We start from the raw sequence: 144,179 nt of genomic DNA, 5'->3' as shown, positions 1-144,179 counted from the left end.
TTGCTTCCTCTCTCTCTCTCATATGTATATATATATATATATTTGCACCATGTAATGGCACAGTGCAAACTGATGCCCCCTTAAAAGTGTCTGCGTGTATTCCCTAACAACAAGACCAGTCTTATAGATACCCATACTAGGTTTAACAAAATCAGAAAATTAGCAATGATACTATTGTATTATTCAATCTACAGAATTTATTTCATTTTACCAGTTGTCTCCTTATTGCTCTTTTAGCAAAAGAAAAAAAAAAAAGTTCTTGTCCAGGATCCAGCCTCGCATCACTTACGGCGCTTAGTCTCTTTGGTGTCCTTTCATCTGGGTGGTTCTTCAGCTTTTCTTGTCTGGCTGTGACATCTTTGAAGAGTACAGGCCAATTACCCTGTGAAAGAGGTTTGGGTTTGTCGATGCTTCCTCATGATTAGTTTCATGCCACATATCTTCGGCAGAAATGCACAGAAGCAAGGTGGAGTTCCCCTCCAGGCATCTTATCAAGGGCACGTGTTGTGGTTTTGACACATTCTGGTGATGTTAACCTTGGTCAGTCGGTTAAGGTGGTGTCTGCCAACATGCTCTACCATAAATGATACCATTTTGCCCTTTGTAATAAAAAAAACTATCTTGTGGGGAGGTAACTTTGATACTATGTAACAATCCTATTAATCTTCCAATTTTTACCTACTTTTTTTTTTTTTTTTGGTACGCGGGCCTCTCACTGTTGTGGCCTCTCCCGTTGTGGAGCACAGGCTTTGGACACGCAGGCTCAGCGGCCATGGCTCACGGGCCATGAGCCATGCCGCTCCGCGGCATGTGGGATCTTCCCGGACCGGGGCACAAACCCATGTCCCCTGCATCGGCAGGCCGACTCTCAACCACTGCACCACCAGGGAAGCCCTACCTACTTTTTTTTTTTTTTTTTTTTACCATCCTTGATGATTCTTGCCTGAATCGAATATTATTACGATGGTTACCAAATAGCGATTTTCTAATTCCACCATCCCTCATTTGTTAGTTTGTGTTCTACTATAAGGGATCACTTTCTTTCCTCCCCACTTATTTATTTATCCACTTATTTATATCAGTGTAAGATATAAATACTATAAGATATAAGATACTCATAGATTCTCATTTGAGTCTGATTTATAATCTGTTGCTGTCTTGATTTATTCTGATGCTCAGATTGTCCCACAGGTGGTCAGGGGGAGCCCCTTTGATATGGCTCTTTTGACAAGTCCCCATCATCCTTTGATCACACCCTTATCTGCATAGCAAGATGCTCCACCAGCCCTGGAACTAGCCAGTTCTCCAAGGAAGTAGTTGCTTTTAGTGGAGGATGATATTTAGACACCAGATCTGGGCACTAAATGCATTCATTGTTACTGGGATGTCATTGCTCTCCAACGTTCTCGGCAAACAGAGCAGGGATATATGTGTATGTCCTGAGGTTCGTGTTGATTCCTATATTTATATATGTAAAACCATATGTTTATGCTAACAGCTTCAATTCCAATTCAACACCACAGGGCACATCCTAGCCTCGTGCTTTGTGTATTTGTTGTTCCGTTCTCTGAAAGTAAAAGCCTGGATCCCTTTATTTGCTCAATCCAAGAATATACATAAAGTCGTTTCAGAATTGCTAGCATACACCACTATGGAAAACAAACTTACTAACTGCAATAATTGTTTATAGTTTTTGTCTTTAGCCTAAGGGTATAAAATCAGACTACTGTGTTCAAAAATTACTTGACTGGTTCCCCAAGCTCTCTTTCACTATGGTGGTTATTTTAATTACTAATAGGATTATTTGCTTCTCTTCATATTCTATTTGCAGTTTTTATTCCATATCCTCATTGATTCTGATTAGTAATTAATCATTTGTTTACTTATTCACTAAGTATGTGAAACAAATGTGGTTCTAAAAATCAAAACTGTACAAAAAGCTTACTTTAAAAAGTGTCACTTCCTTCATCCATTCTACCCTGTTCCCATCCATCTGCCCTGAAGGTTACCAATCTCAATTATTTATAGTCTATCCTTCTGGGATTCCTTTTGCAAAAATAAGCATATACAAGTATATTTTCTTATTTCCCCCACTTTTTTGTTACACAGAAAATAATGTATGATATTCATTTGCACACTGATTTTTTTTTTCTGTTCAGCAGTGTGTCTTGGACACTCTCAGTTCAGAGAGACCCTCATTCTTTTTCACAGGTGCAAGGTACTACACTGTATAAATATACCATAGTTGATTCAACTTCTTATGTACAGGCATTTAGGTTATTTCCAATACTTTGAAATTACAAACAATTCTGCGATAAATATATGTATATGTATGTTCATTTTGCTGGAGTTCTGTCTTCAGGGAAAATTCTTAGAAGTGGAATTGTTGGATCAAAAAATAGTTTTAAATAGATGTGCAATTATTAGATATTGCCAAAATCCCCTCCAAAGGTGGTGTACCAGTTTCCATTCCCACCAGCAAAGTATGAGAATATCTATTTCCCACAATTTCTTTAATAGAATGTGTTGCCATGCTTTTTAGTTGTCACCAATCTGATAAGTGAGAAATGGCATCTCAGTGAAGTTGTAATTTGCATTTCCCTAATTGAGTGGGACTGAACATTTTTCACATGTTTAGGCTATTTTTAGATTTCTTTTTTTATTATTAACTATGTTAGTATCATTTTCTATCTAGTTTTTGGTCTTCCTTCCCTTAATTTTAAAGAGTTCTTTATGTATTAGGGACATTATCCATTTATCTGTGATACATATAGCAAATATTTTCTCTCAGGTTTTTTCATTTGTTTTTTGGGGTTTTTTTCTGGCTGCACCACACAGCATGTGGGATCTTAGTTCCCCAACCAGGGATTGAACCAGCGCCTCTGCATTGGAAGCACAGAGTCTTAACCACTGGACTGCCAGGAAGTCCCCTTTCTCCCAGTTTATCAGGTGTATTTTGATTTTATTCATTTCTTTGGCAAAAGATTTTTATCAAACGATTTTTATCAATCTTTTCCTTTTCTTTCTTTTCTTTTTTGCTTCTGGATTTTCAATCTTAGACAACCTTCCTCATATACATGTTGTAATAGAATTCACCTCTGCTTTCTAATAGTACTTCAATGATTTAAGTGTACAAAATTAATATAATGAATTTTTTATCCCTTTTTAAAAAGTTAACATTATATATGAAGACTTTCCTGTGTTGATTAAAAATTCTTTGAAAATGTGGTTTTTAAATGCTGCATTTTCTTTGAATGGATTGATTATAATTGCTTGATTTATTTCTTACTGTTGGACATAGCCTCTAATATTTTTTGATAATGTAAATAATGCTGTAATATATATCCCTGTATGTAAATCTTTGAACAAATCTCTTATTATTTCCTTAGAATAAACATCTAGAAAAAGATAATGGACAATTTTATGCCAGTTGACATGTGAATGAATAAATTATGGTTATATTCATAAATAGAATATTACTCAGCAAAAAAAAGGAATTAACTAGACACATGCAACAACATGGATAAGTCTCACAATCATTATGTTGAGTGAATAAGCAGAGACCAAAAAAAGGATGTACTGCATTATTTAATGTGTATGAAATTCTAAAAAATGTAAATTATGGTGACAGAAAGCACAGCAGCATTTACTTGGGGATGGAGATGGAAAGAGGAATAGATCATAAAGGGACACAAAGAAACATTTGGGGGTCATTTGCTTGATTGTGATGATAGTTTTATGGGTGTGTATGTGTATCAAACTTTTCAAACTGTTCACTTAAAATATGTGCAGTTTATGGTATATCAATCATACCCCAATAAATTTGTAAAACCAAAAAGATACAAGGCCAAGGGGACCAGGGGGAAAAAAGGTAATAGGCACCTTTAAGGCACTTAATACTTACTGCCAGTTGCCCACAAAGTCTTATACTTTATATAGTACAGTTGGCCCTCCATATCTGTGGATGAAGAATCTGAAGATATGGAGAGCAAACTGTACTGCACTGTTTTATATAAGGGACTTGAGTATCTGCAGAGTTTGGTATGGCAAGGGTACTGGAACCAATTCCCCGAGGATGCCAAGGGACAGCTGTGTATGTGTACATCCACTAAACCACACTCATTAGCAGGAATTTTGCATCTTTAAAAATCTTTGCTAGTTGGGTGTGCACAATCATAATGTGCATTTCATAAATAATGTAGTCCAAATTTTTCATATGTGTATTTGCTATTTGCATTTCTCCTTTTGTGAATTGTCCAGGTTGTTCAATAATTTTGCTAAATTTAATTAATTTTTACAGTTTCTTTTTATTGTATACCATCGCTTCATGTATGTTGCAAATATTTTTTTAAATTTGTCTTTCATTTATTTTGTCTATGGTATTTTTAGATGGACAGAACTTTTAAAAGATATACATAATAATCAAATGTGGTCATTTCCTTTATGGCTCTTAGAAAATCCAACCCTATTCTGAAATCAAGTAAATATTCACTGTTTTCCCAGTGTTTGTTTCATTTTAGTTTTTACGTTTAACCTCCTTATTCCTCTTTGGAATTTATTTAGGTGTGTATTAAAAAAATCTTTTTTTTTTTCTGACAAGTAGTAAAACATATTTCCAGGACCATTTTGGTGTATTTCTAAAGAACAAATGCCATTTCAAAACAAAGATTTTTATTTATATTGTCCTGGTTTTCCTATCTGTAAACTGGGTATAATAATTTCCACCTCATCTTTTGCTCACCAGGCTAGTTCTTACATGCAAGATAAGCACTTTTAAAAGAGAATCATGAAACTCTGATGCCCTGAATTAATGTACAAACAAGAGCTTAAATCAACTCTATCCATAACCTATCTGGAGGTAAAATGTAAAATGAAGCATTTGGGGAAAAACGTTCTCACGGATGGTATTCTCACTGACCTAAGTAGTGTCCTAAGACATAGAGGAATAGAAATCAGATCAGCTGCAAGACAAGGAAAGGGAAAGAAACAACAAGAACAAGTGGGTAGTAATATTCACCAGGTTAAAAGAGAGATCTACAAATCATTTCACATGCATGAATTTGACTCCAAAATTTCCCCTCTCTATGCTGTTCTCATATTTGGTCCTTAAACACACACATTTGTTCAAGAGAAAAAATGAGGTAATGACATACTGACTCTCTTACAGACGTTCAGATTTGCAGATATAACCCCTGACACCTAATATGTAAAACTCCAAGTTTATATAAAATATAAATTAGAGGGTATGTATACTACTGCAATATTATATGCTCTATGGATCCTTTTAAAGAGTTAGCTGTCCTGGTACATTTAAACTCTGCCCTAGTTGACAAAATACAATGTTCGTGGGTGCAGAAAATGAAGCTTGTGACATTTCTGTTTGGCTTTTAGCCTGTATATAGCTGAACTTCTACCCAGGGAACACTGTAATCATCTTTTTGACCTTCATCCATAAAATATTTTATAAGTGGCCTTACTATTTTAATAATATAGGAAGCCTTTGTAACATTTTATGATCACAGGCTTGGATAAACCATTGGTTACATTATGCACTTATAAAACAGAGTCACTACACAGGGTCACTGCATCCTCAGCAAAGGCTTTACCCAACATGGTCAGTTTTATTAGCATTTCCAGTGTTGTGGGTGTTGGTCCTTGTCTTCCTCCCATGCCCAGAAGAGTCTCTGCAGGCCCTAATAGTACTCATATTATTATCAAAGCCTCCTTCTTAAAGGGCTTGAATTTTAGTGATCTGTCTCACTAGTGGCGTGTTTATGCTTTCATGTGTCTAATGGTGTGCCTTAGTCCGTTCAGGCTGCTATAACAAAATGCCATAGACTGGGTGCTTATATAAAATAGAAATTTATTTCTCACAGTTCTGGAGGCTTAGCAGTCCAAGATCAAGGTATTGGTAGATTCCGTGTCTGATGATGGTTGGCTTCCTGGTTCATAGACCAGGTCAGCTTCTCACTGGGTCCTCATGTGGCAGAGAAAGCAAAGGCACTCTCTGGAGACTCTTTATAAGGGCACTAATCCCATTCATGAGGGCTCCACCCTTATGATCTAATCACTTCCCATTGGCCCCCACCTCCTAATACAATCCCATTTGGGGTTAGGTTTCAACACATGCATTCTGGGGGGACACAAACATTCCACCTACATCATGGCTTCAACACGGTTTTAGTACTTTGGGATCCTTTTTATTTTGAGGCCAATTTTTAGCCAACTACAGGTGGAAGCCTATCCTTTTTTGGAAGAGGTAGAATATCTGATTTCATTGGAGCCTGGAAAATGTTTTGGGAGGAGGTAGGAGAGAAATGGAATTGGGAGAATTCTGTCCCAGAGAGTAGCAGGAAAAGAGTTAATGGCTGTTGTCAGATCCAGAAAGAGGCAGCATGGTAGGCTAGAGATCTACCTGGTAAGGCTTCAAGGATTCTATGGACTAATTGCAAATCCTGCCTTGCGGGCCTGTCCTCTCCCTTTCCCCCCATCCCAACTTTCAAAGCTTTCAATAGGGACGCACCATCTGATGGAGGTGCAACTCAGAGCTCCCAGAGCACCCTACCTACTATCTCTCTTTCAAGCATTTATCATGCAGTGGTCCTCCAAGGGCGAAGCCCAGGTCAGCAGCACCAATATCATCTGGGATCAGACTGACCGACTCAGAAAGTCTGAAGATAGAGCCCAGCAACCTGTGATTTAAGAAGTACCCCCTCAGATGATCCTGATGCATGCTAAATTTTAAGAACCACTGCTGTACTATACAGTTGGCTCTCTGTATCCTCCAGTTCTGCATCCTCAGATTCAGCCAACTGCAGATCCAAATCTGTGGATGCAGAACCCTTGGATACAGAGCACAAACTGTGCTGCACCATTTTATTTATTTATTTATATTATTATTGCTTTTTCAGCCATGCTGCATGGCATGCAGGATCTTAGTTCCCCAACCAGGGATTGAACCTGTGGCCCCAGCAGTGGAAGCACAGAGTCTTAACTGCTGGCCTGCCAAGGAAGTCCCTGCACCATTTTATATAGGGCACGTGAGCATCCTGAGATTTTGGTATGGCATGGGTCAGGGGGCGATCCTGGAACCAAGCCCCCGTGGATATTGAGGAAGGACTGTAATAGTTTGTTAACTTATCTATATTCTCAGCAAGACAGAAAGTTTCTTCAGGACAGGCAAACATAGTTATAAAAATATTTCTGAATGAATGAATGAAGCAAATGAACTCTTGCACAGTCCTAACTATTTAATAAATGCTTAGTAAATAATTTTGACAGCATTGGGCTTGAGGTGGACCTCTAATGAACCAGACCTAACAAATCACTGAGAAAATCCCTCCCCCTCCCACCCTGTTTCATCTTAGCTGTGAAAACAAAACATTTCTCCACAATCCATTGAGGATGCATTTAAAAAAACTGTGGTTTTTTTTCTGATGGGAAATGGAATGCAGTTTCATTGCAAAACAATTAGCAAATGCAAAGAAAGTATTAAAAAAAAACGAAGATTGATCTCTTACTCCACCACCTTCTGAGTCTTTTCTATGGACTTTTATGCATATCCCTCAATTATCATGTTAAAAATAAAAATAACTCTTTTCCTTACAAACACAACACATACAAACATTGGAAAATACAGGATAGCATCACAGGGAAAATAACAACACCAATAATTTCGTCATTCAGAGATGTTAATACTCTGGGGGATCTTCCTCCAGACTCTGTCTTTGAATGTATTTTAAAACCCCTGTGTATGCTCTATAACCTCCTCTTCCTCTGTGATTCCACCCCCAGCTCCAGCATTTCATATGTGATTTCTTCCTGTGCTGTGTAACTTACAAAGCACATTCAGGGTTATCCCACGAGGCAAACTTCCAGGAAAAGCTCCTATGGTGGACATGGCCCAAAGTCCCAAGGCTTGAATCTGCTCTCTGGTTTACCTTAGCACTACCCTGACTTCTTTTATTTTATTTTATTTTTGAATTTTATTTTATTTTTTATACAGCAGGTTCTTATTAGTTATCCATTTTATACATATTAGTGTATACAGGTCAATCCCAAATTCCCAGTTCATCCCACCACCACCACCACACCCCCAAACGCCATTTTCCCCCCTTGGTGTCCATATGTTTGTTCTCTACATCTCTGTCTCTATTTCTGCCCTGCAAACCAGTTCATCTGTACCACTTTTCTAAGTTCCACATATATGCGTTTATATACGATATTTCTTTTTCTCTTTCAGACTTACTTCATTACGTATGATAGTCTCTAGATCCATCCACATCTCTACAAATGACCCAATTTTGTTCCTTTTTATGGCTGAGTAATATTCTGTTGTATATATATATGTACCACATCTTCTTTACCCATTCGTCTGTCGATGGGCATTTATGTTGCTTCGATGACCTGGCTATTGTAAACAGTGCTGCAATGAACATTGGGGTGCATGTGTCTTTTTGAATTATAGTTTTCTCTGGGTACATGCCCAGTAGTGGGATTGCTGGGTCATATGGTAGTTCTATTTTTAGTTTTTTAAGGCACCTCCATACTATTCTCTATAGTGGCTGTATCAACTTACATTCCCACCAACAGTGCAAGAGGGTTCCCTTTTCTCCACACCCTCTCCAGCATGCGTTGTTTGTAGATGTTCTGATGATGCCCATTCTAACTGGTGTGAGGTGATACCTCATTGTAGTTTTCAATTGCATTTCTCTAATAATTAGTGATGTTGAGCAGCTTTTCATGTGCTTCTTGGCCATCTGTATGTCTTCTTTGGAGAAATGTCTATTTAGGTCTTCTGCCCATTTTTGGATTGGGTTGCTTGTTGTTTCAATATTGATCTGCATGAGCTGTTTATGTATTTTAGAGATTAATCCTTTGTCCGTCGATTCATTTGCAAATATTTTCTCCCCTTCTGAGGGTTGTCGTTTCGTCTTGTTTGTAGTTTCCTTTGCTTTGCAAAAGCTTTCAAGTTTCATTAGGTCCCATTTGTTTATTTGTTTTTATTTCCACTACTCCAGGAGGTGGATCAAAAAAGATCTTGCTGTGATTTATGTCAAAGAGTGTTCCTCCTATATTTTCCTCTAAGTGTTTTATAGTGTCCGGTCTTACATTTAGGTCTCTAATCCATTTTGAGTTTATTTTTGTGTATGGTGTTAGGGAGTGTTCTAATTTCATTCTTTTACATGTAGCTGGCCAGTTTTCCCAGCACCACTTATTGAAGAGACTGTCTTTTCTCCATTGTATATCCTTGCCTCGTTTGTCATAGATTACTTGACCATAGGTGTGTGGGTTTATCTCTGGGATTTCTATCCTGTTCCATTGATCTATATTTCTGTTTTTGTGCCAGTACCATATTGTCTTGATTACTGTAGCTTTGTAGTATAGTCTGAAGTTAGGGAGTCTCATTCCTCCAGCCCTGTTTTTTTCCCTCAAGACTGCTTTGGCTATTTGGGGTCTTTTGTGTCTCCATACAAATTTTAAGATTTTTTTGTTCTAGTTCTGTAAAAAATGCCATTGGTAAGTTGATAGGGATTGGATTGAATCTGTAGATTGCTTTGGGTAATATAGTCATTTTTACAATATTGATTCTTCCAATCCAAGAACATGGTATATCTCTCCATCTGTTTGTATCATCTTTAATTTCTTTCAGCAGTGTCTTATAGTTTTTTGCAAACAGGTCTTTTGTCTCCCTAGGTAGGTTTATTCCTAGGTATTTTATTCTTTTTGTTGCAGTGGTAAATGGGACTGTTTCCTTAATTTCTCTTTCAGATTCTTCATCATTAGTGTATAGGAATGCAAGAGATTTCTGTGTATTAATTTTGTATCCTGCAACTTTACCAAATTCATTGATTAGCTTTAGTAGTTTTCTGGTGGCATCTTTAGGATTCTTTCTGTATAGTATCATGTCTTCTGCGGACAGTGACGGTTTTACTTCTTCTTTTCCAATTTGGATTCCTTTTATTTTTCTTCTCTGATTGCCGTGGCTAGGACTTCCAAAACTATGTTGAATAATAGTGGTGAGAGTGGACATCCTTGTCTTGTTCCTGATCTTAGAGGAAATGCTTTCAGTTTTTCACCATTGAGAATGATGTTTGCTGTGGGTTTGTCATATATGGCCTTTATTATGTTGAGGTAGGTTCCCTCTATGCCCACTTTCTAGAGAGTTGTTTTCATAAGTGGGTGTTGTCAAAAGCTTTTTCTGCATCTATTGAGATGATCATATGGTTTTTCTTCATCAGTTTGTTAATATGGTGTATCACATTGATTGATTTGCGTATATTGAAGAATCCTTGCACCCCTGGGATAAATCCCACTTGATCATGATGTATGATCCTTTTAATGTGTTGTTGGATTCTGTTTGCTAGTATTTTGTTGAGGATTTTTGCCTCTATATTCATCAGTGATATTGGTCTGTAATTTTCTTTTTTTGTAGTATCTTTGTCTGGTGTTGGTATCAGGGTGATGGTGGCCTTGTAGAATGAGTTTGGGAATGTTCCTTCCTCTGCAGTATTTTGGAAGAGTTTGAGAAGGATGGGTGTTAGCTCTTCTCTAAATGTTTGATAAAATTCACCTGTGAAGCCATCTAGTCCTGGGCTTTTGTTTGTTGGAAGATTTTTAATCAAAGTTTCAATTTCATTACTTATGATTGGTCTATTCATATTTTCTATTTCTTCCTGGTTCAGCCTTGGAAGGTTATGTACCTTTCTAAGAATTTGTCCATTTCTTCCAGGTTGTTCATTTTATTGGCGTAGAGTTGCTTGTAGTAGTCTCTTAGGATGCTTTGTATTTCTGTGGTTTAACTATGTTGTAACTATGACGATGTTGTAACTTCTCCTTTTTCATTTCTTATTTTATTGATTTGAGTCCTCATTTTCTTGATGAGTCTGGCTAATGGTTTATCAATTTTGTTTATCTTCTCAAAGAACCAGCATTTATTTTTATTGATTTTTGCTATTGTGTTCTTTGTTTCTATTTCATTTATTTCTGCTCTGATCTTTATGACTTCTTTCCTTCTACTAACTTGGGGTTTTGTTTGTTCTTCTTTCTCTGGTTCCTTTAGGTGTAACGTAGGTTGTTTGAGATGTTTGTTGCTTCCTGCAGTAGGATTGTATAGCTATAAACTTCCCTCTTAGAACTGCTTTTGCTGCATCCCATAGGTTTTGGATCGTCGTGTTTTCATTGTCATTTGTCTCTAGGTATTTTTTGATTTCCTCTTTGATTTCTTCAGTGATCTCTTGGTTATTTAGAAATGTATTGTTTAGCCTCCATGTGCTTGTGTCTTTTACGTTTTTTTCCCTGTAATTGATTTCTAATCTCATAGCGTTGTGGTCAGAAAAGATGCTTGATATGATTTCAGTTTACTTAAATTTAGCAAGGTTTGATTTGTGACTGAGGCTTGGTCACATAGACAAGATGTGATCTGTCCTGGAGAATGTTCCATGTGCACTTGAGAAGAAAGCGTAATCTGCTGTTTTTGGATGGAATGCCCTATAAATATCAATTAAATCTATCTGGTCTCTGTGCCATTTAAAGCTTGTATTTCCTTACTAATTTTCTGTTTCAGTGATCTGTCCATTGGTGTAAGTGAGGTGTTAACGTCGCCCACTATTACTGTGTTACTGTCTATTTCCTCTTTTATAGCTGTTAGCAGTTACCTTATGTATTGAGATGCTCCTATGTTGGGTGCATATATATTTATAATTGTTATGTCTTTTTCTTGGATTGATCCTTTGACCATTATGTACTGTCCTTCCTTGTCTCTTGTAATATTCTTTATTTTAAAGTCTATTTTATCCGATATGAGTATTGCTTCTCCAGCTTTCTTTTGATTTCCATTTGCATGCGATATCTTTTTCCATCCCCTCACTTTCAGTGTGTATGTGTCCCTAAGTCTGAAGTGGGTTTCTTGTAGACAGCATATGTATGGGTCTTGTTTTTGTATCCATTCAGCAAACCTGTGTCTTTTGGTTGGAGCAGTTAAACCATTCATGTTTAACGTAATTATCGTTATGTATGTTCCTGTTACCATTTTCTTAATTGTTTTCTGTTTGTTTTTGTAGGTCCTTTTCTTCTCTTCTGTTTCCCACTTAGAGAAGGTCCTTTAGCATTTGTTGTAGAGCTGGTTTGGTGGTGCTGAATTCTCTTAGCTTTTGCTTGTCTCTAAAGCTTTTGATTTCTCTCTTGAATCTGAATGAGATCCTTGCTGGGTAGAGTAATCTTGGTTGTAGGTTCTTCCCTTTCATCACTTTAAGTATATCATCCACTCCCTTCTGGCTTGTAGAGTTTCTGCTGAAAAATCAGCTGTTAACCTTATGGGAGTCCCCTTGTATGGTATTTGTTGTTTTTCCCTTGCTGCTTTTAATAATTTTTCTTTGCCTTTAATTTTTGCCAATTTGATTACTATGTGTCTCGGTGTGTTTCTCTTTGGGTTTATCCTGTATGGGACTCTGTGCTTCCTGGACTTGGGTGGCTAGTTCCTTTCCCATGTTAGGGAAGTTTTGACTGTAATCTCTTCAAATATTTTCTCGGGTCCTTTCTCTCTCTTCTCCTTTTGGGACCCCTATAATACGAATGTTGTTGCGTTTAATGTTGTCCCAGAGGTCTCTTAGGCTGTCTTCATTTCTTTTCACCCTTTTTTCTTTATTCTGTTGCACAGCAGTAAGTTCCACCATTGTGTCTTCCAGGTCACTTATCCGTTCTTCTGCCTTAGTTATTCTGCTGTTGATTCCTTCTATTGTATTTTTCGTTTCAGTTACTGTATTGTTCATCTCTGTTTGTTTGTTCTTTAATTCTTCTAGGTCTTTATTAAACATTTCTTGCATCTTCTCGATCTTTGCCTCCATTCTTTTTCCAAGGGCCTGGATCATCTTCACTATCATTATTCTGAATTCTTTTTCTGGAAGGTTGCTTATCTCTACTTCATTTAGTTGTTTTTCTGGGGTTTTATCATGTTCCTTCATCTGGTACATAGCTCTCTGCCTTTTCATCTTGTCTATCTTTCTGTGAATGTGGTTTTTGTTCCACAGGCTGCAGGATTGTAGTTCTTCTTGCTTTTGCTGTGTGCCCTCCAGTGGTTGAGGCCATCTAAGAGGCTTGTGCAAGTTTCTAATGGGAGGGACTGGTGGTGGGTACAGCTGGGTGTTGCTCTGGTGGGCAGAGCTCAGTAAAACTTTAATCCGCTTGTCTGATGGGTGGGGCTGAGTTCCCTCCCTTTTGGTTGTTTGGCCTGAGGCGACCCAGCACTTTAGGCTACAGGCTCTTTGGTGGGGCTAATGGCGGACTCAGGGAGGGCTCATGCCAAGGAATACTTCCCAGAACTTCTGCTGCCAGTGTCCTTGTCTCTTGGACACCTTGAGCCACAGGTGCCCCCCGCCTCTGCAGGAGACCCTCCAACACTAGCAGGTAGGTCAGGTTCAGTCTCCTATGGGGTCACCGCTCCTTCCCCTGGGTCCTGATGTGCACACTACTTTGTATGTGCCCTACAAGAGTGGAGTCTCTGTTTCCCCAGTCCTATCGAAGTCCTGCAATCAAATCCCACTAGCCTTCAAAGTCTGATTCTCTAGGAATTCCTCCTCCTGTTGCCAGACCCCCAGGTTGGGAAGCCTGACGTGGGGCTCAGAACCTTCACTCCAGTGGGTGGACTTCTGTGGTATAAGTGTTCTCCAGTTTGTGAGTCACCCACCCTGCAGTTACAGGATTTTATTTTATTGTGATTGCGCCCCTCCTATCATCTCACTGCAGCTTCTCCTTTGTCTTTGGATGTGGGGTACCTTTTTTGGTGAGTTCCAGTGCCTTCCTGTCGATGATTGTTCAGCAGTTAGTTGTGATTCTGGTGCTCTTGCAAGAGGGAGTGAGAGCTCGTCCTTCTACTCCACCATCTTGAACCAATCTCCTACCCTGACTTCTTTTAGGATGATTTAATTTAGGGGACAAAATGCTGGAACCTTCCTGTAGTTCCAGGCTTTCACCAAGTAAAAAGCCTGTTCCAAGAGAAAGTGTGAAGTCGCCAGGGCCTTCCTGGAGGATGGAGATGTGCTGGGTTAGTCTGCGTTCATCTGGCTCTTGGGTGATGCTTAGGATTTCAGAACTAAGCAGTGGTCCATGGATGCCCATTTTGCCATGTTTCTTCCTGTTGTCTTCAAAATAATGGTTTGAAGATAGATAGGATATTGCCCCCCACCCACCCATCTTGGAACTCTCCATCAAACTTGTCAATATGGGCTGTGACATTTATAATCATCACCTGCAGAAGTGAATTCTGTGGCTTTGATTTTCTTGTGTCCATTGCGTCTGCAGGGAGAAAGGCATGGTGGTGATGAACAGGGAAATAAGGTCACCAATGAGGGAAGGGGTTGTCATCTAAGGGACACTCAGTTTTTTGTAATGATATTATAATTTCAAGGTGAAACTTATTGTGGGTAATTTGGAAAGCCGAGTAAAGTGGAAAGGAGGGGGGGGGAACATCATCTGCCCTCCCAAATCTAAAGTAATCTGGTAGCATTTTGTCTTGCATCTTTTTGTCTATTTGTTCTCACAAGTGTTGAAAAAATATTATATATAAAACTTACAGGGCTTACCTGGTGGCGCAGTGGTTGAGAGTCCGCCTGCCGATGCAGGGGACACGTGTTCTTGCCCCGGTCCGGGAAGATCCCACATGCCGCGGAGCGGCTGGGCCTGTGAGCCATGGCCGCTGAGCCTGCGCGTCCGGAGCCTGTGCTCCGCAACGGGAGAGGCCACAACAGTGAGAGACCTGCATACTGCAAAAAACAAAACAAACAAACAAAAAAACTTACAACCTCTGTTTTTCACTTAAAATTGTACCAAAAATTTTTCTATGTTATTATAAAACATTCTTAAGCATCATTTTAATGATATTTACTGTCATATATTTCTACTGAATTATTTCCCCATTGTTGCTTTAAATTTTTGCTAGAAACATTCTTATACATAGATCTTTTGCCATATCTTTATGATATTGGGATAGATTGCTGAGAGTGGGATAAAATTTGGACACATTGATGCCTTTTGATAGCTATTCCTAATTGCTCTCCAAAGTGGTCCAGTTTCCACTGCCATGGCCTCAGCATATGTGCAAAAGGGGCAAACTTGAAAAGCACACTGTATGGGAATGTTTATAGCGCCAGATGACACAAGATGTCAAAAATAAGTTGTTTACTGAGATGATCCCTCTTAGCAACTTGATTAACATCTGTATTTTACAATCCTCATAATGCAACCCACGTCTGTTTTGGATTCTGTCTGGGAGTTTGGCCTCAGAAATGCCTCACATTATAGTCCAGTCAGTCCACGTTTTCAAAACACAGGTTCCAAGAACAGCGTTCTATAGGGGCCCCAGGTTGTAAACATTTCTGGTGAAGCCAGATTGACTGTTTCCTTTTAGCTGTGTTGAATGCCCTCTCATTTTTACAAGGGATCACCCTTGCACAGAAAATGGATCACTCCTCCAACCTCTCCATTTAAGAACTTGAACATTTAGTTCTTTTCACTTGAATTTAAAAATAACCCAGTGATAAAATCCTGGAAGGCCAGTGATCTCATGAATTGGCTCATTAACTGCCTTTTAGACTCTGTAGCTAAGGAGACGGCGGTTCTGGAGGCCGTTCCCCTAATACCATGTGTGAGTAAGAGGCAAAGTGTCAGCACCCCAGCCAAACCCCATTACCTTAGGCCACCGTGTGGCAGACACACGGTTAGTCACGTGGAGAACCGTGTGATTAGAAAATGACCCTCGTGTGGATGGGTCAGCTCACTAATGTTGTAGCTGTGGGACAGGAGTCTAATGACCTGGCAAAGACTCAACTATAACCCTGGAAGGAACTTTAAGCAATTGTTGAGTATGCAGATAAGCAGTTTAAGGCCTAAAGAAGCCCAGGGACATGCCCCAGATCCATGGCTAGTTAGTGGCTCTCTGGGTCTTTAACTAGGCCTCCGATTGCAAGCTCAGGGCTCTTTCTTATGTTGTGTTAGCTGTGTCTCTGGCCTATGCCCATAGAGTCTTGGCAAGGTCAACAGCACTTAGCAGAACTGGTTGAGAGAGAAGCCTGGACACATGAGAAAACCTCCTTTATTATTATTATTTATGCTGCTGCCACCTGCACGTGGTTAGTGGAATTTTCTGCTGGAGCCCAGATGGAGACAGTCATCCCCTTGCCTTTGTATGCATCTCTCAGGAGGAAATAAAATTCACTTAAGGACTCCCTTCCCCACCCCTTTATTTATAGCAAGCCCCCTGTGCACGAAGGAATAGCTCCAAATCGAGATTCTTTTCCGATGACACGTAAACCAATCTGCAGTGAAACGTGTAAGCAGGGGACTATAATTTCCTGACCCAGCACTATTAAATCTCAGCAATGCCATCACATTAGCTTGTTTGCATGTAATTGTGTAAACACAGTTTTGCCCGTTCAAAGCACTTGGAAGTAGTTCATTATGCCTTCTTCCTGGCTGGGCGATACTGACCATGTGCGAGGGCTGAAAAAATAACTAGCTTGTCTGTGAGCTAGGGATGATTTGGATTCGGAGGAAGGCAGCTGGACCAAAGTCATTAGATACATGTCACCAATTATATTGTACTCTAGGAGACAGGGTGACAATGAGGGACTTGTGACCGTATGCTTGGATTGGAAGCTGAGAATCAGCAAAGCGTGTATGTCCTCCTCACTTTCTCTCTCCCCAGCTCCTCACAAGTTGAATTTAGTTTGGTTTAACCAGTATGCATTGGAGAGAGGATTCAGTGATAGGAATCAGGCCCAGTTCCTGTTCTCAACGAGTTCAAGTTGAGAAGATGACAGAGGCGTGTAAATAACTGCAACTCTGAGGCAGAATGGCAGAAGTGCCATGATGGCCACAGAAGGGCTAAGTTGTGTAGAAAAGAGGGGAGTTAATTGTGCCTGAGAGATCCTGGGAGGCTGCAGGGAGGGGGCGGCATTTAGCAGGTGAGGGGATTTCTATGGAGAGGAACCTTGCTAAACAGTGTGAGCCAAAGGCATCTCTCGGGGAGTGTGGGAGTGCAGGGCACAGGGCTGGAGGAGGGTAATGCAGCGTGAGTAGCGAACATAGTGGGCTCTGACCACGAGAAAATAGCTCTGTGCAGAGGCCCAGTCTGCCTTATCTAGTGCCGAACCTCCAGTGCCGCACAGCACCTAGCATGTATTGAGTGCCCAATAATTTTACATTTTTTAAATTGAAGTCTAGTTGATTTACAATGTTGTGTTAGTTTCAGGTGTAAGCAAAGTGATTCAGTTATATATATATATGTATATATATGAAAAAAGAATTTATATAAATTTGTATATATTATAAATAACATTATATAATGTTATTTATAATAGATATTTTATATATATATGTATATACAAATTCTTTTTCAGATTCTTTTCCCTTATAGGTTATTACAAAATATTGAGTATAGTGCCCTGTGCTGTACTGTGGGGTCTTTGTTGGTTTTCTAGAGTGCCCAATAATTGAGTGAAGGAATTCCTAGGAAAGAGGTACTGCTGCAGCTGGGTATTTGGGGTGCAAATGCAGGGATCAATTTGAATTACCTCTAGGAATGGGTGGGACTCAGAGGAGGTGTGCCACTTTAGGAATATATTTGGACTGGAACAATGGAGGGGACTCCAGGAACCCCTGTGTCCAAACCCAGTCACAGGGGTGTGGTCCCTGGCATGCTTTTCTGCATTGTTCAGCCAGCTTCCTCTGCTTCAGCCAGCTGTGTGCTCCATCTTAACCTTGGTCTGGAAGTGGCCATAACCGCCACCCTGACGAGGCTCTCCATAGCACGACATTCCCTCTGCTCCTGCTGTTGGTTGGCTCAGTCTTCTGCATTTCCAGCAGGACACTGGTTGGCCTGGACAGTTTTTGCATCCTAGGTGCCCAGTTGCCCATTGCTACTTCAACCAGCGATGCTGGACTGGAAGAGGGGCAGCAGGTGCTGTGGGTACAGGTGTTTCCCTCAGAATTGGGTGTGGTTGCACTGATTGTCTCAAGCATACCTGTAGAGGGAATAGAGTGACCTGAGATTTATGCCAATTGACCAAGGAATTGGAACTGTGTTCAGTAGGCACAGTATTGTGGAAGGGCTTTTGTTAGGGCACAGGCTGCTGGCTCTATATGCTTTCATGTCCTCGGACTCTACCGTGCCACTGGCCGGCTGCCTAACAACTCATTGCCCCCAAATATTTTCCTTTATTTCAGTTCTGTGTCTTCATGAGAAAGACTCATCATTCTATTCTCAATTTGACCCCATCACGCTCTGCCTTTGTTCTCATGGAAGCCCGGGCCCTTGGCTTTTACAACAGCAGATTGCCCTTCATTATGTGGGTGGGCCTCATCTAATCAGGTGAAGGCCTGAGTAGACCAAAAGGCTGACTTTGCCCTGAATAAGACAGAATTCTCCTGATAGATGGCCTTCAAATGGGACATTGGCTCTACAGATTTTGGACTTGCCAGCCTCCATAATCACACAATCCACTTTCTTATGATCTTTCCAATATACGCTACTGGTTCTGTTTCTCTAGAGAACCGTGACCAATACATTCCTCCAAAAGAAACCCTGTACCCATTAGCAGTTATTTCCTATCCCTCCTCTCTCCAGCCCTAAGCAACCACTGCATATTTGCCTATTCTGGATAGTTCATATAAATGGAATCATACAACATGTGGCCTTCTGTCACTGGCTTCTTTTACCCAGCATTAAGGTTCCTCCAAGTGATAACGTGTCAGTACCTTGTTTCTTTTTATTGCCAGATGATATTCCATTGTATGAATATACCACATCTTAGTTATCCATTCATCAGCAGATGCACATTTGGGTTGTTTGCACTTTTTGGCTATCAGGAGTTGTGCTGCCATAAACATTTGTTGACAAGTTTTGGATGGATGTGTGCTTTTATTTCTCTTGGGTATAAACTTGGAGTAGAGGAGTGGAATGATCCAGTCATAGGTAACTCTATGTTTAACATTTTGAAGAACTGCCAAACTATTTGCCAAAGTGTCTTCACAATTTTACTAGCAATATGTGAGAGTTCCAATTTCTCCACATCCTTGTCAACCCTTGTTATGGTCTATCTTTTTTTTTTATCATAGCCATCATAGTGGGTGTGAGGCGGTACCTCACTGAGATTTTGATTTGCATTTACCTCATAGCCAGTGATGTTGAGTATCTTTTCATGTACTTATTGACTACTTGCATATGTTCTTTGGAGAAATATCTATTCAAATCCTATCCCCATTTTTAAATTGGGTTATTTATCTTACTGAGTTTTGAGAGTTCTTTATATATTCTGATAGAAGTCCCTTAACAGTTATATGATTTGCAAATATTTTCTCCTATTTTGGGTTGTCTTTTCACTTTATTGATGGTATTGTTTGCAGCACAAGAGTGCTATTCTATTTTTTGGAAGAATTTGGAAAGGATTAGTATTAGTTCTTTCAAGATTTGGTTTATTTCACTAGTGAAGCCATCTGGTCCTAGTATTTGTGGGAAGGTTTTAAATTACAAATTCAGTCCCTTTTCTTGGATCTAGTCAGATTTCTTATTCCTTCTTCAGATGGTTTTGATAATTTGTGCCTGTAGGAATTTGTCCATTTTGTCTGGGTTATCTAAGTCAGGGGTCCCTAAGCTCCGGGCCGCAGACTGCTACCAGTCTGTGGCCTGTTAGGAACCAGGCCGCACAGCAGGAGGTGAGCAGCGAGTGAGCGAAGCTTCATCTGCCTCTCCCCATCACTCGCATTACCTCCTGAATTACCCCCCACCCCACCCCACCACCAGTCTGTAGAAGAATTGCCTTCCACGAAACCAGTCCCTGGTGCCAAAAAGGTTGGGGACCACTGATCTAAGTTACAGGCATACAGTTGTTCATAGCATTCTCTTACAATCCTTTTTATTTCTATGAGGTCAGTAATGATGTCCTTTTATTCAGGTTTTAGTAATTTGAGTCTTCGCTCAAATTTGAACTTTTCTTGATCAGTCCTGCCAAAGGTTTGATTTCATGAACCTCTCCGAAGTGTCAACTTTTGGTTTTGTTGATTTTTTTTCTGTTTTTCTGTTCTCTTTTTCTGCTCTTTATTATTTCCTCCCTTCTGCTTGTTTTGGGTTTAGTGTGCTTATCTTTTTTCTAGCTTCTGAAGGTGAAGTTTAGGTTATTGATTTGAGATATTTCTTCTTTTGAAAATAGGTATTTACAGCTCTAAATTTCTCTAGCATACTGCTTTAGCTATATCCCATAAATTTCCATATTTTGTGTTTTCAATTTCATTTATCTTAAAGCATTTTCTAACTTCTCTAGTGCTTTCTTCTTTGACCATTGGTTATTTAGTACTGTGTTGTTTAATCTTTATGTTTTTGTGCATGTCTCAAATTTCCTTTCTTTCCTGATGGATTGACCAATGTTCATAATAAAATGTGCCTCTTTGTCTCTAGTAACATTTTGTTTGCTTATTTTAATATCCATTTTGTCTGATATTAGTAGCCACTCCAGCTCTATTGCAGTGGTTGTTCTTTGTTTTGGGTTGTTTTTTTGTTTGTTTTGGTTTTTTGCCTGGCTTATCTTTTCTCATCCTATTACTTTCCACCTATTTGTATTTTTAAATTAAAATCTGCCTCTTGTAGAAAGCATAATTTTTAATCCAATCAGACAGTCTCTCATTTGGTTGAGTTGCTTAATCCATTCACGTTAGTGTTATTAATGATGTAGGTAGATTTATGTCTACCATACGGATTTTTGTTCTATGTCTCATAACATTTTGCTCCTCTATTCCTCCTTTTACGGCTTGCTTTTACAGTAAGTGGGTGTTTTCTAGTGTAACATTTTAATTCCTTTAATGGTTTCTTAAATATATTTTTGAATTACTTTCTTAAGGATTGCTCTAAATCTTACAATAAACATGTTAACTTAGCAGAGTCCACCTCAGATTTATACTGGCTTAGTTCCAGTGAAATATAGAAACTTTCCTCCTATATAACTTCATTTCCTCCACCCTTTTCTGTGCTATTATTGTTATACATATTACAAAACAATACATTGTTATAATCATCACTTTACCATGCCTTTTAAAGAAGCAGAGAGAAGAAAGGAGCATACACTATAACTTTGGTTAGAAAAGCTTTCTTATTTACCCTTTTGGCTCACTTTGTTTCTTCCTTTGGATTTCAGTCACCATCTGGTATCATTTCCTTACTTCAATGCAGCTTAGTCCTACCCACCTCCTTTGTGCTTTTATCATCATTATGTTATGGGACCAACAGTACATATTATATATTGTTTTGTGCAATTGTTTTAAACCAGTCAAGAGAAGAAAGGAGAAGATGTATGCAATTATACAGTTTTTATCACTACTTACATAATTTCCTTTATGGGGGGGGGTGTTCTTTGATGTCCCTGCTCAGATTTTCCCCCTTATTTTTATCTTTTAGCCTAGTTTCCAAGGGGTTGCTCCAGTTCTGCATAAGCCACTTGTTGGTCAAAAGTTGTGCTTCAGCCCCTTCCTCAGTTAGCTTTTTACCCTTTACTGTTGGGTGTGTGTCTAGCTTGTAGGTTGCTATCACACTTCAGGGAATTTACATTTTTGGCTCCACATTCAGCCAGGGACTAGCAGCTTGGAATTCCCTCTCTGATCACTTCTGAGAGGGCTCCGTCTTGGACATGCAGTCTTCCAGGCTCCCAGGAATAAGTGTGATTTTTAGTTACAAACTTGGCTTCCTAGGAGTAGCCCCCTGGGTTGGAGTAGCTTACTGTTCAGTCAGTATTTTTTCAGAGGTTGTGTTGTGCCAGTGAAGCTTCTGCCGTGTTGGTGGGTCTGTGTTGGTTTGGGAATGCTTTGAAGTCTGTCCCGATCCTGCTCTGATTACTCCTCAGTGGTGCAGCCTGAGCACCCCCAGATTGACTGGGATCCCAGGAGGACGCTTCCTGGGCTCTTTCTCTGGTTCTCTTGAACTTCCGGGCGCTCTGCTGTTTTACTTGCACCGTGGAGCTACCAGCCTCCTTTAATGCTCTCCACCAGATCGCCATTGCTTTTGACAACACGCTTAGGTACGCAGTTCTCTGGGCTCTGTTCCAAAGAAAGCCTCCTCAGGCAGAGCGGTGGAGACCTTCATCTTTATGGCCTGCCTTGCCCCTGGACAAACCCCTGTGCCCTACACTGGAACTGAGGGTGGGGACCCTCTTTTTCTGGGAGTGACACCCCTGCTCTACAGGTGGGCGCTGAGGGAGGCAGAAACGGTAGCCCCTAGTCTTCTTGGCCCCTCCTGGGTGGAATCTCCACCCTACTTGAGAGCTGGGGCAGGAGCATTCAAGCCCCCGGTAGCCTTGGCCTGTCCTGCCTGTGGTGGAGCTTCAGCGCTACGAGTGCAAGGAGGCCCTAGTCTCTTGGCCACTGTTGCCTGGAATAGAGCTTCTGCAATAAAGTACTGGGGAGGATGTGAGATGAGGGCAGCCTGTCTCTCCCAAGGTGAAACCATAGCCCCAGATGGGGCATTGACGGGAGAGAGAACCTCCATCTTCTTGGCCACGCCTGCTCAGAAGAGAGGACCCAGGGTAGCGTTTCCAGAACATGGAGCTGTGGGCGGGGAGGGTTTAGGGAGGTCATGGCTCAAAGGTCACAGGTGCTGGCTGAGCTTATACTTCATAGATTTTCTAGAATGACTATTTCTCCATTTGCTGTATGTCCTCAGGACAATTGTCAGAGATTTTTAAAAAAATATATTTATTTATTATTTTTGGCTGTGTTGGGTCTTCGTTGCTGCACGCAGGCTTTCTCTAGTGCGGCGAGCGGGGCTATACTCTTCGTTGCGGTGTGCGGGCTTCTCATTGTGGTGGCTTCTCTTGTTGCGGAGCACAGGCTCTAGGTGCGCGGGCCTCAGTAGTTGTGGTATGTGGGTTCAGTAGTTGTGGCGCATGGGTTCAGTGGTTGTGGCATATGGGCTTAGTTGCTCTGCAACATGTGGAATCATCCCAGACCAGGGCTCAAACCTGTGTCCCCTGCATTGGCAGGCGGATTCTTAACCACTGCGCCACCAGGGAAGCCCCTTGTCAGAAATTTAAAAATAATTGTTTGTGGTTCTTTTTTTAAAAAAAATAACAATTTTCCCCACTTTGTTTTGCTGGGGAGAATTTCCACTGAGCTCAGCTGCCATCTTGACATGCTTTTTGGAGCAGGAGAGAAAAGAAGATGAACGTTACTGGTTGCCAGGCATTATACATCTGCCCCTCAACACTCACTGGCCATGTGGCCTGTACCCAACTTAATTTCATGCCATGATTTCTCAAGGACTGAGTGACTATAAAATGAATCCAAGCAATTTGTTCTGTTTGATGTGTACTAAATCGGTTAGCGAGACTTTGCTTTGATTTCTGATGAGTGAAACATGTGAGTTCACTTTTTCAGTTTGCCTTCAGTAAAATATTCAGAGAAAAAGTGTCATACCTATAAGGGCTTCCGAAAGCACATTAACATTTTCACAAATCGAATTTTCCCGAGTTTCAGAGTTGTATTTGTATGAAAAGTTCGGCTGCACTGAAAGAAACATTTAAGAATGCAGAACTTACTTTAAATTTCAAATTTAAGAAATATTCATTTTCTAATAATCATTCTTCTGTAATCTTTCTGTACAGTTTTCTAGCAGAAATTTTAAAACTGGGGGAAGTAGCTTTAAAAGCTTTTGTGGTGGGGTTGTCCTTCAGACTTCCGGGGAAATTGCCTGGTCCCTCTGTAGCTGGCATTAGGCTGGGTCCCAGATTGGGTCCCTCCATTACGCTACCAAGACGCTCACATACCATCTTGATAATTTTTGCCGTATCGTCACCATGTTTTCTATATTTGTGTACCACCTGCACTTATTCACTTAATATTTTTCTTTTTCATACATTTGAAGTATTTCTTTCTAAATGCATTTATTTTTAAAGCAGCTGTTTTATCACCAGTGCGAATAACCAGTTAGTAAATATGATGAAGACAAACAATGTTAAGAATTCTAGTTAGATACAGTCAAAGACAAAGAACTTGAGACCAGCTTTCCCGGTAAAAAAGAGAACTACGCACATTAATAGAATAACATTAGCTGCATTTGATGACCGGTACTAAGCACTGTCCTAAGTCCTTTACACATAGAGGCTCATTTGATATCCATCACAACTGTATGAGGTAGATGGTTTTCTCCATCCTACACATGAGGACGCTGAGGCACAAGGTAACTAGATGGCATGGTGAGGATTCCAACGGAGGCAGTCTGGAGGGGTGATCTTAACCACCGTACAATCCCACCTCCTACGAAAGTAAAAGGCCTCCAAAGAAAAGTGATTCTTTATTGGTTGAGCCTACATCTGCCTCACCTACAAGTGCCCCGGGTCTCACTGGCAGTAGACATCCTGTACTTTGGAAACGCTGGTCTCAGAGAATGTCCACAGACATCCCTCCACACTCCAGCACCTGTGGAAATGCATTCTGTGCCCCTTTTGGACACTCACAATTTATCTCAGCATCTAAACGGTTCTGAATCCTGCAGCAAAAATTTAAGCTTTATTTATGCAGCTTTCTCAAACTTACTAGTTCTCAGAACCCTTTTACAGAGGAACATTTCTTAGTCACTCAGGAGACACGAATGTTTCATGGAGCCGTTTGGGCAATAATGAGTTATTTCTTGTGTATAAAGATGAAGATATTTCTTTCTTGAGCCTAAATATTCAAATAGGGTTTCTGATACCAGGGGAATTTTCTCATGCTGTCAGACCCAGATTTTAAAGGGTCATGTGCTTTCTAAACCTCTTCCAGTAACTCTACATCCCTCCCTACTGGGTGCAACAGTGCAGGTTCTGCCAGGTGATGTTCCTCTTTTCCAGCACTGCAGGGTAACTCACGGGCAAGGGAAACCCTGAGCTTTTGAATCCACCACTTGTGGGACACTGTATTCAAAGCAAACCAGGAATCTACTTCAGAGAGCTCACAATGAAACAGGAGACGTAGCCTTGGGAGGGAAGGATATATGTATGTGATGAATAATGCGTTTCAAAGTGTCACCAGGGACGTCTGCTTGTCTGTGACCTACTTAGCAAGTTTAAAGAACCCCAAGCTTCCTGGTGAAGGGAAACGAGGCCCAAAGAGCCAATTGATGTTCCTTGTGTTCTCTCCAACTCAGGAGGGTTAGTGGTGGCACAGAATCTGAGGACTTTGCTTTACCTGGACACAGCTGTAAGAGCCAGCCCGTCCATGGGGGGCATACCTTTTCTTTCCCTACTTTTTTAAAAACAGTTTTTATTGGAGTATAGTTGATTTACAGTGTTGTGTTAGTTTCAGGTACACAGCAAAGTGAATCAGTTATATACATATATATCCATTCTTCTTCAGATTCTTTTCCCATATAGGTTATTGCAGAATATTGAGTAGAGTTCCCTGTGCTGTATGTGCAGTAGGTCCTTATTAGTTATCTGTTTTATATATAGTAGTGTGTACATGTCAATCCCAATCTCCTAATCTCTCATTCCCCGCTCCCCTCGTTTCCCCTTTGGTAACCATAAGTTTGATTCTGAGATCTGTGAGTCTGTTTCTGTTTTGTAAATAAATTCATTTGTATCATTCTTTATTAGATTGCACATATAAGTGATATCATATGATATTTGTCTTTCTCTGTCTCACTTCAATTAGTATGATAATCTCTAGGTCCATCCATGTTGCTGCAAGTGGCATTATTTCGATCTTTTTTATGGCTGAGTGATATTCCATCGTCTATAGATACCACATCTTCTTTATCCATGACTCTGTCGATGGACATTTAGGTTGCTTCCATGTCTTGGCTATTGTAAATAGTGCTGCTATGAACACTGGGATGCTTTGCTACTCTGGAAAATTCTGATCAGCACGTGGTTTCAGCTTTTCCACTGGCAGAGGGAGACATGGATTCAGAGCACACAGTGGCCCCACCTACCTTCTCAGGAGTCTCACAATGAGGCCCCTCCTCGTGGAGGGGGCCCTTTCTTCCGTGTCCCCAATGCCCCAGCGCCTCAGGGCAGGGCTCGTCTGCACCAGGTCCTTCCCCAGAGGCTGTTGCCTCTGCAAGAAGCAGCCACATGCTTTTCCTTTCCTTATCCTTATCTCAACAGTCCTTTAGAAACAACAACAAACAAACGAACAAAACGCTGGGGTGGGGGTGGGGCAGGAATCGGTACCCAAGGGTCAGCCCCTTCAGCCCGCAAATACAGACCCCACCCCTTCCCCGGGGCAAAGAAAGGCCAGGAGGAGGGAACTTGCAAACCAATCATAATTTTATAAGCTTTGATAGGAACATAGATCGCTGAAAAAAGGTTCTGATTTAAGAGACGGTCGATATTCAAGACCTGAATCTCCAGCCTGAAGGTGGAGGCAGAGTATGAAACAGATTCATTCGTTTCCTTCCTGGGAGCTCAGTCCACAACCAGAGCTGCGGCCATCTACCTCCTGTGGCTCAAAAGTGCCTTCAGAACTAAAAATGGAATGTAGTGAGTTCCTAACTGATAAAACCAAAACAAACAAAAACAGACAGAAATAACTCAACTCTGGAAATATAACTGCTTAACCATTTCTTTGTGTTTTTATTAAACTTTTTTTTTTTTTTAAATTTCTGCCTGGTTATGACAATTAAATAGGAAACCACAATTACAATTCACAAACTGTGGCATGAAAGAGAACACACACCTCATCAGGAATGACACCAAACCGTTCCCATTTTATTCATTCAAGAGAGTCCAGTGCACAAGTGTGAAATACAAGCACTGTCGTTTTTTCTTGCAAGAGGGAAAAACATTTGTTCTGGCAGCGCTTTTACAATTCCAGGAAGTGGTTTTGATACCACAAGATGCAGGAATAGAAACCATAACAAACTCGGAGGGCTTTTGTTTGCGAGGCAGGGACGTCTTGGTTGGAAAAGATTCCCCTTGTGCTTATGAATTGCCTGTCAGCCTCCCCGGCTGAGTCTTCCCAGGTGTTGAAAGAGAAAATGGAATTTCCTGCATAAATGAAGAAAATTCCTATAGAGCAGAATGTTTTCTGTATCTCTGACCCTCCCCCAACCGTGAAGCAAGTTCTCTAGCTTTTCTGGAGCTGCTTTTGGTCACATGACCCTCTATCATGATGACCTTTTTGCTAAAATATATGTGACGCCAAACTTTCTTCTTATACTGCTTCTCTAGGGTTCAGATGACAGCACAAAACATCACTTGTCCAAAAATAGCAGATATTAAGAATGTGGGCATCTATGTTCATGACAAGAGCACATACTTTGCAGGGTATGTCACCCAAAGGAGCTTTTTTATTTTCATTTAATATGGTCCCCTGGGGAGTTAGCCTGAAGTCATTTACAAGTCTTTTCCTGGTCAAAGTTGGTTAATTTGACAGTTCAGGAACTGTTTGTGCCGATTGAAAAAACATTTACGCCCAACAATTCAATGGTCCATAAAGCAATTAAATGTTACCATTCAGTTTACACTTACACACACACACACACACACACACACACAGGAGAGCTGTGACAAAAGGATTAAGAAGGTGAATCCCGTGACTGTTCTAAAAGAAAATGCAAATTTGAGGTGTCATATTCAAGTATTAAAATGCAGAACTAGTCTGATCCCATTTGATTTTATGATTATAAGAAGTCATACTTGTTTCACTGAGGTTCTGGAGTTAATAAAGTTACCTCCTGGGGCACAAAATAATCTACAAAAATTATTCACGATTTTTCACAATGCAGCCACTTGCTTGTTACTTCTTTCAAAAATATGTGGGGACGTCGTATACTGTGGCATTCCAAGAGTCACTACTTTATAGAAGAAGTAAAAGAATAATACCAGCTGACTCATTTTTCTTGCCTTACAGGGGTGAGAAACAGTTTTACACATTTTCAGTCAACACGCAGAGGAGGCAGATGTAAACAGTCAGGCACACTCTTCAAAGAATGTTGTTACTATTGCAGCAGATGCTGTTTGGCCCCGGTGAGGAGGAGAAGAGAGAGCAGTTTGGTTGGTTGGCTTTTTAAGTTTTACCTCGCAGAGATTTTAAAACCAGGGTTTTACTAGTTCTTGGCAGTAGACCATCCAATCAGAGGCTCTGTATTTATAAAATAACCAATGTGGGCTTATGCTCTCCAGTTAGGCAACTCGCTATCTTCCGGTCTTACACCAGATGTGGAGGCTTTCAGAGTGCTCTACTAAATTTCACAGACTCTTTTCTGGGGGCAGAAAAGAAAGGACTTATTAGCAGAGCTCTTTACATGCTTCAGAACTGACTCCTGGTTATCTGAAGCTATTGCAAAACTCTGCTTTTCCTTGGATTTGTGGATCCCTTAATCCCTGTCCCCTGAAGAATCTTAATCGCCAGGCCTCCGTCAGACTATCACCCAGTAACAACTCACAGTCATCACAAAGCCCGGAGCAAGGAAGACTCTGCCCAACACTAGTGATATGTGGGGGCAAAGAAAAGGAAAAATCCTCCTACCCTGCCCAACAGGTTACAGGCAGGGACCTTTATTTAAAAGGACGGACACCGCCTGACCTGAAATGCATGTTTAAAGTTCTTGCTGATTATCGTCAGACTCTATGAACCAACCCTTAATCCATGGGCAGAGAGATAGGTATCTTTTTTTTAATCTGCAAAGAATTAAAGAATAAACAAAAGGTCCTACACTAAAATAAGAAATCAGCCCCATCTTGGCACAGTTCTCATCAGAATATTGCACCCAGTGTGAACTAACTCTAGAAGCTTCAAACTGTATAAATTTAAATGTATTTGCATATTATAAAAATAAAGATAAACATATACATATTTTACACTAGTTACGGAACAGCAATGAATGGTCAGTCGATCTCTCTTTCACATTTAACAGAACTGAAATCTGAGTGCTCTAAATACTGCCACCTGTACTGGAATTATGGCTTATATGTGCACGGAAAATAAAATCCCTGAGAAGCCATTCGACTTTTTTTTTTTTTTTCTTCAAGTAGCGCTCTCCTTGGAGGATCACAGTTCTGAGGTTCAGGTTGTAAAACATTTGCTCCACAGTCTCTCTCATCCTCCCCCCCCCCCCGCCCCGCCCCGCCTCTCCCCACCTTGTCTAGAGGCTAGGTGTGCTTCCTCCCTGAAAGCACCCTGAACACACATGCACTCAAATTCACAGAACACGCCAGGGAGTGTGGAGGGTTTGCCGGGTACAAAAGATGGTCCAGGTGCATTCTGATGCTCTTTTCTCCATGGAAATCCCACAGCCATAAAAGTCACTGGTTTCTGTGCTTTTCACCAACGTTCTTCCTATGTGAGTAGATGAGAAGAAAGCACAGAAATGAACAAAGGAAATAGGAAATGATATTCTCAATGATAAGAACAGCAAGTCATACTGGTTTTTTTTTTGCACCACTGATTTTCATGTCTACTTCTAGAGCTCCGTATAAAATTGTAAATGCAGGCAACCAATGTTCCTACAAAGGAAAGAGGCTTTTTACTAGAAACCTAGTCAAACATTTCTGTCTATGGCATTAAGATCAGACATAAAGAGAAAACTAGACGAATTAGCTATAACTACCTATTCCATTGTAATTTCACAGCTTAACTGGATTTCTGATTAAGAATCCTGAACTCTAAACACAGCACTGCTTCCTTTCAGGAAACACACATAGACACACTAAATAACCCTCTACCAGTAGGAATATATATCAGTACTAAGAAGTGAGAATGAGTGTCTATCTGGACTAAAAAGCATGATTTTACTTATAGACTGCCAAACTAAAAGCTGGAGTTGGATGAAAATAAAATGAAGAAACTGCTGTATCATCAACTAATTAAACCAAGTGGCATTCAATTCAGATAAAAGGGTTAGACGAAAACATGTCAAATGCTCCCATCCCTTATTTTAGCTTTCCTATAGTGACACATGACATGATAGTTTTTAAAGTGTTTTGACAACACTTAATAAAACATACAAAGACATAAAGGGGTTATTACCCGCTTCTCCCACCCTCCACCCCACATCTGTCTTAATGCTGTCTGATTTTTTGGAAACTGATAATTCAGTACCTACCTAAGACATGTCTCTAGCCCACGTAAGAAATGGCTGAGCATAATATTAATAACATCACCAAAAATGCGCACCTTCCATTTACTAAGGACTTACTATACACTAGGAATCACATCGTTCGCCATGTTGCATTATTTGATTAATCCTAACTCATAACACTCTATCAGGTAAGCTCTGCATTCACCAAGAAAGAAGCTGAGGTTCCAATAGGTTAAATAACTTCCCCCAGAGCACACACCAGTGGGCAGCAGGGCCAGGCCTTTAAAGAGGGTTATTTGACTCCGAAGTATGCTTGACAGCTAAAAGCAAGGCTGGAATATTTGGGGCCCTAGGGGTAGTTTCACATTTCTATGGCACTGAGGCATATGGACTTTTGGAAGGCCTATTAATAGAGTAAACTTCCCAGTAGAGAAGGTTTTGAAAACTGCCTCAGACTCAAGTCATCATAAATCTAAGTGCAAAGAGGATGGCAGTGTGAACACTCAACCCAACTAAGCAGTTAACTCTGGTGAAGTGAGTTCCAGCTTCATGGGGGGGGGGGAGGTGCTGCGTTACGCTTTTCTCACTGAATCTAACCTTGAGAAATGCAGGCAGCTGTGTCTGGCTGTCTGCTCCCCTGAGCCGCTAGTAAGACTGAGAAACACAAGGATACTTAATCAAGGGCACCTAGAGGGAATATTCCAGTGTTCAAGGGAGAAAAAGGAAAACTGGTTTGAGCGTTTTTCCACGTGGATATCATTTTTCTTGTGTGGGCGCTCAGGGGAAGAGAAGAGCCATGGAATCACCAACCCTCCCCACCTCTCCCTGCTCTTCCATCTCGAACTCGCCCTCATCTGTCAAGATCCACCTCAAATGCTACTTCCTGGAGCTTCTCCTGATTGTCCGGCAGAGTTCTTTCTTCTCTGTGTCCACAGGACTTTGTCGATACACCTGTCGCTGCAGGTGTCACATTTTAATTGGAATTAGACATTCGCAAGTTTCTCTGGTTGTGTCTTTGGTTCCCATTCTCCCCAAGGAGGCTATTAGATTCTTGCGGATCTATATTATTTCTCTACCCTCAACAGTTGGCATAATGCCTCGTAGAGGGCAAATACTCAACAAAGATCTGCTGAATGAATAAGGAATAAGATGTGATGAAAAAGGCACAGGCAAAAACAGCCAAGCTACTCTGAGATCATTTCGGTAAGGGGGTGGATGAGAAGTATTAAGGAGATGTGAAGGAAAGACGGTCTGAGTACAGTTAGAAGGACTGGGGGTGGCTTCTCAGAGGAGGTGACACATGTCCTGAGTCTTAGGGAATATGGGCCTTCATCAGGTAGGAGAGAAGGGGTGGCAGCTAGCTGTGGACCGAGAGCCGGCCAGAGGTCAGGTGTGGCTGCCCCTCCACAGTAAGGGAGTGTCACAAGTCAGAAGGGTGGCTGGGGTCTGCTGGGGAAGCCTTGTGTGTCATGTCCGGGATTTTGAACTTGCACCATAATCACCAGGAAGCCAGTCAAGGCTTTTCAATAGAAAATTGATGGGGTCTGATGTTGAAAAATCAATTGGTTTCAAGGACAAAAAGACTAGCGAGGAGGAGGCCAGGTGAGACTCAATGACAGGGATCTTGGCAGAGACAGGAGGACCGACAGGAAAGCACGGGCCGAAGAGAAAAGTTCCATGGCCAGATTCGCTCATTCAAGACACACGATGAGGTGGGGTAGCAGGTCGCAGTGGAAGGCTGACTGCGCGTGGGAAGAGGGAGCGGCAAGGGTTGAGTGGACAGACGCGCAGAGACGAGAGGAGGCACGGGCAGTGAAGAGCTCCGGGGCAGGGGAACGAGATGTGCGCTGTGGAGCCACGGCATGTCCAAGGGAGCAGCCGGGCGGGACGATGGAAACAGGCCCGCAGCTGAAGGGAGGGGTCAGCTGGGGGGCTCGCCCCAGAATCCCCTCAGGTTTCGGAGCCTGCTCTTCCTGGGACGCAGCAAACGCATTCAGCTTCTTTAGAAGCTCAGGCTGACAGTGAAGCCACACCCTGTTGTATTGACGTTAAGCGGGTCTTTTCTGTCCTCTGATGCTTTGACCTCTGCGGCCTTGCCCACCGTGGAGAGACTGCCCCTCCCAGGGTCAGCCAGTTAGTGCCCACACGTAGTGAACAACTCAGACGCGAGCGTGCTTCTCATGCAAACCAGCGAGTCCGGAGTCCACACGCCTGACCACCCCGTTGACCAGGCTCTCACACTCCAGGCCACTCTCCACCTGCCCTGATCACACCAGGGCCAGGCTCCAGACAACTCGGGACTGTCTTTGTGCCCCAGAGCCCGCAGAAACTACCCAAACTGGCCCATCCTACATGTGTTCCCCTGCCTTGCCCGTACCTTCCCGCAGAGACCACAGCACAGGCCCCTCCCCTCCGCCTCCTGGCCCACAGGTGCTTCCCCACGCAGCCCCGCCCCCGCCCCAGGGCACGGCGTGCCCCTCCCCGAAGGAACTGTAATAAACTGTCTTTTCTCCGGCAGTCGTTTCCTGATCTCTTGGCCTCATGTATCTCCAATCTTCCATTCCCACGGTATAAGGAGTTTGTCCAGGCACATGGGCACTGGCATCTACAATATGAAAGGAACGATCCCACTCATCTCTTTATCCCGGGAAGATGGGTTTAGGACACTGATGGGTTTAGGAACCCAGGCAACATTGGTTGCCTGCTAAGCAGCTGCAGGTGGCCTCATAAACAGATCTGCATGTACTTCACCTTGACCCCTTCGTGGTGGTGGAGGGGAAGGTGAGCCAGCATGCTCTCCTGCCTACTCAGCACACACATCTACCTGCCTTGCGCCGGTACCTCAATTAATAAGCAAAACAGTCCTAGGTAAGTCAGTGAGTGGATTTTACTCTAGCATCTATATTTGGATTTTGAAATTTTGTTTTCTGTTATTACCTTTATATGTTATGCATGGTGTACATACTAATATTTCTGATAGAAATAACAGCAGCTGGATTTATTGAGCGCTACTTCATCTGTGTAAGGAATGATGCTAAATGCTTCCCCTGAAACTGTCTAAATGCACAGAACGGGCTCAGGAGATAGTGCTGCTGTGATCTGCACCTGTCACAGCGCTAACACACAGCCGGATTCAAACTCAGGGCATAACTGCAGAGCCTGTCAAACTGCCTTGAGAAAGTAAATACCAACGCTGCTTTTAAAAAGCTGTTTGCTGGGACTTCCCTGGTGGCGCAGTGGTTAAGAATCCGCCTGCCAATGCAGGGGACACGGGTTCGAGCCCTGGTCCGGGAAGATCCCACGTGCTGCGGAGCAACTAAGCCCTTGCACCACAACTACTGAGCCTGTGTTCTAGAGCCCATGAGCCACAACTACTGAGCCCGTTTGCTGCAACTACTGAAGCCCGTGCACCTAGAGCCTGTGCTCTGCAACAAGAGAAGCCACCGCAATGAGAAGCCAGTGCACCGCTCGCCACAACCAGAGAAAAGCCCTCACACAGCAACAAAGACCCAACGCAGCCAATAAATAAATAAATAGTCAATTAGCTACAAAGTGGGAAACTCAGGATTTTAAAAAAATGGTTTGCTGTGTTAATCAGCTTGAGCTTTTCCTGATGTTATATTCTTGCGTTACATTAGAATGAGTTTTTTAAAATGACTTTTTTCCAAAAAGGATCTAAGGTGACTGATATATGCATTATAGTAAATTAGGCAAAAGAATTGAGCAGTTTTCTTATTTTTAATTCTCCAATATGTCTTGATTCTGGATAAGTAAAAGATTTGTAATCTTAAAATGTCCTGCTGTATGGAATCTCTTCGTCCCAAGCCCATCCTCCCCCTTTTTTTCCCTAAACTCCCCAAGTCCTTAGGAGGCCCTTACCTATTTAAGAAACCCTCTCTGCTTCCCAGAGACTTACCCTTAAAAATTGGTGCTCCTAAAGTCACAGATTGGGTACAGTAAAAATGATGGCATAAGGGAAAGAAGACTATCTTTTCCACTTAATTGTCCAAGAAAGTGTGGAGATACCTAAGCAGAGAGGGAACAAATTCCAGTATCAATGTGGCTGATGGGAGACTGAATAATCAAAGAAACACTATTCCTCCCAGTCGTGAAAGCAACAAGGCAAGGAGCCCTCTTACTCCTTACAAAGAACAAAACAAATCAATGCAAATCATTGTGATACACCCCACAGGCAACCTCCGCATTTAAGCCTCCTTTCCTTCTGAAATTCCATCCCATCCCCATCCTTCATGTTTTACACTTCTGAGATCAGTGAAAAATTCTCCATTGGGATTAAGCCAAATTCATCCATTCCTTAAAAAAAAGGTTTTTTAATCGAGTCCTTACGAATCTGAGTGCAGTTAAACATACTTTGCCTATTTATTTGGTGAGGTAAAGGCCACAGAATCTTTGTACTTTTTACAAAAGGCTTAGTTGGTCTTAAATATCCTTATGTCATAACAATGTAACTGCCAAAATTCCTATGCAAAGTAATCACTATGGGTTTGAGAATACTTGCAAACAGTAAGTAGCTGGAATCTTACTTGAATTGGAACGCTATAGTATATACGCAGTAATCCAAGTTTGAAATGCAGTGTGAGCCTTGTCCTTTATTATCGGTAATACTTTCTGGAAAGGAGAAAGCTTTGCCCAGCAATTTTCAAACCAGCCCATTTTTTCTAATTCTGTAACACATGACCTGCCAAAATCAGAATTTGCTTCCTTCTTCAGTTCCACCACTCCACAGACAGATAGGGTAGCACCACAAAAGAAATGGCAACGGCCAGAAGATAAAAATGATACTTTTCTGTTTCCTGCATGTTCAAGGACCAGTCCGTTAAGAAGCCACATGGGAGTGTAAGTTGCATTCCAGTGTGTCTTTTAAAAAAATGTTTATATTGGACTGTAGGTGATTTACAGTGGTGGGTTAGTTTCAGGTGTACAGCAAAGTGAAACTGTTATACATATGCATATACTCACCCTGTTTTAGATTCTTTCCCCATACAGACCAATAGACAGTATTGAATAGAGTTCCCTGTGCTATACAGTAGGTCCTTGTTGGTTATCTATTTTAAATATAGTAGTGTGTATATGTCGACCCCAATCTCCCGATTTATCCCTCCCACCCACCTTTCCCCGTTGGTAACCATAAGTTTGGTTTCTATGTCTGTGAGTCTGTTTCTGTTTCGTAAATAAGTTCATTTGTATCATTTTTTAAAGATTCCACATATAAGCGATATCATGTATTTGTCTTTGTCTGACTTCACTTAATATGATAAACTCCAGGTCCCTCCATGTTGCTGCAAAGGGCATTATTTCATTCTTTTTAATGGCTGAGTAATATTCCATTGTATATATGTAGCACATCTTCTTTATTCATTCATCTGTTGATGGACATTTAGTTTGCTTCCATGGCTTGGCTATAGTATACAGCACTGCAACATTGTGGTGCACGTATCCTTTTGAACCATGGTTTTCTCCAGATATATGCCCAGGAGTCTTGGTTGCTGGGTCTTGGTTGCTTGGTTGCTTGGTTGCTTGGTTGCTGGGATTGCTGGGTCATATGGTAGCTCTTTTTAGTTTTTTAAGGAACCTTTGTACTGTTGTCCATAGTGGCTGTACCAATTTACATTCCTACCAACAGTGCAGGAGGGTTCCCTTTTCTCCACACCTTCTCCAGCATTTATTGTTCGTAGACTTTTTAATGATGGCCATATTCTGACTGGTGTGAGGTGATATCTCATTATAGTTTTGATGTGCATTTCTCTAATAATTAGTGATGTTGAGCATCTTTTCATGTGCCTCTTGGTCATCTGTATGTCTTCTTTGAAGAAATGTCGGTTTAGGTTTTCTGCCCATTTTTTGATTGGGTTGTTGTTTCTTTTGATATTGAGCCACATGAGTTGTTTGTAAATTTTGGAAATTAATCACTTGTTGGTCATATCGTTTGCAAATATTTTCTCCCATTCTGTGGGGTTTCTTTTCGTTTTGTTTATGGTTTCCTTTGCTGTGATAAAGCATTTAAGTTTAATTAGGTTCCATTTGTTTATTTTTATTTTCATTACTCTAGGAGGTGGATCCAAAAAGATATTGCTACGATTTATGTCAAAGAGTGTTCTGCCTATGTTTTCCTCTAAGAGTTTTATAGTATCCAGCCTTACATTTAGGTCTTTAATCCATTTTGGGTTTATTTTTGTGTATGGTGTTCGAGAATGTTTTAATTTCATTCTTTTACATGTAGCTGTCCAGTTTTCCCAGCACCACTTATTGAAGAGGCTGTCTTTTCTGCATTGTGTAGTCTTGTCTCTTCTGTCATAGATTAATTGACCATAGGTGTGTGGTTTTATTTCTGGGCTTTCTATCCTGTTCCATTGATCTGTATTTCTGTTTCAGCACCAGCACCATACTGTTTTGATTACTGTAGCTTTGTAGTATAATCTGAAGTCAGGGAACTGATTCCTCCAGCTCTGTTTTTCTTTCTCAGGATTGCTTTGGCTATTTGGGGCCTTTTGTGTTTCCATACAGTTTGTAAAATTTTTTGTTCTAATTCCGTGAAAAATGCCATTGGTAATTTGATAGGGATTGCATTGAATCTGTAGATTGCTTTGGGTAGTATAGTCATTTTGATAATATTGATTCTTCCAATCCAATAACATGGTATATCTCTCCATCTGTTTGTGTCTTCTTTGATTTCTTTCATCAGTGTCTTATAGTTTTCTGAGTACAGGTCTTTTGCCTCCTTAGGTAGGTTTATTCCTAGGTATTTTATTCTTTTTGATGGGACGATAAATGAGATTTTTCCCTTAATTTCTCTTTCTGATCTTTTGTTGTTAGTGTATAGGAATGCAAGAGATTTCTGTGTATTTCATGCAACTTTACCAAATTCATTGATGAGCTCTAGTAGTTTTCTAGTAGCATCTTTAGGATTTTCTATGTAGTATCATGATGTATCGATCATGGTATATGATCCTTTTAATGCATTGTTGGATTCGGTTTGCTAGTGTTTTGTTGAGGATTTTTGTGTCTGTGTTCATCAGTGATATTGGCTTGTAATTTTCTCTTTTTTTGTGGTATCTTTATCTGGTTTTGGTATCAGGGTGATAGTGGCCTCATAGAATGAGTTTGGGAGTGTTCCTTCCTCTGCAAATTTTTGGAAGAGTTTTGGAAGGATAAGTGTTAACTCTTCTCTAAATGTTTGATAGAATTCACCTGTGAGGCCATCAGGTCCTGGACTGTTTGTTGGGAGTTTTTCAATCACAGTTTCAATTTCAGTACTTGTGATTGGTCTGTTCATATTTTCTTTTTCTTCCTGGTTCAGTCTTGGGAGATTGTATCTTTCTAAGAATTTGTCCATTTCTTCCAGGTTGTCCATTTTATTGGCATGTAGTTGCTTGTAGTAGTCTCTTATGATCCTTTGTATTTCTGTGGTGTCAGCTGTAACATCTCCTTTTTCATTTCTAATTTTATTGATTTGAGTTCCTCTGCCTTTTTTTATCAATTTTGTTTAGGTTTATCAATTTTATCTTTTCAAAGAATGAGCTTTTAGTTTCACTGGTTTTTATTTATTTTTTCCACTGGTTTTTTTTCAATTGTGTTCTTCCTCTCTATTTCATTTATTTCTGCTCTGATTTTTATGATCTCTTTCCTTCTGCTAACTTTGGGTTTTGTTTGTTCTTTCTTTGGCTGCCTTAGGTGTAAGGTTAGGTTGTTTGAGATTTTTCTTGTTTTCTGAGATTGTAAGATTGTAAGATTCTGAGATTGAGTAAGATTGTATTGCAATAAACTTCCCTCTTAGAACTGCTTTTGCTGTGCCCCATAGGTTTTGGATTGTCATGCTTTTGTTGTCATTTGTCTCTAGGTATTTTTTTGATTTTGTCTTTGATTTCTTCAGTGATCCATTGGTTGTTTAGTATCATATTGTTTAGCCTCCACGTATTTGTGCTTTTTACAGTTTTTTCCTTGTAGTTGATTTCTAACCTCATTGTGTTTGGAAAAGATGCTTGATATGATTTCAGTTTTCTTAAATTTACAGAGGCTTGATTTGTGGCCCAGCATATGATCAATCCTCAAGAATGTTCCATGTGCACTGGAAAAGAATGTGTATTCTGCTGCATTTGGATGGATATAAATATCAATAAGTCTATCTGGTCTAATGTGTCATTTAAGGCCTGTGTTTCCTTACTGATTTTCTGTCTGGATGATCTGTCCATTGATGAAAGTGGTGTGTTAAAATCTGCCACTATTATCGTGTTACTGTTGATTTCTCCTTTTATGGCTGTTAGTATTTGCCTTATATATTGAGGTGCTCCTATGCTGCGTGCGTTTATATTTACAATTGTTATATCTTCTTTTTGGATTGATCCCTTCATCATTATGTGGTGTCCTTCCTTGTCTCTTGGAACAGTTTTTATTTTAAAGTCTATTTTGTTTGATATGAGCATTGCTACTCCAGCTTTCTTTTGATTTCCATTTGCCTTTTTCATTCCCCTCACTTTCAGTCTGTATGTGTCCCTAGATCTGAAGTGGGTCACTTGTAGACAGCATATATACAAGTCTTGTTTTTGTATCCATTCAGCCAGTCCATGTCTTTTGGTTGGAGCATTTAGTCTGTTTACGTTTAAGGCAATTATTGATACGTAGGTTCTTATTGCCATTTTATTAATTGTTTTGGGTTTGTTTTTGTAGGTCTTTTTTCTTTCCTCTTTTGTTCTCTTCTCTTGTGATTTGATGACTAACTTTACTGTTGTGTTTGGATTCCTTATTCTTTTTTGTGTGTGCATCTATTGTAGATTTTTGGTTTGTGGTTACTATGAGGTTTTAATACAGCAATCTATATAAAAACAGGATTGTTTTAAGTTGCTGGCCTTTTAATTTCAAATGCATTTCTGATATCCTGCATTTGTATTCTCTTTTCACGACTGCTGGCTTTCATATCATTTTGTGTGTGGATGACTTGCTACCTTTACTGTAATGTTTGCCTTTACCAGTGAGATTTTCCATTTGTAATTTTCTTGTTTCTAGTTGTGGCCTTTTCTTTTCCACTTAGAGAAGTTCCTTTAGCATTTGTTGCAAAGCTGGTCTGGTGGTGCTGAAATCTCTTAGCTTTTGCTTGTCTGTAAAGCTTCTGATTTCTACGTCAAATCTGAATGAGAGCCTTGCTTGGATAGAGTATTCCTGGTTGTAGGTTCTTCCCTTTCATCACTTTAAATATATCATGCCATTCCCTTCTGGCCTGCAGTTTCTGCTGAGAAATCAGCTGATTACCTATGGGAATTCCCTTATATGTTTTGTTGCTTTTCCCTTGTTGCTTTTAATTTTTTCTCTTTGTCTTTAATTTTTGTCAGTTTGGTTACTATGTGCCTTTGTGTGTTCCTCCTTGGGTTTATGCTGCCTGGGACTCTCTGTGCTTCCTGGACTTGGGTGACTGTTTCCTTTCCCATGTTAGGGAAGTTTTCAGCTACTATCTCCTTAGATATTTTCTCAGGTCCTTTCTCTCTCTCTTCTCCTTCTGGGACCCCTATAATGTGAGTGTTGGTGTGTTTAATGGTGTCCCAGAGTTCTCTTAGATTGTCCTTATTTCTTTTCACTCTTTTTTCTTTATTCTTGTCCACAGCAGTGATTTCCACCATTCTGTCTTCCAGCTCACTTATCCGTTCTTCTGCCTCATTTGTTCTATTGATTCTTTCTAGTGTATTTTTCATTTCAGTTATTGTATTGTTCATCTATGTTTGTTTGTTATTTAGATCTTCTAGCTCTTTGTTAAACATTTCTTGTATCTTCTCGATGTATGCTTCCGTTCTTTTTCCAAGATCTTGGATCATCTTTACCATCATTACTCTGAATTCTTTTTCAGTTAGGTTGCTTATCTCCAATTCACTTAGTTGTTCTTTTGAGGTTTTATCTTGTTCCTTCGTCTGGGACATATTCCTCTGCTGGCTCATTTTGTCTAACTTTCTGTCATTGTGGTTTCCATTCCATAGGCTGCAGAGTTGTAGTTCTTCTTGGCTTCTGCTGTCTGCCCCCTGGTGGATGAGACTGATCTAAGGGGCTTGTGCAGGCTTCCTGGTGGGAGGGACTAGTTTCTGCCCACTTGTGGGTGGAGCTGGGTCTTGTCCCTCTGGTGGGCAGGGCCCTGTCAAGGGGTGTGTTTAGTGGGCAGCTGTGGGCTCAGGAAGACTTGAGGCAGCCTGTCTGCTGATGGGTGGGGCTGTGTTCCCACCCTGATGCTTGTCTGACCTGAGGCCTCCCAGCACTGGAGCCTACAGGCTGGTGGCTGGGGCCAGGTCTTGGTGAGAAAATGGCAGCCTCCAGGAGGACTTGCACCAATGAGTACTCCCCAGAACTACCGCCACCAGTGTCTTTGTCCCCACAGTGAGCCAAAGTCGTCCCCCCTCCCCCCACCAGTAGGAGACCCTCCAATACCAGCAGATAGGTTTGGCCCAGGCTCTTGTGAGGTCACTGCTTTTTCCCCTGGGTCCTAGTGCACATGAGGCCTTGTGTGCACTCTCCAGGACTGGAGTTTCTGTTTCCCCCAGTCCTGTGGAATTCCTGTGATCAAATCCCACTGGCCTTCAAAGCCAGATGCTCTGGGGGCTCCTCCTCCTGAAACCAGACCCCCAGGCTGGGGAGCCTGATGTGGGGTTCAGAACTCTCACTCCTGTGGGAGAACCTCTATGATACAGTTATGTTCCAGTTGGTGGTTTGCCCACCTGGCAGGTATGGGATTTGATTTTATCGTGATTGCACAGCTCCTACTGTGCTGTTGTGGTTTCTTCTGTCTTTGGATGTAGGATCTTTTTTGGTAGGTTCCATCATTTTTTTTATTGATAGTTGTTCAGTAGTTAGTTGTGATTTTGTTGTTTTCATGAGAGGCGGTGAGCTCACGTCCTTCTACTCCGCCATCTTGTCCCCACCCACTGTATGTATCTCCAGTATTTCTTAAGGTAAAACATTTTCATAGCTAACCTTCTGAATCATGTCTTTTAAATGAAAATCAGTAGACAAATTGAGTCAAGTGGCAGTTTTTCAGAATATATATTTTAACTGGTAAAGGAGGAAAAATCTCTTTGGAAATGAGAAAGAAATAGTCCATAAGTTATCTACAAATGAAAGGCAAATAGCAAGCTGCAATTTGCCCAAAGAAGTTCACACTTCCCTTCTGAGCTGAAATTTTAAAGTGTCTCAACCTGTAAAGCAACAGGATGAGACAGGAATTCACAAATAATTTTTTAATGAAAAAAAAAATCCTTCTATTGTACCTGCTTTGCTTTTCCCACTGAAAGTATATTTTTGCCCTTTATGATCCCTAAAGTCCAAGGCTCAGTATCCCTGTCTATATTAAAGGTCACTTAGGCTGCTGCTCAGAAGTTCTGAAGGATAAATACGTGACAGATGGATGTGTTAATTAACTACATGGTGGGAATCCTTTCACAGTGCATACGGATATCAAATTACCACAGTGTACACTTTAAATATCTTACTTATCTGTCAATTACATCCCAATAAAGCTAAAAAAAGGAAGATCAGTGGGTGCCAAGGGTTAAGAGGGAAGAGGGGAGGGAGTGATAAAGAGGGGGAATGCAGAGGATTTTTTAGGGCAATGAAAATATTGTATAAGATACTGTAATGGTAGATACATGTCATTCTGTATTTGTCCAAACCCATGAAACGTACAACATCAAGTGTGAACCCTAATGTAAAGCGTGGGCTTCGGGTGATAACAAGGTGTCAGTGTAGGTTCATCACCTGTGACAAATGTTCCAGTCTGGTTGGGGAGGCTGTGTGTGGCCAGGGCAGGGGGTAGATGGGGTCTTTCTGTACCTTCTGCTCGATTTTACTGTGAACCTAAAACTGCTCTTAACAACTAAGTCTTTGTTTTTAAAAATTGCTACCTGTACTTTAGGTATAGGTAGAGTTCTGAAGGAGGCTGATTTCCCTCCAAGAAACTCCATTTCCCTTCTACTGTTCAGTAAACAGGGGGCTGGCAGCAGGGGTACACGTCACTCCACTGCCTTCAGACTGCACTGGGCCAAGGATAACAAGTGTTTGTACGAATTTCCTTAAAACTCACAAATCTGTTTAATACCAACACACCAGGGAGCAAAACCATTCCTGAAAGTGGCACTAAAAATTATTTATTTTCTGCGTGGAACTAGGTATTGTATTAGACACAGTGACTGCAGGTGGGCATGGGCATGAAATTTCTCTTTGATGAAAATGTTCTAAAATGAGATTGTGGTGACAGCTGCACAACTCTGTAAATATAGGAACCATCGCTGAATGGGTAAGTTTGATGGTATGAAAGTATACCAAAGCTTTAAAAAAATGTTTATCAGACAGAATCCATATCCTTAAGGAGGTCAGAATTTTTCAAAGCAACCCAGCAAATCTGCTACTAGGCGAATTTTCATCTCATCTCCAAGGCAAATATCCTTGAAAATCAGCCCAGGATTGCCAAAGTATGGAAATGACTCGTATTTCTATGTGATATCAGCCAAGGGACCAAGAAGTCACTCAGTTGATACGTTTCTCCTTGGAGAGCGAGGTGCCGAAGGCCAGGCCTTTCATTCACTTCGTGTAACCTCTTCCCCGTGGAACGCTGGCAGAGACTTCACCATCATCCAAGGTGAGTTAGGAGAATAAGTCACTTTTTTTAAAAAAAATCACTACTTGCTCTTTATTCTCTGTCTGTAGGTGAATAACACACCTCGAAATTTTAAAAAATGAGAAATAGAGAAGCTTGGAATTCATAAGGAAGATCCAATCAAATAACAGTCATCAATGGTTTTTCCTTATAAAGCTCATAGTAGCACCATTATTTTACACATGGTCAAAGGCAGGCCGTTAATGACAAGTCTCATTTGACCTACAAAGGAGAGGGGTAAACTGGTCAACGAAGAGCTTGGGACGCCTTTTAAAACCACTGTAAGATCTGGATCAATGACCTAAGAGTAGGGTGATTATTCTGGTTTTCCTGGGATGGCTCTGGTTGCCGCCTATCGTCCTGGCAAAATTATTAAGAATTCTCCTGAAGATGAGACTCACTGGCCTGGGAGCCCTGGAGGGGATCTCAACGAGCAGAATGTCTGGCACACACATGACAATCATCTGAGTGACTCGTTTTCTTAAAGACTAGTGCCTGGCCCTGGAAATTCTGATACACACGTGCCTGATGAAGAAAGTCTGATCTTGACCATCGACCTACATTTTAGAGGAGGAGAGAGCAGTAAAAGGTCACTCCCTAGTGACTTGCCTAAGTTAACTGGGGCTGGAGTTGCAAAACCAGGGCAATAACTCCAGCCTACCAATTTCTACTGTCCGCTGAGACCCTAAGTCTAACTAACTCTCAGAAGCTCTCAGGCTCAGACCCAAGCTGCCTGGACCTAACGACCACCTCCTGGGACAGCTTTCCTCATCGATCCCCAAATCCCACTTCCAATACATTGCCATCCACTTGTAAATTAGAGATTCCACTGGGCTGTGCAGGGCCTGACTGTTTGTTTCCATTTTGTTCTCAAGGATATTCCTTCATTTAGAATTGAGAGTTTGTTCTCAAGGATATTCCTTCATTTAGAATTGAGAGTTACCCTCTAAATCTGCCATCCACTGTATGAGACCTTTTCTTAAAAATCCATTTCAAAGTAAACCTGTTCACAGAGCTGGGTCAAAAGCAGTTCAGTCCCTAAAGGTATCCCCTCCAGCATCTAGAAGTCTCAGGTCATGTGGCTCTGATTACCCAGGGCTTTAAAGCTGCTTGTTCATTTCAGGTATGATAAACTGGAAGAGAGCGGAGCTGATAGCATTTCTGCAGCTTGGTGTAAATGTCGTTCTGTGGCAGTACAACAGAAGCCGGTGAGAAGACACTAACTCTGGCTCGGCGCCACTGTGGTTTCTCGTGCAAGTGGATATTTTAACTCCAACCTCTATCTCGTCTATTAAATGCCACGTGGCTATGGCAAAACAATAGGTTACCGTCTCTCCTGGCTCAGGAAAATCTACACCCCTGCAAAGCCTATTGCACAATTGTTTCCCTCCGTTCCAGACCCTGTTTTTTATCATATCCCTTTATCCTTACCCTATGTGTAAGAAAGGCACCCGTGTATACCAATTCAGAGAATGGTAACATTTCTGATGTTTGGTATGCTCAGGACAGGGGAATGTTCTGGTTCATATTTAGTTACTGGGTAACCCTAAGAAGCATTTCAAGGTTTCACAATGTCATAGGGTCATATTTTAGTGATAAGTTAACCTTAAAAAGCATTCTGAATAGAAGAGCATGAGAAAAGACTTGCCCTTGGGTGTTCAGTGACATTTTGCAGCAAAGACGGATTAGGGATGTTCTGTCTAATGAGTCACCCAGTTTGGAGAAATCCCCAGCAGACCCTTGCTCTGCAGACAGCATATCAAGGGCAGGAAAGCTGATACTTGGAGGGTCGGAGACATAAGTTCCTATCACACAAACTCTCAGGAATGCAGCCTGACAGCAAGTTTCTCAAGAGGCCGTACCAGGTCACCATTCTCAAATACGAACTTTCCAACATCCCTATACAAAGCTTAGATATGGAAAAAATATTCTATGTGGTCAACTAGGAAGAAAAATGCTTGAAGTCTCCTTCATGAATACTTTGTTGATATCACCCAGAGGACCAGGGACTACTTACTGCTTTTCAAGATTTGCAGTAGAAAGGTATTTCATCTCAGTCTAAAGTGGCCTGTTCAGTTCTTAACACTACAGAAGAAACCAAACAGACGAGTTTAACCTAAGTTTATCATCTGAGTTTAACGCTAAGCTAACCTTGTATCCAAAAGTTAGTTCACATGGGTACATTCTGTGTCTTTAAGTCCATTTTGGGGAAGGTGGGAAAAAACCACACAGCTTCTGATTGTCGAGGACTGATAGAGAATCAGAGACCCACAAGAAAAAAGGATCTGCTACAGATTTTCTGCCAGCTTTTCTTATTTAATGAGCCCTCGCTGTTTTCTAAAATGAGGGCCCACTTCATACTACAATGACAGAATTATGACTCTCTATCAAAAAAAAAAAAATCGCTCTTTTTGGTTGCATATACCTGCAAATATACTAAAAAACAATGAATCATACACTTTAAACAAGTGAGCTGTATAATATGTGAACAAAATCTCAAAAAAGCTGTTTTAAAATGTTCTTTTATCAGCAAAAGTAAAAAAAAAAAAAACATCACAAATAACAAAAAATGAAAGTTCCTAGTTTGCTGTATAAGCCATAGTTTTGCTGTTGCCCAGATAACTAGGTCTGCCCTGGGGGAGCATTTCCAGGTTTGATGAAAGGTACTTTAACCTGGATTTTTGTTCTCAGGAGTGAGGGACAGGGGCTGCGGGTTCAGAACTCACTTGGAACATGGGCTGATCACAGTCGGTGTGGGTGGGTAAACCAAGGCAACATTCACTCGCTCGCTGCCATTCTTGGGGCAAATGATCTCTGCCACGCCTTCTGGTCTGGGCTGACTCAGCAACTCCCCTGCAGGAGAGAGAAATATGCATTAGTGAGATTTGCCTTCAAAAATGAGGCCACCTTAGAGAGGGGGTAGAGGAAACAGGGAGCAGGGCAGGTAGTGAGGACGACGGGAAGGGTCTGCAGACAGTGGAATCAGAGAACAAATGTGCAACCAGAGCAGAGCTGGCTCTGCTCCCACTGGCTCATCTGCATCACTGTGGAGAACATTCTAATGGTGATGGCGGGAAGGCTACCGTTCCGGACAAAGACAGCATCTGCCACTCTTTTCCTCACCTTCCTTTCCCCAGATGGGCTCCAGAGATCTTTATCTAGACGTCACCAGGATCCCTCGAGCCCGGAGAAGCAGGGCTGCCAAGGAGGTGTTCATAATGAGGATGGGGGCAGATGGAATTCACAGCAGCCTTGCAACAAAGCCCCGTATTAATGATCTGGAAATGCAGCTGACTAAAGGTGTGTTATCAAGGTAAACAGGCTGGTTCATGCTGGCAAGAGGATTTCCTGGGTAGGTATGTGTGCGGATTTGTAAAGGACCAACACAATGCTCTCTTATGAGTAATGGGAGCTAGTAAGTCACCCCAAAGGATACCTGCGTACTCTGCCTGCCCCAGATACGATCTCTCCAACCAGATCATCAAATCCCCAAGAGCAGTGATGCCTTCCGTTTCTTGCTTTCCTCCCCACTGTCCGCTTACCCAGTAGCACCCTCTGCCCTTTCTCTGTTTTCATGGCCAGCTCTTGCTCAGAAAATTCAAAAAACAGCTTTTGGTGGACAATGGTGCATTATTGCCTAAATTCCCCTACTTATACCTAGAAAGTAAATAAATGAAACCAAAACATCTGCCAACTGGGGAAAGATGCTACTGGAAATAAAACATCAACAGCCATCACTTGTATTACTGATTTGAAATTCTGGGGACCCCAAAGTATATGCCATTCATGTGAGGATACAAAAAAATCCTTTGACTGCAAATGCCGTGTATCTAAACGTCTCACCTTCAGCGAACTCACATCGGTAGAGCGTGCCCATGTGCCAGCACTGAATGGACAGCTTTAAGTGTACATCTCATTTCATCTTCACAATGTTACTATAAGGTTTATCCTCACTTTGCAAATGAGGAAGCTAACGTTCAGGGAGGTTATGTGATGTACCCAGAGTCAAGGGAGCAAGGGGCAGACTCGGGCTGTGACCTTGGGAACCCATCTCTGGGGCCCTTACCTTTTGCTGCCACCCTCTGATACCCGTCCCCCCAAAGTGGGGACTGCTTCTTTACTCCAGAACACATCTCTCCTAGAAAAGTAATCCAAAAATGCTATTATTGAGTAATGAACTAACCATTGACATCTTTGTACTTTTATGAAAGACAGCTGTTTCCTGGTTTGAACAATTTTATATGGCTTTGCAGAATACAAACCAAATGTAATTTGAGTTCCTTAACCAAACTAATGTAAACACCGAATGACTGCAAAAGTTAGTTTAGCATCATTAGCTTGTATCATGGATACATGGGTATCAGAATTCTGCTCCAACACCAGCTAGGAAAAGATCTCAAAATATAAAAAGGCAAATTAAAAACGTCAACATTAAATGCTCTCGAAGTCATAAAATGAACCAAAGTAAGAGCATGTTGCACCAGACTGAGACTTGGAAGTCATCCAGTCCAAATACCACTTTACAAGTCAGAAGGTCTCTGAGTTTAACAGATTTGCTCGGAGTCCCACAGAGAGCTTTAAACCCACCGCCTACCATGGGGCTAGAACTGCACCAAGAGAATGCTCTGAACCACCCAGGCCTGTTAACACCCCCAGTCCGGACCGCCCTCCACTGCTTCCTCACCTGATACTTTGTTTCTACTTTCTGTCCCAAGATTACCCCCAAGGCTTGAACCCAGACTGGGAATCTCTGGCTTCCCCCAAGAACTCTCTCCTGGTGGCAATTTCACACAGGCCTCTGCTCCTCCTTCCTGCAAGTGCCTGAGGGCCCAGGATAACAAATGTAGATGTCAAGCCGCGACCCCAGGCTCCCGTTCCTGCACCGCTGGCTTCCTTGCTGGGAATAGTGTAGGTTTTGCCAGAGAACCGGAAATAATTTACAGTTGACTATTAAGCATTGGCTATCAATTTCTATTAAACCAAGAGCTTTAGCGCCCCCCACCCTGCCCCAGATGCCCAGAATCACCCAGGTCCAGGGAACTGGTTTTGTGTGGGCCGTACCCCTAGCAGCACTGCCAGCCATTGAAACAGCAGGAAAGTCGAAGGCACTGAGAAATTTCATGCATACGAAAAATTCACTTGGTGCTGTGCAGATGAGCAAGAAACAGAACAGTTCACGAGCTCCAAGACATGCGTGCACTCCGACAAGCTAGTGCTTGGGGCCAGATTCTGAGGATTTCGGAAACGTGCCCAGTTGCTAAATTAAGAAAGTAAGAGAAACGGATTTTTCCTCTCAAAAAAAAAAACAAAAAAAAAACTATCTTATCAGTAACACGAATAGTGGTTCCTAACGTGTTGGCGACTAAAATAGAAGCTAATTGGCTCCGATTTCCGTAACACAAACTTGATTTTCAAACTAAAGCACAGGCTATTGGTTGAGCACCTAATTAGGGAGATGTTACTGTGTGAGGAGCTGCAGGGATACAGCAGTCTAAAGCAAGGCCTGTGATGTGGAGGGCTTCGGCACTGGAGAAAGTCAAGTCCACAAAAAAAAGAACTATGGTACTGTGCAGTGGATGCCCCCTAGGAAGTTATGTGATGCTAGAGAACGACTGATTTCCAGGACTGGAAAAGACCTGGAAATGTGGGGAATTTAGTCATCACTAAATCAGTCATTTATGACATCAGTCAATCATGACATCAGTCATCACTAGCAAACGCTAATAAAAAAGATAAATTCCAAAGTTGGTGGCAGCTGCAAAAAAAATGTTATATTTATAGAAAATGTTACCAATAGAGGAAGGAGAAATATTCATGTGACCTGGTATATTTCCATTTTTAGGAATTCGCTTCAAGGAAGTGGGCCTTTCTTACAAAAATTATACAATGATTGCTCATAGCAACACTATTCATAACACAGTGAAAACTTAGTAACCCTCTCAAATATTCAACAAAGGGGAAATGATTAAAACCTATGACACAATTCAGAAGACAGAATTCTCTGTAGTCATTAAAAATTATGAGACCAATATTTCTGTGTAGAAAGTAAATTTGAAAGTATGTTCTCATTAGAAACATAAACTGATAAGGAACACAACTGGATGTGGAGTGAAATGGGTCATTCAAGATTAAATGGTCCTGAGGTTATTTGTTTATTCTTATGCTTGAGTCAATTAAAAAAAAAAAGGCTAAGAATGCTTCACACTGAAGGGAGATGCCAGCTTTAAATGCTGATGCTTTCTCCTCTGTTGGATATTCTCTATTCATGTGCGGTTTTTACACAGTCTTCCTGAAGTAGCAGAAACTTGGCTGGATGAACAGACCACCGCATCTACTGAGGCTGTATTAGGCCACTACACAGTCTCCCTGTGCCTATTAAAGTTATGAAAAGCTATTCTTACTTAATCACTCTGTCTCAAGATTTCTGGCATTAAAATGCTAGTGAACGCTCATTAGCTGTTTTTCCCCTGTGGAAGAATAGAACACCAAGTTTTATTACGATTTATTTTTAAACTACAGGAGATAAGTGAAATGGCTGGTCTTTTTCTGCTAATCATCAGAATTCACAAATACTGGGCACATTATGCAAAATACTAAAAATGTATCACTCTGACGACCCAAACCACGATATTAAAAGCCTAAAACATGTCTTTTCAGTACAAATAAAACCCACTTCCTGATCCAGGGTAAAGATCTGAGTTATGAACATCCCTCAAAACAGCAGAAGTGGTCTGGAAATTAAAACAAGCAATTATATAGATTCTATTAAATAAGGAATTATCCAGATTTCTTCAAGGCCTCTTTCAGCTTGAATATTCTGAAGCTCACTTCTCCACCCCGCAAAGTTCACTGCTGTCTTTTAAGTGTGACTCTGGATGAAATGCAATGATACACAAACGCATGTTTCCCACATCCCCTCAGGGCAAAGGCAGCATCCTCAGAACCTGAGGAGCAGGAAGGCTCCCACTTTGCAAGCCCACTGAGTTATCAAAGGCAGCAAAGATGGGAGAACTCCACGGTCCCTTTTATATGAAGACGAACGCCAGACAGAGATAAAAGGACATCTTGTCTTAAAACAAAACAAAGGCCAGAAAGTATATACAAAGGAGAGGTAAACACTGTGAATGTAAGTTAGTGCAGCCACTATGGAAAACAGTATGGGAGGTTCCTCAAAAAATTAAGAATAGAACTACCATGGGATCCAGCAATTCCACTCCTGGGTATGTATCTGGGAAAAAATGAAAACACCAATTTGAAAAGATACATGCACCCCAGTGTTTACAGCAGCACTATTTACAATGGCCAAGATATGGAAGCAACCCAAGTGCCCATCAACAGACAACTGGATAATGAAGATGTGGTATATACATATAATGGAATATTACCATTTGCAGCAACATGGATGGACCTAGAGAATATTACGTCTAGTGAAATAAGTCAGAGAGAGAAAAACACATACTGTATGATACCATTTATATGTGGAATCTAAAAAATAATACAAATGTATATAGCAGAACAGAAACAGACTCGCAGAAAACAAACTAGTGGTTACCAAAGGGGAAGAGGGACAGTTTAGGAGTAGGGGATTAACAGATACAAAGTACTATACAGAAAATAGATAAGCAACAAGGATATACTGTATAGCCCAAGGAATTATAGCCATTATCTCATAATAACGTATAATGGAGTATAATCTGCAAAAATGAATCACTGTGCTGTACACCTGAAACTAACATAATACTGTAAATCAAGTACACCTGAATAAAAAATAAGAAAAATGCACCACTGTGCACACTTGAGAGTGTGAGAAAAGGGAGCAGAACAGATCTCTCAGTACCTACTGGTTCCCACAAAACCGACATTTGCAGACCTGGCCACCTCATGCCGTCTTAGGGGCCGGTCCCCACGGCTGAGCTTCAGCACAGCACCTCCCTCAGGCCCAGGGTTGGGCAGCTCCAGCTTGGCTGCTGTTCCAAAGAAATAAAATCAATAGACTAGGTTGTACTTTTTGGTAGTCCTGTTTTTTTAAAAAAATCCATTTTGTGACTATGAATTATGACTTTTTTTAGAAGAGAAACTGATGTGCAGGAAGTAGCACAGTGAGCCTGTGTCAAGAGCACAAACAGATCTGGTCCTTCCATCTCCGGCCAACATTGTTTTCACAGAGGTAAAAATTATGCACAACTATGGAAGTGTGAGCTTCCCAACTTATAAAAGTGTCTTAAAGTACCATTTTATAATAGTCACTTGGAATAAATGGAAACAATTTTAAGTTTAAAAACCAAAGGATATAGGTCATAAAATGTCATTGAATGTGGTATTTTCCAACATATTGAAGTGAAAGGTGAAGTTTAAAGGTAAATTTAAAATCAAAATGGATTAAAGGTAATTTGGCTTTGGAATTGTTTTTGGAAATTTTACCATAGCCTTTAAGTAAACAGGAGATATCAATAACTTGGAGCTAGGATAACTTTACTGGCAAAAGACATCCTGGTATAAATTAGATGTGAAACGAAAGAGGAAAATCTTATGTCCTAGGCCTGGTTCTGCCACTGAGTCCACTCATTCATTTAACAGGTACATAACAACCACCAACTAATGTGAGACAGCACCACAGGCTCTGAGAGAACAGCAGCGAATAAGGTACACGAAGACCCCTGATTTCGTGGCGCTTACGGTCTAGAAGGAAGATTAGTAAGGAACAAACTACATAACTTATTAAAAACTTGTTACACAGATTATTAAAACAGGCTAATGAGATAGGGAGCGACTGGGTTGCCCAGGATGCCTCTCTGAGGAGGTGACATTTATGCTGAAAGCTGAACGACAAAGAGAAGCAAGCCATGGGAAGAACATTCCAGGCAGAGGAAACCGCTAATGCAAAGTCATGAAAGTAGGAACATGCTTGGCTGCCCAGAGAAGAATCTAGATCATGGGGTGAAGGGGAAACGGGACAAGACGAAGAGGCAAGACAGCGAGGCCCAGATCATGGACTCTGCAGACAGGGGAAAATGTTTGGTTTTGATTCTAAGTGGTGCGGAGCCATATGGAAGGTTTTGAATGGAGTAATGACATCTGATCTAAGGATCCCTCTGGCTGCTGTGTGGGATGGCAAAATGAAGGCAAGGAAGCCATAAGAAGGCTCACAGAGGAGCCCGGGTGAGAGGTGGTGGAGGCCTGGTCTGGAGAGACTGGCGTTATGTTTCATAGACGGTCAGCAGGACTTGCCAGTGAATTGGATGTGGAGGTAAGATGCAGAGACGAACCAAGGATAATTCCAAACCTTTGGTGTGGGAAGACGGCAGCTGGTGGTACTACTTGCAAGACTAAGCGAGAAGACTGTTAGTGGGAAGGGGAGAAATTAGGAGTTCTGTTTTGGCCAAGTTAGATCTGACTGTTAGACAACAGGGTGATAGATATTAATTGTGGAATTACACATTCAGTTCTGGATTTGCAGGAAAAGGTTAAGACTGGAGGTAGAGATTTGGGAGGAATCAGCAAACACATGATCTGGAAAGGCATACAAGTGAATGACATCACCCAGGAAATTGAGTAGATAAAGAAGAAAAAGGAAACAGTCTGGGGTGCTCCAAGTTTAGAGCACTGAAAGTTTAGAGGCTGAAAAGGAGAGAGGCCAGCCAGGAACTGCCAAGGAGGCAGAAGGAGAACAGGAAGAACGTGGCTTCACAAAGGAAACCAAACTCCTTCAAGAAAAGGGAGTGACCAGCTGTGCTCAACTCTGCTGAGTGGACAAGCAAAGTAACAACGGAGACGGGATAAAAGATAAAAAAGAGAAAGGAGGGACTTCCTTGGTGGTCCAGTGGTTAAGAATCCGCCTTCTGGGCTTCCCTCGTGGCACAGTGGTTGAGAGTCTGCCTGCCAATGTGGGGGACGCGGGTTGGTGCCCCGGTCCGGGAGGATCCCGTGTGCCGTGGGGCAACTGGGCCTGTGAGCCATGGCTGCTGAGCCTGCACGTCTGGAGCCTGTGCTCCGCGACGGGAGACGCCACAGCAGTGAGAGGCCCGCGTACCGCAAAAAAAAAAAAAAAAAAAAAAGAATCCGCCTTCCAATGCAGGGGACATGGGTTCGAACCCTGGTCCAGGAAGATCCCACATGCTGTGGAGCAACTAAGCCCATGTGTCACAGCTACTGAGCCCACATGCCATAACTACTGAAACCCGTGTGCCTAGAGCCAGTGCTCCACAACGAGAAGCCACCACAATGAGAATCTCACGCACCACAACAGAGTAGCTCCCACTCACCGCAACTAGAGAAAGCCCGCGTGCAGCAACGAAGAAGACCCAACGTAGCCAAAAATAAATAAATAATAAAAATAAATTAATTATAAAAAAGAATGTAAAAAAGAGAGAAAGGAGCCCAGCGCAAAGGCCCTGGAGGCCAACGTGATGAACTGCTCTTTTGAAAAGATAAACAGGGGTGTCCACGTCTTTTCCAGAGTGGGTTATGTGGTAAGAAAGCCATCTGTATGGTAGACATTTCCACTAAAAAAAACAACAATGGTGAAATAACATGTGCTTGCTATTGAAAACAGATTTTTATCAGAAGTCAGTCTATGCAATACTTAGCAAATTACCAATGCCATTTTTTACAGAAACTAGAACAAAAAAGTTTACAATTTGTATGGAAGCACAAAAGACCTCGAATAGCCAAAGTCATCTTGAGAAAGAAAAACGGAGCTGGAGGAATCAGGCTCCCTGACTTCAGACTATACTACCAAGCTACAGTCATCAAAACAGTATGGTACTGGCACAAAAACAGAAATATAGATCAGTGGAACAGCACAGAAAGCCCAGAAATAAACCTACACATCTATGATCAACTAATCCATGACAAAGGAGGCAAGAATATACAATGGAGAAAAGACAGTCACTTCAGTAAGTGGTGCTGGGAGAACAGGACAACTACATGTAAAAGAATGAAATTAGAACACTAACACCATATGCAAAAATACTCAAAATGGATTAAAGACCTAAATGTAAGGCCGGATACTATAAAACTCTCAGAGGAAAACATAGGCAGAACACTCTCCGACATAAATTGCAGCAAGATTATTTTTGACCCACCTCCTAGAGTAATGAAAATACAAACAAAAATAAACAAATGGGACATAATGAAACTTAAAATCTTTTGCACAGCAAAGGAAACCATAAAACAAAAAGACAATCCACAGAATGGGAGAAAACATTTGCAAATGATGCAACTGACAAGGGATTAATCTCCAAGATATAAACAGCTCATGCAGCTCAATACAAAAAAAGAAAAAGAAAAAAAAGCAAAAAATGGGTGGATGATCTAAATAAACATTTCTCCAAAGAAGACATACACAGATGGCCAAAAGCACATGAATTATTAGAGAAATGCAGATGAAAACTACAATGAGGTATCACCTCACACCAGTCAGAATGGCCATCATCAAGACGTCTACCAACAATAAAAGCTGGCGAGGGTGTGGAGAAAGGGGAACCCTCCTACACTGTTGGTGGGAATGTAAATTGGTACAACCATTATGGAGAACAGTATGAAGGTTCCTTAAAAGACTTATAGAGCTTCCATATGATCCAAAATCCCACTCCTGGGCATATGTCTGGAGAAAACCATAATTCGAAAAGATACATACACCCCAGTGTTCATTGCAGCACTATTTACAATAGCCAAGACATGAAAGCAACCTAAATGTCCATTGACAGAGGAGTGGATAACGAAGATATGGTACATATATACAATGGAATATTACTCAGCCATAACAAAGAATGATGACATTTAACATGGATGGACCTAGAGATTGTCATACTGAGTGAAGTAAGTCAGACAGAGAAAGACACATATCATATGATCATTTATATGTATAATCTAAAAAAATATTACAGGGCTTCCCGGGTGGCACAGTGGTTGAGAGTCCGCCTGCCGATGCAGGGGACACGGGTTCGTGCCCCGGTCCGGGAAGATCCCACATGCCACGGAGCGGCTGGGCCCGTGAGCCAAGGCCACTGACCCTGCGCGTCCGGAGCCTGTGCTCTGCAACGGGAGAGGCCACAACAGTGAGAGGCCCGCGTACCGCAAAAAAAAAAAAAAAAAAAAAAAAAAGGTACAGAACAGAAATAGAGCCACAGATGTAGAAGACAAACTTATGGTTACCAGGTGGAAGGGGCAGGGGAGGGATAAATTGGGAGACTGGGATTGACGTGTACACACTATTATATACAAAATAGATAACTAACAAGGACCTACTATATAGCACAGGGAACTCCACTCAATACTCTGTAATGACCCATATGGGAAAAGAATCTAAAAAAGAGTGGATATATGTATATGTATTACTGATTCACTTTGCTGTACACCTGAAACTAACACAACATTGTAAATCAACTATACTCCAATAAAAATTTAAAAAACAAAAAATTAGTCTAAAGCACTTTAATCACAACAATCAATGTATATGAAACTGCTGGTCATAGAGAAACAATACCAATTAGTTTGGTTCTGGAATCAGACAGCCTTAGCTGCAATCCTGGCTAAGATTTACTGGCTGTGTGGATCAGTCAGGGTCTCCTCAGGAGACAGAACCACAGAGTAAGCTTTAATATAAATAATTATTAACCTATTACAGTGAATTTACTACCAAGAGGAAAGAAAACTCTAAAGGATAACTCCAAGGCTGAGGGAGAATTGCCCAGGAAGAAGAACCCGGGCGTGGGAGAGCCCTGGGCAAAGCTGAGATTCAGACCTTGTTGGTTAGATGGGGTGTGGTACAGCCTCTGAGTAGGGGAAAAGCCTGCTGGGCTGCCCAGGCCAGACCAGTCCACAGCTGGCTAAAGCCAGCAGGGAACTGTCCCCTGGGTGCTGACAAAATTCCCCAAGAAGCTGTCTTTGAGGGGAAGGTGGGGATCATGCTGTTGGACTGAGGCTAGATGGGCACCAACTAGAGTCCCTGAAAAGCTACCCACCCCCCCCGCCCCGGGTTGCTGCTGAATCAATGAGGAAGCCAGCTAGTCCACCCTCGAAACTCTCTGGGGATGTGCCCTGGGGGATACTGCTGAACTCGCCAGGAAATTGGCTGGGGTACCCCTAGATTCTCAGGCATCTTCCTGCTGGGCCACAGGGAGGTCAGCTCGGGTGCCCACAGATACCATCCAGCACTTGGGCCTCACCATATACTCTTAGGGAGCTCTGGGACTCCGAGAGGGGTCCCCCACACTGCAGGGATGCTGTGTTCTCCCTGTGAGCAGTTTGCTTTTGGCTCAATCTGTTCCTCTTGGAAAGAAGTCAAGTTGACAGGACCACTTAATCGGATACATCCTAAGTTATGAAGTGCAAAGGTAGCTGCAAAAACTTACATCCTCAGACATTGTGACTGTCTTCCAGAACTGTTTTCACTTTCGCCATATAGCCCTGCAGTTCTTCACCGTGTAGGAATCCACTGGGTTCCAGGCAATTTAACAGTGCAGAGGTATTACGTCTCCCAGATTTGTTCAATTCTCAAGTCCAGTTTTGATTCTAAATGCTGGAACTTTGTTTTTAAAAAAAAGAATCACTTAGAAATGCCCTTCTGTGCCTTGAAGCTTTGGGGACAATTTGTAAAGTCTTATCATTAAGAGAGGACAACCTGTAAGCAAAACAGAAGCAGGCCAGTTGGGGTTCTTAGAGATGACCTTGAACTAAGGTATAACTCAGTACCTATCTTCAGCGAGTCTTCATGGCTTGTCATTAGGCTGCACCGAACAAACGAAATTTCAACACTTCAGCGTCTTCCCAACATCCTCCAAGGTGGTGACTGTGGTGACAGTTACAGGCAGAAGGAAAGACAAAGGCCACACTCTTGATTTCTTCTCTGACTCATTCCTTGATGCTAACCTGTGAAGCACTCAGACTTTCCTGATGAGTAACTCAGTGGAAGCCAAGCGTCCCCGCAAGCCGGGCACACACGATGGACACTTTGAAATTTTTCCTTTTATGGCAGGTGCCCATCTGGAGCAGATAAGCCTAGCTTTTCCTTGTTTAACCCAATTCCTGACAGAAGATGACTGTCCTCATAGTAATGTTTGCTTTTAATTTCAGAAAGCTTTTTGTTTGTTTGAGGAACAGGAGGTGACTGAACATCTCAGGTATGCTAAACTGAGAATAGTGGCATTTGGTCCAGGGCCCCTCCTGGATGGATCATCACATAGGTCTCTTCTGGATCAAAAGAGCTGGGACCTCAGATCAAGCACTTGGCAAAAGTTCAACCAAGGCGGTGGGGGGGGGCGGGAACTGCTGACAAAATTTCTTTGTAAATCTTCTTCCCTCACATTACAAGCTTACACTTCCTTTTCCTAATGTCGTTTTTTTCTTTTTTGTGTTTGTATTTGACCACATGCAACCCTCGTACCATTCCTCCCCACCACTTCCTCATAACTCAGTGCTTTGAAATTCCCCTTCTACAGCCCCCCTATTTCCATCACCTGCGGTGGAACAAAAGTCCCCATCTTCTCCTCCTCCTCCAGGCTGCTTTTCCGCCTGGATTCTCTCCACCTGCTGAAAGAGTCCCAGGGTGCCCAAGGAGTTTCCTTCCCCAAGTGTCCATCACAGAACTGGGATGAGATGCCAGGGAGAAACTTTGGGAAGATTCCCTGCTGAAGTATGAGACCCCAAGAGACACAAAATAAACATTCCTGGAGACCAGGATAAACACCCCGAGACAGCAGGTAAACGTGGCTCCAGTGGTGTTTATAAATATGTAGCAGAATTACTCCAGGGAAGTTGCCAGAAACTGGGGTGCCTACACTGGGTTTGCTTTTGGTTCTAAAAGAGTCAAAAATAGCAAAATAACAGATTGCTTTATATCAACGTTCTATACACTGGCTGTTGTCAGCACCTTTATCAGTCCCAGACTAGCCCAGATAATATACAAATCGCGATATCACAAGAACAAGAGAGCCTGTCTTTAGATTCTGTACAAGATTCCTCGAGAATATCTGAAAGCGAATCATGCTATATCCTAGAAATGTAGAACAGTGAGGTACCACTTCAACAAGGTGGTTTTAGGACAAGAAAGCCTTCATATCGATGGTAAGCAGGCTTTAAAAATTCACCACCCTGGACTTCCCTGGTGGTCCAGTGGTTAAGACACAGTGCTTCCAATGCAAGGGGCACGGATTCAATCCCTGGTCAGGGGAACTAAGCTCCCACATGCTGTGCAGCACGGCCAAAAGAATAAAAAAAATTAAATTCATCACCGTGAAAGAAGTCAGATGGAGAAAGACAAATACTGTCTGATGTCACTCATATGTGGAATATAAAAAACTAATAATAACTAAATGAACAAACCAAACTAAACAAAAACAGGTAGATGCAGAGAACAGAATAGTGATTCCCAGAGGGGAAGGGATGGGGGGAGGGTAAAAAGGAGGAAATAGACGGTGATGGATAGAAACTGAATTTTTGGTGGTGAGCACACTGTAGGGTGTACAGATGTAGAAATATAATGTACACCTGAAACTTATAAATCAATGTTACCTCAATAAAAGAAGAGTAAAAACTCACTACCCAGGAGAAATGGCAAGGGCTTGACCAAAAAGATGTAGACAGATTCATGCAAGTAAAATCAATAACGGGACACACTGTGAAAAGGTCAAGCTTCCGAGGTTAAAGTTTCAGAGGACAGCTAAGGCCTTCCACAACCCTATACTCTTAGTGATGACAAAAGAGAGAAAGTGACCGAATCATTCATACACATACAGGTGTCTCACTGGAGTTACGACCTGGAGTTAACTAATCAGTTGCTGGCTCAGCTCAAGCCATTGCATAAACGGCCTTACGAACAAGCACATCCTTCAGCAAAATGCACGTGAAGACTTATACCACCCTCTCCTGACCTTCAGTAGGTCTGACCCGTGTCAAAGCTGACCAGGGACAGAGGGACACGCTGCCCTGCCTGTTCCCGCCACTCAGTCATTCCAGCTCCTCAGACGTGTGTGCCGGCCACTTGGCTCCATCAGCATTGCTAAGGGTTTATATAAATACAAATCCACCCAAGAAAGGAAAAATATTTCCCCTTTTCCGGCTCTGGATAAAGTTCTAGCAGACTTGGCCGACGATTAGACATGCTTCACAGATCAAAGTACGCTAAGGGGGGGCGGGGGGAGGAACAGAGCCCAAACCCAGCGCTGGCCTGCCCCCTTCTCAAGACGCAAGTCAGGATCATCAAAAGCCCCCATGCTGCTGGGCTGGAGTGCTTTCAAAAGGTGACTCTTTATTTGGAGAGCCTGTCACCTCCTTCTTACTGGAAACGGCTCCAGGCTCAGAGGAGTGAGTGAATACAGACAGTTTCATAAAAGCCTTCAGACTAAAACTGTCTCCCTCCAACCTGAGTTCTCCTTTCAACTGAAAAACGGGAGGAACTTTTAGGACCTGAACTGAAATTTGAAACACTGTCCAGGCAGCCTTGTCAAAATCGACCTGGTTTTGAAGGACTAAGGGAGGCACCTGAAGTCCTGAAGGATGATCAGAAACTGTGTTTTGGCTTCAGGTCTCAGAACGAAGCTAAGAATTCCTGCGGATCGGTTTTCTTGGAGGAAGGGAGGGGGCAGGAGAAATGAATTCCTCTGGGTGAGGGGTTGCTGAGAGACCCCACAGACTTAGGGTCAGACCCACAGAGCCTTGAGGCTGGAGGCTGGAAGAAAGCTTGAGACGGTTCAGCCGCCTTATTTTGCACATGAATAATATCTCCCACTTGCATAAACAGACACTACTGGGACCGTGTTCCAGCCAGGACCCTCTTCCAACACCAGCTTTTCTTTATCTACTCCCCCCACCCAAGTTTCATTCCCAGAAGATCCAGCCTGGACTTGAGGCCATTTTAAACAAAAAGCATCCTTGGCGTCCTGAAAAATGTTACATTGCAGGACCAACGGAAACCGAGCCCTCCTTAGACTCTCCAGCCTCTGCAAAGTTGTAACTGTGAACAAGAAAGAATTCTTATTTAATTATTTAAGTCTATTTTTTCTTATTTTTCAGGTACACCTTCCTGCGGGCAGGTGCAGCTGGCTTTCAAATGAAGCCTCAGTGCAAAGAAAATGTAATCATGAAAAGTGTTGACACCCGTTAGAAAGTATGGGACCCCCAAACAGGACTGGCTTCCTCAGGGGAAAGAACCATTTCTCGGGGTAGCTCAGTCCACTCCCCTGGCCGTGGTCTCAGGTCACCTCCAGTCCTGACTTCCGGCCTGAATATCAACTGAGATCTCATTGCCTATTAAACACTGATTAAACACCAAAATCAAACTCCTGATTCCCACTGGCCTCATGCCCCACCAGGCTACTCCTTTCCCAGGCTTCCCGTGTCTGTGAGTGTCCACTCTGTCCTTCAGTTACTTTGGACAAAACACATGGGGTCATTTTTTACGCCCTTCTTCTCTCACACCACACACTGAATACATCGGCACGTCCCACTGCTCCAGCTTCAAACCCATCGGCATCCGACCACTTCCTCAGCTCCCTGGTCCATGCCACCATCAACCCGGATGTATGGCGGTCTCCTGACCCCACAGTCTATTCCCCACTGAAGCCAGAGCAATTCCCTCCCAGGGCACGTCAGACCATGTTACTCATCTCCTCAGATCCTCTGCCGCCTCCTTTGTCACTCACACATCTGCAGGGTCCGGTGTCATCTGCTCCATTCTCCTGCCCCTCACTCCTTCCTCATCCTGCTCTAGCCCCACTGGCTTCCTTATAAAGCACACTCCCACCTCAGGACCCCGTTTTCACCACTTAGGTCCCCATCCCCCTCCCCATACGAGCTTCATTCAAGTCTCTGCTCAGATGTCACCACCTCAGAAAGAACTCCCTGACCACCCCCAACCTCCTGGTCACCCACATCCCATCACCTGCTTTATTTTTCTTAGGGTACTTCTGTGCGCCTGACATATACTGGTTGATGGTGTGTCTCCTCTACTAGAATGTAAGAGTCACGAGTGTGGGGACTTCTCACGCTCACTGTTGGATCCAAGCATCCAGCACAGTGCCCGGACCATAGCAGGCCTGAGACAGATGGTGAAGAAGAATCGATCGCTTGATGAGTCCATAAGTGGATGGCATATACAAGGCGGCTTCTCGAGCTCCCTCAGGTCTGTGGTTCCAAATCTGACACTGGTGTGGCGCACAGTCAGGCCGTCAGGGCCACAGTCTACACCCTCCTCTTCCCAAGGGCACACGAAGGCCCAGCTGGGCAGGTGTCAGACTTCTCGGCGTATCATTGCTTCCTCCACACGCCAGGCCTGGCACACAACCCAGGAGTGCTCCGCTCTGGAACTCACTCTGCTTTTCTGTCCTACCTGGTTCTCGCATCTTTTACAAACTAAAAGTCATGCCAAACTCAAGACCCATTTGGGAAGATTCTAATGCCAACATCTTGAAAGGTATTCTAAATTCTGAGAATTACAAGACTCAGAGACTCTTTAGGAAGACCTGTTAAGTGTAGCTAAAAATGCCCTCTTCTTAACTATCGTTGGAAATGGGTTATTTAGAGAGTGGGGGTGGGGAATAGGGAACAGAGATGCCACAAGTTACTTAGCGCTCTGGGGGTGGGTAGGAGGAGCTGAAATGAGACCTTAGCACCGCCCACTTTCCCCAGTCTCAGAGAGTTTGCTCACACACATGCGCTGATCAGCACCCTGCTGGCTTCTCCAGGGAACCCTCTGGAGGTCTCTTCTCTCCGGTCCTGTGTCCTGCAAACTCTGGTCACCCTGGGCTCCTTAATTCAGAGGGTCTGTCTCAGCTCCGCCCTCTGCACCGCAGCCTGGACACTCTCAAGGCACTACGCTGGGCCAATTATGGGACTCACCTCATTTGTTTCCCATATCTCGGGATCATTGTCCTTTGTCACCTGATGCTCAGGGTCTTGAAAATCATCATTTTATATACTTCGCTGGAGTTTTTTCCCAGGTGCAAGAGTAAATACAGTCTCTGTTACTCTATCTTAGCTGAAAGTGGAAGTGTTTTTATAAGTCTTAAAGTACTTTTGATATTGTGAATAAAATAGTTTCTTTCTAAATGATAAACCCGTCATCAAAGTTAAAAACTTATGTTCCTCCAAAGACAATGAATGAAAAGACACAGACTAGGAGGAAAGATTTGCAAAGCATGTATCTGATAAAAGGGTTTGTATACAGAATATATACAGAACTCTAAAAACTCAGTAAGAAGAAAAAAACCCAATAAAAAGGGGGCAGCAAAAGTTTGAACAGGGCTTCCCTGGTGGCGCAGTGGTTGGGAGTCCGCCTGCCGATGCAGGGGACATGGGTTCGTGCCCCGGTCCGGGAGGATCCCACATGCCGTGGAGCGGCTGGGCCCGTGAGCCATGGCCGCTGAGCCTGCGGGTCCGGAGCCTGTGCTCCGCAACGGGAGAGGCCACAGCAGTGAGAGGCCCGCGTACCACAAAAAAAAAAAAAAAAAAAAAAGTTTGAACAGACATTTCTCCAATCAAGGTGTACCAATGGTAAATAAGCACATGAAAAGATGCTCAACATCATTACTCATTAGGGAAATGCAACCACAACCAGAACGAGATACCCTTCATTCACATCTATTAGAGTGTCTAAACAAAAAAGGCTGACCACACCCAGCGTTAGTGAGGACTGGAGGAACTGGAACTCCCAACACTGCTGGTGGCATTTCTTGAAAAGTGGAAACATACACCTGCCATGTGACCCAGCTAGTCACTCTTAAACTTTTACCGAAGAGAACGCATAAATCCAATCAAAGATCTCTATATAAATGTTCATAGCAGTTTCATCCGAAGTAGCCAAAATCCAGGAGCAACCCAAATGTCCATTAAAAGGTGAGCAGATGATAAACTGTGGTATATCCATACAATGGAATACAGGCCAGCAATAAAAGGGAATGAACCATGGGTATACACAACACAGATGAATCCAAAAATAACTATGCTGAGGAAACGAAGCCAGACCAGAAGAGAGTGCATACTGTATGATCCCATTATATAGAATTCCAGAAAATGGAAACTAATCTATAGTAAATCAGTGGTTATCTGGGGTGGAGGTGGCAGACAGGAAGGGATCAGAGTGACCCAGAGGAAACTCCCGAGGGAGGGGGATTTGTTCATTTTCTTGATTGTGGTGATGGCTTTATGGGTAAATACACAGCTCAAAACTTACCAAATTGTGTACTTTCAGACTGTGCGCCAATTACATCTCAACTATATCTCAATTAGAAACAAACCCTATAGTTAACTAAAACCCCAAACTATCAGCAAGAAACACCAACTGGTGTTACAGCATGACCACCCTCCCCACCAAAATGAAATGCTTGACAGATTTGGGAAGGATACATTTCATTTACCATATCCCATGACTTCCAAACTGAAAAATTAGGGAATCTCAGAGCAAAGCCCTAGAAGGCAGAAATGTCACATAAGCATGCATCTTTTTTGCTGAGATTCTTTTTTCAGCTTTTATTTATGATTATTTCATGTGTGTCTCACGTGATATTTGTAAAACAAAAAAGTATATTCTGTTAGATGAAACTCAAACTGAAGCTATACTCAATCATATAGAAAGTTCTAATAATAATAATAGTAGATACTATCTAATACCTAATAATAATTGGCAGGTGACACTACCTACCAATGGCTATTAAATTAATAGATCAAAGTGGTTAAACACAGTTGATGGTTATAAACTTTCAGGGCATAGCAGTAATATGGAAACACACCAGCGTCTGCTGCTGAGGGATAGACGTGTAAGAGCTGACACCTATGGCAGAGTAAGTCCAGGTAAACATACTCCCTCCATCTCTAACCATCTAGAGACCTGTAAGCTTGGCTTCCTCTTCCATCTCAGGGAATTACTCTCTGCCTATTGTAAGCTGAAGAGTATCATCACTTAGAGGTGAGACATAAGCTTCAATTCATCCAACACTATCCCCCAGAACTACCCGGAGAAGACAAGGCTAAGGGCAAGAAGACATAAGGACAATGGCTTCTTTCAGTCTTGAAGCACAAAGTAGTCTAGTGACTGACTCACAACATTAGCTCAAAAGAGCACCATCTAATCTCCATCAAGTGGAAATTGCACCAATTTTGATTAAATGAACAGAAAAAATGAGTAAGTACCATAATAACCTCTACCACTTACGAGAAAATTTACCCTGGCTTTTATGGGAGGAAAAATCTCCTTATTTCTTGAGCTGAGATATTACACCAAATTATATCCAGGCTTTTTAATTGAAGCCCATTTGTATCAGAGGTTATTAGTCTAATGAAGCCATTTGAAACAAAAAGTATAGACAGTTGCCAATCTACAAACATTTGACTTTCAAAAATAACAAATGGCCCCATTCCTCTTAGCAGTGACACTTTTAACAATTCCACCTAAGCAAGCTTCCTGTTGCCCTGTATTTTGGTGTCAGCTCTCATCCTCGCTGCAGCCATGCCCCCGAACCCCACCCCAGCTCACCGATGTGGGAGCCATCGCCCTCCTATTTTCCTCCTCACTGTGGCTCTAGCCTTTATCTAGCCGTACATCCTTCACCTACGCATTCTGCTATGGACTGCAAGTGCCAAGTCATTATGGCCAATACTGTTTCAGAACGTTGTAGGATTACACGGGCTTTGTGCTTCAGTCAGAGCATCACTGCCGAGGAGACACCCAGCCTACCTGAATCACAAGGACTTCTCCAAAGGAAAAATGAGGTTCTGATGCCAGAAGTGGAAGGAATGGATTACGAAGAAAAAGAACAATGGTAAACTATAATCTAGATACACATCAGTAAATACAGGTTCCCTGTATTTACCCCAGGTTCCCTGGGGTTGTGATATGGTACAAAGAAAAAAAGATGAGACGCATAGTAGAGGCTGCTAGAGTCTGCTGAGGAAAATGTCCAGGGAAGGAAGAGTTTATTTAGTTATTTTTTTAGAGTCCACATATAAGTGATATCATGCACTATTTGTCTTATTTCACTTGGCATCGTGTCCTCCAGTTTTATCCATGTTGTCTTAAATGATAGGATTATCTTCTTTTTAAAGGTTGAATAATATTCCATTGTATGTATATGTCTCTCTCTGTGTGTGTGTGTGTGTGTGTGTGTGTATATATATATATATATATATATATATGCCATATTTCCTTTATCTGTTCATCTACTATGGACACTTAGGTTGTTTCCATACCTTGGCTCTTGTGAATAATGCTACAATGACCATGGGAGTACAGACATCTCTTCAAATAATGATGATGTCTCCTTTGGATATAGACTCAGAGTGGGAGGGAGGAAGAGCTTATGACACAAATTGACCATGTGTAAAAGATGTTGTAGGAATGAAAAACTCCGAACACCTAGGAAGAAAGGGGGAGCATGGAGTATTTGGAAAGGTCATTGTCCAAGGTCATACATAGTTTAAAATTATGACATTTCATGGAGTATTTGGAAAGGTCATTGTCCAAGGTCATACACAGTTTAAAATTATGACATTTCAGTGAGCCTGTGTGCATGAAGACTTGCTTATATTTCTGGATTTGAATACAGTGCAGAGAAGTGTTGCTAAATTTTCGATCAACATCAAAAAAAAGGTGGAAATGTTTTTTCTTTTATTATGAAACTGGAGGAAAGGCAAGCCTTATAAGTAGCATGCGGCCCACTAGAATCTTCCCTGATGATAGTGCTAATTTAGGAGAAGAAGAAGGATGCAAGGCCATAGAACAATTGTGAAAGCAAGACAAGGCTGCTGAGTCTTCACTCAGTGTATGAGATTAGGTTTTAATGGCATATGATGAAGTGGCCGTGACACAGCCGGCAGAGCTCACCGAGTTGTTGAAAATGGCTCTTGAAGCTACAGGAAATGGACAGTAGACGGAGAAAAAGAATAAGGTAAATCCAAAAGAGTGGGAGGACAAAATTAATCAAGAGAACATCAAAAATAGAGAAGAAAAGCAGTCAACTTGACAAATAAAACCAAAAGAAAGACCAGTAAAATAAGCAATATTTGGCAAATATGATAGAGATGGGACTAGCTATAAAACAGAGAGAATTTGTTTTTTTGATTACAAAAGAATACTATGCTAGCTTTATACCAACACACTTGAAAATCTGGACAAAATGGCTGATTATTGATGTTATATGCAGCCAATATTTACGCATATTTTGAGTAGAGAATACAAGTAGCTTTATGAAATTAGAAAATATAATCAAAGATATACACCTTAGAAAGACATCAGTTATTTTCCAATGTATTAAAAAAGCTAGAAGAGTCCTAATACAAAAATCAGATATGGAAAATTTACCCAAAAAGTAACTAGAAGCACATTTCTTTTAAGATCTTAAGTTCTAACTAATATTAGCAAATAGATTCCAGCAACGTATTTTTAAGAAGTCATTATGATCAAGAGGGATTTATCACCATAAAGCAGATATTTTAAAGTAGGGTAAAGTTGTAATGAGGAAAGAAATGTCCTTATCCAATATCAAAACACACTCCAAATTTCAGTAGTTTAAAAAAAATCTAATAAGCTATAACAGTACATCAGTATATTATTAAACCAGAAGAGGAACCCATGTATATATGAGAAATAAAATATAGGGTAAATAAAATACAGGCTGTCCTCACTGTGGAACTACAAAAATGATCATACAAGCTGAACTGCGCAAAGTTGATCTTAATGATCGACTGGGAAAATATTGTTGTTCTATGACCTTAAAATCTTTCTGACAAAAGTACTAGAAACTCTCTTGTTGGTTATAAAGTTATAGATAGACTTAAAATTTAGTAAACCTTATATTTAGTTAATACAGTGCAACCTAAAACATTAGAAATATTGAGAATTAACGTTTTATTCCATTGTAAAAAGACTTATGAGACGTCTAGTTTTGAGTCCAGCATGGAAGGAGCTTGGAAGTTGCCACTCTGTCCTAACAGGTAAATATCTGAACAAACTGAAAAATCAACAATTCTTCTTAGATTCATTAGAGAAGTGAGGTCACAGGAAAAATCACTGTGCCCAAAACTGGAGAGGCAGAATAGCAGATACAGAGAATAACAACTTACCGGAACAGAAACCCAAGAGCAGAAATCTCTGTGGAAACCAATAGTGAGGTAGGAAAACCTGAACTGTATTTGATGGATTGCTGGAGGCTTGTGTGGAAAAGTCTGTGACGTCAAAACTCCAGGGAAGCCCCTATCCTATTACGAGTTTTGTCTCTTGAGCTCTACCAGGTTGTGATTACCAGGTGAAGGTCAAAGGCAAGTCCCCTTGGAATTCTGGCAGAGGGAGGGTGAAAGGAGCAATTTTGAAAACACCAGAGCATTCTGCTATTCTTCATAAGGCCTGCCCTCAGGAGAAACTGTTTTACCAGAGGCCTAACCTATGGGGTTTTGTCAGAGCCTAACTGACCTGGGGGAAGGGAAATATCCAGCCACTGCGTTTCACCTAAGGTGAGGGAAAATACTGAGAGGCAATTGTGACATTCATAGCTGAGGAGCACATGCTCATTACAGGACTGAGACCTAATCATAAGACTATGCAATGCTTCTGTAACACTACATCACTAAAGGACTATGCACTGCAGTTAATTTCACCAGTCCATCGTGTCTGGATTTTCAAGGAAGAGAAAAGTGAATCATATAAAATGCTTGATTAAAACCAGAAATGGCAGAAAAAGAGTGGAATATAAAAAAGGAACAAAGAACAATGGCAATAAATATGAAACAGTAACAAATATGGTAGATATTAATCCAATGATATCAGTAATCATTTTAAACACCAATGGTATAAATACACCAATTAAAAGACAGAGATTGTCACAGAGGATCGGTAAACAAGATCCAAACATAAGAAATCTACTTTAGATATGAAGGCACATATAGCTTAAAAGTAAAGGGCTGGGGAAAGATACATCATGCTAACACTAATTAAAAGAAGGTTTAAGAAGCTGTATCAATTTCAGACAAAGCAGAGCAAAGAAAATTATCAGGCACAAAGAGGGGCATTCCATAATGAAAAAGGGGTCAATTCTCCAAGAAGACATAACAATTCTTAATGCTTATGTGCCTAACAAGAAAGCATCAAAATCCATGAGACAAAAACTGATAGAACTGCAAGGAGAAAGAGAGAAATCCACTATCATAGTTGGAGATTTCTACCCCCCTCTATCATCAATGGACAAATCCATCAGGCAGAAAATCAGTACAGACATAGCTGAATTCAACAACGCCATCAACCAAATGGATATAATAAATGTCTACAGACCGCTTCATCCAACAAGAGTAGAATACACATTGTCTCAACCTCACATGAAGTATACACCAAGAAAGACCACGTTCTGGGCCATAAAACACACTCTAACAAATTTCAAACATCAGAAATCATATAAAGTCTGTTCTCAGACCACAGTGAGGTCAAACTGGAAATCAATAACAAAAACAAAGCTGGAAAATTCCAAGATACTTGAAGATTAAACGGTTCAATTCCAAGCAATACATGGATCTTACTGTCTATACGTGAACTGAATAACATGCACAGTGACCAAGCACCTACAGACTTTGAAAGAAGGGACCTGATTGTTCATTGATCATGATACACATCTGTTATATCCAGGGAGATTTGTGGACTTAAGAACTAGCTGTGAAGTTTGTACTTTATGCACTTCCTCAGTTAATATGGCAGTAACTGAAATCTGATTGTTTCGTTGGGGCCCTGGGATTATTTCACTAAATCATGGTAACTGAAATTCATGCATGGGCAAACTGTTCAGAGCGAGGACTGCATGTGCAGCATACCTTTGGTAATATTCTATTGCAAGAAACAAATACCTAGAAGAATGTAAAATAGGATAAGAAATCATATTCTTGTTATGAGGAAGTCTGTCCCTAAGCAGAACATGAAACTGAGATATCATAAAGAAAAAGAGTTGATTTGACTTCATAAAAATGAAAGAATTCTGCACGACAAAAGGCAATCCAAACATAAAGATAACTGACAAACTAGGAAACATAATACAAACATTTGACCATGGATTTGGCCAACAATTCTTTTCTTCACAATAGTATGAGGAGGGGAAATCTCAGTGAGTCAAACTTCATGAATCAGTAGATGAGAGGTTAGACTAAAGTTCTCATATGGTGTGGATTTAGTTTTATGGAACGCAAAGTACCTTCCAACAGAAAATGTGGAGTACTCCCAGTCTTATCCAGATCCTTGGCAATGCAAGTAGAGAAACCTTGAGTAACTGTGTGAAAGATGAATCTCTTTTCTGTTCTATAAGAGAAGGAGAACAATTGACAGAAGGTCTATTTCTCCAGGGCAGAATTCCAATATTGTCTCTGTACCACTGAGCTTTGCAAAACATCGATTTAGCAAATCACTTTTTTTTTTTTTTTTTTTTGCGGTACGCGGTCCTCTCACTGCTGTGGCCTCTCCCATTGCAGAGCACAGGCTCCGGACGCGCAGGCCCAGCGGCCACGGCTCACGGGCCCAGCCGCTCCGCCACATGTGGGATCTTCCCAGACCGGGGCACGAACCCGTGTCCCCTGCATCGGCAGGCGGACTCTCAACCACTGCGCCACCAGGGAAGCCCGCAAATCACTCTTAAACAACCAAGAGGGAAAGAAATGGAAAGGCTAATGAATTTGCCAATTACCTTTGTAGCCCTGACTGCTGAAAATAGCGATGATGGGAGATATGTGATGCCACGTATGTGAAACTTAAAGAGCACAGAGATTCAAATGGAGTAGAGTAGGAAAGAATGCCTCCGATAACCCACCCAAGTTGAATTATTTATAGTCTTAACTGGGAAACGTTGATTAAGAAATGAGAGGATACAGGAAAGAGCAGCTCCTGAAATTGTGCCTAAATACCGCAAATATTCCTAAGGAATCCCACGGACAACTGTGTCAGAGAGGAGCCGACAGATGGAGTATAGTAAGCACAGAGATCATGCCCTTGTCAGCCAGCATACAGAGAGCATTACTGATCCTCAGCAAATCATTACTGATCCTCAGAAAAATGTACTGTGACTGGGTCTAAAACCTGACTGGAATTTTCCATAGATGTGCGATACTGGAGATGGGTCTGCAGCTGCACTTGCCACATCACCTTTGCAAAGCACGGTAGGTCACAGCCGGAGAAGCAAAGGCTGCTCTGCTCTTTCTCAAGCAGAAAAGGATCTTAGAAGTGCCAAGTTCTGTCCCACAAAGGATGGGGATAGAAGATTATGAGTTAGTGGTCAGTACAGTATTTCCGTCTTGAAGCTGGGATATAAAGCCTCAGGTGTTGGGTGATGAGCCACAATCCCTCTGAACAGGTGCTTAATCAGGACTGGATAGGATGAATTCAGACCTGGGCATCTGGCATCTGGTACCAGCCCTTTTTCTGGCAGGCTGCCTTTAGACATGTCCCTGACACCTTTGCATCTGTAGCTTTTCGTTGTCGTTGTCTAGTTGTTTAAATATGTAAAATGGTGATAACACTACTTGCTGGCATATTCTATTTTAAAAAAGCCTTCCATTACTCAGTGCATATCAAACAGTAAATGCTTTCTCTTAGTAAACCTGCATAACAATTTTCTGAACTCTTCTGCTCTGGGCAAGCTTCATAAATACACCAGACAAAGTGAAAGAGGAGACAGTACATAGTGTTTTATTCAATTGGGTCTTGATACCTAAGTGTGACTCTTAACCAAGGATTATGCAGTAGTTAAGGACACAGATTAAAGTTGTTTAGAGTGTGTCCTGAAGTCTCACTGCCAGAATTTAAATCTCTACTCTGGAAATTATAGACCTGAGACAAATTACTTCCCTAAGCTTCATTTCCTGCATCTGAGAAAGATAATAGCATCTACCTTGTAGTAGACTGAATGACACCATTGCCCCCAAATGTCCACATTCTAATCCCCAGAACCTGTGAATGTCACCTTAAATGGCAGAAGGGACTTTGCCAATGGGATGAAAGTAAGGGTCTTGAGATGGGGAGATTCTCCTGGACTACCTGGATGGACCCAGATGTAACCACTGGTGTTCTCGTAAGAGAGAGGCAGAGGGAGTTTCTACTCCAGAGAGAATGTGATGATGAAGTTGGAGTTGGATTGATGTGGCCAGAAGTCAAGGAATGCTGGCGAGGAAACAGATTCTCGCTTAGAGCCTCTAGAAGGAGGATGGATGGCCTTGTCAACTCCTGGTTCCAGCCCAGGGAAACTGGTTTTGGACCTCTGTCTTCCAGAACCATAAGAAAATAAGTGTGTTGAAAGCAACCACATTTGTAGTAATTTGTTACAGCGGCCATAGGGAACTAATGCGTACCTCACAGGAACTATTTCTCCAATTAAAATGGAGAAACTGGAAACACAGTGGCATGTCTGACACGTGGTAGGTATGCTACCATTTGCCATTCTTGGAAACTGAAGCCTTGGTTTTGAGGGATCATCAAAACCGGTACAATGGCTGCCATTTTTCTCCTTGTTCGTCCTGGCTAACAAACCTGGTAGAGAGAGCTCCATCCTTTCCCACAAGACCTCCACCCCTATTACTTAGAGGGAAGAGGTTATGTCTCACTTAAGGCACTTATTCTTTTCCTTTCTACTTTTTTTTCATTAATCTTCATCCAACTGGCCTTTCTAAATTTTAAAGAAAACAAAAGCATTTCTCAATGGATTCAGATACTACCCCAAGTTAATATTCCAACCAAGTTCTTGTTCTTCTGGGTCTCATCACCAGAAATTTCTGAGTCTAAATCCTCTCTAGTTTCGAGGATCACTCATTTTCTCATTTCTCCCTTCTCCTTTTAGTTCAGAGTCTTGTCAACTTAGCCCCTTACCTAAACACAACTTAAGGTGACACAGCAACGTGATGAAAGTCTAGACGGTCTGGTTTTAATCCTGGGTTTTTGCCACCTACTTACTGTGTGACATTAGACAAGCTATTCAACCTCTCTGGGCCTCAGTTTCCCAAAAAAAAAGGTGAATATTACGAATAATACCTACCTATAGGGTTGCAGTTATGAGGATTGAGTTAATATTTGCTAAGCACTTAGAATAGTACTTGTCTTCTGGGTGCTCAGGAAGGAGGTCCAGAGGCTCAGCGTTGCACTTGAGGGAAGTGAGGACTCCACTGGCCTCCTGGGGCCTGGATGTCAATGGTATATCCCCACTGCTACGGTGGCCCCTCTTCCGATCGTCCTCTCCTTCAGTCTCTGTGTGATCCTCCATCTTTGCCATGCCTCTTCGGGGCTCTTCTTGGACCTTCACCTCACTCTCCTTTGGGCAAGGAAGTGGGAGGTGACTGGATGGTACCGGCTTCCTAACCTTGACTGCCCGCTCAGGTGGTGAACGCAGGAGGGTAAATTTGCACCCCGGTGGAGGAATCTTGATGGTTCTCGAGTGGCCGAACATCATGAATTATGAGCAGACAGCACGGGCTTCTTTGGCGAGTCCCTGCAGTTCACCGAGGGAAGCATCCCCAGACGGGAGTACCTGGCCTGCTAGATGGGATCCTGCCTTTTTGGTGCGTGTAAAAGCCAGACGATAAAGGCACTCGATCCCAGTAGGACAGCCCGGGACCAGGGCAGAAGGCAGGCGCTGGAGCAGCGGGGGGTTCCCAGTCAGATGTGGCAGCCTCCCGGGAGGGCAAACCCAGCGGGTGACAGCCCACCAGAGCCCCACGGTGGGGCGGCGGAGCCGGGTACGAAATTGACAAAGTAAATTGCCCACATAGAACCGGTTGTGCGCTGAGCCATCTTAGAGTGTGAAACTGGGACAGCTTCTCCCTAGCTTTTAACTCCTCTCGAGGTCTAGCATGCACTGGACGCTGGATGGCTCAGCCTGGCGCTTATGACATGTCCATTGTACACGTCACAAAGGGTGGGTGGGGGGAGGGGTGGGGGGCACACGCAAGCCCAGCCCGTGTAGAAACCTGGGCAAAGGGCGGGGCCCCAGAGCCCGACCCCTTCTGGACTTTCTAGCAGCTGGGACTTCTTGCTGTGGGTGGCAGGTGTTTGGCACTGGATGGGCCACCATGTGGAGACTGTTTGGGACTGTGGAAGCCTTCTCCTCCAGAGCTCACCCTGCCTGGGCACCGGCTCTGCAGGCCCTTCAGCACCTGGGTACGTATCGGCCAGCCCTTCCCCCGCAGGGGGCTCAGAGTCCAGAACCTGCTCAGAGCTGAGTACAGGAGCCACCCAGATCTTGCCAGGGTGTGGCCGCCTCCTCCGGGGACCTCCCCAGCTTGTCCGCGAGCCCTGGAGACAGGAGCGCCTTCGCCAGGGCTGCTCAGCTGCCAGCATCACCATGAGCCGGCGGAGAAGGTTTCTGAGCAGGGGATGCAGAGCCCTGCCCCGACTGGATGCTGCACCCCACGATGTCCCTTCCCGGCAGATAGGTTCTTTCTTCACTTCTTTTTCGAAATTTGGTAAAACAGCATTTAAACCTTCGACTGTTCTTCAGGGTACACAGATGGTAGTGGCTTAGCCGGGATTCGCACCAAGCCTGTGTGATTCCAGAGCTCGTGCTCTGGACTGTGGTGCCTCCTTATCATATATGCTTCAATGTGTTACCTTTTTTTTTTCTTGAAGTCCTTATGGTACTTAGCCCTAAGTGCCATACCTGTAACGAACACATACACTGCCTTGTAGGAGGTCTTCTTTTGTTCAATGCATGAATTGGTCATCCACCACACTGGGTTCTAGTCTCAGAAGATACAGGTCAGGGACCATCAGCTGTCAGCATAGCACCATCCCACATTTCTAACTGAGGCTTGCAGCCCAGATTTTCCCTTTGGTCTAGTTTGAAGGATCCAGATATGTAAAGATTATATTCTAGATAAATCATGGGCTATCCTGAAAGAAATTCACCAGTGAATTATTCCGTATGGATTAGAAGCCAGTTTCTCTGGCCTTCCTGGAGTATATCCAATAAGGCATCTCATTCATGTCTAGAAAGCAAATATATCATTTATTGCAACTTCAGCGTGGAGCAATGTATTAGTTTAAAGTACGAGCAACACAATGTGGTCATTGTGAGTATGCCAGCTGGGTCCACTCTTTACTACACATACGTAACTCTAGAGATTCTTATGCCCAAGAGAGGAGACATACTCTTGGGTGTCTAGGACAAGGGAAACGTGTTGTTATTCACGAGCTGGAAGCTTCAGCATGACAGGAAAGAACTGAAAAATCCTGGTCTACACATCACTTGACCTTGTTCGAATCCTGTTTCTTTGGCTTGCTTCACTGGAGTGTTTTCTGTCTCCTGGGGCTGACACTGTGTGTTATGTATGAGGCATGTGACATGCAGAAGTTTCAGAACCCAGAATCATATAGATCAGTAAAAATTTATTTATATATTTTAGTTTAAAATCTATTTAAAGGGCTTCCCTGGTGGCGCAGTGGTTGAGAGTCCGCCTGTCGATGCAGGGGACACGGGTTCGTGCCCCGGTCCGGGAAGATCCCACATGCCGCGGATCGGCTAGGCCCGTGAGCCATGGCCGCTGAGCCTATCCATCCGGAGCCGGTGCTCCACAACGGGAGAGGCCACAACAGTGAGAGGCCCGCGTACCACAAAAAAAAAAAGAAAAAAAAATCTATTTAAAATAACACTGGGCATAATTCATATATTACAAAATTAGTTTGACCCTCTGCTCATGAGATTCTTTTTATGGTATGTCAAAGCAAATTTGGACTCCCATCCCCAATAAACTTTGAGGTTGGAGGACACAAAAGGTTTTGCTCAGACCTAAATTCTGTCTGAAAAAAAAAGGGTAAATATTATAAGCCCTTTCTAACCCCACCAGGAGCAGAAATGATTTACAGCTGTGGCATTTCACCATAATTCCTTGATCTCATTTGAGAAGAGTTCAGTAAGAAACAATCTCTTGATTTTTGTTTGTTTTGTTTGTTCCCTGGTTTCTTGTCTTGCTTACCAACAATCCACTGTAATTCATGAGTTAGTATGGCAGCAGGCTGAGTGTTCCCTAGAGCTCACTAAATGGACTTTTTTTCCTAAAATGACTTTTGTCTCCTTGTTTTCAGCCCCTCTTCTTTCCTCTGCCCTTTACTATAACCAGAGCTCAGCAAAAGCTGACTGGCTTTGTGCAGACCCTACTTAGGCTGTGTCGTCTCCTTCAGAGTTAAAGAATTTTTGCCACACAGCCCTTTGTACATTAAGGACCATCCATATAATCCAACAGCAGACTTCCTCTGTACACCCCACAAATCTACTTAAAAGACTCCTGAGGCACAAGCAGTGACACGTACTCCTAGTTCAACCATGTGACACCAGTCTTCTATACACCTAGTTCATCGTTCAGTGCATCCCTAGATTTTCTGCAATTCTAGAGCTACAGAGATCACTAAATTTCTGAGAGAGAGAGAAGGAGAAAGATGAAAAGAACATGAGCACTCTGACAAAGTCGGAAAGCTGGCTCTGCCACGTATCCACTGTGTGACCCTGGGGAAGTTACCTAGCCTCTCTGAGCCTCATTTTTTTTCATCTGTGAACTGTGGATAGTAAACGTCAAATACATACCTCATGGGAATGCTACAAGGATTAAATGATATTTGCAACTGACCTAACCCAATGTCTGGCACGTAATAGCAGCTCACTATATGTTTATTTCTTCCTCACGACTTTATTAATCCGAAACAAAAACCAAGGTTTGAGCAAAAATAACTTCTGGAAAGAGAAGTACCTTAGAGGAGCAGTTGAAAAGGTCCTGACTCTCCTAATGCCTTCCCTAAAATCCCTATTGCTGCCTTTATATTATACCCACCTCCAAGGCAGCACTGTTCTCTAAAGAATATCTAGTACTTTTACACATTTCTGAAGGAAGTGTCAATTTGTCCCTCCTCTCTGGAGAGAAATTTAGCAATCCACTTCACAATACTTATTCTACGGATATACCCATAAATGTCAAAGGATACAGTCTCAGGTACTTACTTCAGCATTGTTTCCAAAGTAGGAGACTGAAAACAACTGAAACACCTGTTCAGCAGCAGGCTGGTTAAATAATACCAGTTTATAGAATGGAATATCATACAACCAGTGTAAAAGGAGTCAGACAGCTCTATATGTAGCAACATGTCCAACAAAAAGACCCAAGCAGTGTTTACATTACGCTGCTGTTTTTTTTGGCGGGGGCAGGACTCTCTCTTGCCCTATTTTTACAAATGTATGTTTGTAAAAACACAGAGCATCTTGAAAGGACGTGCAGGAATCTGGCAAAACTGGCTGCCTTCAGGAGAGACAGATGGCTGTGGAGAGGAGACTTTCCTTTCCCCATAGAGCCTTATGTACCCTTTGAGTTTTACACCATTTACACAGACTGCCCATTAGGCATAAAACTTAAAATAATCTACCCTCAGTGTAAATTAATTTTTGCCCTGTTTCCCACCTAGAACGGCTTTCTTGTTTTTTAAAGATTTCTTTAAATGTATTGTTTTGAATTATGAAAGTTACCATGTGCTGGTTTTAATAAGCAAATTAACATAAAATATATAAAGAATAGGCTATAATCCCTTTTCCCCCTTACCCACCTCCCAAATATCATGGGATGGATTGGTGTGGACCCTTCCTTCCCTTTCTCCTGGCTCAGACATGCAGATAAAACATATACACACAGCAGGGATTTCTGGGACTGATTTCTCTTCCACCAGGCAAAATCAAACCATAAGCATGAGCGCAACATTCCTTTCTTTCATCTGACAGTCGTGTTAAGAGTGAGAACTATATTTGTTCCCAATTTCTTTATTCATCACATCTCAATGTCTTTCTCTTCCTTGCCCCTCCCTCACTCCCACAAACAATTTTACACAAACGGACTCATGTCACACATTCTTTTTTTTAATGGGGTTCTTTTGTTTCGGCCACCCCCATTTCCTAAACAATCTCACGGCCCCTTGGAGGGTGGGTCTGTGTGCCCACAAGGGACCCTGTGGTCTCCCCAGGCCCAGCCGTGGGGCTGATTCCTGTTCTGGGGGCACCTCCAACTCGGGGGCGCCCTGTGGCAAACCTCAGCCTGCTGGACAGTCAGGGAATCTGGGCCCTGGCCAAGTGTCAAGTGTGATTCCAGACTCCTGCCGAGGTACCACTTGCATCATGGCATTAAACAATCTAGTAGGAGAAGCTACTGGAAGCTTTCACAAACCCAAAGCACACATTTGATTAAGAAAAAGCACAAGTGACAGAGAAAAGCTCTCCAGCAAGTAAAGGCCTCTAGTTTCAGCATCCTTTCCTAGCTCTCCTCCCTTGAGGAGATGCGAGAACACGCTGAGTCAGGACAGGACCGGATCTGGGCGTCAGTCACACATGCGTTCACGCTGGCCGCCCATCGAGGTCCGAGGCCACTGCCTGCCTGGCCTTGGGTGTGAGAGGAAGCAGCTGCCAGATGGAGCCGGAATGCACTGCTGGGGGATTAGGGGTTTCCCTTACGGGATGCCTCCAAGGTCCCTGTGGCAGGAGGTCAAACAACGAGGAGGAAGTGGAAATGGAAGGTCACTTACTACTAAGCCTCTCCCCACCGGCACCGCTTGGTTCTTAGATTTCATCACAGCAAATTTCACGGAATGCAGCGAAGTACTTACAACCCTTGTTCAGCAAGGAGGATAGTCCAGGAATGTTCACCTCGCTGCAGACAGGCATACAGTTCTCATGTCCATATGAAATCTTTCCTGATGCCAGCGGTTATGAAGAGACAAGTCAATCACCACTCATTATTCAAATTTGATTTACGCGAGCTTCACACTTTCTTTAAAAGGGATGGAGGAGCTTTTAAAACTTCTGCAAACCTGGGCTTCCCTGGTGGCGCAGTGGTTGAGAATCTGCCTGCTAATGCAGGGGACACAGGTTCGAGCCCTGGTCTGGGAGGATCCCACATGCCGCAGAGCAACTAGACCCGTGAGCCACAACTATTGAGCCTGTGCTTCTGGAGCCTGTGCTCCGCAACAAGAGAGGCCGCGATAGCGAGAGGCCCGTGCACCGCGATGAGGAGTGGCCCCCGCTCGCTGCAACTAGAGAAAGACCTCGCACAGGAACGAAGACCCAACACGGCAAAAATAAATAAAATAAAATTAATAAAAATGCTGCAAACCAGCAAGTGATGTTTAAACCTTACTTAGGTGTTTCTACAAGGACTTGATCTAGATCAAAGAAATCCTCCTGGATCCCAAGCATGTGAAGCTGTTGGTAGATACCACGAGGGGCTCAAGTGAGGTTTTTATAAAATCCTATCGATATCAAGCCCGTACGGATAACTCAGAAGCCTTAGGAGTAACATCCAAACTCATGCAAAAGACAGTGCGTTTACTTAGCATCAGAGCGTTTTGACTTATTAAGGATCCACTGAGTAACTTCAGGACAGCCCAGCACGAGGAGGAGGAGGGTGCAGGACGGCCTTTGCAGGCTGCCTGTCAGCCGTGGGTCCCCAGGCAATGGGTTTACCGGTTCTGGGCCCGAGTTTCCACATCCCTACTGGGGATGATACGTCACAGGGTCGCTGTGAGGACTGAATGAGGTCACATATGCACAAGTGTTTAGCACGAGGCCGGCTTCCGTCCCCAGAGCTCCTGAGGCCCCCAAGACCCCGGCCCCAGAACTAGACCAGGGCCGGCCACCTGGCCACAGGCAGTCCATTCCTGAGTGAGGCAGCAACACGCCGCCCGGTGAGAAAAGCTGGAGGAGGTGTGTCGGAGGGCTCCCTGGGAACTGGAAAGTGGGGTGAGAGACAGAACTGGTCTGTGGGGAGGGGTGACTGAAGCAGAGTGAGGCGGGCACAGTCACTCAGATCACGTGTGAGCTGCAGAGCAAGCTGGTCTGAGGGCAGAAGGGAAAACGGGGCAAGTCCATAGCGAGAGACGGAGCTGGCACTGAGGGGCGACCACACCTGAGGTGGGGGGCAGAAGATGCGAGGGAACCCAAGAGGGGAGACGGGGGATGGAGGCGGGGAGAGGGGGCCAAGTCGGGGGCAGGGGGGCCGGAGACGGGAGACAGGGTGACGGACGAAGAGAATGACGGGCCGCGGGTACCAACAGACTGGGCGGCGGGATGAGGGAGACACAGAGAGAGCCTGGTACACAGGGGCTTCCCTGGATCCTGGGGATGGCTCTACTCTTCACATAATCCTGCCTTTTCCCCCTTAAGTTAGCTCAAGAGCTCTTACCAGAACATAATAATTATATAAGTACTGCGCGCTAACTGACTGCGCCACTGGAGCTCCAGAGCATAATAATTAATAATTGGCTTTTATTGAGAGTATCCATTTTGTGCATTAACTATGTTATTATTTGCCACGAATTATGTAGCTCTAATAAATTATTATAAAAAACACTTTTGAAACCTTGGCTTTGAGATTAACAACATATCCCTCTGGTATCCAGGGAAACACTTTCGCGAAGGCCGGGTGAGCATCCCTGCTGAAAGGGAAGGCGCCAGGAGCCTGGCATCGAGCCCTGGGTTCTGACCCTGGTGCTGTGCTAAGTCCCTGCCAGTTCCTGGCAAACCCCGACTCCTCTGGGCCTCAGGCCTTCAGCTTCAAAAGGAAGAAGCTGAAATGGTTCATCTCCAGGGTCTGTTCAGCTTAAAATAGTCTGTTCCAGCTTAAAATACTGTGAAAATGTATTTTCTACTGAATTTTCTAGGCTTCTCAAGTTAAACGCCTCGCAAATGCAGCATGAAGTAGAACAATCTCTTAAATAAGGCAAACAAACACGTCCCGGGCTCTCCACAGCCACCCTCCATCGCCTCCCCAGTGCATCCCTCCCCCCGCTTCCACACGAGGTACTGAATCCCACTGGCACCAAGAGGAGTGTTATCTGCGAGCTCAGCCTCACGCTTAGCACGGAGCAGAGTCAGGGCTGATGAAATTATACGGCCAGAAAAACGCTCCACCCAGAGATGCGTCTGCCTCCCTGGGCGTCAAAGAGCTCAGCAGTGGCGGGCACAATGGAAAGCTGAGCACTTGCACGAAAGGCCTGTTACTCTGTCCTCATCACGGCAAATCTCCCTGGCCTGAGGAAACAACGGTAAATCATAGAAAAAGTGGTGAGATTTTATTTTCCATATAAATAAAAGTCCTTTTCATTCCCCACTGAGCCACAATCAGTACAGTGTCCTCCAGGATCTCACAGCTACATGCCACTTGGCCAGACCTAAATATTTCCATCTGTGCGGGCTCTCTGCTCCGAAACCACCAGTGTGTCTGCAAGGTGGACACGCTGCCCATCCAGGCTGCCCCCTCCTACCCATGCTCTCTGCTTCCGGGAGAAGAAACTGGTAAGCAGGCTGGCAAAGACTCACAAATGAGGCCTCCTCCTGAGGTGCTCGGCAGGGAGCAGAGTGCCCCGAGGCCAGCCTCTGCTCACCTTCAGTCACCCGGCCATCTCCTAGAAACGCAGGCCTGAGAGTCCCTCCCAGGGCACGCCTGGGTGCCTGGCAGTCGCTGCCCACCCCGGCTCAGAAAGTTGGCCCTCATCGAGCCCCAGGAAAGATCGAGTCTCCCTTAAACTGGAAGACTGCAGGCCATTTCAGAGTCCTTCGGCCCCCGTCAAGGCCAAGATCCGGCTCAGACAGAGTGCTGGGCTGGAGAAGGTGTGAGACCCCAGTGGGTGGGTGTGGGGGTGTGTGTGTGTCACTCACACACACTCCTTCCTGCTTCATCAAAAGTAGAATATATTCTTGCCAATAGGTATCATAAGGTAACTCTTATAACACAGGATTCGCCCTCGAATCTCACCAGCTGCCCAGGTGCAGATCTTCCCTAAAAGGCAAAACCATTTGTGGTCAAGATGGACTTCTCAGCCAGAGGCCATGCAAAAAATCAAGAGCGCAGGAGAGCATCCATTGGTTTTGAAGGTCAAGGATAGAAGATGGATCAGAAAAGAGGCGAGCAAGCTGAAGGAGGGGTTCCAAGTAACCCAGAAGCGAGGTGTGCGTGGCAATGAGGCCCTGGGGAGAGGCTGGCGCTGGCCTCACGGTAACAGACACGTGCTTCTTCCTGCCAGAGACCCAGCTCTGCTCCCAGCCCATGTTCCATACTTCCAGGTTCCCTGGGGACAGGACTAGATGAAGTAACCAAGTCCAGCGCAATCTCAAGCTATCCTGGCGATTCTGCAAAACACAAAACTATCCCCATAAAAGTTTAAAGGGACAGAAGACTGTATTTGTTTGCCAGGGCTGCCCTAACAAAGTTCCACAGACTGGGTGGCTTAAAGAACAGAAAGGATTATCTTGCAATGCTGGAGGCCAGAAGCCTGAAATCCAAGTTTCAACAGGGTTGGTTTCTTCTCTGGCTTGTAGGTGGCTGTCTTCTCCCTGTGTCTTCCCATGGTCCTCTCTGTGTGTGTGTCTGTGTCCAGATCTCCTCTTCTTATAAAGACACAGTCATACTGGATTAGGGCCCAACCTCATGACCTCATTTAACCTTCTCACCTCTCTCCAGATACAGTCACATTCTGGGGTAGTTCGGGTTAGGACTTCAACATATGAATTTGGGGACTGGGGGGATTCAATTCAGCCCATAACAAAGTCTCAATAAGAACCTGTTCAGGATGCTAGGTTTCTTTTGTGACTCAAGGAGCTGACTCTTAATCCCCTTCTCTGGTTCCTGGAGATTGTGTAATTAACTGGAAGAGGCTCAGACCCAGGAGTCCAAGATAGGATCTAATCTAACCTTTCATCTCACAGCTGAGGCTGACGCCCCCAGGCTCTGAGGAACTGGTTGGACAGCTGTACCCAAGGGGTTCTGTCAACTTCCTGTCAACTTCCTTTCTTCAAAGTTAACACACATTGTTTTTTTACCAAAAAAAAAAAAAAAAAAAAATCTCAGCAGGAAAGAACAATATAAAGTGAAAAATAAATGTCCCTCTTACTTCTGACTGCCAGCCTGTTCCGAAGAGGTAACTACTGTTGTCCATTTCTCAGGCACCTTCCAGAAACACTGTAACACAGACTTGCACACTACAGGACCCTGGGGAATGTGTCAGGGAAGACCATGTGCCTCGTTCTTGCCTACACAGATCCCCCTGAAGGTCTGGGGAGCCGTGGGACAGTTAGTCTCCTCGATGAAATGTAAGCAGAAGTCTGCTGAGGATTTCTGGAAATGTTTTGACTTTCACAATATAGGAACCATCCCTTCTTTCTACGTTTCTCTGACTATCTTTTCCTACCTGGAAATGCAGATGGGAGGCCTGATGGAGATTAAGAGAAAAAAGAAACTTGAACAGAACTATCCACAAATGGAACAGATGTTCTCTAATGGGCTTACACCCTCAGAGGTGTCCCGAGGCCAGACGGTCTGGTGCGAAGGCCACAGAGACGATGCTCACCGCCCAGCCTGATCAGTGCTTCTCAACCTTGAAGGTACATACCTGTGCACACCTGGTTCAGGAGGTCTGGGGTGCAACCTGATATTCTGCTTTTCTGACAAAATGATGCCAAGGCTGCTGGTCCGAGGACCACACTTTGAAGATCAGGGGGTGAGACCACCTCTAGCTCCCTCCAATCCTGGGATTTATCCATGGACCCTGATAGGAGAGGCAGCCCCACAGCCTCTGGTCTGCGGACCCAGTAACCAAGAGCTAATGACTTGGGAAACACCAAGATAAAAGGCCTAAGGAAGGAATGACTGTAAAATCTCCTAAAATAAATGAAAGAGTCCCACTGGCATCAAGATTTTCCTGAAGCACTTCGACTAAGAGCGTACTAAGTTATTATTTAGTGTCAGGCACTGCTTCCACGAAGCTATCTGGTTTTCAGTATTGTTTATGCTTGGCTATTTTAAAACCTGAATCACAGCAAAGCACACAAGTAGAAGAGGAAATCGCTTATGATCCATCTAAGATGACAGTTTATTAGATTTAAATGGGACATTGCGGGGGACTATTCCGGAGTCAAAAGCTTCTCATTGACAGGCAGGAAAACTGAGGCCAAAGGTCATCAAAGTTGGTGCTGAAGCAGGATCACTGTGCTATATTCTCAGCGTACTTCCCTTACCTTTAACGTCACTTTAATGTCCAAGACTAAAAAGAAATATGCTTACTTCGTTTTCAGAAGCAATTAGAATAAAGTATTTGAGAAAACAGTTTGATAAAAGAAATCAAACTTAAAAATACATCTTTCTCCATAACTTGATTTCAAAACTCATTGTAAATCTACAATAATCAAGGTATCATGAATAGACATAGATAAATGGGACAGAAGAGTTCAGAAGCAGACAAGCACATCCATGGTCAACTGATTTTTGGCAAAAGGGTTTAGTTAATTCCAAAGGGAAAGACAGTTTTCTCAACAAATGCTAGTGAAACCACCAGAAATCTGTATGGAAAAAATCCAAACCTCTACGTTCATTTCATGGCATACATAAAAAATAGCTTGAAGTGGATCCTAGACCAAAATGTAAAAGTCAAAATTATAAAACTTATAGAAAACAATTTAGGTGAAAAAAAATTTTTCTTTTTTTAACAAATTTATTTATTTTTGGCTGTGTTGGGTCTTCATTGCTACGTGCGGGCTTTCTCTAGTTGCAGCGAGCGGGGGCTATTCTTTGTTGCGGTGCACAGGCTTCTCATTGTGGTGGCTTCTCTTGTTGCGGAGCATGGGCTCTAGGCGCGTGTGCTTCAGTAGTTGTGGCATGTGGCCTCTAGAGCACAGGCTCAGTAGTTGTGGCGCACGGGCTTAGTTGCTCCGCGGCATGGGGGATCTTCCCAGACCAGGGGTCGAACCCGTGTCCCCTGCACTGGCAGGCGGATTCTTAACCACTGCACCACCAGGGAAGCCCTAGGTGAAAATCTTAACCTTGAGATAGCCAAAAAATAAAAAAGTACTAACTAGAAAAAAAAACAAACACTGATAAATTGTAATTTTAAACTATTCTTCTTCAAAAGATACTGTTAAGAAAATGAAAAGGAGAGCCACCCACTGGGAGAAACTCTTTGTAAAACATATATCTGGCAAAGGACTTGTACCCAGAATATGTTAAAAAAAGAAAAAAATCTTACAACCCAGTAATAAGAAGACAAGCAACCCAATTGAATAACGGGCAAAAGATCTGAATAGACACCACTCACGTGCAGGCACACGCGCACACACACACGCAAATGTCAAATAAGCACACTTGCAAACATGCTCATCATTAGTCTTCAGGGAAACGCAAATTGAAACGATGCTAAGATATACAACATACTCAGTAGAATGGCTAAAATTTTTAAAAACTGACAATACCGAGTATTGGCAAGAACTGGAGCAGCTAGAATTTTCATACATTGTTGGCAGGAATGCAATGGTACGATCACTTGGAAAAGGTTGGCAGTTTCTCATAAAGTTAGACATGCATTTATCACATGGCCCAAAAATTCTATTCCTAGAGAAATGACAATACGCTTCTGCCTTCACAAAGACTCACACACGAATGCTTATTTGGTTTTGTTCACAGTAGCCAAGAAGTGGAAACAACTCAAATGCCCCCATCAAGTGAATGAATATACCGTGGTATTTTCCGAAATGGACTACTACTCAGCAATAAGGGAACAAACTACTAACACACATAACAACATGAATATATCTCAAAAAGCTATGCTGAGTTAAAGAAGTTAGACATCGGGTTCCCAAACTCTGCACTATGTCACCCAAGGGCCCCACGGTGAACTCACAGGTACCAGAGGGTATTTTAAATTTCGGAGGGAAACGCAGCCAAGATGAACACCATGCCAAGTACTTCTACTGTGTTCTCTGGACCTATTGGAACTGTTAGGTATTGCTTTTGACTTGTGACTCCAAGAAAAATTACTGATTCTCTAAAGGTCTTGTGAGCCAAGAAAGTTTGGCAACCTCTAAGCCAGACGCAAGGGAGTACATACTCTGTGATTCCATTTACGTGAATTCTAGAACAGGCAATCCCAGTCTACAGTGACAGGAAGCAGATCAATGGTTGTCTGGGGTTTGGCAGGGGGAGGGTTGGGACACCTTTTGAGAAGACGGAAATGTTCCATATCTTGATTGGGATGGTGGCTGCATGTCAAAACTCATGGAATTTATCAAACGCTTAAAATAGGTGCATTTTTCCTATATGTAAATTGTACCTCAAAAATGGGTTTATTTTAAAATAAAATACCCCAAAAAAGTTAAAACACATTTTAAAAAATATCCTCTCCCACGGGCCTTGAGCATCTTTCCAAGATGGTAAGTGCCTTCGAGCACGAAGTATGTGACAGCCGTCCCAGTAGATGCCCTCAGGCCCCAGTTAAACACCACAGTTCTTGCTCAGGAAACATTTGTTCATTAATTCCCTAATTTTCCTCACAATGAAGATGTTTCCACAAGGAAATGAAAATTGAGAGCAAATTCCAAACTTGTTATATAATTATCTTTTCATGAGAACAAAATTTTATCTCAGCAATTTAATTTTTAGCATTTATAAATATTTATAAAGCTTTAATCTCTTACTCCCTCAAGATTCTAGTCACTGAATAAGGTTTCAAATTAAAAATTTAAAAGATCATTTAACCCTCTAAGAATATTTGGGGGGCTTCCCTGGTGGCACAGTGGTGGAGAATCCGCCTGCCGATGCAGGGGACACGGGTTCGTGCCCCGGTCAGGGAAGATCCCACATGCCGCGGAGCGGCTGGGCCCGTGAGCCATGGCCGCTGAGCCTGCGCGTCCGGAGCCTGTGCTCTGCAACGAGAGAGGCCACAACAGTGAGAGGCCCGCGTACCGCAAAAAAAAAAAAAAAAAAAAAAAAAAATTGGGACCCCAAAAATACCAGAGAAGAGACATTTAATCTCAACGCATGGTTAATGAGAGCTGTCTCCAAATGTCTCAACATTTGGAGACAGCTCTCATTAACCATGCGTTGAGATTAAACTTCCCATGGCCTCCTGAAATTAGTTAGAACAGGGATCACCAAACTAGGGCCACTGCCTGCTCTTGTAAATAAAGTTTTATTGGAATATAACCATGGCCAGTCTTTTAACGATTATCCATGGCTGCCTTCCAAGATGGTACAACTCTGCTTTTCCACTTTGCTACAACAGCAGAGTTGGGTAGTTGCCAGAGAGACTCTGACCTACAAAGCTGAAAATATTTACTATGTAGCTCTTTACAGAAAAAGTTTGCTGAACTCTGACCTAAGATGTACCTGCTCTAAAACAACATATACAAGTCAGGGAGGAAGAGGTGGAGGAGAAAACCAAACACTTAAGTAAGGGATTTCTTTTTAAACACAATTGAACAATTCTGTGCAGGCTCTGGTGCAGGAGGGAGTTTATTGTTTCAAATGCAAATTTCAGGCTACTCTGTTGTTTCCCACAAAAGGTGTAGCTTGAGTAGTACCAGACTCTGGATTGTGTCTCACTCAAAAAAGTCTACTTCTCTGGGCTGTTTCAAGTTGTTACTATCAACGGCTCTAGACTTCTTAGAAAAAAGTACCCAGCTTTCTATTTTAAACACTTCTGGGTGTAGAGATTCGTCTATCCATGAACTCGAAATTTTTACGTGCAAGATTAATTCAGGAGAGAAAAAATAAAGTGGAGCTGGCTTTCTTTTGTCCCCCTTTCTCCTCACATGGGTCTGAAAAATCTGACTGCTTTTCTCCTCTGAATTTTATCATTTTTCTGTAGGTGAACCAATCTTTCTTCCTTTTTCTTCCCCACAGTAATAGTCGTCTCCTTGTTTATCTACTGCCTCTTTACATGTGTATGAGTTTCATTCTGCCTAATGTAGAGAGTAAGAATAGTTCCATGTAAATTTTTTTAGATGTTTTTGTACAAGTTGGACTGAGTTAGGAACAGCAATCCGGGAACAGTGGCCTGTAACTCTGGCAAAACATAACTAAGTTCTGCGTCTCTAAATATTCATGTGGCATTTTGACACAGAAACTGTTATCAATATGTAATCAGCAACCAGATGTTCGTAACACTGCAGTTCTTAAACGATGATGCAAGTGCTCTGCTAATTTGGGCAAGCTCTTCACATATATATATATAAACATCTTTATTGCAGTATAATTGCTTTACAATGTTGTTAGTTTCTCCTGTATAACAATCTTTATATATTCTTGATGCAGATGACCAAATAAGTTATCCTGCTACACATTCAGGACAAAATATTTTAAATAGCAGTTAAGCAAATACTTGATTTTCTCCAAAGAAGATATATAAATAGCCAATAGCACATGAAAAGATGCTCAACATCACTAATCGTTAAGGAAATGCAAATCAAAACCACAGTGAGATACCACTTCACACCCATTAGGATGGCTACTATCAAAAAACCAGTAAATAACAAGTACTGGTGGGAATGTAAAGTGGTATAGCTGCTGTGGAAAACACTATGGCAGTTCCTTAAGAAATTAAAGACAGAATGACTATATGACCCAGCAATTTCACTTCTGGGTATATACTCAAAAGAATGGAAAGCAAGATCTCAAAGAACTATTTCTATGCCCATGTTGATAACAGCATTATTCACAAGAGCTAAAATGTGGAAGCAACCCAAGTGTCCACTGACAGATGAATGAATAAGCAAAATGTGGTATAGGGCTTCCCTGGTGGCGCAGTGGTTGGGAGTTCGCCTGCCGATGCAGGGACAGGGATTCGTGCCCCGGTCCGGGAGGATCCCACATGCCGCAGAGCAGGTAGGCCTGTGAGCCATGGCCGCTGAGACTGCACGTCCGGAGCCTGTGCTCCGCAACGGGAGAGGCCACAGCAGTAAGAAGCCCGTGTACCGCAAAAAAAAAAAAAAAAAAAAAAAAGAGGAAATTCTGACACATGACACAACATGGATGAACTTCGAGAATATTATACCAAGTGAAATAAGCCAGAAGAATACTGCATGCCCCTCCATGTTATCTCTACTATCTCTTTGTGGTTTGGCAATTTGGATTTACAACAGCATGGTTTTAACCAACGTGAAAACAAACAAAAATAGGTTTGCACATAAGAATGTGAGAGAGAAAAAGAGGAGGTCTGTGTGAGAGAGAAAGAATTAGAGTGAAAGATGGATGGATACAGGGTGGATGGGGCAAGGCAGGGAAGGGGAAAAGGAGAGAGAAGGGAAGGTAGAGACACGGTCATTTCTCCCCCGGATGTCACCCCGTGCCCCTTCCCCATCAACACTAGCAAATCCACTCATATCTTATAGGCTGAAAATGAGAGACTAGCATTTCTTTTAAATTCAGCTTTTACACTAAGGTCAAAACTAAGGTTTGGTAAAAACAAACCAAAAATGGCAAAGTAGAAACTGAAGAATTATTTCTCTGTTTTATCATTATCTGGGGCAGAATTATGCATAAAGAGGACAAACTATAAACAGCAGAGACATTTTATAAATAATTGTAGGATCAATTTAAAATAACTGAACATCTGTGCTTCTCTGGGGCCCTAACTGCATGGACATCTTGCTGAAAGGCATAGAGACACAGATTTTAATCACACGGAAAAGCATGGTAGATGGAGAAGAAAAGAACCCTGGACCATGGTGTCAGCCCCTCCACTAACCAGCAGGGAAACCCGGGGCGGAGCTTGTCCTTTTCAGCTTTGTCATTCAAAGAAATGAGAGACATCAGACTACACAGTCTCTATAAGTTCCTCCATTTCAGACCTAAAAATGATATGATTCTAAGTCATACGATCACTGTCCCAATATGACTACCTCTCTTAAAAATGGTAAAAATAACCCACAGATGTTCTCACCAGAGGCTGGCTTCAAATGTGCTATTTGTTCCCTTTGGGAAACAGTACCACTTTCTTCAAATACCGCTCTATTCGCACTTAACCAGGTTTCTTTACAAAAATACAAATAAAATATGCACGGGCACATACATCACTCCTGTCGTCGTTAAAAATTAGCAGGACCCTTGCACCGGCTTCTTATCTGAGAAGATCTAAAACTACACAGTTAAAATGCTTTAATTCTGCAGAGGCAGGGCTGGCTTCCATCCACATTCTCTGTCGTAAACCAGGAGGCTGGTGCAAGATCAGATCTCAGCTTCAGATGCCTCCTCAGATAATCCCACGCACTGCCCATCGCTCTCTATGTCCTGACTCTCCTTATATTCACTCAAAGCTTAACGTGTATATTTTCATACTGGGTTACTGATCACCTACCCATCCCCCCAACACACACACCAAGCTAGATCTTCAGCTCCTGGACAGCCGGGGTGTTGACCGTCACTGCTGCATTCCAGCCCCTCAAAGAGTGCCTGGCGCACAGGATGCTCCATCAACATGGCTAAATAAGCAAATTTAAGTTCTAATCCTGGGCACTTAGGTTGTTGCTTTATTTTTAAAAGAAGGCCCAAATACTATCAGCATTAATGAAGCAACTCTTGGGTGAGGTTGAACGACAACAACAATAAAAGATGAAGGAGGAAGGAAAAAAACTCATTTGAGCTGGAATAAAGACTATGAGGACATTTAAAACCAAGTAAGCTGTAACCTCCCTTGGTATTTTAAATGAACATATGTTCTTTTGCCCTTAAAGATTTAAACAAGCTCGCCTTGAGCCATATGCAACGATAATAAAGTGGCTTAAAAAAAAAAAGATTCTGCTTCAAAATTGCCATTCTTTACCGTAAAAAAATAAATAAATACATAAAAATTGCCATTCTTTCTCAGGCATGATCAGAACAAATAATGGAGTTTTCTAGGTTAGTTCATGTAAAAGGCAGAGACAGTTCTATTAAAAAGAAAAACAAAAAACGACTTTCACAGTGCAAACCAATATTGGAAAGATGATTAGAACTGATCTATGATGCATGGGAAAATCCATACTTCGTTTTAGTAATAACAGCCCCATCACACAGCACGTCAGGTAACAAAGTCCAAACCTGGAACAAACCTGGAAACACACCCAGTTAGAGCCTAACGCACGAACAAAAGATCATAAAGGGCTTCTGTGAGGCTGTCTGGAGAACGACTCTCAGTTAGACGCCTACAGTTTAATTAAATTGCCTTTTACAAGACCCTCCTGCTGGGGCCGCTATCAGGCGCCTGGGGATGCTTCTCCTCACTGGCCCTTTCTGATCTTTATCCGGAATTTTTCCTTCCTTGATTTAAAGTTTCCATACCTTAAGCTTAGTGTTGCCTTGAGATTTATTAATAAAAGCACACTTATCCCTGTGGAAAAGCACCAGGGAGACCGAATGAGACAAAGTTTTGAATAAGTACCGTAATAAAAAACTACACGGGCGCACACTCAACTTTTGATTTTTCCCATCAAAATTTCCCCCTCTCCCTGCCTTTCCCAGCTCAATAAGTGGCAACTCCATCATTCTGGCTGTTCAGGACAAAACTCTTTGTCTTTCTTTACTTCTTTTTCTCATAACCCAGAGCCTATCAATAAACCCTTCAGTTCCATCTTCCCATCAGATCTAGAATTTGACCACTGCTCACCAGCTCCACTGCTAGGATGCATTCCAAGCTACCATTGTTTCCTGCCCAGACTACTGCAACAGTCCTACCTCCCCTTCCTGCTTTCCCCCTTGCGTATTCACCACATCCCCTCTGTGGTCCTTTAAAAATATTTAATTAAAAATTTCCTTAAATTTTTTTTTTCTCAGCTCCAATACCCCCATTGGCTTCCCAGCTCTCATAGAGTTGGTGAGATTACAAGTGATTTTTATTTTCTTCTTTCTACTTTCATGCATTGACAATAAATGTATTTTATCATCCCTGGAAGGAACAACCACAGGGTTTTTGTTTCCAATAAACTAGTCAGAAATGTCTTGAGAGAGAAAGATTCTCAGAAGCAGACAGGATTCACTTAAATTGTAGAAAGATAATATGGAATAGAATAGGAATTCATTATTGATAAGACAGTGAGTGGTTACACACTAAGAAATACGAACGCCCTATCTTTAAAATTGTCATGAGTTAACTGCCTGATAAAGACACCTCACGGCATACATTTTGCAGTAGCTTCCCCTTACATTCTAGCCCTTCAGAAAACGTGTACTGACTAAAGTTCTTCCTGATCATGAATGGTGAAAGGAATGTTTTTATTCCCAACCACTTCAAATAGGAGGCATCTAAAGTCAAATGATTCTTTGATGGCATATCCTGCTTAGTATAAGCAATACTCAGTACAGCCTGCAGAGCTGAATAACCTCAATTTCCTACCACAACCGTGCTTAAGAGCAACGCCCACAGACGTTGGAGGGGGGGTACATTTGGTACGGCACACACAGGTTGGATAAAGCGGTACACAAATATCGCTCCCTATTTTGGGATATCTTCCCCATCCTATGATAAAAGGTGAGAAAAGACAGAACGCAACATAGACATTGATGTAAGTGGGCTGCTTGCACATTCACCCGGCGACTAGTGTTTTATCCCCACGGCCAGGGCTGCACTGGCTGATCCCTTTCTTCTCAGTCTCTTTTAGCTGGACTCAGAGGGTGTCCCACCTGCCACCAAAAGGCTTGAAACAGCCACTTGTGTCCTGCTGTATTTTACCTTTAATCATTTCCAGCGTGTTTATCATAATAGCACTCCTCCTATTCTTCAAAGAAAGGACTATGACCCCAATTTACACACAGTTGAACTCATTAGCCATTTTGAGGGAGTGACTCTACTCCCCATTTTATAAAGAGCCAGTCGGGCTGAAGCATAAAAAAAAAAAAAAGTCATCCAATTTCATTTCCTTCTTCATCGCAAGCAAAGAAATAAACATGAAAGCCATTAATATAAAGAGACAGAAGTGAAACACCAAACAGAACTCCCGGGGAACTCAAAATCCCCTCACCATTGAACCGAAAACTGAGATACTGAAACACTTCATGAATTGATGGGAAGCCCTCTGACTAATAACAGAGCTGGATACTCATTTTTAACCAATAAGTAAAATATTCAACAGAGAAATGAGAAAGCTTTTTGTCCTAATATTAGGACTTTTAAAAAATGCAGACAACTAGAGAAAGCCACCAACCTACAGTTTACTTAACACAAATAAACACAACTACTTTTATCAAACACAGTCAGTGTGGGCCTCCCCACATGAAACCGGCTGGGGAAAAAAGTGGTTAAATCAAACAACCTTTTTTTTTTTTTTGGAAGTGGGAGGGAGACTTACTTCTGATTTCAAAGCACCATTACACTTACTTTCCTCTTATACTGCAAACTGACTGAGTTTAGCATTTCTTCCCCAAATATCATGGTAAAGATACACAGCCGAAAACACAGCATTCTGAAACAATTACCTCTGAAAGTTTACAGTTCACTGACTTTTATTCCTTCATCCACCCACATGTGTATGTGTGTGTAACTATATATACCTACAGATGTATATATAATTCTATGTCAGTAACATTTATTACTATAATGATATAGCATAATATGTAATATATAGTAATAATATATATTGATCATTTATATATATAATAGTATATATTACTATCTAGGAATATGTAACATATAGTAATACATATTACTATATAGGAATATTTTACATATTTTTTTATTCGATATATATATATAAAATGTGGGGTTATTATAAAGATATTTACCCAGCCACACATTTGTACCTTTATTGTTCCCTCAGAATTCTGCCCAAATCTGGTACCAAAAGAGCCTTCCATGGGCTGAAAAATGCATCTGTGTCTCCTGGACACAAAATGAGAAGCCTAAGTGCTGCTTTATTGTGGTCAAGGGTGCTAGGCTTTTGTATAAACCACTCCTTTTTAAAAACTGCAAACACATAGGGGTAGACAAGCTTTACTCTCTAGCAAGGGTGAAAGTTTCCCCTTTCCCTCTCTCTCAGAGGGAACCAAACCCTAGGAGATGGTTTATGGCTCAAAGCCCTGATTGCCTGGTGTGACCCAGGAAAAATTCCATTTTGAGAAAATGCACTTTCCTTAAATACTCTGAGACAGAAAGCAGCCAGGTCTCTGAAGAAACCACTAGACTTTCTCAGGATGGTAGAGACTTTTAGAAAAGCAAAGGAAATTAAGTTACTTCAACCTAACAGTTTAAAATCTTTCCCTTGAGCAGCAATGAAAAGCCAATATTATATGCCTGTTCTTATGAAGATGATTTTACGTGAATCATCTATTCTTGACTCGATGTGGAGCTACCAAAACTAAAAATCAGACTGCAAACTTGTAAATCCTGTGGCAACTACCAGCTAGTAAACTAGTTAGCCCTTACAAACTGTTAACTCTGAGCTGCACCCCTTGGTAAAAGTTAACAGTCACTTAAAGTTCTCTTCCATTAACTGAAACACAAATAGCTAAACCCAGGTGCCACAATACACTCGAATAACTTCCCACTTTATACATTTTAGAAAATATTAGCAATAGTAATTTTTGCTGATACCCAATCCATATATACTTCCCATATTAGAAAAGCATACTTCGGTGCTGGTATTTTCCTAACACTGTGTTTCCAAGTGAGAGCAGAATTTTTAACCTGGAAGAGACTTTAAAAATCATTTAATCCAGCCCCTCATTTTAAAGATTAGGAGACAGGACCAGAGAGTTGAGATGTCCAAAGTCACAAAGTTTATTAGTAGAAATAATATCGCAAGACCCTGAATTCCCAGGCCCCTGCACTACATATCAGTCTGGCCCTTCAACATGCATGTGATCTCCTCCTCTCCTCTCCTTCTCTCCCTCCCTGACTGGCTCCACCCAGCCCCACCCTCCTCCAGCGGGTCCCATACCCACCCTGACAGCTCCATCAACTGTTTTACCATGGTTGGAACCAATCACCTCTAGCCGATCAGCTTCTCCTTCAGAGAACCTTTGTACTTCAGAGTCCAAAAGTCCCACCCAGGGTTACGTGTGTAAGTTTCTCTCAAGGGTTTAGAAGAAAATTCCAGAGCTAGGTGAATTACAGCAAACTAAAAGTACCAGGTTTGCTTTCCTTTTTCACTAAGCTTTTGGTTGTTTTCAGGATGCCCAATTCTGCTGACAAGACTCTGTACTTCTCATTTGTGCTATGATTTTGACTTGGGTGTCTGATTAACAGGAACTAGATTTTATTGTCTGATCTCAAATATTGATATGCAGTATTCTTCCGGCGCTTAATATTTGCCAAGTTTCTGTCACTGAAACGAGTAGTATGCTGGCAGGTGAGGACACTGGGTCTCAGGGGACACGATGGACAGTCAGCAAATAAATGCCTCACGAATGCATAGGTGCACGTGAACCCTCCTAAAAGTGAGGTCTGGATTCCACCAAAGAGCCTCTGCAAACTCTCCATGTGGAGCTGCCATCTTATGTTTAACCATATTCGTTAAAAAATGGAGTTTTAATGTGTTGTGAAACAACGAAGAATAGAAAGTGGAAAACACTTAGCTACTGTTGCAAACAGAACTGGAAACAAAACTGTATTCTTGAATAAGGTACCCCTTCCCCTTGCCTTATTTTTCTCTTCCCATTCACTTCGTAACACTTTAACCAAAGAATGCGCTTAAAATAAAAACAAATGCAGGAAGTCAATCTGAGTGAAAACACTAGCAGGAATGTTAAAACTAAGGTAAATGGAAAAATAGGAAGTTTTGATGCCTCCCATAAAACAAAGGTTTTCAGGCCTGTGAGACTTCAAGTGATCACCATGTCCTCCATTCCCAGTAAGTCCTCGGTGATGGAGAGAAAATATTTACTATGGGCAAAGTGGAAGCTTAGTGTAAATTCCAGGTCATCAAGATCCCTCCTAAGGGCTGAATGTTCTTCAGAAACACCTCTGCAGAGACCAGTTGTAGAGATGCAGGTAGTGGGGGTGGGATGCCAGCTTCCTGTCAAGGAGAGCCAGCTCCGGCAACCACGTGACCCCCCCATACCCTTTCCTCCAGAGCACTGAGGATTCAGGAGTGCCTGATGTGTTACATGCGTCATTAGCATGACTAATGAAAACATACCACACCCAGTTTTCTTTCTTTAACAACTTTATTGGAGTATAATTGCTTTACAATAGTGTGTTAGTTTCTGCTTTATAACAAGGTGAATCAGTTATACATATACATATGTCCTCATATCTCTTCCCTCTTGCGTCTCCCTCCCTCCCACCCCCCCATCCCACCCCTCTAGGTGGTCAAAAAGCACCGAGCTGATCTCCCTGTGCTATGCAGCTGCTTCCCACTAGCTATCTACCTTACGTTTGGTAGTGTATATATGTCCATGCCACTCTCTCACTTTGTCCCAGCTTACCCTTCCCCCTCCCCGTATCCTCAAGTCATTCTCTAGAAGGTCTGCATCTTTATTCCCGTCTTGCCCCTAGGTTCTTCTGATCTTTTTTTTTTTTCTTTTCTTTTTTTTTAGATTCCATATATATGTGTTAGCATACGGTATTTTTTTTCTCTTTCTGACTTACTTCACTCTGTATGACAGTCTCAGGTCTATCCACCTCACTACAAATAACTCAGTTTCATTCCTTTTTATGGCTGAGTAATATTCCATTGTATATATGTGCAACATCTTTTTTTTTTTTTTTTTTCCCGGTACGCGGGCCTCCCACTGTTGTGGCCTCTTCCGTTGCGGAGCACAGGCTCCGGACGTGCAGTCTCAGCGGCCATGGCTCATGGGCCCAGCCGCTCTGCGGCATGTGGGATCTTCCCTGACCGGGGCACGAACCGGTGTCCCCTGCATCGGCAGGTGGACTCCCAACCACTGCGCCACCAGGGAAGCCCCGCAACATCTTCTTTATCCATTCATCTGTTGATGGACACTTAGGTTACTTCCATGTCCTGGCTATTGTAAATAGAGCTGCAATGAACATTTTGGTACATGACTCTTTTTTTTTTTTTTTGCGGTATGCGGGCCTCTCACTGCTGTGGCCTCTCCCGTTGCGGAGCACAAGCTCCGGACGCGCAGGCTCAGCGGCCATGGCTCACGGGCCCAGCCGCTCCGTGGCATGTGGGATCTTCCCGGACTGGGGCATGAACCCATGTCTCCTGCATCGGCAGGCAGACTCTCAACCACCAGGGAAGCCCCGTGACTCTTTCTGAATGATGGTTTTCTCAGGATATATGTCCAGTAGCGGGATTGCTGGGTCATATGGTAGTTCTATTTTTAGTTTTTTAAGGAACTTCCACACTGTTCGCCATAGTGTCTGTACCAATTTACATTCCCACCAACAGTGCAAGAGGGTTCTCTTTTCTCCACATCCTCTTCAGCATTTACTTTTTGTAGATTTTTTGATGATGGCCATGATGGCCACTCTGACCGGTGTGAGATGATATCTCATTGTAGTTTTGATTTGCATTTCTCTAGAGAAGTTCCTTTAGCATTTGTTGTAAAGCTGGTTTGGTGGTGATGAATTCTCTTAGCTTTTGCTTGTCTCTAAAGCTTTTAATTTCTCCATCAAATCTTAATGAGATCCTTGCTAGGTAGAGTAATCTTGGTTGTAGGTTCTTCTCTTTCATCACTTTAAATATGTCCTGCCACTCCCTTTTGGCTTCCAGAGTTTCTGCTGAAAGATCAGCTGTTAACCTTATGGGGATTCCCTTTGTTGTTACTTGTTGTGTTACTTGTTGTTCTTCCCTTGCTGCTTTTAATATTTGCAGAAAGCAAACCCGAAGTCTACAGTTGCTTCCAAAGGCTACCGCCTCAATTTTGGGATGATTCGTTGTCTATGCAGGTATTCCACAGATGCAGGGTACAGCAAGTTGACTGTGGAGATTTAATCCGCTGCTCCTGAGGCTGCTGGGAGAGATTTCCCTTTCTCTTCTTTGTTCGCACAGCTCCTGGGGTTCAGCTTTGGATTTGGCCCCGCCTCTGCGTGTAGCTCGCCTGAGGGCATCTGTTCTTCGCTCAGACAGGACGGGGTTAAAGGAGCAGCTATTTCAGGGGCTCTGGCTCACTCAGGCCAGGGGGAGGGAGGGGTATGGAATGCGGGGCAGGTCTGTGGCGGCAGAGGCCAGCGGGACCTTGCACCAGCCTGAGGCGCGCCGTGCGTTCTCCCGGGGAAGTTGTCCCTGGATCCCGGGACCCTGGCAGTGGCGGGCTGCACAGGCTCCCAGGAGGGGAGGTGTGGAGAGTGACCTGTGCTCGCACACAGGCTTCTTGGTGGCGGCAGCAGCGGCCTTAGCGTCTCATGCCCGTCTCTGGGGTCCGCACTTTTAGCCGAGGCTCGCGCCCGTCTCTGGAGCTCCTTTAAGCAGCGCTCTGAATCCCCTCTCCTCGCGCACCAGGAAACAAAGAGGCAAGAAAAAGCCTCTTGCCTCTTCGGCAGCTCCAGACTTTTCTCCGGACTCCCTCCTGGCTAGCCGTGGCGCACTAGCCCCTTCAGGCTGTGTTCACGCCGCCAACCCCAGTCCTCTCCCTGCGCTCCGACCGAAGCCCGAGCCTCAGCTCCCAGCCCCGCCCGCCCGGGGTGAGCAGAAAAGCCTCTCGGGCGGTGAGTGGCGGTCGGCACCGATCCTCTGTGCGGGAATCTCCCCGCTTTGTCCTCCGCACCCCTGTTGCTGCGCTCTCCTCCGCGGCTCCGAAGCTTCCCCCCTCGGCCACCCGCAGTCTCCGCCTGCGAAGGGGCTTCTAGTGTTTGGAAACCTCTCCTTCTTCATAGCTTACTCCCACTGGCGCAGGTCCCATCCCTATTCTTTTGTCTTTGTTTATTCTTTTTTCTTTTGCCCTACCCAGGTACATGGGGGAGTTTCTTGCCTTTTGGGAGGTCTGAGGTCTTCTGCCAGCGTTCAGTAGGTGTTCTGTAGGAGCTGTTCCATGTAGATGTATTTCTGATGTATTTGTGGGGAGGAAGGTGTGTCTTACTCTTCCGCCATCTTGAAGCTCCTCCTCCTAGGGACCACACCCAGTTTTCTATCTGGCATTTGCGGGTCTCCATGGCTTCAAAACCAATGGGAGCGTTTTGTTTCTTTGCAAATTCGGCGTTATCAGGACACCATCGCCCTTCATTAAGTCTGAGATTCCAACTGTCATGGCCATTTGTCACTGATGCTTTTAATAACCATACATTGATTTGGTGCTCAAGTCTAGAGAAAAAGCTTCCTATTTTTGCTTTCCCTAATAGGGTAGAGCCAACATAGCGCCCCCCACCATGCAAAGCTCTAATGTGGCTGACAGCAGAACAAAGTCTGTTAACCGTCTCTTATATTAGGCTATAATTGCTGTTAGCCCTAATGAGTCAAATTTACATTCTGGGAGAAGGGCATGAATCCTCACTTCCAAACACTTAGGTCAGAACTGTTTATATTTCCACAAAAACATTTATATCCAGACCTATTTCAGAACCTTACTTTGCAGATGGGAAGATAGCCTAAAAAACCCATTTAACCCAAAGGAGGCAGGAGGTCCCAATTCTATTCTCAGCAACAGCAGCTGCCTGACTCAGCCTGTATGTCTGCTTCTCAAGCTGCTGACTTCACCCCTCCCTGCTCTACTTTCTCCTCCTATAAAAATGGGGATTTAACACCCACTCATGCTTATTTACTTATACCGTGGATATACACCAACCCACACATACACACTCACACATCCCATGAAGTGATCCCATGAAGTGATGTCCCTCTAGCTCAACAAATGACAAACTCCTGTCCTGCCTGCCCCTTCCCATCTTCCGGGAAGGAAGGGGAGCATTGGAGAGCTGTACTCAGAAGAACAGAAACAGCAGAAAGAGAGGAAGAGGCCAGTACCTCTTAACCACAGTTCCATAAACCCAGACAAATATTTTATTAGTTAATATGCACAATCTCCCAAAATGGCTGCTCATTATTACCATAAAAAACTTGGGTTAGGGGCTTCCCTGGTGGCACAGTGGTTGAGAGTCCGCCTGCCAATGCAGGGGACACGGGTTCGTGCCCCGGTCCGGGAAGATCCCACATGCCGCGGAGCGGCTGGGCCCGTGAGCCATGGCCGCTGAGCCTGCGCGTCCGGAGCCTGTGCTCCGCAATGGGAGAGGCCATAACAGTGAGAGGCCCGCGTACCGCAAAAAAAAAAAAAAAAAAAAACCTTGGGTTAGGACTGCCTGGCTCAGAGAAGGCCAGAAGCACTAGAAAACTCATTAATTCAGGTCCTAGCTACATTTTTCTACCATCAAGGCTATGCAGTTGTAGTAGGTAAAATGGTTCATCTTCCCAAATGCTATTTGTGAAGGAGGGAATTACTCCTATTTGCAGTTCCCATCCTACAAGCCCAGTGAACACCTTGATTGGCCTTAGTTGGGGTCACATTATAGAATTATACCTATTTGGGTTAAAAAATTGTTTCCAAGTAAGGGACATTACATAGGGTTGCCTGATTTAGCAAGTTTACAGGATCGCCAATTAAATCTGAATATTGCATGAGACATATTTATACTAAAAATTATTTGTTGCTTATCTAAAACTCAAATTTAACAATATATGTATATATGGGACATACTTAGAATAAAATTTGCTTGCTGTTGATCTGAAATTCAAATTTCATTAAGCATCCTATATTTTATCTGGCGACCCTGACACTGCACTACGGCTTGTAAGAGCAAAGATGAATAAGACATGGCATCTGACCCCAAGGAGCTCACAGTCTGGTGAGAACCAGAACAATGCAGCTTACCACAGAGGATTAGAGGCACTTACCAAGTGCTTTCGGAAACACAGGCAAAGGAGCCACTAAATCCTAACGTAGCACATAAATATTCCTATTTTTTGCAATGAAAGTAAACATTTTTTTATTCTAGAATTCTCTATATTCTACAATCCTGACACATGAACTTGCTAAGTGTTCTAAGTGTTCTTCCCTGACTGGACATCACCCACCATTCCTCCTTTAGGAGTAACATCCAGAGGAAGAAGCAAACCCCGAGCTAAGCTGAAGCTTCTGAAACTTCCAGGAGTTACGAACTTCTCTCCTTGACCCAGAGCTGTGTTGCTAACCTCACAGGAACCTGCGTAAAAGCAGAGAGTAGCGTGGCTTGAATTTGGTTCCTCACTAAGGGTCATGTGGATGAGGAAACCGAACGTTACCAAATGCACACCGTCTCCAAGTGGGAACCCGGAAAGCTGAACAATTGTGAAGATCATTCATTCCGCTTTCTGCCATTATTTACACCTGAAGCAAGTGACTGTCGAGGTAATCTGGGGGAAGTTAGAGGATACTGGCCATAAAACAGATTTGAAAAGACAGATTAGAGAATAAACTGAGTTGTTAACAGAGCCAAATACTCTTCATCCTGGAGCCTGGGGAGCTCCCACAGGCTGGGAGTCTGTCTGTGTCGAACACAGTGTAGAGGACAGTCTTCCCCCTTTCTGCTGAGAGCAGGGATTCCCCACATACAACTCATGCGCACAGCTCTGCAAGGAAGATTTTGGGCCCATATTTGGAAAACTAGCTCTCCTTTTTTCTCGAGCTGTCTTTGGCACCAGCAGCCACGGGCGCTGGGCAAGGCACAGAATCCACTGGTCAGGTGGGGTCGGGCAAGGACGGTGCCAGAGAGACCTGCCCACCTCATGTCATCCTCAGAGGGTGCCCAGGAGGTGTGATGTGCACCGCCTGGCACAGAAACGTCTCTGGCCTAGAAGTCTCCTGCACCTTCTCGTGAAGAGCCACTTCATTACCCCTTGATTTCGAGATCATAGGAGAGAAAGCAAAAGGCAAGTTGGGAGAAAAGGAAGCTAAGAAAAAGGTGGTGTGTATGTATTTCCTGCTGGAATTGCCTTAGATCACAGAAAAGAGGGCGTGATCATTGCCAAGGGCATTAGGTAAGGCTCTGGGGTCCACTGGTGGGAAACCAAGGACATATATTACACAAAAGACAATAATTCAAAGACTTATAATTGGGTAATTAGCTTTGTATCACTTTACTCACAAGGTCTCATAGTTCAGTGTTAAAAACACTAATACTTTAAAAAATGAAATTGGCCTCTTATTCCGAGACTATCATCTTTGCATCCGCAGAATAGAGCATCGTCATGGCACTCAGCACACACCTTGTAATGTTGATGAGTTAACGGATGGTGTTCATGAAGCTTCAACCCTATGAGCCAGATTCCCTACCACGGGCATGCATTCGGTTATTACTGCAAGCAGGGAACCCTGCAGCCACACAGTTCTGCTCATACACTTTCCTAACAACAAACACGATTCTCTAGGTGCTAAAGAGAAATGAGTAGAACTCAAGTTCTCATCTTTCAAGGCCTAACGTTAAAACTTACTCCAAACCAGACACGTTTACAAGTCAGAAAAGTAAAAACACTATTTCATACTATATCAAAAAAGAAGCCAACCTGTTTATAATTTTGTTTCGGAGGCAGTGCAGAAGGAAACACTTTGGAAAGCACTGCCAAATTCTAGAAAAGGAAGGAAGGAAGGAAGGGAGGGAGGGAGGGAAGGAAAAAAAATCATAAAAAAGCCAAAACCAAACTTAGCCCATTAAACAAAGCAGGAAAAAAAGGAAACAAAACAAACAAACAAACAAAAACTTTATCCATTCAAAGCAATAGAGGTTGAAACAGAAAGTTCACAAAAGGTAAATAAATTCCAGATGTGCCCCCACTGTTTATGTATTAAATAGTCAACCCAACTTTTATCAGTTAACCAACCCAGGATAGGCTTACTTTTAATTTAATAGCCCTTTCAGATCTCTGACTCCATAATTGAGATATTGTTCAAGCCAACATATGCAAACATTTTCTGCCTTAAAATAAACATGTGAATCTTCTGGGCCTAGATATTTTCTTCTTCCTCTTATTCAGCCACAGATGGTCTAGTCACCTCAACCACATTTAATAATATACATAAGTAATGTATAATTAAAAACATAATATAGATACACATAAGTGGGGTATGTATAATATATAGTTAGTGCATATATAAAATTAAAAACAAAAGTGAGTACAGATAACTGTTAAGTGAGATGAATTAAAATGAAATTAATTCTAAGAATAATTTAGTTAAAAATGAGTTCAAAATTAGTCTTCTGTTTTGTGAACTCAATAGACATATATGACTTTTAACTATCTTTAACCCAACAAAAAGTGACTGTTACAAACTAGTTTTAAAAATGCCTAAAACAAGGCATTCCCCAGTGGTCCAGTGGTTAAAACTTGGTGCTTTCACTACTGTGGGCCCAGATTCAATCCCTGGTTGGGGAATTAAGATCCCACAAGCGGGCTTCCCTGGTGGCGCAGTGATTGAGAGTCCGCCTGCCGATGCAGGGGACGCGGGTTCGTGCCCCGGTCCGGGAGGATCCCACATGGGCCCGTGAGCCATGGCCGCTGGGCCTGTGCGTCCGGAGCCTGTGCTCCGCAACGCGAGAGGCCACAGCAGTGAGAGGCCCGCGTACTGCAAAAAAAAAAAGATCCCACAAGCCACACAGTGCAGCCAAAAAAAAAAAAGCCTAAAACCTCAGGTAAGTTTTCCTCTACAGTCAGGAAAGTTCCATCTGAACTGCACCATTTGTTGACACATACACATTGTCATCAAGAACCCACCAACACCAACTTTTGGTAAAACATTTTCTAAACACTGAGAAAAACCAAGACGATTCCAATACCTGAGCTGCATCCAACAAAATGCTCTAATACAATGACCTGGGTCATTTCCCCACCTTTGAGCCTGACAACCCAAGCTAGAGCAATAGCCATGTGAACTCAAACTAGAAGGGGGTAGGGAGTGGTTAAAGAACCAAGAAGGGAAGGAAGTGCCTATAACGTGCCAGCCATAATAATGCACTTTTACGCTTTTTAGTGTCGTATTTAATCCTTTCAATAGCTCTATGGAATAGACTTAGCTTTTGTATAGTGAAGGAAATACACTGAGATGTCCCCATGTCATCTAAATATAAACATATCAAAGTACTTTTTTTTTTAACATCTTTTTATTATGCTTTGATATATGAGAAAACTGTTAAAATGGCCCATCCGGCACTTCGCTGGTGGAGCAGTGGATAAGAATCCGCCTGCCAATCCAATGCAGGGGACACGGGTTCGATCCCTGGTCCAGGAAGATCCACATACCTCAGAGCAACTAAGCCTGCGTGCCACAACTCCTGAAGCCCCGTGCCTAGAGCCCGTGCTCCACAACAAGAGAAGCCACTGCAACGAGAGCCCACGAACCACAACAAAGAGAAGCCCCCGCTCACCGCAACTAGAGAAAACTGACACACAGCAACGAAGACCCAACGCAGCCAAAAAAAAAAAAAAAGGCCCATCCAGTTTTGGAGGCTAAGAGGGTTCAATATTGAGTTATTTATTTTACTGGGACCTAAAGCTACAGACTAGGTCAGTGCTACTTAAAGTGATTATGTGATGCTATGATTACAACTATATTAAAAATGCTCATGCCTTTCGGGTGGATACTTTCATTATCTTGATTGTGGTGATGATCTCATGGGAATACACATAGGTCAAAACTTATCAAACTGTACACTTGAAATATGTGCAGTTTACTGTATGTCAATTACACTTCAATAAAACTGTAAAAAAAAAAAGTTTATGCTCATGGATCAGACCCAAATAGGTAAAAGATATCCATAACTGATAAAGTATTCTGAGTCAAAAAAGCCATACAATGGGGCTTCCCTGGTGGCGCAGTGGTTAAGAATCCACCTGCCAATGCAGGGGACACGGGTTCGAGCCCTGGTCCGGAAGATCCCAGATGCCACGGAGCAACTAAGACCGTGCACCACAACTACTGAACCCGCACTCTAGAGCCCATGAGCCACAACTACTGAGCCTGTGTGACACAATACTGAAGCCCGCGCGCCTAGAGCCCGTGCTCCACAACAAGAGAAGCCACCGCAATGAGAAGCCCGTGCACCGCAATGAAGAGTAGCCCCCGCTCGCCACAACCAGAGAAAGCCCGCGCACAGCAACGAAGACCCAACGCAGACAAAAAAAAAAAAAAAGCCATACGATGAACAAGAGCAAGATTTTTCTATCAGCATTTCTCAAAGTATTGAATATATTCTATATAACACCAGCTCTGGGGGATATACACAAGTGTTTTATGCACACACACACACACACACACACACACACAGGCTCTGTGGTCACATAAGTTTGAAGAATACTTGCTTAAACTAGGCTCATCACATTTCTTAACTGTGGAACTTCTCAGAAGCTTCCTCATATGCTAAGATACTTGGTGTTTTTCAAAAACAGCTCTACAAAATACAGTTTTTCTGAAATTAAATTGACCAGAAACCCTTTTTCAGAGGATCTCCCGGGACTGATAATCTACACTCCACACTTTGGGAACCACAGCTCTAATTCACAGACTCCTAGGGTTTGCACTGGCTGGGTGTTTAGAGATCAGTGAATCTGGGGACCTCAGAACTTAGCCCAGAGAGTAACTGCAGCTCTGAACTCATGACATGACCCTCTTTCGTCAGTAGCGATACGGGGCAGGGTGCACAACTTAGCGGCACTGAAAAACAACTGAGAGTGTTAGTAGAGACTGTAAGTCAAGCCAATGAAGCCAAGCTAATGAAGTCTACCTGATCCTTCCTATATCGGTGCCCCATGAGGCTGCCATAACAAAGGACCACAAATTGAGTGGCTTAAACCACAGAAATGTATTGTATCAGTTCTGGAAGCTAGAAGTCCAAAATCAAGGTGTCCGCCGGGTTGGTTCCTTCTGAGGGTTTCAAAGGAGAATCTGAATCGGGCCCCCTCCTTGGCTTGGAGATGTCCGTGTTTTCCCTGTTTGCTTGTCTGTCTCCAGATTTCTCCTTTTTAAGATGAGGATGCCAGACAGATTGAAATAGGCCCATCTAAGGAATTCTTTCTAACTTAATTATCTCTGTCAAGACTGTCTCCAAATAAGGTCACACTCTGAGGTAACAGGACTTAGGACTTCAGTATATGAATTTGAGGAGGACACAATTCAACCCATAGCATCCTCCAATAGAGCTAAACTGGCCAGAGGTTCATGAGACGTCCAGTTTTCAGGGTTGCCCTACCTGTGCAAGTTGGAAACTGATCGATTATTTTACCTATCTGAATGTCCGTTTTCTCTAATTTATACTCTGCTTTGGTAAGCTATCTTTATTCTATTATGTAAATAGACTATAAAAATTTTCTCCATCTGATATCTACATATAGGTGGCTTCTTACTGTAGTTTCTATGATCTACTGAGCCTATTATAGGTCAGGCACAGTATTCGCCATCCTCGCATGCCTTTAAAGTAGGTCTTTTTCATATTTCAAGAGAGGGAGAAGGCAGGTAACTTTCTCAAGGTTCCATAGCTAGCAAGGAGCAGAATGTTGGGATTTGAACACACGTCTGACTCCAGAATCCCTACCCTTCCTTTCCACCACAATCTGGGATGGCTGCATTACCCGTGTACTTTTACTGAAGTTGAACCCACTCAGAGAAGTAGCTTTGAGAGGGGAGAAAAAAATCAAGAGCTCTGTTTTAGACATGAGATGCCTATTGGACATTCAAGTGGAGATATAACACAGGGGGCTGAATATGTTAGTCTGAAATTCAAGGAATAGTTAGAGCTGAAAGTATACATTCTTCATTTATCAACGTATGTGTGATACAGTAACACCAGGGTTGGATGACATCACTTTGTGATGCAGAGCAGGTATCAGCAAACTACGGCTGATGTTTGTATGACAGGCTACAGCCTATTTTTACATGACCTGTGAGCTAAGAATGGTTTTTACATTTTGAACTGGTAAAAAAGTAGTATTTCTTGATGCATAAAAACAATATGAAATTAAAATATGAGAGTCGATTAATAGTTTTACTGGAACACAGTCGCACTCATTTATTTACGTAATATCTAGGGCTGTCTTGGTGCCCATCACAGTTGAATAACTGTGACAGACTATGTGGCCCACAAAACTTAAAAGATTTGTTGAAAAAAGACTTTTTTCAGAAAATTCTGCCAATCTCTCCTAGAGGAGAGGGAGCAGAAGTCTGAGGCCGGAGCCATCCCTGGTGGCCTGGGACACTTCATGCTGGGATGAGGAAGCACATCCAGCAAAGGGGACTGAGCACCCAGTGAGATAAGAAGACAGCTGGGCAAATGATGTCCCAAAAGCAGTGAAGAAACAGGATGCCTGGGGAAGGCAGTGTCTCCAGAAGGACAGAGGGAACAACAGCGGGGTCAAGTGGAGGGCACGCTGAGAACCGACAGCTGACCACACGCACATCACTGGAGACCACGGCAAGAGCGGCTCTGGATCAACGGTGGGGACAAAGTTGGACTGAAAGAGATTCAGAGAAGGAATGGGAAGTACGGATGCAAATGTGGAGGATGAACAACATTCTCAAGGAACTTTACTATAAACAGGATAGAGACAACAGCTAGCATGGACCATAAAGTGAAAACATGCTTTGGTTGTTTGTTTTAAGAAAGGACATGCTACAGTCTGATGATCTGCTGAAGGATTGATCAAGTAGAGGGGAAACTGGTGAAGCAGGAGAGAGGGGGCAGCACTCACTGTAGGATGAAGGGCTTCTGAGTAGAGAGAGTAGAAGGTGTCCTGCGAATAACTGGCCAGGGCAGGGATGGTTCCTGTATCACAACAGGCAAGGCGGAGCAGGCACAAGTCAGCTGGTAAATGTAGTGGTGGGAAGGTGAGAAAGTTTCTTCCTATGCCTGCTTTTTCCTTGGTTGTTTTTCTGCAGCTGAGTTCAAATACATGAACACAGAATGGAACCTGGGCTAAGGGAACTGAGGTGAATAGTCAGTAATGGGCCACGCAGTTTAAACTGGGTGAGGAAGTGAGGACATGAGTGGGGCTGGAAGACAATATAAAAGTGGAAAGGTCAGGAGGTCTCAGTGGGATCAGAGAATTTTTAAGTAGATTATGTAAATATGCCCTATGAATTTGGACCTTCAAATACCACATTTTTAAAAAATGTAAAGCAGAGGGCTTCCCTGGTGGCGCAGTGGTTGAGACTCCGCCTGCCGATGCAGGAGACGCGGGTTCGTGCCCTGGTCCGGGAGGATCCCACGTGCCACGGAGCGGCTGGGCCCGTGAGCCATGGCCGCTGAGCCTGCGCGTCTGGAGCCTGTGCTCCGCAACGGGAGAGGCCACAGCAGTGAGAGACCCGCGCACCGCAAAAAAAAAAAAAAAAAAAAAAAAAAAGAGTCAAGAAAATACTGTGTTCTACACATGGAGGTGTCAGCACCAGGGAACATCCACATCATATACTGAGTGGTCATCAACACTGAGACTCCAAATTTACCAAACACCAGTGTCCTTTCTTCCTGTGCACCAAGAAACCGCCATTGAAAATTGGCAGTTTTTATTAAGGACAGTGTATTAATGTCCTAGAGCTGCCATACGAAATACCACCAGCTGGACTCTTAAACAACAGAAATGTATTTTCTCACAGTTCCGGAGGCTGGAAGTTCAAGATCAAGGCGTTTGGCAGGGTGGTTTCTTCCGAGAGTCGTGAAGGAGAATCTGGTCCATGCCCCTCCCCCAGCTTCTGCACTGTGCTGGCTATCTTTGGTTCTTTGGCATTTCTCGGCTTATAGATGCAGCACCCCAATCTCTGCCTTTCGCTTCACATGGTACCTTCCCCTGTGTGCGTGTCTCTGAGTCCACATTTCCCCTTTTTATAAAGACATGGAGTCATACTGGATTAGGGCCCACCCTAATGGCCCCTAATGATTTCATTTTTACTTACTTCTATAATGACTCTATCTCCAAGTAAGATCACATTCTGAGGTACTGGGGGTTAAGACTCCAATATGTCTTTTTTTTTTTTTTTGAGGCGGGGTACAATTCAACTCATAAGGGACAGGAAGGCTTGTCTTAGTTTTGTCTCTTAAATTAGACTGCAAGTAACTTAGGGCAGATACCATTTTTCAAAGAACTCTGACTGCCTCAAAAGATGGAAGGATTTTATAGACAAAGTGTATATTTTACAACCTTGTTGGAGCTGATGTTAAATGTGGTACCAAACACAATTTTGTTAAATTTCATGTTAATGTATGATTTCATTAGAAAGAATCTCAAAAGCAGAGGACATCGTTTGGGAATTAGACTTTTCTGGAGTTTAGCTTCTCCAATGTGCAGGATTATGTAAGTATTTCCTAAGAAAGGGGTGAAGGGAGAAGAAAAAAATTCCATGTTGCTCTTTTTGTGCGTCACGCGCGTGTGCACACACACGCACATTCTCCTGTCACAAATAGAAAAGTGATTCCTGACATATGCATTTTTTTGTCATAAGCTAAAGATTTCCGTAAGTTTAGAGTGATATGAAATATAAATTAAGCATGATTTGTACCCCATGACCCTTTTCAAGAACAAGTCTTTGTGAAGGAGGAAGGATGTGATTATAAAGGGTCAGCAGGAGGGAGTTTTCCGGGGGTAATAGGATTTTCCTGTACCTTGATTGTGGTGGTGATTACATGAATCTATACATGAGTTAAAAGTCATAGGATTATATGCTGAAAAAAGTCAATTTTACTATATGATAATTTTTTTTTCTGTATGATAATTTTTAAAAGACTATTTTAAAAAGAATATTGGCAGTTAGTGTCTATTTTTCAACAGTTTTAAGTGACAGCAGCATTAATCCCACTTTTCAGATAAGGAAAGTGGCAGCTCAAAATTAAACAACTTGCCCAGGATTATACACCTTAGGGTGGAGGATCTAGGATTGAGCCACATCTGGCTGCTCCAAACCATGGACTCTCTTCCACTGCCCCACAATGGCACCAAAAAAACTACTGCAGTACTTAATTTGAGTATGCCTGCTCCCTCTGAGAACTGCAAATCCTTGATCAAAAGTAAAGGCTATTGTCAGAGGTAACACACACAAACAGCTGTGAGACGCCACAAAGAGAGCACAGAACAAAACATGGAAACCCATCCCACTTATATAACATCATTTCTTGGGTACATGCTCTTCTGGGGCAGAGGTCCAAAAATAACAGCCTATGTGCTATGTGTCAACTATCAACAATCTCATCTGACCGCTAGAATAGCTTCACTCCACATAAAAAGAATAGCCCTCTCAGTCCCCTGGACTTATTTAGGAGAAGAGAAGGAGGAAATACACCAGAGTTAGGAGGCATAAATTTAGCATGCATTCTGTTGTTTTCCATTTTGCTCAGATGGGTCTCCACTCAGAAACCTAAGAAAACTGGGCATCAAGTTGACCAGCCTGGACACAGTGTTGTACTGAATGCTCTAGAATACGTCTTTAGAAGTTTCCCAGGGTTCTTCATTTGATGCGTAGTGTGGCCCCTGTCACCAAGTCAACAAACAATGAAATTTAGTCTTAGGATGAAGTGACAGCCACTTTCCCCACATCTTCTGCACACCAAACAAAAGGCCACAAAGACACCCAGAAGCAAACCTTCTTAAGCAGTGCTCACCTCACTTATGACCAACAGCTCCATACAGTCAATGGATAACTAAAGAAAGAGTCAGTGTGAGGTCATCCACTAAGTAACGGCAAACAATACAGACTTTTCTTGAAAAAGGTTAAGAGATGCTTGCTCTTGGCAGACTCGAATATTATGCAAATTGCTGACCTTGTTTCTAGCTTTTCTTTAGGCTCATACGCACATAGATTTATATATACACATCCACAGCACTTATTTCTTCAGTAAGAAAATCCAAATACCTTTCTATAATTACTACAATGGAGACAGCAGTGACTAAGAGCTGTATTTCACAGTCGTGATTATGGCAAAGTCTATACATGTCTTTTAATTTCATCACCTAAATTCTTCCGGGCAAGGGCAACAAGCTCATCTTTATATCCATCCATTGTAATTCCAAGTGTAATGCCCTAAAAGCGATAGATACATGAAACATCTACTGAACTGAAAAAGCAAAATGAGGGAAAAGAAAATGCATAACTTAGAACAAAAATTTAGGCTTTTTGGCTTACAAAACCCTTGAAATTTGACCACTGCCACATAATCCTGAGCTGTAACCACTGCCAAAAGTCCTTCCAATGAATTAGAAAACAAACAAAATTTCTTCTCTTAGTTGAACAGGAAATTGCCACTTTTACAGTTCAAAAATTACTGGATATCAACAATTTCATATGGTTCAACATAATAGAATATAACCAATCACACAAACATAGGTGAGAAATCTGGATTTATCTTCATAACATGTTCCACTTATCAAAATATTCATATACAGGACTTCCCTGGTGGCGCAGTGGTTAAGAATCCGCCTGCCAATGCAGGGGACACGGGTTCAATCTCTGGTCCAGGAAGATCCCACATGCCACAGAGCAACTAAGCCCATGCACCACAGCTACTGAGCCTGCGCTCTAGAGCCTGTGAGCCACAACTACTGAGCCTGCGTGCCACAACTACTGAAGCCTGTGCACCCTAGAGCCCGCGTGCTGTAACTACTGAGCCCAGGTGCTGCAACTACTGAAGCCCGTGCTCCTAGAGCCTGTGCTCCACAACGAGAAGCCACCACAATGAGAGGCCCTCGCACCGCAACGAAGAGTAGCCCCCGCTCGCCGCAACTAGAGAAAGCCCGCGCGCAGCAACGAAGGCCCAATGCAGACAAAAATAAATAAAAATAATTTTTAAAAATTAATTAATTAAAAAAATTCATATACAAAGGATAGGATCACAAGGCACATACCACGTTAATGTGAAAAAATGTGTTTCAGGATATCGAAGGAATTATTTTAACCAGAACTTATTTTAAAATTAGCTTTAATGAGGTATAATTTACATATAATAAAATTCCCTAATTTTAAGTGTAATATTTGATGCAGTTCGACAAACGTATCCAGTCTTGTCATCCCCACCACAATCATGATGTGGAATATTTCCATCACCCACAAAAGTTCCCTTGTAGTCCATCCCCTGGGCACACCATCAACCCGATTTGCTTTCTGTCACCACAGCAGTTTTGCCTTTCTAGAATTTCCTATAATTGGATTCAAGCCCAAAAGTACGTACATTTTTGTGTTTGGCTTCTTTCACTTAGCACAATGCTCTTGACATTCATCTACACTGTTTCATCAGTAGTTCACTTCTTTTTATTGCTAAGTAATATACCACAATTTATCTATTTAGCAGACAAGTTGTTTCCAGTATTTGGCCATTATGAAAAAAGCTATTATAAACATTTGTGTATAAATCTTTTTATAAACACAGATTTTCATTTCTCTTGGGTGAATACCAAGGAATGAAATTGCTAAATTGTACGGTAAATGCATGTTTAAATTTATTAGAAACTACCAAACTGTTTTCCAATGGTTACACCACTTTACATTCCCAGCAGCAATGAGGAGAACCCCAGTTGTTACAAATCCTCACCAGCACTTTGTCTGGTCAGTCTTTTTAATCTTTGCCATTCTAGCGGGTGGGTAGCTATATCTCCTACGGGTTTTAATTTGTGTTTCTCTAATGACTAGTGATGCTACTATCTTTTAATATGCTTATTTGCCATTCCTATATCCTGTTTGGGGAAGTGTTTATTCAAACCTTTTGCCCAGTTTTTAATTTGGTTTTATAATTATTGACTTGTAAGAGTTCTGTTTTGGTTTTTATCAGGTATACGTTTTGCAAATATTTTCTCCTGAACTATGGACGGCCTCTTCATTTTCTTAACAGGTCTTTTGAAGACCAAAAGTTTTGCATTTTGATTAAGTCCTATATAGCAAAATTTCCGTAAGCACAGGAGTTTCTCCTATGCTTTCTTCGTAAGCATAGGAGTCTCCTACGCTTTCTTCATAAGATTTTACAGTCTTAGCTCTTACATTTAGACCTATGATTCATTTCAAGTGAATTTGTGTGTATGGTACAAGGTAGAGGTCAAGGTTCATTTTTATGAATACAGATAACTAATTGTTTCAACACTATTTTTGAAAATGTTATCTCTCCCTCACTGAATTATTTTGTACCTTTGTCAAAAATCAATTAACCATATATATGGGTCTATTCTGTTCTACTGATTGATTTATCTGTCCTTACACCAATACAACACTGTCTTGATTACTGTAGCTTCAAAGGAAGTTTTGAAGTCAGGCAGTATAAATCCCTCAACTTAGAATCCAGTCTTGTCATCCCCACCACAATCATGATGTGGAATATTTCCGTCACCCACAAAAGTTCCCTTGTAGTCCATCCCCTGCCCACACCATCAGCCCCTGATTTGCTTTCTGTCACCACAGCAGTTCCTTCCTTCAAAGGAAGTCAGGTAGTATAAATCCCTCAACTTAGAATACCTATTTTTAAATAATTTAATAACTGGTGATTGATTCTCTATGGGACAATTCACTCCCAATGGATACAGCATAAGACCTCCAATTGATGCTGTTGCCCACTCCATCCCCCCCATCCCTTTCTGAAATTAACAGTGGCTCCTTCTACACATTCCAGGGAGCTTCAAAGCCCTTCATCTACTTCCTGCTTAGGTGGGGGCATAAAGAATTCCTACCCAGTTGACCTCACCAACAACAGGCTCTCATTTATGCTCTTGTTCTACCAGCCATGACCCCCTGGACTCTTGGTCTCTACTCCTTAGATTTCTCCAGACCACATCAACAAAACGTTGCTAACCTCTGTGTTGACCATCTGATTCCTACCCCTATGGCCAGCCTTAGAGACCGATTTCCCTGGGGTGCTGTGACCTGGTTCATTCTGAGTTTGGACTTCACCCCTAACCAGCTATAACCACAAATGAATAAATGAGTGAACAAAGATATTTCTACCCACAAGCCAACCAGGCCTGTTGCCAATGGCCAAGAGGGCTGTTCAGGGCATGATGCCAGGGGCATTGCTCATGCTGCCTGCAGTGGAACTGTGCAACAAGATGGCCCTGCCCCCACTCCTCCGCCCCTTCTTCCCTCCAGCTCACACATTAGTGACACAGTGCCTTCATACTGAAAATGACATAGCAAAAATATGTTCAACATTCCTTGGACCAAATTCACATTCCCAATATTCTTCTGTTGACTTGGATGTGTTTCAGACAGGTCCAAATGCAGAAGACCACAAATAACTGTTTGGGTGAAATCACTTTTTACATTTCTTTCCCCTAAAATATTCAAACATATTTACATCATCTTATAGAACTACAGTCAGCATAAAATTAGCTATTCCCTTCCTGTAATGTATACCAGCTATCTACCAGATGCTTTTGAAGTTTATTTTCTTTATCAGGTAAAGTGAATTTTCCCAGTTGCATCCCAAGATAAACTCAACTACAGGCTCTAGGCTCTGTTTAAAAAAAAAGAAAGAAAGAAAGAAAGAGAAGAAAACAGGAATAAAGGAAGGAAGGAGGGAGGGAGGGAAGAAAAACAGGAACTAAGATGAGATATCATAAAGTTATATAACACAGCACTGAAATGTTCTCATCCGAAAGATTACTTGAGATTTCTTTTGCCTTTATGTGTGAATTAGCTACTAAAAAGGATATCTAGGTCCTAAACAAGTCAATTAAGAGTCCACCTAAGGTAAAAAAAAAAAAAAAAGTTTCAAAAAATGAGAAGCTTAGAAATTCTTTCCTCATAAAAACCTAGCTCTCCTTGAAGAAACTAAACTCAAAAGGTAGAATTGGAAACGCCTGGATACAATGATTAAAAATGGGCAGGGAACTTCAGACTATACTACAAAGCTACAGTAATGAAGACAGTATGGTACTGGCACAAAAACAGAAATACAGATCGATGAAACAGGATAGAAAGTCCAGAGATAAACCTACACACATATGGTCACCTTATCTTTGATAAAGGAGGCAAGAGTATATAATGGAGAAAAGACAGCCTCTTCAATAAGTGGTGCTGGGAAAACTGGACAGCTACATGTGAAAGAATGAAATTAGAACACTCCCTAACACCATACACAAAAATAAACTCAAAATGGATTAAAGACCGAAATGTAAGGCCAGACACTATAAAACTCTTAGAGGAAAACATAGGTGGAACACTCTGACGTAAATCACAGCAAGATCCTTTCTGACCCACCTCCTGGAGAAATGGAAATAAACACAAAAATAAACAAATGGGACTTAATGAAACTTAAAAGCTTCTGCACATCAAAGGAAACCATAAAAAAAGATGAGAAGACAACCCTCAGAATGGGAGAAAATATTTGCAAATGAAGCAACGGACAAAGGATTAATTACAAGCAGCTCATACAGCTCAATATCAAAAAAACAACCCAATCCAAAAAAGGGCAGAAGATCTAAATAGACATTTCTCCAAAGAAGATATACAGATTGCCAACAAACACATGAAAAGATGCTCAACATCACTAATCATTAGAGAAATGCAAATCAAAACTACAATGGGGTATCACCTCATACCGGTCAGAATGGCCATCATCAAAAAATCTACAAACAATAAATGCTGGAGAGGGTGTGGAGAAAAGGGAACTCTCCTGCACTGTTGGTAGGAATGTAAGTTGATACAGCCACTATGGAGAACAGTATGGCGGTTCCTTAAAAAACTAAAAATAGAACTATCATATGACCCAGCAATCCCACTACTGGGCATATACCCTGAGAAAACCATAATTTGAAAAGAGTCATGTACCAAAATGTTCATTGCAGCACTATTTACAATAGCCAGGATATGGAAGCAAACTAAGTGTCCATCGACAGATGAATGGTTAAAGAAGATATGGCACATATATACAATGGAATATTACTCAGCCATAAAAGAAATGAAATTGAGTTATTTGTAGTGAGGTGGATGGACCTAGAGTCTGTCATACAGAGTGCAGTAAGTCAGAAAGAGAAAATCAAATACTGTATGCTAACACATATATATGGAATCTAAAATAAAATGGTTCTGATGAACCTAGGGGCAGGACAGGAATAAAGACACAGACGTAGAGAATGGACTTGAGGACACGGGGAGGGGGAAGGGTAAGCTGGGACGAAGTGAGAGAATAACATTGACATATATACACTACCAAACGTAAAATAGATAGCTAGTGGGAAGCAGCTGCATAGCACAGGGCGATCAGCTCGGTGCTTTGTGACCACCTAGAGGGGTGGGATAGGGAGGGTGGGAGGGAGACGCAAGAGGGAGGGGATATGGGGATATACGTATGCATGTAGCTGCTTCACTTTATTATACAGCAGAAACTAACACAACATTGTAAAGCAATTATACTCAAATAAAGATGTTTTTTAAAAAAAAGGGAAGGCAGACAAACGGTGTAAGCTGGTAAAGGCAGGGATTACAAGTTACCTTAACTCAGAAGGACTGCTAACTCAACAAGGGTCACGGTCCAGGAAAGCTCTGCAGGGGGGGAGTCACGCCAAAAAACAGCAGATGACACATGATATCAATTACTCTCTGGACACCTTCTCTTCATTTTAGAAAGTGGCTGCGGAGTGCAATTTAAGTCACTCAGGTGTCAAATCTTAGGCTGCTCCAGGTGAGCTGCCTGTGACTCCTCTGAAATTCCTAGTAATTACATATAAAAATTGAGTCTGGGATAAACCATAATGGAAAAGACTAGAAAAAAGAATGTATATGTGTAATTGAGTCACTTGGCTGTACAGCAGAAATTAACACAACATTGTAAATCAACTATACATCAATTTTAAAAAAATCCAGTTACCGCTATTAAACTATAGCCCCTTAATCCAACTACTTTTTGTTCCCAAAATTGACATTCAGTATCTTAGAAAAACTAAATTTTCATAGTCCAAAAAGGCCAAAAAAGGGTCAGAAGCCTGGTTATTATAGAGAGCTGGTGTCCTCTTAGTTTACTGGGGAAGACAGGGCAATAAGGACAGGGACCACTTCCACTGCAGAGCTGGCGTCCTCCACGTCCTGCTGAGCTCACTTTTGCAAGGAAGCACCGACGTGCCAGCCTCAAAAGGAGCTGATAGCGAAGATGCTCCAATCCTGGGTCTCCCGGGACTTAGCAATTTGGGGAGAGCTTTACTTCCTGCTGAAGTATTTTTATTATGCTCTTTCTTGAAGCAGGAAAATAGAAAAATATTCCCAAGGAACCTGGGGAAGCTCTTTCCCCGCTTCCAGGTAAAGTGCCTTTGCCTGCCCCAAGCGCTCTCCTACCTGATCATTGTTTTTTCAGAGGATAAAACTGAGGCATTTAAATGGGGACCTAGAAGAGGGCTCTGTGATTACCCAGTAAAGATCACTCTTAGAGTTGGGAAAAAGGAACAGTGATCCTAAATGACCACTGATTGACCTTCTTTCTCCAGTCTCCAACATATTGTCACAGTGATTGCTTCATTGATTTTCTGCGGAAGATAGAACTGCCTTTATGTGATGGAAAATGTTCACTGTGTGACTTGGATCTCTCTGGTCTTCTGAACCACCCGAGTAAGCGATTACCTCGAGGGATCCCAAAATAAAATCACGATATGAATTCATGAATCAAGATAATGCATCTAATTTGCATAATAAGGCTTCTTTAGAGAATGGGGAGCTACATATCTGATACAAGACAATCCTGAAAGTATAATCCCATCATTTGCAAATAACTATAAATTTAGAAGGTGATACTGAGCAAAAAGAGGGAGAGAGAGAGAGAGAAATGGCTTGGTATGATCTACTTTCAGCATACGGTTCAGCTTCACATAATACAGTCACAATATTTCCTGTATTACTAAGACACATTCGTATAGTAGAGAAGGGGAAACAAAACAGGACTCGATAGAAGGAAACGACAATAAAGCAGATGGATTGAGCTCTTCAAGTCTGTGCTAGCAGAGGATGCAATTAAACAAAGGCTATGGTTTATTAAAATCACAGTGGTTAATAGTGTAGGTAGACCCACTGAATTCTTCACCATATAAACCGTTCCACGTTTATAGCACAAATTAAAAATGTAATCTCACACTACTGGAAATATGTCTTTAACTGTTCCTAGGATAGCAAAGAAAATAAACGTTCCAAAAATAGCGTAAAAATAAAAGGAGGTACATCATGTCCCCTGTATGTATCGCATAGAAAAAAATTTTAAATAATCAGTGTTCCTACTCTTTTATTATTATTTCAATCCCAGGATTTGAAAAGCAATGCAAAGTATCATTACGTGAGAACGGGCTAATAGTAATTCAGAAATTATGAATTACTGCACTTTTTTAGCTAACAGGTTAAAAGCCCAGGGATTTGATTGATGAAAAAGACCTAGAAGAAAAAAGGACCATTTGTAAATTCTTTGTTCACAACATACCTTTCCCACCACCTGTAAGTGGAATTCTAGTTTCTCCATGACCCACTCAGTTGGAAGGAGTCTCTTTCTCTACTGAATTCTCATGGCACAGGGTCTAGACCCATTTTACAATGTCTCATAGTGGTGCCTAAGCCTCATCTCCCTTTCTGGACCAAGGTCCTTGAGAACAGGCCCTGAACGTGATTCCTGCTGGAAGTCCCCTGGTGCCCGGCCCTTGCTGGGAGGCCTCCGTGAATTTCTGCTGAATGAATACAGGATTAAGTGGATGCGTATCCAGGCAAATTTCTACATATGTGTAACCTCCAGGCATTATCCCATTTCTCTACATTGCATGCACGCTGTGTTATGTCTTTTAGTTAATAATATAGACAAACTGAGTTAAATAGTTTTTCCTGCAAAGATTTTTTTTTTTAATTTTAGTATGAGCTAAAACCGTAATTAACCACTGAAATCAGAATAGCCCCAACATTTTGCATCTGACTACACTGGAAGTCTGATGAATACACGGACCAGCCCTCGGTAGATATGCACTTCCAGAGGCAGCCGTGGGCCCTGGAGCCTCGATCTGGAGCCACTCCCAACTATTTCGATGTTTGCCTCTGAGCATCCCACAATCGATCGTCTTAGGGCAGATGAGACAGCTCACCTAACCACAAACGAAATGCGGTGGGTAGACCTTTTCTAATTGATTCTAGGTGAGCCAGGTCTGATATCTGTGTCTGGGAGGCTCGGCCCTCACAAAGTAGGTAGCGCTTTCACTACAGAAAGGAGAGATGAATGACCAAAATAAGCAATGTGACCACCAGCTTCCACTTACAGTCATCATGACTTCATGTATGAAATTTAAATGGTACCTTGGATAGCATACTCAGATTCTAAAGGAATCTTGGCCAGGGGAGGGGAGGGGAGGGGGAAAAAAGAGCACAAACTAATTTTCTGCTGTGTTTCATGTTTTTTTAATCCTCTCTAATTGCATTGAGAGTCTAGAGAAAATTAGTGGGAGAAAAGATCATGGGCATGTGAATAATTTATTCCAATTTATTTTATTTTACTATTATCAGGTTATAAAGTGCTTAAGGCCTCACCTGCTTTTATACGGAGCATAAACCCGTTTTTACTTCATGGCCGCCCACTGCCTTGAAGAATTTAAAGAGGGTGCAGCTCAGAGAAAGAAGGGAGCAGGAAGAGAATTGCTTTAGAGACGCAGGGAACCAACAAGGGGTGTGCGAGCCCCCTGCTCTATCATTAGCCTGACCCACAGCTGTTAACTCCACAGGGGGTCCTCCGCCACTGTCCCCAGATCCCACCCTACTGCGGACCAATTTGACAATGAATAAACAAAGCGCCAACGAAAGCAACTAACAGAATAGGATGGCAAAAAACGATCATCCTGCCCCAAACAGATCTCTTTAATGCATTGGCTTTGACCTCTTCTTTTACAAGCACCCCAATGAAAATAAGCTAGAACAAAAGATGATTCGTCATGCACAGCCATAAAGAGCTCCAGGGCACGCCACATCCATAATTCATGATGCCCAGCCAGCCGCCATCAGCATCATTTATCCTTTCAATATTTTAAATTGGTGAAAGGTTGCTGGGTATTTTTAAAGTTGCTGATTTCTACACGATCCTTCCAAATTGAGGAACAAATGGGGAACTTTACTCTTCTGCAAATGACATTACTTACAAACCTAAGACGACACATCTACTAGAATTCACTTGGTTTCCATCATAGGGAGAAAGCCCTAATAAAACTATTAAGCCAGCAGGCAACATATATCAGTTCTGTTGAAATTAATCTTATCAAATCACTTCTGCTTTCTGTTTTAAAAATAAACGCCCCAGTTTTCTTCTCACTGTGGTTAAAATCCATCCCATCCCGTATACCCGATCAAAGAGACATGGCAGGCAAGTGAGGCCCCAAGAGGTACTTAGCTTGACAGGAAAGTGAGGCCCAGTGACGTACTTAGCTCGCCCAAGATCTCCCAGCCAGGCGGAGAGGCCCTCATTCACATCTGGGACTGTTTCCTTCATTCCTAGGGACTTGCCTGGGGTCCCGTATCATATAACGTCTGAATGACCTCAGAGTGATCCCCTGACTCTATTCCCACTCCGTTCACGTCCATCTTCCATGCCGCTGCCCTGAGTGGTCTTACAAAAGGTACACTTGACACTTCCCCCATCTGACCCTTCTCACCCTAGGGGAAAAAAAAAAAATCATCAAATCAACTAAAAATATTTTAGCTTTATATCATGCTGCCAAGAATTCTCCCAAGAATTTTAGCTTATCAGGTAGATAGGCTAAAAAATATTGACATGGCACGTGCACTGATAAGTACAAGAACTGGCTCCTGATAATCTGTGCGACCCCCTTCCCCGTCCCAGCTCCATTGCACTTCAGGGGACCTGGTGGTTTGCAGAAAGTCCTCTAGCATCACCTCCACTCAGCTAGAGACCTGCTCCCACCCATCCAACCCCACCCATGGGGTTCCAGAGAGCTGCCCTCCTCAGGCCTCTCCTGGCCCCTGGAGATCTTTCTTAACTTGGCATTTATTACACAGCACTGCAACCGTACATTTACTGTGTGCACCACTTCCCTAAACTGCAGCTTCCTGGGATCAAGGCCTATTGACCCCGGACTCCCCATCACCCGCCCTATCGTCACTGTAGATTCCCAGTTAACGCTTACAGTCTGTCACTGCAGAGTTAAACACACGTCTTTCGCACATGTTATTCCATTTTTCATTCAACCAACCACCCGTTCATGGCAGGTGGAAAGCTATCATCCTCCTGAGAGACAGTATAGGGTGGTGGCAGAGAACGTAGGTTCTGGAGGACAGCCTGGGCCCTGCCACATGTACCCAACCAAGTTCCTCCCCTGGAAACAGGGATCATGAGCTAACATGGAGTGGGCTGGCCAAGAAGTTCGTTCGGGTTTTTCATCGCATCTTAAGGACAACCCTGAACGAACTTTTTGGCCAACCCAATACTATGTGGTAAAAACTACTCTGGACCCTTGGCGTGCATGAATTCGTTTAAATACTCATAACATCTGAGGAGGCTGTGATAGCAAGAGCGAATGCTTAGGAAGTGTTAGAATTATTTCTCCTCATTCACAGATGAAGAAACTGAGGTTCAGGGTGGCTTCCCAGAGATCCAGGCTTCTTTCCTCCCTAATCCACTGGCTTGGAGAGATAAAAGATGTAAGGCCTCTTGCTCTGATGCTGGTTTAGCATAACACAAGAAATGGCAATATTCATCTCTAGCTATAGTTAAAGGGACATTTTTTCCAATATCACCCTCCGTAGGAAACTATGTAGACTCCTTGGGATAAAGATCTGTCCCATTACAGAAATTAGCTAAGTCAGAGGAGTAGGAAGCAGAAAGGTATTCGTACTTTCAGTAGCACACACCCAGATTCCAAGCATTATCAGATTGTGCCCGGTGTGCACCTGAGTCCTTAGAAGGCGAGAGAGCGTGCTTGTCGCATGGATGCGAACTAAGGCACCGACACACCACTAGATTCTGCAAAAGCAAATATTTGTCTACAACCAAAGAACGAGGGTCCTTTTCTAACAAAGAACAATGTACACCATTCTAATTCCTGATTCTTTCTCCTGCTTGACAGCGGGCTCTGATTTCAATGGAAATCCCCCCACGAATAAACATGTCTTGAATCCCAGATGGCAAAATAAATCAGAAGATTTATGGACTGTAAAAAGGGATGACATGAGTGATCCAACCTTCATGGAACACCTGGGACCGGGTGTGCAGCAGCTTTTCAATTCCTGGAAACAGTCACCTGTTTTTTCTGGCTCAGCAAAAAAATTTTAACAGCCCTGGTAACCAACAAGACGCCATCATTTGGGACACTATCTGTGTGAGATTTTAATGCTACGCCCTGTCACAGTCAAGGCTCAGCGGCATCAACAGTTTTCAAGAAGCGGTTGAGAGGCTAACACAGACCGATAAACTCTGTGTGGCTACAGGAAAGCCTGGTCCAAGAGCCCCAAAGGCAAATTCCTGAAACGACCAAACAGAAAACTAGTGAATTTTCCTTCTCCCTACACCAAGAATAAAAAGATGGAAACAAGGTACTAGCCAGTGGGAATGCACATTACATTATACAGTGACCAGAGGGTGAGCATGTGTGTTTTTCTCGGGGAGGGGAGAAGGCATACATAGCCGCAGAGGCTTAATAAAAGAAAGAAATTCAAAAGAACACCTGCCCCAAACTAGAGGGGGGCACAACCAGGGCCATGCCACTCACTAGCCATCTGGGGGTGAGTAGTGTCAGTAAAGGAGACAGATGCATCCTCCTACAGGGGCTTCGCATCTCATTTTTTGTTTCTGTAACCTGGACACGAAATGACCCAGCTCTCAGGAGACCAGTGAGCTGTTTGGGGCGTCACAGCGTTCTAGAAAATTCCCATCTCTCTTTTTAGCTCTTCCCCATGTGATTCACCTGTAACAAGCCCCCTGAATCAAAGGCACCTCAGCTATGCCATGTCGATGTACAGCTAAGGTGAGTCAAGAATCCCAGCCAATATTTGCTTTAATAACATGTTCAGAAAACGTGGCTTCCTCTTTCCCTCCATGCTGTCTGAACCAATCTGGACATTTACTATAAGAAGGAGGATTTTAAAGACCAAACACTTCATTGGACCCTGTGAACAATCTCTTTTCTCCAAGAATCTGACTGATGATGATTTTGTTTGCTTTAAGCAAAATACACAACTAAGTAGCTTTTTAAACACACAAGCCACTCTACCAGGATTTAATTGTTTACTGTTCTTCCAGGTCAAACACATTTTAGTGGGCTGGGTTAGACCCATTCTTTATTCATGACACACACACACACAGAGAAGCAGACAGTTCGGATAATCTCTTAAATTTTGACCCCTACTGGTCCCAGGATAAAATATCCAGGGCACATCTGTGCATAACACACGAAGCTGAGGTCTAGAAAATACAATGGTGTGGAACTCTGGGGCTAGTTACAGGGCAGAAGTGAAAACGGCCCCGCTGGCACAGGGGGACTGGCCTCTACATGACAGTTGGGATAGAAAGGCATGTTTCTACCAAGCAATGTTTTGAGCCAATGAGATACGGTTCATTATCAATTATTTTTCATTAATGTCTCCCATGGACACAGCACTATTCGTGCTGCCACTGTCTTATTTTGATCAGTGGTATATTTATCTGAAGACACGCGAGATTTGTAATTATTGCTATGTATGTCTAAACATTACATCATGTTATAATGGATGAGTTAAGCTGGGAAATGCATAATTATGCTGCAAACAATGGTATTCCACTAGGCATCACAGAAGCCAATTAAAAAGATTACCCTTATTTTAAATGACAGAGTTAAGCTTTTATCATTCCCAAGCCCCTTTTTAAGTCCCATCATTTGACTCAGAGATTTGTCTTTTTCTAATTGCATCTCGACAGTGTCCTGAACACAAAGAGGGGTCACCAACCCTGAAGGAAATAAAATTCTGGAAGGTGGAGAACTTAGTTTAAAATCTATAAAATAGGGCTTCCCTGGTGGCGCAGTGGTTGAGAGTCCGCCTGCCGATGCAGGGGACACGGGTTCGTGCCCCGGTCTGGGATGATCCCACATGCCGCGGAGCGGCTGGGCCCGTGAGCCATGGCCACTGAGCTTGTGCGTCCGGAGCCTGTGCTCCGCAATGGGAGAGGCCACAACAGTGAGAGGCCCGCGTACCGAGAAAAAAAAAAAAAAATCTACAAAATAATCTGGAAAGAACCAAAGGTCTGTCAATATAGGACTAACTAAACAGTACATCCATTGGTAGAATATTATGCTATATGTGTATGTACACACACACAATAGGTTTATAACTGCTCATATGGAAACATCTCCAAAATATATTTTACGTGACCAAAAGCAAGGTGCTGAGCAATGACTACAGCATGATCTCGTTCAGGTTAAAATATTTGCAAATACATGTTTTATTTTCCTTGAAAGCAATAACAAGAAACAGTTTACTGAGGAGAAAGGGGCCTCGGGGAGGGGGGTGAGAGGGGTTTTTGCTGTTGAATATACCATCCACGTACAGGTATTACTTTTTTATGGTCAGTAGACGTTATATGGGTAAAGAATTATGGTTCACTGTGTGATCCCTTCTGTTACTTCTCTGCATTCAGAAAAATAGTAATGGTATTTCATTCAATCACAAAGGAAGCTATCAATACATTGTATCAAATGAAATTTAAAACTTCAAAACATCCTAAGTTTTTTAAACATCAAAAAGGCAAAAACACCTTAAGGATGAAGGGGGTCAGGGCAGGCCACCCCAAAATATGCCACTTTGACATACTATTTTGAATTAAAGTTAAACAGCCACTACAAGAAGGACTCTGACCCTCCTTTGTCCCAACCCCGAAAGTAGAGATATTCTAATCGCCAGAGATAGGGAACTCAAGGTAGAGAAGGCTGTATAAACAAACTCTGCTTAGCTTCTTCATTAATTAGTACCCAAGCCTAAGTTTATCTTGTCAGTTCTTCACAAATTTATTGTTTCTTTGTCTAAAAGGTATATAAACAGCCTGCTTTGGTCAGTTCTTAGGTCCCCTATCTATAGCACCCCCATCCATGTGAAATTAAATTTGTTTTTTTCCTCCTCTTAATTTGCCTTGCGTCAACTTAATTATTAGACCAGCCAAAAGAACCAAAATGGGTAGAGGGAAGTGTTCCCCTCCCTGACAGTTTGATAGTCAAAAGGTTATCATCTTTCATATATAAAGTGTTAATGTAAACTGAACTCTATGATTATAAGAAATCACTGTGATTAAAAAAAAATACCAATAAGACGATCCCAAAAGACATGATCAGACAATTCACAAAAGAAGCAACACAATTAGGCAACATTCATAGAGGAAAACATGCATGTTCCCTAATTAAAATTTGATCTATCAGTGATATATTGTTTTCCATTCATTGTTAGTGCATTTTTAAGATGATACCCAATGCTGAGGAAATGCAGTGAAATCATTCTAGAATCCTATGCAGGTAGCACAGTGTTCCTCAAATGAAAAGCAACATAAGCATGTACTGAACCTTAGACATTCTTTGCCTTTGACTCAATGAGTCTGTTTCTAGGATTACTGCCCAAATAAGAGCTTTTATAAAGAAGTACAGTCATCACAGAATTACTCATAACAACAAAACTTGAAACTACTCAACTGTCTAATGTTTAAATAAACAAAGGTAAACACTTCCTTGATGTACTATTATGCAAGCATTTATAATTACTGTGTAGCTACTAGTAACATGAAACCATACTCATGGTAGCTTAGGTTAAAAATTTTTTTAATTATTTATAAAATATGATTATCACATTTTAATAAACCTAAACTTAAAGGGAAAAAAACTGAAAAGAAATAGAGCAAAATGTGTAATTATGTTAGATACCAACTATGAGTATTTTTTTCCCCTTTATACTCCAAGTTTGCAAATGTTTTAATAATGGGAAAAATGCATTTTGAAAAAAGCATAAGGTATTCATGAATAGGAATCACACTGTACTATACTCCTATGAAAAGAGACTTTTATCCATAAGCTTATCAGATTTCTAAATAGATCTTTAGACTTGTGCTTTCTGGAATAACGGTAGAAACATCCGCTGCAGCAGCTAATACCTAAGGGAGCCCTGCCATGCGTCAAGCATTGTTCAAAGCATTTTACTTGTATTAACTCAACATGCAGGGCCAGCCTATGAGACAGAAACTATTATGACAACCAAAGTCACACAGCTAACAAGTGGAACAGGGATTCGAACCCAGCAGAATCTCAAGAGCCCTTGCAAATAACCACTATATTATAATGCTTCCGTTTTAAAATGCAACACAAAATTCCAAGTGTTTCAAGTCAAACTATTAAGCAAATATAAACAAAACAAAGTTTTTTAATATCTTGCACCTCCTAGGATTTCAACTAAAATGTAACTAAGTATATTTTGATAAATTGAGAGGCAGGGGAAGACAAACTCCAGTGGTGATATGATGAAAGGTGCAAGAAGACGCCATCACAGCGTGGTAAGTGGAGTCCAAACAAAGTGCATAAAATATCCTGTTCCATCGGTGCAAAGTTAATTAAAAGAACAGTATTTGCAGTCAGTCTGTGGTGTCACAAGAAAGCCCAAAGTAAAGACAGGGAAACCCAGTCCAGAATAAAATGCTAATTGTGTTATAGCTAAATTCGCCTTCATTGCAGGATCTGTTATGGTAAGATTTCAAGTCAGGAAAATCGATGTTCTGGATACATTCCTAGTGATCGCAGAGGCATGCAGCCATCTGGCTGGGGGAGCAGCCAACGTGAGTGTTCTCTCTGGATTCAGACCAGAGAACCGGACCAGGGGCACGCTTAGCCAGGGATCACACAGGACAGGTGCTCTGTCAGCCCGACAGTAACTTGATCGCGAGCCTGAGCAAATCATCTGAAACCACCCTCCAGCTCTCTGAGCCGTAAATCCCCTCCATGGTCTCGACAGAGCCCGGCCTGATGGACAAGGAATGAGCTTGGATAGAGCTCCCAAAACTCGAGCTCATGGGGCAGCAGTGGCCGCTGGCAAACTCTGACCAGTCCATAAATGATACTTACCATCAAGAAGCCTCTTCTTTATGACAACTGCTAACTGCTTTTGTGCACACACACCCATCCCCAGGCACGGCCTGCTGATCTATCTGAACGCCCTCCGCCTTTTTAAGAGACATTCTAATTTGAAATACCCTTCCCCACTTCTCCATGTGATTGACTGGGACTGGAAATCACACTCAGTTGCAATGCAGCCCTTTCAGGAACCCCTCTCTGAGACCATACCTCTCACTGGCACCTGACCATGACCTCTGCTGACCGCTGCGTGGGCAGGTCCCATGCCTTACCAGACCCTGTATGTCCAACACTGAGACAGTGAACAGCACGCAGTGACACAGAATGGATGTCTAGGAAAGAGGGGGACAGAGGTGAGTTTGTGTACCCGGGAGGGTAGTGGGCAACCTGACCCCGAGGGGCAGAGCAGGACAGAGGGTAGAAGCAGAGGGTCGGGGCTGAAATCCCAGAGTGTTCTAATTCTGGGGGACTCACTTAACTTTCTGATACTCAATTTCTCCCCCTGAAAGTCAGGACAGTGACAATATCGACCCCCTAGGGTTGCTGGGGGGATTCAGTGATATCACCCATAAGAAGCACTTAGCACTGTCTCTAGAACATGACAGGAACTCAACAGTGTCACTGATTATCATATTTTCTCCCAACCCTATACCCTTAGAATGACTGATGTGATGATTAATACAATAATAACCTCTATGGCATGAAAAATAAGAATCTCATGGGAACAGTAATAAAGTTGATAAAACAACAGTACCTAGGAGAAATATTGTTTTGATTTCATATTTTCCTTCTCCATTACCTTTTTTCTAAACATCCTCTTTTCAAAAAAAAAAGAAAGAAAGAAAGAAAGGGAGGCGTGTTCTACTACCTCCAAATTCACTACTACTGTGACACAGTACTAATACAACGTTCAGATCACATGCTTCATTTTAGGAGCGGGGAGGACCCAAGAAAATTAACTCTTTAATTCTCTCAACATTTAATATGCTAAGAATAGTAAACCACCGCAACAAAGTGTCCCTCAACAAAGACATCTCTAAACAGCAGCCGTATCTTTTTAATATGGCAGTACCCGATTTAATTTAGACTGTCTTTGGAGACAGTGTTCACGCAGTCTTTGGGGTTCAGAAATCACTGCTGATGGCAATCCCTCTCAAAACAGAAGCAAATCCATAAACGACTCTGAAACATGTAAAAGATTCCTGAAAAGGAGGCACTTCCCTCCTCTTAAAAGGCTGATTCGTTTTGGAAGTTTTGAGAAATCCTCAGAAACAATGCCTTTTCCTTTTTCAGCATCCTCTCGAGATCTGCCTGAGATTTCTTGCAAACAAATGATCTAAACTGTAGATAACTGAAAAGAATGACTATGTCAAGCAAATTCAAAATTATACCTGATTTTTTTCCATATGACCACATTTTCTTCTAGAAAATCAAAAGCCAGTTTTTTCCAGTCATTCCTCAAACATGCAATGAATTTCTCCATATATAGTCAGATTCCACATGTACCAGAGTCAACAACTACATCAACCAAAATCCCATCTCAGCTCCTCATGACCACGGCCAGGTATTTTATTTTATTCTCCTAAAAATCCCAGTTTGGTACAGACTTCTGTTTACAGAAGGTACCCAACAGTGATTGATGACAGCATCCAGCTCATAAACGTATGGTACACTTGTCTGCCTAATCTGGTAACAACCTAATTTTGAATCAATGCAACCCCATCCCCTTAACCCTCATACCTGCCTATGGCCTTGCCAATCATTCCAGAACTCTACTCAAAATCTATATGGGAAAAAAGCACTGTACAGAAGACAGTAATGACACAGTACTTATTTGTGCTTCTCTCCTACATGTCCTTTGTGTGTCAGCCCCCAATTAAGTCACATATGCACAGCACAGACCAGAAGTCTCCATGTCCTACTTTCTGTCCTCTCATCAACACTAAGGAAGAGGATTCTCATGGCAGCTGTGCTAAAAGATGTTCATCAACGTGGCATCTCAAGGCCTAGCTTAAAAATCCCTTCTCAAGTCATGTCTTAGAAGGAAAGTTGCCACAAAGAGTCTGGCAAAAGAATTCCAGAACATTCGCCCCAGGAAGAAAGCCACCAACCTGATTGGCTCCTTCCCTCCAGAAGCACCTGACTTACAGCTGTGGCTGCATAGCACAGTGAGTACACTAAACGCCAGGGAACTGTTCACTGTAAAATGGTTCATTTCAAGCTTCATTCTAGATGCAAATGGGAACTGTTGTGCATGGTGTCCAGATATTACTGATGTGGCCACACTGAGACACAGGATTTGTTTCCATCACAGTAAGTTTATTGCAGTGGTGACAAGGAGACCTGTAACATGTTTTGCTAGGCTCGTGAGTGAAAACTGGATGTCACAAAGCTTTTCAATATTAGAAATGATGAAGGAACAATATTTTAGATCATCTGCCAAAATATCAATGTACTTCCTACAATTTAACTTCCAGGGCCCTAAAGTAAATTGCTTGAAGAAACTGGAACCCAAAGATTACAGGTGGGGAATTTCTGAAGCATCTCTTATTCAAGTAGAGATCAAAGAATCCCAACTAAACACAATTGTGGACTTACTAATATGACAACTGTGGTCTGAGCAAAAGTTCTTTTTACAAGGACTATCTTGAAGATTATGACTCAAACATTGAGGAACTAAGGTGATTGGCAGTGGAGGGAATCATAACGTGAATTCTTTAAATAAAATTTTGACTTTAATTTTGCCTATGTTACTCATTAAAAAGAAACAAAAAACTTTACATTAAAAGAAAACGGTTGGGCTTCCCTGGTGGCGTAGTGGTTGAGAATCTACCTGCCAGGGGACACGGGTTCCAGCCCTGGTCCGGGAAGATGCCACATGCCGCGGAGCAACTAGGCCCGTGAGCCACAACTACTGAGCCTGCGCGTCTGGAGCCTGTGCTCCGCAACAAGAGAGACCGCGATAGTGAGAGGCCCGCGCACCGTGATAAAGCGTGGCCCCCACTTGCCACAACTAGAGAAAGCCCTCACACATAAATGAAAACCCAACACAGCCAAAAATAAATTTTTTTTTTTTTTTTTTAAAAAAGGTTAATTTCGGGCTTCCCTGATGGCGCAGTGGTTGAGAGTCCGCCTGCCGATGCAGGGGACGCGGGTTCGTGCCCCGGTCCGGGAAGATCCCACATGCTGCGGAGCGGCTGGGCTCGTGAGCCATGGCCGCTGAGCCTGCGCGTCCGGAGCCTGTGCTCCACAACGGGAGAGGCCACGGCAGTGAGAGGCCCGCGTACCGCAAAAAAAAAAAAAAAAAAAAAAGGTTAATTTCATGTATGTGAATTTCACCTGGATAAAAAGGAGGACGAGGAGGAAGAAAGCAGCAGGGCTAGACTCGGTAAGCCACCCCACCCAAAAAGCAGAAAGGCAGGCACAAAACAGGGAACCCTCAAAGAGCAGTCTTGATACAACTTAACAACTTACACAACTTAACACAACTTCCTTTCCTCCTTGCCCTTCTCCTAAGCACCCTTGTGCACAGATTTGCAAAAGCGAAGGAAACAGCTGGGACAGCCCGGGTGCCTAGGACTGCCAGTCCAGGGCAGGAAGTTCCTTCCTGAGGCGGTAAAACAGGCTCCAGGCTCGCGATGGCCATGCAAACCCACCTCAGTAACTCACCAGGACCCGAACGCCTCTCCCCTGCTCCCATGCTCCCCACTCCCACTTTCTTTCTCCTTCAGTATTCCTTGCCATCTGTAAACCGACAGCTAAAGAGAAAGAAGTTTGCTGATGGTTTTTCGCTAATTTACTCTTTAAGAAACAAGGCATCACTATTTGCAGCTAAGAGATTAGGTCGAGGAAGGAAAAATGAGAAAATGTTTTCTTGCATTCTGCGCCAAAAATAAAAATAACTGAAAATGTTTTCTCCTTGCTCTCCATGAATAAGTCAGGCCCGCTGGCAGTGGTGTCCGGGAGTTGTTACCACAGACTATAGCACACACGAACCATCACTGCGTTCGTTCCGGCCAGCAACTCTTCTACGGTCTCCCCTGAACTCAAACCAGCAAGAAACCTGGAATGAGCTTCTGGAAAGCAACAGCACTTGGAAGAAGGCAAAACAGCTGGGACACACCACGGAAAACACCTTCTTTCCTGCATTGCCACCATCAGACCTTCACTCTCCTTACCATTTATACTTTCCCACTTCTTAAGGCCAATGTCAAGGAAGGGTAGGGGGCTAGTTAGAAAGAAAGAGCTATGACATGGAACAGAATAAAGAAAAATGAGTGAAAAGAAAGGAAGACAGCCTAAGAGACCTCTGGGACAACATTAAACACAACAACATTCGCATTATAGGGGTCCCAGAAGGAAGAGAGAGAAAGGACCAGAGAAAATATTTGAAGAGATTACAGTCGAAAACTTCCCTAACATGGGAAAGGAAATAGCCACCCAAGTTCAGGAAGGGCACAGAGTACCAGGCAGGAGAAACCCAAGGAGAAACATGCCGAGACACACAGTAATCAAATTGGCAAAAATTAAAGACAAAGAAACATTATTGAAAGCAACAAGGGAAAAACAACAAATAACATACAAGGGAACTCCCATAAGGTTAACAGCTGATTTCTCAGCAGAAACTCTACAAGCCAGAAGGGAGTGGCATGACATACTTAAAGTGATGAAAGGGAAGAACCTACAACCAGATTACTCTACCCAGCAAGGATCTCATTCAGATTCGATAGAGAAATCAAAAGCTTTACAGACAAGCAAAAGCTAAGAGAATTCAGCACCACCAAACCAGCTCTACAACAAATGCTAAAGGAACTTCTCTAAGTGGGAAACACAAGAGAAGAAAAGGACCTACAAAAACAATCCCAAAACAATTAAGAAAATGGTAACAGGAACATGCATCCAATAATGACCTTGAATGTAAATGGATTAAATGCCCCAGCCAAAAGACACAGACGGGCTGAATGGATATAAAAACAAGACGCGTATATATGCCGTCTACACTAGACCCACTTCAGACCTAGGGACACATAAAGACTGAAAGTGAGGGGATGGAAAAAGATATTCCATGAAAATGGAAGTCAAAAGAAAGCTGGAGTTGCAATACTATCAGGTAAAATAGACTTTAAAATAAAGAATGTTACAAGAGACAAGGAAGGGGACTTCCCTGGTGGCGCAGTGGTTAAGAATCTGCCTGCCAATGCAGGGGATACGGGTTCGAGCCCTGGTTCGGGAAGATCTCACATGCCGCGGAGCAACTAAGCCCGTGTGCCACAACTACTGAACCTGAGCTCTTGAGCCCACCAGCCACAACTACTGAGCCCACGTGCCACAACTACTGAAGCCCATACGCCTGAGCCCATGCTCCGCAACGAGAAGCCACTGCAGTGAGAAACCCACACAGCGCAACAAAGAATAGCCCCCGCTCGCCGCAACTAGAGAAAGCCCACGCACAGCAACGAAGACCCAACACAGGCAAAAATAAATAAATAAATTTATTAAAAAAAGAGACAAGGAAGGACACTACATAATGATCAAGGGATCAATCCAAGAAGAAGATATAACAATTATAAATATATATGCACCCAACATAGGAGGACCTCAATACATAAGGCAACTGCTAACAGATGTAAGAGAGGAAATCACAACAATAGTGGGGGACTTGAACACCTCACTTACACCAATGGACAGATCATCCAAACAGAAAATTAATAAGGAAAAACAAGCTTTAAATGACACAGTAGACCAGATAGATTTAATTGATATTTACAGGACATTCCATCCAAAGATAGCGGATTACACTTTCTTCTCAAGTGCACACAGAACATTCTCCAGGATAGATCACATCTTGGGTCACAAATCAAGCCTTGGTAAATTTAAGAAAACTGAAATCATTTCAAACATCTTTTCTGACCACAACACTATGCAATTAGAAATCAGTTACAGGGAAAACACGTAAAAAACACAAACACATGGAGGCTAAACTATATGTTACTAAATAACCAAGAGATCACTGAAGAAATCAAAGAGGAAATCAAAAAATACCCAGAGATAAATTACAACGAAAACACCATGATCCAAAACCTATGGGATGTAGCAAAAGCGGTGCTAAGAGGGAACTTTATAGCAATACAAGCCTACCTCAAGAAACAAGAAACATCTCAAATACACAATCTAACCTTACATCTAAAGGAACTAGAGAAAGAAGAACAAACAAAACCCAAAGTTAGTAGATGGAAAGAAATCATAAAGAACAGAGCAGAAATAAATGAAATAGAAACAAAGAAAACAATAGCAAAGATCAGAAAAACTAAAAGCTGGTTCTTTGAGAAGATAAACAGAATGGATAAACCATTAGCCAGACTCATCAAGAAAAAGAGGGAGAGGACTCAACTCAATAAAATTAGAAATGAAAAAGGAGAAGTTACAACAGACACTGCAGAAGTACAAAGCATCCTAAGAGACTACTACAAGCAACTCTATGCCAGTAAAATGGACAACCTGGAAGAAATGGACAAATTCTTAGAAAGGTATAACCTTCCTATACTGAACCAGGAAGAAATAGAAAATATGAACAGACCAGTCACAAGTAATAAAATTGAAACTGTGATTAAAAATCTTCCAACAAACAAAAGTCCAGGACCAGATGGCTTCACAGGTGAATTCTATCAAACATTTAGAGAAGAGCTAACACCCATCCTTCTTAAACTCTTCCAAAAAATTGCAGAGGAAGGAACACTCCCAAACTCATTCTATGAGGCCACCATCACCCTGATACTAAAACCAGACAAAGATACTACAAAAAAAGAGAATTACAGACCAATATCACTGATGAATATAGATGCAAAAATCCTCAACAAAATACTAGCAAACAGAATCCAACAACACATTAAAAGGATCATACACCACGATCAAGTGGGATTTATCCCAGGGATGCAAGGATTCTTCAATATACGCAAATCAATCAGTGTGATACACCATATTAACAAATTAAGGAATAAAATCCATATGATCATCTCCATAGATGCAGAAAAAGCTTTTGACACAATTCAACACCCATTTATGATAAAAACTCTCCAGAAAGTGAGCATAGAGGGAACCTACCTCAACATAATAAAGGCCATATACGACAAACCCACAGCAAACATCATTCTCAATGGTGAAAAACTGAATGCATTTCCTCTAAGATCAGGAACAAGGCAAGGATGTCCACTCTCACCACTATTATTCAACATAGTTTTGGAAGTCCTAGCCACAGCAATCAAAGAAGAAAAAGAAATAAAAGGAATACAAATTGGAAAAGAAGTAAAACTATCACTGTTTGCAGATGACATGAAACTATACATAGAGAATCCTAAAGATGCCACCAGACAACTACTAGAGCTAATCAATGAATTTGGTAAAGTAGCAGGATACAAAATTAATGCACAGAAATCTCTTGCATTACTATACACTAATGATGAAAAATCTGAAAGAGAAATTAAGGAAACACTCCCATTTACCACTGCAACAAAAAGAATAAAATACCAAGAATAAACCTACCTAGGGAGACAAAAGACCTGTATGCAGAAAACTATAACACACTGATGAAATAAAGATGATACAAACAGATGGAGAGATACACCATGTTCTTGGATTGGAAGAATCAATATTGTGAAAATGACTATACTACCCAAAGCAATCTACAGATAAATTACCAATGGCATTTTTCACAGAGCTAGAACAAAAAAATCTTAAAATTTGTATGGAGACACAAAAGACCCCGAATAGCCAAAGCAGTCTTGAGGGAAAAAAACGGAGCTGGAGGAATCAGACTCCCTGACTTCCGACTATACTACAAAGCTACAGTAATCAATACAATATGGTGCTGGCACAAAAACAGAAATATAGATCAATGGAAGAGGATAGAAAGCCCAGAGATAAACCCACGCACCTATGTTCAACTAATCTATGACAAAGGAGGCAAGGATATTCAGTGGAGAAAAGACAATCTCTTCAATAAGTGGTGCTGGGAAAACTGGACAGCTACATGTAAAAGAATGAAATTAGAACACTCCCTAACACCATAAACAAATAAACTCCAGATGGATTAGAGACCTAAATGTAAGACTGGACACTATAAAACTCTTAGAGGAAAATATAGGAGGCACACTCTTTGACATAAATTGCAGCAAGGTCTTTTTTGATCCACCTCCTAGAGAAATGGAAATAAAACCAAAAATAAACAAAAGGGACCTAATGAAACTTAAAAGCTTTTGCAAAGCAAAGGAAACTACAAACAAGATGAAAAGAAAACCCTCAGAATGGGAGAAAATATTTGCAAACGAATCAATGGACAAACGATTAATCTCCACAATATATAAACAGCTCATGCAGCTCAATATTAAAAGGACAAACAATCCAATCCAAAAATGGGCAGAAGACCTAAACAGACATTTCTCCAAAAGACATACAGATGGCCAAGAAGCACATGAAAAGCTGCTCAACATCACTAATTATTAGAGAAATGCAAATCAAAACTACAATGATGTATCACCTCACACTAGTTAGAATGGGCATCATCAGAAAATATACAAACAACAAATGTTGGAGAGGGTGTGGAGAAAAGGGAACCCTCTTGCACTGTTGGTGGGGAATCTAAATTGATACAGCCACTATGAAAAAGAGTATGGAGGTTTCTTAAAAAACTAAAACCACAATTACCATATGATCCAGCAATCCCACTACTGGGCATATACCCCGAGAAAACCATAATTCAAAATGACACATGCACCCCAATGTTCACTGAAGCACTATTTACAATAGCCAGGTCATGGAAGCAACCTAAATGCCCATCGACAGATGAATGGATAAAGAAGATGTGGTACATATATACAATGGAATATTACTCAGCCATAAAAAGGAACAAAATTGGGTCATTTGTTGAGACGTGGATGGATCTAGAGACTGTCATACAGAATGAAGTAACTCAGAAAAAAACAATATCGTATATTAACGCATATATGTGGAACCTAGAAAAATGGTACAGATGAACCGGTTTGCAGGCCAGAAATAGAGACACAGATGTAGAGAACAAACCTATGGACACCAAGGGGGGAAAGTGGACAATGGGGGCGGGGGGGAGGCGGGTATGGTGTGATGAATTGGGAGATTGGGATTGACATGTACACACTAATATGTATAAAATGGATAACAAATAAGAACCTGCTGTATAAAAAAAATTCAAAAATTCCCAAAAAAATAAAAGAAAAAGGAAAGAAAAAAAGAGCTATGAGACAAGAGGGAGGGGAGTGCCCACTGCCTCAAGGAGAGTGACTGTGATGTCAGGTGGTGGAAGCTTTCTGTAGCCAACTTCCACCCTTCACTCACCTTCATCCTGATAAGCTGCCCGTCGCCCACTCCTCCCCCATCTCTGTAAGAGTCAGAAGGGGACTTCCCTGGTGGCGCAGTGGTTGAGAGTCCGCCTGCCGATGCAGGGGACACGGGTTCGTGCCCCGGTCTGGGAAGATCCCACGTGCCGCGGAGCGGCTGGGCCCGTGAGCCATGGCCGCTGAGCCTGCGCGTCCGGAGCCTGTGCTCCGCAACGGGAGAGGCCACAACAGTGAGAGGCCCGCGTACCACAAAAAAAAAAAAAAAAAGTACACACTTTGAGATAAAAAACATCACAAGCAACCTAAAAAACACCACTCTGCCAAGGAATCAATTAAGAAACACTAGAATTTTTTGAGTTCTTGAAAAATACCCAATCCGCTTTGAATCCCTTCTACCTGCTCGGCCCTGTGCCAGGCACTGTCCAGGGCGCGGTGTGCCGTCACATGAGACATCAGAACTCAGAGAAGTGAGGGTACAACCGCAGAGCAAACTGCCACACCTTTCACGGAGAGGGTCTTGGTGGTTCAAGAAAGACACGTCATCGTACGTATGCTGTGGCTGTCTGAGATGTCTGTCAATCACTCTGGGTTCTAAAGGCCATGCCGACTCGAGGCACTATATGGGGATCCGAGGGTCAGCTTCACGAGTGCCAGAGCAGGTTTGTGGAAGGCAGGCCAAAATGAGGCCTCCACAGCCCTCCCCACTGAAGTGAAGGTAGCCGGCCCCCAGAGGACAGTAAACCTGACAGCAACCTGACACCTGGTTTTGCAATCAGAGCAGCTGAACCAGGGGAACAGAGACCTGGCTGGGCCTGCCCCAAGCAGAGCCTGAAACACAAACAACTCTCCTCTCCAGCCCCGAAGGGCCTCGGCTGCAGCAGACAAGAGAGGGCAAGAGATGAGACCAGCACTACTGGTCCCCTGCGTTTTAAAAAAAAAAAAAAAGCTCCCTGATGGATGGATGGTCAGATCCTTAATCAAAACAGACTCCCATAGAGAGAAGCAAGTTGGTGGGTGAAGGGAGAAATCAACCAGAAATGCTCACTCCCATGTCAGCCATCCCCACCCTCACTTCCTCCAGACACGGGGGGTAACTGCTTTCCCCAACAGTCTCTCACCTAATGCTCAAAACAACCCTGTGAAGTACACCCTATACGTGTTCTAGGTGTTCAGATGAAGAAAATGAGTAAGAACTAAAATAGGTGAGGCTTCCTGGAGGATGAGACGAGCAGGTGGCAGAGGACAACACAAAACGTCTGTTAACAAATTAAAAAATACTTTCTCTAGGAAATTCTAAACTTGTGCAGGGATGGACTTGAGAGTTTATTCTAGAGTTTAAAGAAGAGGCACCTAATATTCAAAACAATTTGAACACTCCAAAGGCCTTTCAAGTCTTTGAATTCTGTTACGCAGGGAGTTTCTTTCATCCACTGCATGATGAAGGTTTTGATGTTTCTATGAAACAAAGCCCAAGAGAGTTCAAAGAGGGCTCTCCACAAAAACAAAAGCCGAGCAGCGTCAGTATTAATAAAGCCAAACCAGAAAGATATTTAATAACCTTTGCAAAATTAAAAACAATGACTAATTCAATCTAAGCAACTAGGTCATGCTCAAATTCCAGGAACTCTAAAACTGAGATAGAACAAGGCAAGAATTTTGCTTTGCTTCAGTGGTCAAAGTGAAGGGCCCATTCAAGGGCAAGGCCAGTAATACACTGACGAGGAGAACACCAGAGGGACAAGTGTGGGGGAGGGAAGCTGGGACATAGGACAAAGCGAGATGACTGCAAGAGTACCACCTGGGAATCTGACAGAGTGTGTGACTACCAAAGAAAACAAAAAAGAGATTTCTCACAAAGACCAGTCATCCAGCAGACAGTTGAGAGGCTCTTACAGAAGCCACAAAGCCTCAGGCATGTTTCCTGCTTGGAGGAAGCAAGTGAACAAGCTAATCAAAGAGATATTATGACCTACACAAACAGCTACAGAACAAGGCAAAATTCACTGAGGGCTTCAGAGAGGTACAGAGTGTGTAAGAAATTAAACAAGGACAAAAGGCACTTGACTAGGGAGAAGTGGCAGGGTGCTGAGCAACTGAGTGAATGAAAGGGATCAAATATATAAAAGATCATCTACCAATTCTCTGCCTACTGCTCTGGGTTGCTTTCTAATTATTCTTAAGAGTCACCTTGAATAATTTGGAGAGTAGGATATTTCATGAAAAATCACACGCGGCCCAAGTTCAACTCACCAAGATGCACTCTTCCAATTTAAAAACACACAGCATCCTTTCAAATACTGAAATAGCAGAGCACTAGAATCTCGCTGTGGACCTCCGTCCTCACCTCCACATCTTACCCGTAGGCCACACATTATCCAACCTCAGGAGCAGTCAGCTCTCCTGGTTTAGATGTCATGTTGGTGGAAAAGAACGAGAGCATAGATAAATATCCCGCAAGAAGAAACTTACTCAAGGCCAAGAACATTCCACAGAGTTCCCTCGTTAAGGAGGCGGCAACCTGGCTGTCAGGTGCTGGCAGTAAAGTTGCAGAAAGTAATGAAGACTCACACCTGACCTGTAGGCTGCATCATGGGCCTTCTTTGAGTTTCCGAAAGCCTCTCTGATCACCCAACCCATTTATCTCAAATGAAACAAACAGGTGACCTCTCTGACACAGTGCTTAGATCTTTTTTACAAGAACTTTTCGAAACAAGTGGCCTGGTGACTAAGGATTTTCCAAAACATTGCATTTCTTTTGTAAATCAAAATAAGAAAAGAGAAATCTAGCGTTATACTTCCCTAGGCCAACTACCTCAGTGCAGCTCAGACCAGAAAATTCAATGTCCCATCCACAGACACAGGGCCAAAATGGGCTTTACACACACACACACACACACACACACACACACACACACACACACACTTTTTAAGATAATGCAACTTTGTTTCTTCCATATAAAATCAAAGGAGACACTTTAATTTCCTATTTAATCTTAATGTCTTGAAGCTGAAACAAATTTAACAGTGTTTTTTCACCATTGTATATAAAATTGCTAATTTACAAGATAACCTGACACTTTAATAAAATGCAAAACTAAGTAACCAACTTTTTTCATGTCTCTAAAAAGCAAAATGACTTCTTAAAGAAACAAAAGGCTACCAACTTTTTTCATGTCTCTAAAAAGCAAAATGACTTCTTAAAGAAACAAAAGGCTACCAAGAGATTCAAAGGTTTCTGCTGAGTTACAATATATTTTAATAATCCAGGGACTCATTGAGCATGTTTTTAAATGTATGCCCTCACTAACTGAACACCGAACGTTATATGTTTGTTCCTACATCACCTTCTAGCTTTTCATTATGTTAGCTCTTCTCAAATCTTTCAGAATTGTGACAAATACTAACAAATGATGGCTATCACAGAAAATTATGAAAGAGGAAAATGTGGTTTTTTCTTTGTCTTCTTAATGTAATAAATGTACTATAATCATCTTTTCCTGCTACTCTGTACCCTCTGCTGCTTTTGACAGAAATCAATCCTGAACGAAGCAAAAAAGATAATTTCTTTCTCTGACCATGAACAAGACAGAAACCTACAGTCCATATTATAAAAACAGCTGATGAGTTATTCCTACTCACTACATAAGATAATTTGACAATTTTCAATCATTTAATTGCTTTTTACGTTGAGAAAGCCACCTCTTCCCTATAGCCTGGATCGCAAACCAGGTGACCTCCTTGAAAGACAAAAAGGCAAAACAATAACAAGAGAATGGGGTTGTCTCTGCATCTGGAGACAGCTTGTTTGTGGAATTTATGACTGTTGAAAAATAAAGAGCTGAGATTAGAAAAAAAAAATCAGCCTCATTGTTTACTCTTCAAAGTTCTTCGAATTCCTCTGCACAGATCCTTACTTGTTCAATAACCTATGTGTTCCCCTTTGCTGTTAATAACACCAGTTTTATTAATGCTCCATCTTTGTGTTAAGAACTGGCTTTAAGTAGCTCCTTCAATAATATGCTCTGTGAATATGTAATTCTCAACCACTTTCTTCAATTTAGTGGCACAATAGAGAAAAATTTTGCTTTCATGAATAAAGACAATGGCAAATATAAAACAAACTGAAAGGGCTACCAAGTCACGAACTGTGACGAGACACCAGATAATCATACAGAATGGACAGCTTAATTGACTGGTAACTGGATATGGTGGCTTTTTTCAGCTGATGAATTAAACTCAGCCCAGATCTAGGGCAACGGGGAGATGTTACCTTCGGAAATATTGGTGTCCAATTCCTTCCCGATACTATTACGAGCAGCATTCAGACCAGGACAAAGATGACAGTGGCATACAGTCTTCCGTTTCATCACCCCCCTCAATGTACCCAGAGGTGGGGGACCGAGGGGAGAAACTGGCAGTGATGCTATTATTGGGTTTGTCCTTAGGACACTTGGAATGTTAACTAAGCCTGCTTCACAAAAATCAGAGCTGTTTAGAGAAGAGTTCCAAAGGGTGAAGAAATGGACCCGTTCCCAAATAGACACTTAGATACCAATTAACCAGGCTTGAAAAATCCTACCAGTCCTGGAATTCTCCCACTCACCTGAAACAGTTTAAAAATAAAAAAAAAAAGTCTGCTGGAAAACACTCCCCAGAAGAGGAAAAAAAACCAACAAAAACCCAAAAACTCGCGTCAGTTTCTTGTCCCTTCCATCTCTTACAAAGCACCTCCATAAAGCTCCACTCTCTAACACTTAACCAAAACCCGGGCCTTAAGATGTTGGTAAAGCACAAAATTACCCAGAAATACCCAAAAAACTCCCCTTAGAGATTTCAGTAATCGCTCTTTCATACCCTAGAGTGCAGTGGGTGAAACAGTGATCCCAGGATTGAGTCATGCCTTACAGACTGACATTTTTGTCTTTACTAATCCATCATTCACCCCGATTACGAAACATTCTTCTCTGGAATTTCTTAAGAAAAAGGAGCAATAATTTCTGCATTATGGTCACACTCTGAACTTAAACAAAAGAATATGAGACTAGACATCTCAAACTCAGAGCACCCCTTCGACATGTGTCTAATAAGCATTATAGCCCAGGGCTCGGCATCAGACACCACTCATCTTCTGTTCAACCATCTGAAATTTCCTTCCAGGAAAGGCGGGCTGAATTGGGAAGAGGGAAAAGGAGATCCGAAATGTTTTGACTGGAACCCACCTTGGAAGTTTGAGTCTTTCTATTAGAAGAGTATGATACATGATACTGGGGACTGTATTCATATAGCTAACGTACTTACTGCCTTTTGCTTGTCCCCAAATCCTCCTCTATTTTCCTTGAAAAGCTTTCCTGGGGAGCCAGTGAGGTTAAGCAAACAGTCTGCCAAAGGAGAAACAAATATCTTCCCAAAATGCATCTTAAAACATACCGCAAGGGAGACACATCCCTCTCCCCTCTTACCTGGGAAAGCGTGTGGATTCGGTGACCCTCTCTTAAGGCACTTAGAACAAAGAATGTGCACAGTGTAGTGCAGTCCAGGCCATTCCTGAAGTAGGACATTCAGTTCCTCTACTAAGGGGGTTATGGCTTGCCATGCCGTCCATATGTTCGGTAAGGATGCGTGGCTGGCAATGGACAGGGTGTCCGGCTGCAGGACCCCCTTGGCAGGTCTGTAACTCACCACCACAGGGACTTTCCCTCTGTATGCAAAGATCTGAAGTTTGCCATCCGACCTGTGCACCACATGGCTGTTGATCTGGACGCTGTAGCGTGCAAACAAGCTGGGTGGAAAGGTGAAGGGAAAACTATATTCAATCTGCAACTGCTCAGCCACAAAGGACTGCCCGGCCAGGTTGGTCCCGTTAATCCAGGCCTCCGCGTGGGGCACCTCGTTCTGCACATAGCACGGGAACTTGTACCAGGCCGTGGACCCATTCAGAGGCTTGCCCTTGGCTTTGTTGAGGCAGTAACAGAGTCCCATCTTCTCCAGCAGCTCCAGCAGGAGCTGCAGGTCCTGCTGAGCCTGGATGTGAGGCTTCAGCAGCAGCCGGATGACGTGGGCCGGCAGGAGCCCATGCAGCAGAAAGCCTTCCACATAATGATGGAGCTGGGTGGCCCGGAGCGCATCCTGGCTTGGGGTGGGCGGCGCCATCAGCGGGGAGCTTCCACCCCGGCTCTCAGCCTCGCCCTCGCCGCTGGTCCCCAGGAGCAGTTTATGCAGCAGCAAGGAAGGATCCCTCTGGAAGAAGACGTTGAGGATGTCGATGAGGCGGGAGAGGTTGTGGAAGACGTGCTCCTTGAGGGCCGGGCTGTCCTCAAAGTAGAGCAGCTTGCCGCTCTCGTGCAGGTAGGAGAGGGCGCTCTGCAGCCGGTCCTCGGTCAGGCCGGCCTGCAGGCCCAGGCGAGCCGAGTCCCACCAGCTGAGCCAGAGCCGCTGCGCCTGAGGGGGCTGGAAGTGCAGCTCCTCCAGCACCTGCCAGGACCGAGGCAGTACTCTGTGGAGGTTGGGGAAGATTTCCCGGTGCTCGGCCACTGAGAGCAGTTTGTCCCGCAGGCGCTGTATATGGCGTGGGTCCCTGCAGCTCACGGGCAGCACAGGGGAGAGGATCTGCAGCCGGTGGTTGAGCAGGTACTGAAAGTGGGCCTTGCGCCGCCGAAGGTTCTTGTCGGACACACCGTAGTAGGCTGCATGGGGGCTGGCGGAGCGGAGCTCAAAGTCCCGGGCCAGTGCCTCATCCACCACCTGGGCCAGCCGGCTCAGCCCCTCAGCGTCATGCTTCTCCTGCAGGGCGATCTGGCGGTGGATGTCCAGACACTTCTCCTCCAGCTCCTGCTCCCCGCAGAGGTCGGCGTGCGTGCCCACAACGCACACCACGGCGTGAGGCACCCGGGCCCCTACCCGATGCAGGAAGGAGCCCACGGTGGTGGGAAAGCGGAGCGGCTCATAGGTGGCCAAGTTCACCACCAGCACATAAAGGGCCCCCGGGGAAAGGAAGAAGGGCTGAATCACCTCGTAACTGTCATCCCCGGCTAAGTCATACACGATGAACCGCAGGCCCCGGGAGGCATCCGCTGTCCAGCTGGTCACCTCGATGCCCTTGCTCACGGGAGGAGGTGAAGGCGGGTGGCTCTTCTCCTTGTCCCCTCCTCCTTGGTTCCCCTCCACTCTGTCCTCGGTGAGGCAGCGACGGAGCAGGGTCTTTCCTGCAGCTTTATGGCCCATCAGGAGCAGCTTGAGGCGGGGCTGGACCGCCGGCTGGGAATGAGCCAGCTCCTTCTGGTAAGCTGCGATGTAGGGGATCCCCTTCATACAGACCTCGTAGGGGGGCTGGATCAGCGGGTTGTCCCTGATCTTCCACAGGCCCACCCGGGAGAGCCGGCCAAAGTTGTCTGGCAGCACAGCGATCTGGTTCCCCTGCAGGACCAGCTCCTCCAGGCCCGTGAGCTCCACGATGGAGTCAGGCAGGTAGCGGAGCCGGTTATTATCCAGCCACAGGGTGAGAAGACGGCCCAGGCCCGAGATCAGGGACGGCACGGAAGTGAGCTGGTTGCGACTAAGGTAGAGCTCCTCCAGACCAGCCAGGGGCAGCAGCGCGGCAGGGAACTCCTCCAAGAGGTTGGAAGAGAGGTTGAGCATCTTGAGTCGCTGCAGGCGGCTGAACTGGGCGGGTAAAGCCTGCAGCCCGTTGTTGTCCAGCATGAGGCTCTCCAGGCTGGCCAGCTCGCAGAAGCCGCTGGGCAGGGTGCCAAGCTCGGTCCCGCTCAGCCAGAGGATCTTGAGGGCACGCAGGGCACTGATATCCTCAGGTAGGCCCCGCAGCCGGTTGCTGGACACATCGAGCTCCTCCAGGGCCGCCAGCTGCAGCAGCTGCCACGGAAAAGCCGTGAGCTGGTTGTGGTCCACGTCGAGGGTGCGCAGGCGGGAGAGGCAGGAGAGGGAGTCGGGCAGGTGCGCCAGGCGGTTAAAGCTGACGTCCAGCTCCTCCAGGTGGACCAGCGCACCCAGCTGAGCGGGCAGGGCGGGCAGCTGGTTGTGGCTGAGGTTGAGCTTCCTCAGCTCGCGCAGAGCGCTCACCACCTCGGCGCTTAGGACGCTCAGCCGGTTGTGGCTCACGTCCAGCTCGGTTAGGTGATGGCCCAGCTCGGCCACCGCTGGGGGCAGCCGGGCGAAGCGGTTCCGGCGCAGGACCAGGACGCGGAGGCTGCCCAGCGCCGAGCCCAGCCCGTCGGGCACCTCCTCCAGGCCGTTGTTCCCCAGGTTCAGCACCTCAATGTCCCCGATGTTGGCCGGCAGCACAAGCTGGGGCGCGTCGGGAGAGTCGAGCTGGTTGGTGCCCGGGCAGCCCCCGGCCGCGCTGAGGCTGAGCTGCCGCAGGTTGCTCCGCAGCTTCCTGGCGCGCAGGGCGGCGTCCCGCCACAGCCTCACCGTCTTCAGGTTCCCGCTGTCCGTCCCAGCCATGGCGGGGCCGGGCCGACACCCTCGCGCGGGAGCCCGCAGCTACATGCCGCGCTGCGCCCCGGCGGGCGCCGGTCTCCGGGGCCCTTTCGCTCCCGCTCCTCCCTTCCTACCAGCCCTCGGCGACCGGCGGCGGCGGGTCCTAGCGCAGCCAGCGGCCGGGCGCCCGCAGCTGGGGGGCGGCGGCGACGCGAGCAGCTCCGGGGGTCGCCGGGCGCACGGCGCGGGGGGAGGCGGCGGCCGGCGGGGAGCGCTGCTCGCATTCTCCGGGCTCCCGGGCCAGGGGCGCGCCGGGGCAGCAGGGCCGCCGCCCGCCCGCCGCGCCGCGGAGGATGCCTGCCGCTCCTCCTCCCACTCCGCCCGCCTTCGGCGCCTCGGGGCCAACTCCAGCCCCGCTACCCTTGCCGCCGTGGCCCCGCGGCCCGCAGCGTCGTCGCCTCCGCCTGCTCCACGAGGACGGCGGCGCCCGGCTCCGCGGCGGGCATCCTGTGGACGCAGGGCCGGGCCGCCTCCTGCTCTCCGCTTCCCCAGGCTCCGGCGGGAGCACGAACGCCGCGTCCCCGGCACTGGGAGGGTGCGATCGGGAAGCAGCAGCGCCGCCCGGCGGAGCGGCCCCCACGTGACCGCCGGAGGCGCCGCGTGTTCCCGGCACCGCCCCGGGGGCGGGGGCCACTGACCCGCCTCGGGTGCGGGCTGGGGGCGCCTCGCCCGGTGCAGGCCGGCGGCGTGGACTGCGCTGGGCTGGAGGCGCGCCTGGGGCCCGTCCCGGGTGCAGAGCGCTTGGGTTCGCCTGCGTCTGGCTCTTTGTTGGCCCTGCGCCTCTAATCATATCTTTCTCTTCCTCCCTCTCGTTTCGGATCCCTGGCCTCCCTTACTGATTCCTCATCCCCCTTCCTCTACATCCTCTACATCCACACCCTAGTGGAACTGGCAGCATGCAGGGCCCTGGGTTTCTTTGTAGGAGCTTAAAAGGAGAGTGTGACTAAACAAAAGGAGAAAAGCAGGCAACCGTTCATGCACTTGGTAAATATTTATTGAGGCCCTATTTTGTGCCAGACCGACAGAGACAG

General features: G+C 43.1%; 1 protein-coding gene and 1 non-coding gene across 5 annotated transcripts; one reads left to right on the top strand and one right to left on the bottom strand.

Moving 5' to 3' along the window:
* Nucleotides 1-26,560: 26,560 nt before the first annotated feature.
* On the bottom strand, nt 26,561-143,711 carry MFHAS1 (multifunctional ROCO family signaling regulator 1). Of its 4 annotated transcripts, XM_067721759.1 has the most exons (6): nt 140,115-143,711; nt 46,744-46,815; nt 45,404-45,530; nt 33,951-34,060; nt 29,094-29,292; nt 26,561-26,999 (listed from the first exon to the last, which is right to left on the bottom strand). In XM_067721759.1, the coding sequence occupies exons 1-4, from the start codon at nt 143,110-143,112 to the stop codon at nt 34,033-34,035; spliced, it is 3,225 nt and encodes a 1,074-aa protein (XP_067577860.1). In that variant the 5' UTR covers nt 143,113-143,711; the 3' UTR covers nt 26,561-26,999; nt 29,094-29,292; nt 33,951-34,032. The 4 variants fall into 4 exon arrangements, with proteins under 4 accessions (XP_067577860.1, XP_067577859.1, XP_067577861.1 ...); XM_067721758.1 differs by lacking the exon at nt 33,951-34,060 and having other exon boundaries at nt 140,115-143,707; XM_067721760.1 differs by lacking the exons at nt 33,951-34,060; nt 46,744-46,815 and having other exon boundaries at nt 140,115-143,335.
* On the top strand, nt 127,507-127,641 carry LOC137216247 (small nucleolar RNA SNORA1). The gene has a single exon (XR_010939663.1). It is a non-coding gene; the product is annotated as a small nucleolar RNA SNORA1 (small nucleolar RNA).
* Nucleotides 143,712-144,179: the final 468 nt, after the last annotated feature.

Source organism: Pseudorca crassidens, chromosome 21 (genome assembly GCF_039906515.1).
Source record: "Pseudorca crassidens isolate mPseCra1 chromosome 21, mPseCra1.hap1, whole genome shotgun sequence".
NCBI classification, from domain to species: domain Eukaryota; kingdom Metazoa; phylum Chordata; class Mammalia; order Artiodactyla; family Delphinidae; genus Pseudorca; species Pseudorca crassidens.
This window is presented reverse-complemented; position numbering and strand designations above follow the sequence as displayed.

Coding starts and splice junctions, on each gene's coding strand:
- MFHAS1 (XM_067721758.1), bottom strand. CDS start 143,112: ATGGCTGGGACGGACAGCGGGAACCTGAAGACGGTGAGGCTGTGGCGG. Junction 46,816..140,114: donor GAATCCACACGCTTTCCCAG/GTAAGAGGGGAG, acceptor TTACTTTTCTAG/GAGAGATGTGTTCTGGAGTA. Junction 29,293..45,403: donor GTGATCAGCCCATGTTCCAA/GTGAGTTCTGAA, acceptor CTACTCACATAG/GAAGAACGTTGGTGAAAAGC.